The sequence below is a fragment of the Aquarana catesbeiana genome, linkage group LG01, assembly GCF_042186555.1.
Source record: "Aquarana catesbeiana isolate 2022-GZ linkage group LG01, ASM4218655v1, whole genome shotgun sequence".
Classification (NCBI taxonomy): Eukaryota; Metazoa; Chordata; class Amphibia; order Anura; family Ranidae; genus Aquarana; species Aquarana catesbeiana.
In genome coordinates this window covers 893,493,425-893,637,603 of record NC_133324.1, presented here as the reverse complement: position 1 = coordinate 893,637,603, position 144,179 = coordinate 893,493,425, and the positions used below count along the sequence as shown (strand labels likewise).

The window sequence follows — 144,179 nt, the reverse complement described above, 5'->3', positions numbered from 1 at the left end:
AGCTTGGTGGTCATTGGGAGAAGGTCTATCATACATTGGTGGTCAGTGGGAAGAATGCCCCTTACATTGGGATAGTGGGAGGAATGTATTCCCTTTAGATAGCATAAAAAACATTACCGTTTGGTGTCACCAGCTACTTGTCTGAGAGGCAGAAATTGTTCATTGCTCAAGGAACTAGCAAGTTCAGGAGGAACTCTAGGGTTTAATAGAACCTTGGTTGGGAAAGGCTAGTCTAACCCTTCCATACTGTATCTGCCATGAACAGGTGTTAAAAAAAAATAAAAAATAAAAATCATGGGTCTAAAGAATTAAATGTGGGCCATCACAAATTCGGGAATAGACACAGGCTGGTTTTATCATTTAATAGCACAAAAGCCTGACAATATAAAATTAAAGTGGTTGTAAAGTCAGAAGGTTTTTATCTTACCTGAGCCCCATCTCTGTCCAACAGTGTCCACGAGTGTCTCGGTTGTCCAAGACTCTCCCTCCTGATTGGCTGAGACATAGCAGCAGCACCATTGGCTCCCACTGCTGTCAAAGTCAGCTAATCAGGAGAGAGAGGGGAGGGGTCGGGCCGGGCCACAGCTCCATGTCTGAAGGGACACAGGGAGCTGTGACTCAGCTCAGGTGCCCTCATAGCAAGCTGCTAGCTGTGGGGGCACTTGACAGGAGGGAGGGGCCAGGAGCACACAAGAGAGATCTGGGCTGCCGTGTGCCCCACCGATGCGCCTGGCCCCTCCCTCCTACCCCCATAGCAAGCAACTTGCTATGGGGGCACCCGAGCAAGCTCACTCCATTCTCGCCCTCTCCTCATTGGCTCACTAGCTGTGATTGACAGTAGCAGGAGCCAATGTCTCAGCCAATGAGGAGGAAGAGATGCAGTAGAGCCACTGCTCTCGTGCACATCTCTGGAACAAGATCGGGCTCAGGTAAGCATTAAAGGGGGCTGGGGGGACTGCTGCACACAGGTTTTTTTTACCTTCATGCAAAGAGAGCCGCTTTCCCTGGGGGCACCCATGCAGGTGCGCTCCCGAGTCCTGCTGCTGCGTCCATTGACACAGACTGCAGGACTCAGCCCCACCCCTGGTGTCACTGGATTTGATTGACAGCAGCGGAAGCCAATCAATCTATCCAATGAGGACCTGAGACAGTGGTTCGAGTTGCTGGGCTCGTACACGTTGCTAGAATGATCGGGTTCAGGTAAGAATGGGGGTGGGGGGCTTTGGGGGCAGCTGCAGCACAGGTTTTTCACCTTAACCACTTAAGGACCGAGCCTCTGAGATTTGTTGTTTACAAGTTAAAAACAGTTTTTTTTGCTAGAAAATTACTTAGAACCCCCATACATTTTTTTTATAACACCCTAGAGAATAAAATGGCGGTCGTTGCAATACTTTCTGTCACACCGTATTTGGGCAGCGGTCTTACAAGCGCACTTTTTTTGGAAAAAATACACTTTTTTTAATTAAAAATATAAGACAGCAGTAAAGTTAGCCCAATTTTTTTTTTATATTGTGAAATATAATGTTATGCCGAGTAAATTGATACCCAACATGTCACGCTTCAAAATTGCGCCCGCTTGTGGAATGGCGACAAACTTTTTACCCTTAAAAATCTCATTTAAAAAAGTTTTAAAAATTCTACAGGTTGCATGTTTTAAGTTACAGAGGAGGTCTAGGGCTAGAATTATTGCTCTCGTTCTACCAATGGCGGCGATACCTCACATGTGTGGTTTGAACACCGTATACTCATACTCACGTATGCGTTCGCTTCTGCACGCGATCTCATCGGGACGGGGCATGTTTAAAAAAAAATTTTTTCTTATTTATTTTACCTTTTATTTTTTATTTTTACACTTTTAAAAAAAAAAAAAAATAATAATTGTCACTTTTATTTCTATTACATGGAATGTAAACATAATTTGTAATAGAAAAAAGCATGACAGGACCTCTTAAATTTGAGATCTGGAGTCAAAAAGACCTCAGATCTCATATTTAGACTAAAATGCAATAAACAAAAAAAAATAATAGATTGTCATTTTAAAAAATTATTTAAAAAAAAATGGCCCTTTAAGAGCTATGGGCAGAAGTGACGTTTTGTCGCTTCCGCCCAACAATTGTATGGAGACGGGTGGGGTCCATCTTACCCTCACTCGTCTCCATGCACAGCCAGTGAAAGGACAGGATCGCCTCCGCCGCTGCCGACGGCTCCAGTAAGCGGCGGAGGGCACTGAATCGTGGCGGGAGGGGGGGCCCTCTCCCACCACCGATAGAAGTGATTTTGCGGTGAATCCACTGCAGAGACCACTTTTATCTTGTAGCAGACCTCCCGCTGAAAAAGGGGATACCGGGGTTATGGCAGCTAGCTGCTGTCATAACAACGATACCCTCCTTCAAACAGCTGACGTAAAACTGCAGTGGGCGGTCCGTAAGTGGTTAATGCATAGAATGGTGAAAAACAGTGAGACTTTACAACCCCTTTAACGTGTGTTGCATTAAGGCAGCCTGTTCAGTATGAATGGGTTGCCAACGCTCCAATACGGATGAAAAAATGCACAACACTTTTATAGCAAAAAAAACAAAATTACTTACTGGTAACGTTCTTTCCCGGAGTCTTTCAGGACAGCCACCCGAAAGACCTTGGCTCCTCCCCTCCGTAGGCAACACCACGCCAGCCTTCTTTAAATTCCCTCCTCCCCTGCTGGCTCCTCAGTTTTTTAAAAGAGCACCTCCAGTCCTCTGGGGAGACACAAGAACATATGATACACATAGTCAAACTATATCACATTTCCTGTAAGGAAATCTCAAGTATTTTATACATTTGGTTGGGTACCTGTGCTGTCCTGAAAGACTCCGGGAAAGAACGTTACCAGTAATTAACTTAGTTTTTCCCCTAATTGTTTTTCAGGATAGCCACCTGAGAGGATAATCGAGCACTTACCCTTAGGGCGGGACTACGGCTTGTAAGACCTTGCGTCCAAAGCTCTGATCCTTTGCAGACCAAAGATCCACTCTATAGTGCTTTACAAAAGTGGCAAAGCTGGACCATGTTGCCGCTTTACAAATCTGTTCCGGCGTTGCTCCAGCTCTCTCTGCCTGCGACGCTGCCACTGATCTTGTGGAGTGTGCCCTGATGCCCTCTGGGATCTGCATGCCTCCTAATGTATAACCCTGACCAATAGCCTCCCTTAGCCACCAGGCTATGGTGCGTTTTGAGCAGTGGTGTATTTAGGTTTTGTGCTGCCCTAGGCCTGACTAAACGCATGCACCCCCCTAATTTAAATACGACCCACCCAATCCTGCCAAGGCCACACCCCTTCCTGTTTAAGACCCACCCTATCATCTGTAAACCACGCCCCTTCCTCTTTAGGCTTATTTGGCACCTTTCAAGAGGGAACGGGTACCTGTTTCTGACAGGTACCCTTCCCCACTTCCGGGAGACTGCGCTGTCCCCTCTGAAGTTTGCCCCCCCTCCTCCTTCCTCCACTGGGCCATTCAGAAAGTGCAACGCGCTTCGCACATGTGCAGTAGGGAACCGGTCGGTTTCCCTTACCATGAATGATAGTGGTAAAACCCGAGAGCCAATCCGAAAATCGGCTGAGGTGTCGACATCGCTGGATCCCTGGACAGGTAAGTGTCCTAATATTAAACGTAAGCAGCTACAGTATTTGTAGCTGCTGAGTTTTAATGCTATCACGGGGGGGGGGTCTCACTGTGCCCCATCAAATGCAGCCACTGTGCCCATCAAACGCAGCCACTGTGCCCATCAAACACAGCCACTGTGCCCATCAATTGCAGCCACTGTGCCCTCAAATGCAGCCACTGTGCTATCAAACGCAGCCACTGTGCCCATCAATTGCAGCCACTGTGCCCATAGATTGTAGCCACTGTGCCCCATCAAACGCAGCCACTGTGCCCATCAAACGCATCCACTGTTCCCATCAAACGCATCCACTGTTCCCATCAAACGCATCCACTGTGCCATCAAATGTAGCCATTGTGCCATCAAACGCAGCCATTGTGCCATCAAACGCAGCCACTGTGCCCATCAAACGCAGCCACTGTGCCCATCAAACGTAGCCACTGTGCCCATCAAATGCTAACACTGTGCCCATCAAATGCTAACACTGTGCCCATCAAATGCTAACACTGTGTGCATCAAACGTAGCCACTGTGCCCATCAAATGCTAACACTGTGCCCATCAAATGCTGCCACTGTGCCCATCAAATGCTGCCACTGTGCCCATCAAACGTAGCCACTGTGCCCATCAAATGCAGCCACTGTGCCCATCAAATGCAGCCACTGTGCCATCAAATGTAGCCATTGTGCCATCAAACGCAGCCACTGTGCCCATCAAATGCTAACACTGTGCCCATCAAATGCTGCCACTGTGCCCATCAAATGTAGCCACTGTGCCCATCAAATGCTAACACTGTGCCCATCAAATGCTAACACTGTGCCCATCAAATGCTGCCACTGCCAGTGCCCATAACACTGATATAATTTATTTAATCATTATACCTGCTGTCCTGGGGGTTTCCCTCGTGCTCCTCTCTCTCCTCCATCTGACGTCACAGCCAGATCCCGCCCCAGGTCCGAGGAGAAGATTTACTGCAGGGAAAGGTAGGCGGAGCTTAAGGCTCCGCCTGTCACCTGCTGCTTATGGGGGCGCGAGTGACACACGCCGCCCCCCCCGCATGAGAAACCCCCACCACCCGTCTTGACGATTCCCGGCTGCCGCCTCCCACACACATGCAGCCCACAGTGGCCGGCTTTCTGTAGCGGCACCGTGGTGTATGGGCGTGTTTGGCAGAGGGTGGGGGCAGCGGGAGCCGGGAATCGGCAAGACGAGTGGGGGGGCTTCCTCTCATGCGGGGGGGGCGGCCCTTTTTGCCGCCCCCCGCAAAGTGCCGCCCTAGGCCTAGGCCTTGTTGGCCTAGGCCAAAACACAGCCCTGGTTTAGAGGCCTTGTGCCCTTTCCTGGCTCCTGAAATTAGAATAAATAAGAAATCTGTCTAAGGGCTTTTGTTTCATTCAAATAATGTAGAACACATCTCCTGACGTCTAACATATGGAACTTAATTTCTTGTTCCCTGGAAGGGTTTGTACAAAATGAAGGTAAAACAATATCTTGGTCTCTGTAAAATTTCAAGGCTGGGGGGCGTGGCCTGGACATGACTGAGTGAAGACACTTCTGCTCTGAGCTCCCGACCTTCTCCCGGCCTGCTGAGCCTACTATGCTCTGATTTTCACTCACTATTTGTGGAATGTACTCAAAACGCAGGAGAGCAAAAGGGAAAACTAAATCAGCGAGGACGAGAGATTCCGGGGGTGCTATAAAACAATTTCTATCCCAACCGCGGCTCACCCTCTCTGATCCCAAGATGGGGGAACCGCGTGGAGAGGCAAGTGAAACCCAGGCCCAGGGGAGCCGGCCGGCATCCCCGGCCGCATCAATGGAGTCCGACTCCTACTCAGACATCCCTGCTGCCCTGCAGTCCGGCTCTGAAACCCCACTAAACACTTCCAAAGGAGCCGGGGGAGACGCAGAGATGTGGGCACTTCTTAGGGCCCTCCCCACCAAAGCCGATATAGAGTCTCTCATCGGCCGGCTAGAGACCCAGCACCACAAGGACATCCAGGAGGTGAGAGAGAGCTGGGTTCATTAAACACCAGACTGACCACAGGGGAGACCTCAGTGATGGACCTAGAGCGAAGAGTGACTGCCCTAGAACACCTCCAGGATGCCCACATAGACGCCACGACGATGTTACAGTTACACATGGAGGACAGGAGCAGGCGGAACAATCTCCGCCTGCGTGGTCTCCCAGAGGCGACGGGACCAGAAGACCTTGCCGTTACAGCCATAGCTATCTTCCGCAGACTCCCGGGTGACCCACTCCCTCAGAGGCTGGAATATGACCGTATCCACCGAGCGTTGGTACCGAGACCTCAAGACCCCAACAGACCGAAGGACGTTATATGCCGCCTCCACCATTACTCCCATAAGGAATCGATCATCCGCAAAGCCTGGGAGGCAGGGGACATAAACTTTGACGGAGCGACTGAAGATTCTACCTGATGTCTCCCGCGCTACCCTGCAAAGAAGGGCCATGCTCCGCCCAGTGCTGGAATTAGCACGCTGGCAAGATGCAACCTACCGCTGGGGATGCCCACTGTTGGTAATATTCAGGAGAGACCAGCACTCCTTCACTCTCCGATCTCCAAGAGACCTGCCAGGCCTGTTCACGTTCCTGGAAACAGACTCCACCAGGATCCCAAACTGGCAGATGTTCCTCCCACAGACAAGCAACCGATCCGGCCCGCAGCCCTCGCAAAGGCACCTCCAAACCAGACCACAGCGGCAGCGCCATAGATCACGAGCGCCTACACCGGAGGGGTCACGTGAGTTATGAAGTGTTCTCGCCCCTACCCACCATATACCCTTACTTCCACCATAAATGCTTGACTCACAGTTTCACCCCCTAACCTGACCTTACACCCCCACCCTGGCCCCCGAGGGGATTGCTTTGAGACTCTCCTGCATGTTCCCCACTATATCACACATCCCACTGCTGCATGTGTCCCATCGCTTCATGTGTCCCACCGCTTCATGTGTCACAATGCTGCATGGGTCTCACTGCCACCCAGACCCCAATGCTGCTTGTGCCCCACCATGGGTCCCACTGTTACACGTGCTCCACAGCTACATGTGCCCCATAGCTACATGAGCCCCAATGCTGCACGGGTCTCACTGCTGCATATAACCCTCTGTCACATGGATCCCACCTCTACATGTGGCCCACCACCAGGACTTTAAAGCTGCTGACCCCCCCGCTCTTGGCAGCCACCACGGAGACTATGAGCTCAGGGACACTGTTCCCCTGCCCTCTCCCTCGGACTGAGAAGACCCCCGAGCAGCCATACAGATAATACAGACTCCTCATCTACCACTTGTGCAGATCTGTCGGTGGGAGACATGAAGTGCCTCCCTTCCTGAAACGAGTGAACACCACTACACAGGTCCACCGGATTTCATGACTTCCCCAACCTTGTGTCTGCACACATATAGAAACACATACAAAGTGAACCTGCTATTGGAAACTGTGATGTGGGTGAACTTTGGGGGAGGAGGAACGTGGACCCTTGCCGGGGCCACTTGGGAAAGCGCTTCCGCCTCTACGATACACCCTGGGTTCTCTCACTTTTCAGGCCCTCTAATACAGCTGACCCGGCTGAAGGTCTGTTTCTTTACTTCAGAGACTACATTATAATTGTATAAACCAGCCTGTAGTATATACAAATTTTTACTGAATGATGTTTGATTAATACTATTGCATAGTTATTGTATGACCGATAGATACCTGTCCGAGGGAGGGTGGGAACACAAGTGGACCCTAGGTGAAAGACACCTAGATGCCAGTTGATGGCACGGCTGATAGGTGGGACGTACTCCCGTGGCTGGGGATGTCTAGGAGCGGTGGTCCATGTGGGCGTACCCCCCCGGCGCAATGTGGCCATGCAGGGAGGCCATATGGATGTGGGTGACCGGTGTCCCCCTCTTCTCCTCCCTCCCCCCCAATTAGGGCTGAGGGGAGGGGAGACAGAGAAATCTTGGGGACTAGGTGGGATGGACCAAGACTAAATAGATCCCTTGGCTTAAGTTGGGCGGGATAGGTCGGGAGCACCCCCTCGCAGCCCAGTCCAGCTACTCCCCCACATAGACCAGCACACCCCTTGACCAAATTGGTTGAGTTGTGCTAACGCAAGCATACTGCTTGCCAATAGTAGTTACTCCATCCACCCCCCCACCCCTGACCAGTGTCCTGTTATTCTGTTCCTAATTTCCTTCTCCCCCACCTGAGTACCTATTTCAACAAAAGCTGGGCTCCTCCCAATAGGGGGTTGACCATACAACCCCACCGTGAAGACATCTTTTATCCCTTACACACCTAACCCCCCCCCCGTCCTATACTTCCCCCTTTTTCTTCCAAGTCCCCTTCCCCGTTCCTCCATTTTACTTCTTCGGCGTCCCTCCCCAGCCGAGGTTATCCCTTGCCCTCCCTACAACCCTAGTTGAGAATGGACTGCCTCAAAGTCTATTGCATTAATGCGAAAGGCCTTAACATGCCAGAAAAGCAACGTATGCTGATGATTGACTTAAGGAAAGCTCGGGTGGATGTAGCCTTCATCCAAGAAACTCACTTTAAAGAGGACCGATTGCTAGTCCTCAAAAACAGATTCTTTCCTCTAACCTATCATTCTACCAACAAAACTAAATCCAGAGGTACCTCCATCCTCTTGTCTAACAGAATACAGTGGTTAGACGCGGAAGGACATTTTAGGTTCATTAAAGGCTCGGTAGGGGACGTGCAACTGACATTAGCAACCATCTATGCCCCGAACGACTGTCAAGACACTTTTATACGACGCACTCTTTCTAAATTGTCCAACTTTCAGGAAGGCCAACTGATTCTAGGAGGTGACTTCAACACCCCACTGGCCCCTAATGTAGACACATCCTCGGGAACATTTTCTATACGAAGCACAGTTAATCGATGTGTGGTGCCTCCAACATTCGGGCGAGAGGGATTATACGTTCTACTCCCCTCCCCATAAATTATATACAAGGATAGACTATTTCCTAATACCATATGGTCAACTTCATGCTGTGCAAGACTCCATTATAGGCCTTAGGACATGGTCCAACCATGCCCCTATCACATTGACCTACAAGCTCTCCAACAACCCCTCTCACAGGACTTGCTTCTGGCGGTTAAATGAAAGCCTTCTACAGGACCCAGAAGTTATGTAAGAGGTAAACAGAGAACTGAAATTCTACTTCCAAACTAACACAGCAGTAGACTGCACCCCGGGGGCAGTGTGGGAGGCGCACAAAGTGGTCATTAGGGGTATCTTAATAAAACATGTCGCACGTATTAAAAGAGAAAATGGAGAACAGCTGAAAAAACTCCTAGCCAAACTTCATGCTACTGAGTCACGATAAAAGAGTGCCCCTGAACCCCTGGTAGAGTCTGAACTTGCCTCCCTCCGCACCAAAATCAAAGAGCTACTCAATTACAGGACTAAAGCAGCACTACAAAAATGACGCCTCATAACCTACGAATCGGGAAATAAATGCGGGCGAATCCTAGCCAGGGCAGTTAAAGAAATTAGAATGCAAGCCTACATTTCCCACATTAAGACAGCAACCGATACAAAGGTCAATTTACCACATCAAATAGCCAACACTTATAACCACTTGACCACTGGGCATATAAACCCTCTTCCTAACCAGACCAATTTTCAGCTTTCAGTGTTCTCACATTCTGAATGACAATTACTCAATCATGCAACACTGTACCTATTTGAAATTTTTGTCCCTTTTTTCACACAAATAGAGATTTCTTTTGGTGGTATTTAATCACCACTGGGTTTTTTATTTTTTGCGCTATAAAAGAAAAAAATCTGTAAAAAATGCATTTTTCTTTGTTTCTGTTATAAAATGTTGCATTTTTCTTCATATTTTTTTTGGCCAAAATTTATACCGCTACATATCTTTGGTAAAAATAACCCAAATCGGTGTATATTATTTGGTCTTTGTGAAAGTTATAGAGTCCACAAGTTATGGTGCCAATCTCTAAAAATTCATCACACCTGAAGTTCTGCCGACCTATCTCACTTCTTGAGACCCTAACAAGCCAGGAAAGTACAAATACCCCCCAAATTACCCCTTTTTGGAAAGTAGACATGACATTCCAAGGTATTTAGTAAGAGGCATGGTGAGTTTTTTTAAAGTTGTAATTTTTTCCACAATTCTTTGCAAAATCAAGATTTTTTTTTCTTTTTTTTTCACAAAATTGTTATATTAGCAGGTTATTTCTCACACATAGCATATGCATAGCACAAATTACACCCCAAAACACATTCTACTACTCCTCCTGAGTATTGCAATACCACATGTGTGAGACTTTTACACACCGTGGCCACATACAGAGGCCCAACATGCTGGGAGCGCCATCAGGCGTTCTTGGAGCATAAATTACACATATAATTTCTTGACTACCTCTTACATTTTTGAAGGCTCTGGAGAACCAGAACAATGGAAACTCCCCAAAAATGAACCTATTTTGGAAAGAAAACAACCCAATGTATAATCTATGAGGCATATCGAGTCTTTTGAACATGTCATTTTTTCCTACAAGTTTTTGGAAAATGTGTAAAGAAAATAAAAACGCATTTTTTTTTTTTTTTTTTTTACACAACGTTGTCCATTTACACAATGTTTCTAACACATAGCATGTACATGCCAAAAATTACACCCCAAAATAGATTCTCCTACTCGTCTTGAGTACGGCGATTTCAAATGTGTGAGACTTTTCCACAGCGCGGCCACATACAGAGGACCAACATGCAGGCAGCACCGTCAGGTGTTCTAGGGGCAAAAGTTTCAAATCTAATTTGACTACCTATTACACTTTTGTGAGACACTGTAGTGGCATGAATGTGGCATGGATTATAACTGATGTGGCATGGATGAGCATGAATGGGGATGGATGAGCCGTGTATGGGGATGGCTGAGCATGAATGAGTATGGCTGAGTATGGCTGAGTACGGATGGGTACGGCTGAGTATGGCTGGGATGGCTGGGTAGGGCTGGGTATGACTGGGTATGGCTGAGTACGGCAGAGTATAGCTGGGATGGCTGGGTATGGCCGAGTATGGCTGGGTACGGCTGAGTATTGCTGGGTATGGCTAGGTATGGCTAATTATGGATGGGATGGCTGAGCATGGATGGATGGATGAGTATGCTGAGCATGGATGGCTGAGCATGGATGGATGGATGAGTATGCTGAGTATGGATGGGTGAGCATGGATGGATGAGTATGCTGAGTATGGATGGCTGAGCATGGATGAATGGATGAGTATGCTGAATATGGATGGCTGAGCATGGATGGATGGATGGATGAGTATGCTGAGTAATAGTATGGATGAGGATGGCTGGATGAGTAAGCTGAATATGGATGAGGATGGATGGATGAGTATGCTGAGTATGGATGGGTATGCTGAGTATGGATGGCTGAGCATGGATGGTTGGATGAGTATGCTGAGTATGGATGGCTGAGCATGGATGGATGGATAAGTATGCTGAATGTGGATGGCTGAGCATGGATGGATGAGTATGCTGAGTATGGATGGGTGAGTGGGTATGCTGAGCATGGATGGCTGGGTATGGATGGATGGATGAGGCTGCAATGGGCACATATCAGCGCTGTGGGCACTACACATCCAGCCCACAGCGCTGCTGCCACTGATCTCTCCCCTCTCCCCTCGCACTGTACAGATCTGTACAGAGAGGGGAGAGAGGAACCAGACTTAACGCTGGTTTGTTTACTAGCGATCGTTCCGTTGTTCCATTTGACGGAGCGATCACATGGTAAACAGCCGCTATCAGCTGTCACGGATATTCTCGGGTGTGCACCCCAGGGGGGCGCTCGAGAGTGGGTTTCGGGAGGACATCACAGTATGCCCTCCCAGAGTTATCCGACCGCGCTGCAGCCATCATTCGGCTATAGCGCGGTCGGCAAGTGGTTAAGGAATATTATGCAAATCTGTATAATATTCTGCTCCCCCCACCCAGAACACAACCCCTGATTGAGGCCCATCTATCCTCCGCCTAAATCCCCACACTGACACCGGAAAATATAGCCGAATTAGACACCCTGATTATGTCGGAAGAATTAGAACTGGCACTAAATTCCACTAAACCAGGTAAGGCCCCAGGGCCAGATGGCCTTACCTTACAGTATTATAGAACATTACTCCCATCCCTTGGTCCCCATATGGTGACCTTCTACAACAAATTAGGAAACACGACAGCCTTTTCCAGTGATACCTTACGGGCACATATCACGGTCATCCCTAAGGATGACAAAGATCCCACAGTATGCAACAGCTACAGACCGATTTCCCTTCTAAACACGGACCTCAAGTTGTTTACCAAGATTCTAGCGACTTAACTAGCCCGCCACCTACAAACAGTCCACTTGGATGAAGTGGGCTTCATCCCCACTAGAGAGGCTAGGGATAGTACAATTAAAGTACTAAATCTAATACATGTAGCCGACCAGACCCACACACCTTCCGTTTTCATAAACACCGACGCAGAAAAAGCCTTCGATAGGGTTAACTGGGAATACATGTTCTCGGTCCTTAGATATATAGGATTTGGGGAAACCATGACTAGATGGATTACCCAAATATACTACACCCCTACCTCACAAGTTAAAATAAATGGAATCCTATCTGACCCCCTCCCGATCACGAACGGGACTAGACAAGGCTGTCCGTTGTCAGCCCTCCATTTCGCCATATCACTAGAGCCATTCCTATGTAAATTCAGAAACAACCCAGACATTCAAGGCCTTAAGGTGGGAGACACCCAATACAAGGTTTCTGCCTACGAGGATGACTTGCTTTTTTCCCTTACAAACCAGTCAATCTCCCTCCCAAACCTCCTCCGTGAATTTGATACCTATGGAAACATATCTAACCTCAAAATCAACTATAATAAGTCAGAGGCCATGGGAGTAGGGATACCACAAACTGCTATGCAAACACTGCGCTCCAACTTCAACTTTAAGTGGACAGCGACTGCCCTGAAATACCAGGGCACCTCCATTCCAGCTGATCTCAAGCATACCTTTAATCTGAATTTCCCTCCTTTACTAATCAAAACCAGAACCTTACTAGAATCATGGCACAAGGGCCTCCACTCCTGGTTCGGCAGATACAATCTTATTAAGATGTGCATTCTGCCCAAATTCCTCTACTTATTACAGGCACTTCCAATCTCTATCCAAGCATTGTTCTTTAACCACTTCCCGCCCGCCCTATAGCGGATTGACATCCGGGAAGTGGTTTCGTTATCCTGACTGGGCGTCATATGACGTCCAGCAGGATAACATGCCGCCGCGCGCCCCCGGGGGCGCGCATCGCGGCGATCGGTGGAGCGGTGTGTCAGCCTGACACACCGATCTTGGTAAAGAGCCTCCGGCGGAGGCTCGTTACCACGTGATCAGCCGTGTCCAATCACGGCTGATCACGCTGTCAATGGGAAGAGCCGTTGATCGGCTTTTCCTCACTCGTGTCTGACAGACGCGAGTAGAGGAGAGCCGATCGGCGGTTCTCCTGACAAGGGGGGTCTTCGCTGATTGTTTATCAGCGCAGCCCCCACTCAGATCACCACACTGGACCACCAGGGATCGCCACTAGGACCACCAGGGAAGGGGCAACATGTGGATGGCCAGGTATGTACCCCATGGCCATCCACATGTGCCCAATCTGTGCCAGTGACCAAAAATGGGCACTGATTGGCACCATTATGTTCCAGATCTGCCTAGCAATGCCCCTAATATGTTTTATCAGTGCCACCTGTCATTGCCCATCGGTGCCACCTGTCAGTGCCCACCTATCAGTGCCACCCATAAGTACCCATCAGTGCCACCTACGAGTGCCCATCGGTGCCACCTATGAGTGCCCATCAGTGCCGCATACCAGTGCCACCTATCAGTGCCCATCAGTGCCACCTATCAGTGCCGCCTATCAGTGCCCATCATCAGTGCCTGTCAGTGCCACCTCATTGGTGCCACCTCATCGGTGCCCATCAGTGCCGCCGTATCAGTGCCGTCAGTGCAGCCATATCAGTGCCCGTCATTGGAGAAAACGTACTTGTTTACAAAAAATTTTAACAGAAACAAAGAAAAACTTGTTTTCTTTCGAAATTTTCGGTCTTTTTTTATTTGTTGCGCAAAAAATAAAAACCGCAGAGGTGATCAAATACCACCCAAAGAAAGCTCTATTTGTGGGAACAAAATGATAAAAAATTTGTTTGGGTACAGTGTAGCATGACCGCGCAATTGTCATTCAAATTGCGACAGCGCTGAAAGCTGAAAATTGGCCTGGGCGGGAAGGTGTCTAAGTGCCTGGTATTGAAGTGGTTAAACAAGTACACAGTCAGTTCAACAAATTTATATGGGCAAATAGGAAACTGAGGCTACCCCGTAACCTACTCTCCCTGCCTAAGATCAACGGCGGTCTAGCGGTCCCAGATGTGAACAAAAACTACCAAGCCCTACAACTGGGTAGGATTATAGACTGGTGCTGTCATCAAGACCTGAAATTATGTACACATCTGGAACAGGCTCAAAAACACAAATACCCCTACAGGGAGCTGTTTGGTGCTATGAGCACCTCCTGGCAGGCGTCAAAAAACATCCACTGATAGGGACGACACTCCGCATAGGGTCACAAACATGCCTCACACAGTCACTATCCACACCTAACTCCCCCCTATACCCCATTATAGGGAACCCGAAATTTCTGCCAGGACTGGACCCCCAGGTCAGGAACATCTTAAAAGATATAAACTGTACACAAGCAAGACACTTTTTGATTGACTCTTGGCCCTCTTTAGAAACACTAAGAAGCGAAATGGGCACCTTTAAACTGCCGTTTTGGACAGCGGTCCAATTAAGATACTTTCTCACATCCATACCTAACCCACAAGGGCTTAACAACCCCTTACCACCTTTGAGGACCTCTGCTCGGAGGAAGATGTACTCCCAAGGACACTATCCATAATGTACGACCTTCTGATTTCCCCGACGGAAAGCACGCACCCACTCTGAGTAAGTGAGAGAGACCTAAACTGTACATTCACTTCGACCAAGACCCAGCGTATCATAACGTTTGCCCTAAAATCTTCCATCTGTACAAGAGTACAAGAAACCAATTATAAGCTCATGACAAGTTGGCATCTGACCCCACATGTCCTACATACCTACTACCCGAACACCTCAGCACTGTGCTGGAGGTGCCAGGGAGACAGGGATACGTTGTTACATATATTCTGGTCTTGTCCAAAGCTGTCCTATTTCTGGTCTACAGTCAGAATAACCATTCAGAAATTTACGGAATATACTATCCCAGATGACCCGGCATTCTTCCTACTGCACTTAAACACAATATCAACTAAGAGATACAAAAAATCTATTCTACGCCACTTGTTAAATGCCGCAAAATCCTGTATTCCACTTCAATGGAAAAGTCAAACCCCACCAACGGTAGCTAGTTGGATCCGGAGGGTAGAGGACATTAGTAAAATGGAAGACTTGGTGCTCACTGCGAGACAACAACAAGAAAAATATAAAGAGACATGGGCGCTGTGGCACCAGTTCATCTTCTCCCCAGAAGGTAATGCCTTGGGACTTCTTGATAAAGCCAATACCCCCAAATAAAGATGAACCCAGAGGCCGTCCTGAATCAAGCAGGGCTTCCCGATACCCTCCTCATCCCTATCCCACCCCCACCCTTGCTCCCCCCTTTCCCTACCTTGGGGCCCCCCCCCCTCCCCTGGCGATGGAGTTCTGCCCAGATGGGGTGGGGGGCAGTTGAGAGGTGGGGGAGGAGGGAGGAGATGAAAAATGACCGAGGTTCTCCAACCTTCATCACCTCTATCCAGAAGATTTACTGATGGAGAGGGCCCTCTGCCCCACAGCGTCAAAGAGGTTAAAGGTTAAAGAGGTACTTGTCACTAGATATACAATTCATTTTTGAAAATGTACATGAACCCTGTCTTATCTCTCCCTCCATGTGTTGATGTTGATCACGTCCCCCCCCCCTTTTTTTTTAATGTTTCTATATATGTTTGTACCTATTGTCTTAGCCCATGTTGAGCATTAATAAAAACTTATATTTGAAAACAAAAAAAAAAAAAATTCGAGGCCACTTTAGGCAAAAATGCTGGATCCATCTACTATGCGATCCGGGAAAATCTGAAAAAAAGGGGTTCTAATTGATAGTGCCTCTATCTCATAGACCCTTCTAGCTGTACTAATTGCTACCAAGAAGACTGCTTTAAGTGTCAGCATCTTCAAACTGCAATTTTCCTGTGGCTCAAAGTTTGTAGCACTAATGACAGGTCCCATTTTGGGAAGGCCGGGCTTTGTATCGATCTCTGCCTACTCAATGATTTGAAGAGTCTAATTATCCATGGATTGGATGCTAGTTTTCTTTCCTGATATACGGAAAGCGCTGAAACCTGACTTTTCAGAGTGCTGAGACTTAGACCATTATCTGCCCCACTCTGTAGGAACTCTAAAACCGCCACTGAACTTTGTGTTTAAAAGGAGTTCTCTGTACACCATCTGTTAAAACATTTCCATACCCTCTGGTAAATGGTGCGAGTCTCCATTTTCCTGCTTTTCAGCAGTGTCTCAATTAAGCGGTTTGAGAATCCTTTCGCTTTCAGCAGCTGCTCCTCAGAAACCAGGCCGTCAGGTTCCACATTCCCCTTTGGGGGCAACACACTGGGCCCTGGGAGGGGAGATCCGTCTGGATTGATAGTAACCAAGGGGGTTCTACAGCAAGTTCTTTGAACAAAGAGAACCACAGTCTCCTGGGCCAGTGTGGTGTAATGAGAAGCAGTGACAAGTTTTCTGTACGCAATTTTCTTAGTACTGCTGGTAGGAGCACTGGTGGGGGGAAGGCACAATATTTGTTGAATGCCCACTTCTGTGCTAGTGCGTCTACTCCGAGTGCACCATCTTCCCTTTTCAGGGAGAAGAAAGCCTGGACTTTTTTGCTTTCTTTTGAGGCAAATAAGTCTACCTGCGGTGTTCCCCACTTTTGCATGATCCGTTTGAACATTTCCTGATTTAATACCCAGTCGCCTTCTCTCAACTTCTTTCTGCAGAGGAAATATGCCACTTTTTTTAATTCCCCTTTTAAATGTACTGCTGACAAGGAGAGTACGTTTTTCTCTCCCCAATTTAGTATTTCCTCTGCTAAGGTCCACAGGGTTCTGCTCCTTGTTCCTCCCTGCTTGTTGATGTAGGCGATTACTGATGAATTGTCAGACCTGACCTGTAAGTGATGACCGCTCAACTCTTTTTGGAAGGATTGAAGTGTTAGAAATACTGCCTTTAACTCCTTCCAATTGGATGATCTTGTGTTACCCGGGAGCCTGGATGTACTCCCCACCCTATGCCGCTTGCGTCCGTAGTTATTATTCGGGTTATTGGTGGGTCCCATATCCATCCTCTGTTTACATTTAACTGACCTCCTCAACCACCACAGAGATCTTTTACCTGTGTTGGTATCAGTACCTTTGTGTCTAAAGACTCTTGTTTGCGGTCCCATACCTTTAATGTGAACATCTGTAGGGGTAAAAATGTAAACCTGCCCATTGTACTGCTGGGATTGCTAAGGTTAGTAATCCTAATGTTGACATTATTCGTCTTATTGAGCATGGTTGATTGGTCTGTAATGCTTTCATTGCCTCTTGGATCTTTATTTTCTCCCTGGGTAGAAACACTTTGTTGGGCTGAATCTAGAATGTACCCCAAGTATATTATTTGCTGAGTGGGATTTTGGGTTGGATTTTTCTCTGTTCACCAACCAACCTAGATTTTCCAGGAATGCCTGTGTGTACTTTAGGTTCTCTAGAATTTTTACGGGAGAGTTTGCAAAGAGGAGAAGATCGTCTAGATAGGCGATGATGGATATGCCCTTGATTTGAAGTGTCGCTGGGGCTTCTGCCAGAATCTTCATAAAAACTCTGGGGGAAGAGGAAAGGCCAAAGAGTAGAGCCTGAAATTGAAGGTGCACGATTTTCTTCTTTGTTCTTATTGCTAATCTTAAAAATTTTTGGCAAATCTGATTTATCGGGATGTGTAAATACGCATCCTTTAGATCTAGGGAAGTCCTATAGCAATTTGGAGGTAACAGAGCCTTTACTGAGTATGTGGAGTCCATCCAGAATCTTTTGTAGATTATACCTAGGTTTAGAAATTTTAGGTTGCGTATCGGCCTGACCTTTACTGAGGGTTTTTGTACCCCAAATATGTGGGAGTAGAAGCCCTGGCCACTTTCTTTTATTGGTACTGTGGTAATGACTTTCTGTTTTCTGAGTTCTTTTATGGCTTTCATTAATCCTCTGGGCTTTTACTTGTTTTTCAGGAGTTTGATGATGTAAAACCTGTTTGGGGGTGGTTTTGAGAACTCCAAATGATACCAGTTTCCTATTGTTCTTAATATGAACTGATTGGGGGATATCTTTTTCCATTGTGAGAGGAAGGCCCCCAGTCTTTCCCCCACTGTGACTAGTTTGTCATTGTTTATTGCGGAATTGTTCAGGAGGGTGAGAAATTTCCCCACCTTTGCCCCTCCCTCTCTGCACCCAAGGTCTTTTTTGGTTTTCGGCCTTGGGTGCTTTGAAGCGGGACCTTGTGTCCCCTCTTTGCCTCTTTTTATTGTGCTGTGGCTGACCCCAGGGTGGTTTACTCTTGAGCGGAAATGCTTTTTTCTTATCCTCCTTGCGATCCAGCACTTTCTCCAACCCTGGTCCAAATAGCAAGTCCCCTGTGAATGGGATCCCGCAAATTTTGACTTTAGACACGCAGTCCCTCTGCCATGTCTTTAACCACAGGGCTCTTCTTGCGGAATTGGATAAGGCGGAGGATCTGGCTGCCATCCATACAGATTCCGCTGATGCATCTGCAATATAAGCAATGCCTCGCAGGAGCATGGGGAAAGAGGATAGAATCTGTTCTTTTGCAGTTCCCTCAACATGTGTCTGTATCATCAGCCAAAATTCTACATTTCTGGCTACTACCGTTACTGCCATAGCTAGTTTTAGGCTTCCCACTGTGGAGTCCCAAGACTTCTTTAAGAGGGAGTCCATCCTTATGTCCATTGCGTCGTATAGGACCCCATGTTCTCGAAGGCCAAGTCTGTGTGCCTCGAGACTTGGGAGAAAGCTGCGTCTAATTTTGGGGTTTTATTCCAAACTGATGCCGGATCATCTGTGAATGGAAACCTTCTTTTGAAAATAAAGGTTTCCTTTCTGGGTCCTGCCATTCCTTTTTTTATTGCCTCTACTAAAACCTCATGTATCGGAAAATTTTTCTTTTGCTGTTCCCCTAGACCCTTATACATCATGTAGAGATAAGGGTTTCTTTTCAATTTGCATACCTAATGTGGTATAAATGACCCGCAAGAGACTGTCCACTTCTCCTAGTGACAGTTTGTACTGGGATGGCTTTCTGGAATCCCCTTCCAGAGCCTCTCCCTCAGATTCTTGGGAGCCAGAGGCTGCACTGTCTGGCTCCTCCTCAGCCCCTACCCTGGAGACGATTGGGGGGCCTGCACTGATGGATGGTAATACTTGCGTTTTTGGTAATGCTATCCGGTGAGGAGCAGTCTGAAGCTGCAGTATCTGAAACCCTTAAAAAAAAAAAAAAAGTTTTAAAAGATTCAAATGTACTAGAAAGTTATTTTACTGAAGCCGCTAGTTCACTGCCCTGCTCAGTGGTATGTTCCTGTACTAATTTGTTAATGCATTCTTTACAGAGTGTTTTTCCCCAGGAGTCCCTAAGTGTAGCTTTACAGGAGGGACACCTCCTCTTAGAACTATGAGGGGTTCTGGGAGTGTTTGTTTTGTTCTGAAAGACATAAAAAAAAACCCACAGGCATTAAAGTATTACTTTACATCCCCTCTGCAGTAACTGCAGGTGTGCAGTTCTTTTCACGTGGGCTTGCCTCACCAGGGGCCCCATGATCCTCCCTCTGACACAGGAAGGACTCTTTCCCTACCCCCCAATCCCATGAGGGGGGGGGGGTTCTGGCAAGGGGAGCTCCATCCTAGGTTCCCCTTACCTTAGCGTGGCCTCAGCTGGGGCAGTCTGGTCCCTTCCTTCTGCTTCCGACATCTTACTGGTGCCGCCACCGGAGCTTGTGCGGTCTCTACAGCAATCGCAACTCCTCTCCAGCCCATGCCTGGCTCCCTTTTCAATTTTTCCACGGCCGGAACCGGAAGCCGCGGGTCAACCGTAAGTGCCAGCCCTTTCCGCCGGAAGTGACGTCACCCGGCTTCTTGGGGTCCCAGAGCCTGGCATGGCTCTGTATTACCATGCTGCTGCCGGTGCAGGACCGCTGACTGGGCTACCTTCCCTCTACCGCACTTGGTAGTGAAAACGGAGCCCCACCCCGACCTCCATCTGCTCTCAGGGATGCGGAGTTGGCAATCTTCATCAGGTAAGTTTTTACCTGGCCTGTCCATGGAGCCTCTGCCCTCTTTTAGGACTTCTTGCCTGAGCCTCCCTGGCTCTCCTGGCTTGGTTTCAGGTGGTGTCTGGAGGAAACACAAATAACTGAGGAGCCAGCAGGGGAGGAAATTTAAAGAAGGCTGGCGTGGTGTTTCCTACAGATGGGAGGAGCCAAGGTCTCTGTCCTGAAAGATAAGGTGGCTGTCCTGAAAGATAATTAGGGGAAAATGGTGCGTTGCATCCTACTCTACAGTTTGTTGAGGTGCCATACACAATGAGTGGCATCACAGGACTCGCAGAGCAGGTGCTCCCTTAACAGGGAGAATAAGACCTATTTACAAAAGCTATGAACTTGTGAGACTACTGTATCATCACAATGTCTAAAATATACAATCAGCCATCAATGCGGTATCTATATAAAACAAGAAATATCATCTAGATGTCACTACATTACTTTTTTAAGGCTCTCAACCCCCCCCCTCATTTTCATCTGGTATTCCCATCCTAGGGTGACAACACTCACTCACCATACTGTGTACATGGAGGAGCAGAGTTAGGCTACTTTCCTGATTTAGACTATAATCACCTCCCCCTCTTCATTACATAAATGTATTCTACAGTCCACAAAACATAGTGAAAGCTAATAACAGATTTCTACCCCCTTTCTCACTTGGGGTGAATGTCAACAGGTGAGTAAGAGGCGCTTTTTCTTTTTTTACAGGAGTAGAATAGTTTTTTTTGTCCCCCCCATAGCCCCTGAAAAAATCCTTTCAAAGACTACGAAGCGAAGAATATGAGATGCTGCTCCAAAGAAGCTGATGTACTTATATCAAACTTCACGCGACAGACAATAAGCGACACACATGGCTCAGGTGTGACACAGGCCCATTGAGAATAATTGATTGTTAACCCTTAACATTTTCACACTTCTGGATGCATGCAACAAACTGCTCAGGTGTGGATAGGGGCTCAGGTTACAACACAGGATGTTACAAGCACACTGGGTTTCTATCAGGGTTTAGGGAGAAGTATGGTCAAAGCTCTTTTGGCTATTCTTCTCTTTTGGGTCACAAAAGCGCACTTCTGTGACCCAGAATCAGCCGACAGCAGGCTAAAACTGTTGGCTGATGTCACAGAGCCGATCCTGACTCTCAACAATGTCAGGTTCCACCCCGATACCTCACAGGCAGCTGGCTCAGCCTCTTAGTGTGCTGCGGAGAGCCCGAGCCAGCTGCTACCGCCCCCTCCACAGCCCCGAGCTCCAGTGAACGCTGGAAGGGCAGAGTAGAGAGCCGTTGACTGACAGCCACTACTCTCTGCTCAGAGTTGACCCAAAAACTGAGCGATTAGTGGTCATGTGATCGCTCGGTTTTAAGGCTTAGGGGGACATAGGGAAAAAAAAAAAATTATAAAAAAAAAGTGATGCTGCTTTTATTATCTATGCCGTGGTTATGGGGTAGACTATTCACAATAACCCAAAAATGTTAATATTTTTAACCCCTCCTGGGTCCTATTGTCAGATCTTCAAAACCCCACTCTGCTTTTTTTTGCCATTGCCACGTATACACATTCTGCAACACTGCCCTCTTGATCACCATCCCCGTCATACAAGATTGGGTAGAGGATTTTTGCTAATGAGAAAAGAACATCTTATAGCCTCTTGGAAGAGGAAAGAGGTGATCCCTGATGCCACACATCCGTGTGATCCTATAGTGGTGATAAGAGTGGCAACCTCAGCCTGGATTCCAACCAGGCCATGCCCCCAACATGTTTCGCTCCATCCCCCCAGAGCTTAATCACGGGGATTCCTCATGATTAAAGCTCCGGGAATATAATATATAGGACTATGTATGCTACCCAAACTGTTATGAATTCCACTGTTCTTTACAGATGTCTGCCAAATTCTCTATGCCACTGTACTTTACTTCCGTTAAAAATAAAAATGGATATGGGATTTATCCCCACACAGGAAGCAAGAGACAACACCACTTGTACACTTATGCCCTGTACACACGATAGGATTTTCCGATGGAAAATGTGTGATAGGACCTTGTTGTCAGAAATTCCGACTGTGTGTGGGCTCCATCTCACATTTTCATTAGGAATTTCCGACACACAAAGTTTGAGAGCTTGCTATAAAATTTTCCGAAAACAAAATCCATTCTCGGAAATTCCAATCGTGTGTACACAAATCCGATGCACAAAGTGCCACGCATGCTCAGAATAAATTAAGAGACGAAAGCTATTGGCTACTGCCCCGTTTATAGTCCCGACGTATGTGTTTTACGTCACCGTGTTCAGAACGATCGGATTTTCCGACAACTTTGTGTGACCGTGTGTATGCAAGACAAGTTTGAGCCAACATCCGTCAGAAAAAATCCATGGATTTTTTTGTCGGAATGTCCGACCATGTGTACGGGGCATTAACGTTATCTCTCAGGCAAAGCATACATCCACCTCTTTACTTTTACTGGCAACAGATGCCGAAATGGCTTTTGATAGGGTGGATTGGATGTTTCTGAGGGCTGTCCTTGCACAGATAGGATTTCCCGATCCTATGTGTCTATGGATCCAGGAACTTTATGTGACGCCATCGGCCACGGTCCGGGATGAGAATACAGATTTGTCTCCTTTCCTAATCCATAATGGCACCCGACAGGGCTGTCCTTTGTCTCCTCTGATTTTTGTACTTATCCTCCAACCTTTTTTGCAGCATGTCCGCAAACACCCCGACATTACTGGTCTCAGAGCCCGTGGTTACCATCACAGTTGCTGCTTACACGGATGACTTACTCTTTTATATATCAAATTCAATAGTTTCGCTCCCATTACTTGTATGAGGACATTTGGAAATTTTTCAAACTTCAAAGTAAACCTTCAAAAATAAGAAGCCTTGGATGTCAACTTGTCAGAGAATACAGCAAGAACCTTGCGTCCTACCTGTCCCTTCAGGTGGGCCCCTCAGGCATTAAAATACCTGAGCAGAAAAGCTAAATTTTCTCGCGATTTTACAAATGATCCATAAAGATTTGCTTTCTTGGAAACCGCTAGCGTTATCCCGGTTCAGACGCTGTAATGTTTTAAAAATGAATGCGATGCCCAGAATCATGTATTTGCTTCACCCCCTGCCTGTTCATATTCCTCAGTCATATTTCTGTTCACTTAGGACTGAGTTTACCCACTTTGTTTGGCAGGGTAAATTACCTTGCATTGGTAGAGACATGCTGACAAGATCGAAAGACAGAGGTGAGGTGCCAGACCCTGCCGCATATTGTACAGCCTCTCATATGACACAAGTTATTGACTGGCACAAACCTGGGGAATTCAAACTATGGGTGTGACTTGAACGAGACAATTCACCGGTTCCCTTGATGGAACTTCCATGGTCTTGTCAGCTCACCACCGTCTCTTCAGAAACTTCCACTTATAGGCCCTACATTGCAGGAACTAGATGTTTTCCTGTAGTAGGCAGCATCGGCTTACCTTCTCCACTGACCCCAGTATTGACTCACCAAACGTTTCTCCCTGGACTGACAGATTGTTTCAGGCTTGGGCTGCTAACGGCCTTCCTAATGCAAGGGACTCCATAATGGGGCGATTTCTCTCATTCGCAGCAGCTCCTGAGTTCCTGATGGTAGACCACTGGCGATAGCTACAACTGCCCAATTTTTTGTAATCCCTCGCTGCGCCGCAATGGTTCTTCGGGGCCTTAACCCCCCCTTGAAAAGACTTGCACAACTGGAGGTCTGGTGCGACGTCCGTTGTCAATTTCTTACAAAGATCTTTTATTTGCTCATTCTCAAGATGACCCTGGGTTCCTTTGGAAATGAGAGATCGATTTTAGGTTTACTTTTTTAGAACAGCAAAAGGAGAGAATGTTGATCTTTGCCCACAAGGCGTTGATTTGTAATAAATACCAAGAAGTTTCTAATAAGTTTGTCATCAGATGGTATTGAACACCAGCTAAACTGCCCAAACTCTTACATCTCCATCCCACACTTTGCTGGTGATGTGGAACTCAGGTTGGCACATTCTTACATGTCTTTTGGGATTGCCCGGCCTTACAAACTTTCTGACAACCAGTCTTAAAGATTATGCATCACAACAGGCTTCTCTCTGGCAGATGATACAGCGGCCATCTTTCCTCATCTAACTGCTGTGTCATGTAAACGTTACGAGAAATATTTTCTTCCATAGCTATTAAATACGGCAAAGGCCTGCATCCGCAGTGTTTGGAAAAGTAGCCTTCCTTCAACTGTGGGACAGTGGTGTGACTGAGTAAATGATATCCAGGAAATGGAGGACCTTACGGCAGCTCTTGGGGACAGGACCACTTAAACAAACCAGAAGTGGTTTTGCTGTAATGATTTTAAGTAATCTTCCAGATACAATCAATGGATGAGAGTCCTTGATTACGGTTTGCTTGGAAGATAGTCCTCTTACATTTTTATCCCTCATGAGTTGCGACAGGGAGCCGTATGGCACGGTATCTTAAACCGTAATTTTCTGTGATTATAGATAATGCCTATTGATGGATCCCTGCTTATGATCTTTTCTTCTCCTCCCCTCTCCTTTTGACTGACTGAGACCCTCAGCCTGTGACCACAAGACTTTTATTCTTCATCCTCTTCTTTGCTATACTATACTAGCATCTATTCCTTCTGCTCTGCTGGGGTATCTTCCCAGTTCTGTTTTTTATTTGAGAAACAAAAAAATCCATGAGACACCTACACACTGAGAGGTGCTTCATTATTTGTACTTTATAACAAATGTAGAAGCTCAGATTGCATTGAGCTGTGTAAGCCAACAGATGTCTTCTAACCTGTACAATTATTGTGCTTCTTGCTCTGTTCTTCCTGAAAAATTTGATTTGTACACTGTAAAGTGTTTGAGGTGCACTCCTTTCTTTAAATAATGTCCAAAAAAAAAAAAGATAAACTTTGAGGCCCGCTCTAATACATGGCCAACAGTATCTCCAAGTACATCAACTGAACGTGTAATGAAAGAAACAGAATGTAACATTTTGAAAATGAAAAACAAAAAAGAAAAACAAACAGTGGATGAAAGGCAAATTTATTGAAATTGTAATTTTTTTTTAGTCATCCTTAATTAAAAAATAAAAACACAACTTTCCACAAAAATGAAAATAATCAGCACAGTTTATCAGCTGCTTTATTCCTGGAGTGCAGTACACATATACAATTGACAATGGAAGCAATAGTGTAAATCCCAAAAGCCCACCTGTCCTCCATCTATGGCATTGTTCCAAAGCAGCCATTGCTAGTAAAAGGCAGTTGGCAGAGATGCTTGTGTGTACATTCCTTTAAAAATCATAGATTCAAATCTGATATAGATTAAAGGTATGTTGGGGGGGAATCTTATACTCCCCCAGGCGATTGGGATTCTCAAATTATTTTGAATATGTGAGCAGCAAAAGCACTGAGCATACCTGAATTCTAGCAAGGCTGAAAAACTGCACGAAAGCAGGCACTCTGGTATTTAGGAGACTTGCAAAAGCGCAACTACCCTAGAAAGGATTAGACTTCACTTAAAACAATTGTGTTCTATACAGTGGGGATGGAAAGTATTCAGACCCCCCTTAAATTTTTCACTCTTTGTTATATTGCAGCCATTTGCTAAAATCATTTAAGTTCATTTTTTTTCCTCATTAATGTACACACAGCAACCCATATTGGCAGAAAAACACATGAGAATCATGAGGTTGAAGGAACTGCCTGAAGAGCTCAGAGACAGAATTGTGGCAAGGCACAGATCTGGGCAAGGTTACGTTTGGAACGACCAGATCCCTTCCTAGAGCTGGCCGTCCGGCCAAACTGGGCTATCAGGGGAGAAGAGCCTTGGTGAGAGGTAAAGAAGAACCCAAAGATCACTGTGGCTGAGCTCCAGAGATGCAGTCGGGAGATGGGAGAAAGTTGTAGAAAGTCAACCATCACTGCAGCTCTCCACCAGTCGGGGCTTTATGGCAGAGTGGCCCGACAGAAGCCTCTCCACCAGTGCAAGACACATGAAAGCCCGCATGGAGTTTGCTATAAAAAAAAAAAAAAAAAAAACACCTGAAGGACTCCAAGATGGTGAGAAATAAGATTCTTTGGTCTGATGAGCCCAAGATAGAACTTTTTGGCCATAATTCTATGCGATATTTGTGGAGAAAACCAGGCACTGCTCATCACCTGTCCAATACAGTCCCAACAGTGAAGCATGGTGGTGGCAGCATCATGCTGTGGGGGGGTGTTTTTCAGCTGCAGGGACAGGACAACTGGTTGCAATCAAGGGAAAGATGAATGCGGCCAAGTACAGGGATATCCTGGATGAAAACTTTCTCCAGAGTGCTCAGGACCTCAGACTGGGCCGAAGGTTTACCTTCCAACAAGACAATGACACTAAGCACACAGCTAAAATAATGAAGGAGTGGCTTCACAACAACTCAGTGACTGTTCTTGAATGGCCCAGCCAGAGCCCTGACTTTAACCCAATTGAGCATCTCTGGAGAGAGCTAAAAATGTCTGTCCACCAACGTTTACCATCCAACCTGACAGAACTGGAGAGGATCCCCAAATCCAAGAGTAAAAAACTTGTTGCATCTTTCCCAAAAAGACTCATGGCTGTATTAGATCAAAAGAGTGCTTCTACTAAATACTGAGCAAAGGGTCTGAATACTTAGGACCATGTGATATTTCAGTTCTTCTTTTTTAATAAATCTGCAAAAATGTCAACAATTCTGTGTTTTTCTGTCAATATGGGGTGCTGTGTGTACATTAATGAGGAGAAAAATGAACTTAAATGATTTTAGCAAATGGCTGCAATATAACAGAGTGAAAAATAGGCTTCTGAATACTTTCCGTCCCCACTGTATGTCCTGTTCCCACCATAACACCGCATTGAGGTGGCTGCAATACGTTGCATAAAAATGCAAACATTTTCACGCAGTGCAACTCGCATCACAGCATTTCGCTGCCATAAGCTGTGGTACAAAGAGTTGAATGAAGTGTTATTTTTTTTTTTTACGCTTCAATAAAGTTAAAAATAAGTAAGCAGTGTGATGAGTGCAGGCCGGTGTGAACGAGTCCTAAGACTTTATGCACCGGACTATAGATCAGTACACTTTCCACACCAAAATAACATTCTTTAATGCCAAAAAAAATAGGTACCTGTTTGTCCGGCCAAGGTGGAAGGAAAGAGAATTTCATAATCTATGGGCTGCTTAACACAAGTGCAATGCTGCAATTCCAGCCTTACAGAGCCACAGCAACAAAAACAATCTAGGTCCTGGCCTTCTCCCAACCTGTGTCCCTGTCTCAGTGACAACACTAACCAGGACAGAAAGTCAAAGGAAATTCTCAGCGGGGCCACAGGGAGCAAAAATCCCAAACAATTTTTTATAACCTTTCCACACTTTAAAAACATTTTGGCTGCAGCTTCCCTGACACTGTGCATTATCATTTTTACCTTTAGATCTATTTATATTAATGCATCATTTCTGACCAGTGGAAATCTTTAAAATTGATTCATGACTTATGATCTCTATCCAGAACCTATCCTTAAAAAGCTCCCTTTTTTGAAGAGATCTGTGAATCAATGAACTAGAAGTCCCATCTACAACTGCAGCAGACAAGCTTATCGTTTTCAATGTAACACAAGTGCGGTGATTACTGCACTCAGTCCATTGACACTTTTCAGCTCTCTAACTGCAAGTCTGCACATTGGTATAGAAAGAGTCTCCAGAATGACTTACTCCTTTGAGTATGCATGGGATGACATCATCCCCCTGCCAGCCAATCAAGAGGGAGACTCGGCAGAAGATGACAGCAGAAGGCGAGGCATGTAACTGCCGCATCGCTGGAAGGTGGAGGCGAGTATACTGGTGGGTTTGTCCTGCTGCCTATAGTCAATTTTCTTCACTCTGTTCAAGAGCCATGGGCAACTGAAAAAAAAACTATATTCAACACAGGAGTATTAGATGCCTATGTTCCCTGCCATAAGCTGTTTAATTCTGCTGTCCCCTATGTTAGTGTGTATGGTAGTGACATAGGGTCAGGAGGGAGGAGCCACAGCACGTAGCAGGGGACCAGGCAGAAGTGTGTCAGATGTGAGAAGGCCATTACTCTGCAAGAGAGGGAAGATCAGAGGAATAGGTGGTGGGACAGGTAAGCACAAAACTGGCTTTGCAACAAAGTTACTTAAAAATCTATGCCAAGTGTTACCCGACTACCAGGAAACAGCTGCCTTTTGCAATTGGGGCCAACTGGCATAAGACTTCATTCCCATAATCTAAAACAGCCAAATCACAAAATAAGGAAAAAATAATTACAATGACAGATTTAGAACAACATGCACCTGTCTACAGAAATGTACTGAAAGGGAGGAGAATGGAAAAAACTGCAGCTGGTTAAAAGGAGGCTCCTTATGTGTGCATGTAATATAGACATTCAACCATGAAAAGATCAATGATCTCAATAATGTATATAAATATAATCTGGTGACTTGTTCTCTTTTTTGCTTTACAACATTGGTCTTCCTGGTATTTTAAAGGATTGAGATATGGGAGCTGCTGTTTCTGTATTTTTAGGACTCATTCACACAAGTGCTATGGTCCATACAGCATGAAAGAGTGCCTTGTTCATGCAGTCAGCGCCGCCTGCAGCTGCGTGCAGGCAGCTCATGTTTCTCTATGGGGACGCAGCGCTTGTAGGGACACAGCCACCTGTCCTAATGAGACAGGTATTTGGGGGCAGGTGAGTAGCCCTGAATACAAAATGGGTGCATTCAGGGCTGCTTGACCACCCCTGCATGCATGCCACATTAGGACAAGTGTTTTTTTTTTTTCTAAGAGAATCATAGGCTACCTGCATGCAGCTCTGGCCACATAAACTAGGTGCTTGTCCATGCTGTGCGGGCCACAGCACCCATGTGAATTAACCCCTAAGTGACAGGTTTCAGACTTTCCTTTTCCTTGGGTTAACAAGCTACTTGCTTGCATACTAGTAGGCAGATTAGGTGCCCTAGGCACTTTAACAACTGCACTGGGCATTAATGGCTTATTTTTTGACTGCCAGTGATCAGTTAGAACACAGTCTGTGTTTGGGGCCATGCACCCACATGGATTTCAAATTGTCCCAATTGACATGACTGGGACTGGCAGCATGGAACACCTATCCATCCCTGTGCGGGTAAAGACTGTCCTAACAAAGGTGTACGCTACAGTAGACGCGAGTAAGGCCTTAAATGTAAAGTGGTGGCTGAGGGGGGCCTTTCGTAACATGTTACATACATATTTGGGGTGTATTCTGTGACATGTTATGAACGGACTGGTCGCCGCTCTGACTAGTGTGGATCTTTGCCCCCACTGCTAGTGGTCACATTTTTTTTTTTTTAAAAAACGAGGCCAAGCGGGGCCCCGCGTCACTTATTCTGTGTCCTGTGAATGGAAAACTTCAAGGTCTGGCATCCTTTGCAGCTGTCGGCTTGTAGTTTTTAATAAACTACTACAGCTTGAGTCGGCTTCGTCGCATGAGGTACGAGCAAGCCGATACACTGACAGGTCTGCAGGAGACTTGCATGGTATAAGCGATCTGCTGATCGCTGGTGCTATGCTTTACAGGCTCCTGCAACAAAAAATTTGCATTTATTTTTTTAAAGTGAACTTAGCATTTAAACCCTTCTGGAACCATTGTGCTGTGACTTCCCCTACTGTCCCCAACCCAAGGTCCTGGCTTCCCTCCCTTCTGCAAAGGAAGTCTTCTTCAAACAGCAGTATGCAGAATCCAGTAGGTACATTTGACAAACTTTAAAAAAGACATTTGCTGGTTGGGGCTACAAAATATGTTGTAGCTTCCCTTTAACAAGACACACAGTACTGTAATGGTATGAACCCTCTTACGATTTCTCAATACCGTACAACAGCATTAAGTGGAAGTAAAAGAACACCTTTTGTTATTGCTTCCCAGTCATTGGCGTTCAAATCTCAAGGCTCTCTCAATTCTACATTTGAGACCAACATAGTGCTCACATATATGAAAAAAAATAAACCCTTTCCATGAACACTTTCTGCAGATAACATGCCCCGTACCTCTTTATTCCTAGAAATTGGTAGCATTCCTTTTATTACCATTTTACCCACACTCTAGAACAGTGATTGTGAACCTTGGCATCCCACATGTTTTGGAATTACATTTCCCATGATGCTCATGCAGTCCTCAGTGTAGTTGAGCATCATGGGAAATGTAGTTCCAAAACATCTGGGATGCCAAAGTTCACCATCACTGCTCTAGACAGACACAGCTCCAAACAGCACTACAGCTCATGTATCCCACCATTATTCTGGAAGTTCTTTAAAAATAAAGCTGGAGTTACCGAACCTGGACATCAACATTTTTAGATATGTTAGCAGACATTTTTATTATCAGCTGACAGAATTTGCAATTTTAGATCAAGAAAAAATCAGTCTCATAAATAAATTTGTACTTACATACTTGTCAAAATGCCAAATACATTACATTTGTCCATTTTTACATTCAGTAAAAGAAGCTAAGTGCTGGGGGAAGGTGCATCCCCTGAAGGCTTGGACCCACGGCGGTCTATGAATGAGTCAAGCGCTATTGTATTAAAATGTATAGAAATACAATACATTCCCAATGTTTAATTATGCAAAGCACCACAGAACTGTTTCTCAGATAAACAAGTACTTTCCTACTCTAGGTAAGAAGGCAATCTCACAAAAAGCATAAACCACAGTAATACATTCTCTGCCTGCAAGGCAGCTTAGTGAAATTAAATTAAAGCATCAAATATTTTAAAAAATGCCAAAATACAAACACAAAAACAGCAAAGCTGTTAAATTTAAGGGTTTTCCATTCTAAATATAAAGTGAAACACTTCTTTCAACCTCTCTTTAGAGCAATAAGGAGGGTCCATTCTCCCACATCTCCCGTTTCACCTGGCTTAGGATCTACAATTTACTCAGTTACTCAGCAGCACCACCACAGGCAGAATCTGGTAATGCAGCAGAGCCACTCTAGTAACTGATGTTTTACCGTACTAGCAGTTAAAAAGGCTAAAGGGGTTATTGGAGTAGAAGGGAAGGCAAGACAGTTACATACCTTTTAAACATTGCCTTCAACTGCTCTTATAGTTACACGGTTTGTTTTTTTTACTTTTTTCAAACAGTCACATGGCTGCAAGGCTCCAGGGGAAGTATCTGCCTGCACAGCTAGGGAGGTGTCAACTCTTTCAGGGTTGCCAGTGCCTTAGAGCTATGAAAACAGTGGCATAACCTCAACGCTCTAAGAACTGAGTGCGGTTGTCAACCCTTTACAGGCAGGCTTTGCGCTCTTACGACCGCTTAAAGGGCAACTCCACTTTCATAAAAAATTTATATATATATATATATATATATATATATATATATATATATATATATATATATATATAACAACTGTTACACAAGTCATAATAGAATTGAACCTTTCCTTTCCAATCTACAGCTCTGTAGTTTTCTGTAAAAGGCAAAGTGGCAACCTGGAGGCGTTCTATATACAGTGTACAGAACACCCCCCAGAAATGTAATTTCCTGCTTGTGTGATTGTCTCACTGATTTCCCCAGAAGTCTGCACTCAGAAGTCAGATTTTAGGCATCTCCTGCAACAAAAAATGTCATTTTTGGTGAGATACTCTCAAAAGGGAAATCACGTCTAAAGGGATGCAGACCCTGTCACTTTCCTCATTTAAACCCTGCAAGAGCAGCAGCTCATTGATAATTATGTAAACCCAATTACCATGGTGATCAAAACATAGTACAAATGTTTATTGAAGTAATCATATAACAAACGTAATGCTGGGGACACACAGGACCCCCTTTGCCTGATGACGTTGAACTTGCACTTATTGTTAAGTGATCGCTTCAATAAATGTTTGGCGTATATGTTACGGATCAATAGTGTGCTGGTGACATATGTTCTAATCTGGGATACCAAATAAAGTGGAGCTCCACCCTAAGGCCCCATTCACACCTGAGCGTAGTGTTTTCAGGCAGAAAATCGTGCGATATTACCGCAATTTTGCGACAGCTTTTACCGCAATTTTGTGCGGGGCAAAAGGTCACCAATGTAAAAAGCAGAAAGACGCCCAAATCTGCCTAAAAAAAAAAAAAAGGTTCCAGAACTTGTTTGAACTTCAGGCCTTTTTTAGCTTGTGGCTTCAGGTGTTTTGTAGTGGAGATGTGAACCATCTCCATAGAGAATAATTGATTTTTTTTTTTCCCCTCCAGCGTTTTGTAGCTTCAGGCTTCAAGCTACAAAACGCTCAGATGTGAATGGGGCCTAAAGGGGAAGCTCTGCTTATCTGCCTCCTCACCCCCTCCTCTGCCACATTTGGAATCATTTGGGGGAGCGGGTATCTCAGTCGGAAGTTGGGCCCCTTTGCCTCCTTTCCCCGCAGCGACCCAATTACAGAGCGCAGGGTGCTACCCGCATGCGCAGTAGCAAACCGGATCTGAAGCTGCATGGCTTTACTGCCAGTTTCCCTTACCAGAGATGGCGGCAGCACCTGCTTGAAAAATTGGCTTGGGTGAAGACACCGCTAAATTCCTGGACAGGTAAGTGTCCTAATATTAAAAGTCAGCAGCTACAGTATTTGTAGCTGCTAACTATTCTTTTTTTCTGCAGGAGCCTGGAGCTCCACTTTAACCAGCTGGCTGTTAATACAGCACCTTCCTACCTGATCCTGGCTTTTTACAGGAATGAGTACGAAGGGAATATAAAAAGTGCCTAAAGAAAAATAATGGTACAGCCCGATCACTTTGTTTAATTTACAAGATAATAGTCCTGACAAGGCTTACAGGGGGGAGACCCAACCTGCCACTATGTATTGCCCTGAAGCATGGGTCTACTCTACATTTAGACTGAAAAACCCTTTAAGAAAAAAAAAAAAAAAAGGTTTAGAATCCAAAATGTTTGCAGAATTAGCAGTAAACAATTACTCTGCCAACATTCTGAAACTAAACCAAAATGGAGGGATCATAGTACAAAAATAAAAAAAAATATTGTGCTATATGATTTTACAGTTCATCTTCAGGTTTTCATTCAAACAAGATATCTTTAAAAATAAAACGTAGCCGGATGCTGATGGAATGATGGCAGCTGACTTAAACAAAGCCTTTATTTCACCACGTATAAACGGTAGTCGTGAATATGTGGCTCGACAAGGGAGTCACCTCAAAAGCAAAAGAACCTTAGAACATGGTAGCAGCGTTATGAATGTTAGGAGGAGAAATATGTTTGGGGTGTTTAATTCTGTACTTCAGCCATCTGCTCCTTCTCCGCCTTCTCTTTGGCTTTCTCCTTCTCCACCAGCTTCTCCTCCTTCTGTAGGAGCTCCATGATCTCTGCTACCTGTTTGGTGGAAATGTTGATATCTTCCTTGTCAATCAGTTCCACAACCTGAGGGAGCAAGAGAGAAGAACTTAGCCAAATGTTTAAAGATGAACTACAGATATAAATAAAAGGCACAAGTTAATCCAGCTCCGTAATCATGAATACATTATGAGTTTAAAGTGGAACTTTAGTCAGAAAATTCAATCCTGCTACATCACTTCAGGCTGGTCCCTTTTGCAGGTATAGCTATGTAAAATATAAAAAATAAGTGTACACCATTTAAAATCCAGTACTACACGGTCTCATCCAGCTCTGCACATGCTCAGTTCTCTAGTCTTGGCGTTGTGTCGAAAATCAGAGCCACCAGGCTGATCTGCTGACAGCCTAAAGCAGTGATGGTGAACCTTGGAGCTCCAGATGTTTTGGAATTACATTTCCCATGATGCTTAACTACACTGCAGAGTACATGAGCATCATGGGAAATGTAGTTCCAAAACATTTGGGGTGCCAAGCTTCGCTATCACTGGCCTAAAGAATACTAGAGCTCAGGGGCTCTAACTTCAGCAAAATGGCAGCTTTCGGCAAAAACAAACAGGAGCAAAGCTTGAGGCACTTTACAGTACACACCAATTTTGGTACCATAATTATTAACCACTTGCCTACAGGGCAGTTTCACCCCTTCCCAACCAGGCCATTTTACATCACTGTCACACTTCAACCTTGACTTTGTGCGGGTACATCTGAATGATGGGTGCAGCTACAGGCATCATTCAGATATCGGCTTTTTCAGCCAATATCTCAATCAACAGGATCTGCCGGCCCCAGTTTACCATAGTGTCTCTATGATTGTTCGGAGGTCGGGTGTGATTTTATGACATCACGCCCGGCCTCTGCATTCAAACAAACGACGCTGCCTCGGCTTGGAAGCCAAGATCGTTTTTTTTATTTCAGGCTTCCCAGCCTAGAGGTGAGATGTGGGGTCTTATTGACCCAATAATTCACTGTAAAGAGGACCGATCATGCCATATTTCTATTACAAGGGATGTTTGCATTCCTTGTAATAGGAATAAAATTTTTTTTTTTTAAAAGTGTCAAACTAAAAAAAAAAAAAATTTATATATATATATATATATATATATATATATATATATATATATATATATATATATATAGTAAAGCGCCCCTGTCCGCGTGTGCTCGCACGCAGAAGCGAACACATACGCAAGTCCCCCCCCACATATGAAAATGGTGTTCAAACAACACATGAGGTATCGCCGCAAGCTCTACACCTTCTCTGACTCAAAACTTCACCAAAAAAAAAACAGTAAAAAATTTTAAAGCGTCGCCTATGGGGATTTTTAAGTACCGAAATTTGGCGACATTCCATGAGCGTGTGCAATTTTGAAGCCTGACATGTTAGGTATCCATTTACTCGGCGTAACTTCATCTTTCACATTATGCAAATGGACCAACTTTACTGTTTTTTTTTTTTTTTTAAACACATTTGAAAAATTGCTGCGCAAATGCTGTGCGAGATAAAAAGTTGCAACGACCGCCATTGTGTTCTCTAGGGTCTTTACAAAAAAAAAAAAAAAAAACACTTATAAATGTTTGGGGGATTCTATTTAATTCTTTAGCAAAAAAAAAAACTATGATTTTTACATGTAGGAGAGAAATGTAAGAATTGGCCTTGCGCAGACATGCAACACTGAACCCATATGAAATTTTTATCATTATTTTGGAGACAGATCGGGCTGTCTTTTGGTGGCATTTAATCACAACTGAGTTTTTTTTTATGGTTTCATAAACAAATGGAAAAATACCAAAAGCGAAAAAAAAAAAAATATATGTCTGACTGGCACTAATGAGGCTGCACAGATGGGCAATGTTGCAATCTTGAGGCTGCACTGATATGCTGCATTGATGGGCACTGTTCTGCACTGATCATCAGTGCCCCAATTATCACTGTAAATGTCCCCCTGTAACTGGAAAGCCGCTTATCGGTTTTCCTTTCCTCAGACACTGACAGCGCTGAGTAAAAGAAATGCCAATAACCGGCATTTGTTTACAGCTGATCACATGGTAAAGAGCCTACGGCTCTTTACCTTGATCGGTGATGCGCTGTGTCCGGAGGACACAGTTCACCGAACTGCGCGCCCCCGGGGGGCGTGCACAAGCACCGAAGAGGACGTCGTTTGACGTTCAGTCAGTATGGTAAAGCCACCGCCTGGTTGCTGCTGGTAAGCTGCTATAGGCAGGGCAGGAAGGTGTTAACGTGGAATGCATTTTCAACACTACAGAACACAATTTTTTAAGTTAAGTGTAAGGTTCCTCTTTAAGTACCTGAATTTGTTTTAGGTATGAGCCTCTTGCAGTCTACTGTGCAGCAGAGCTCAAAAAAGGGGAGGGAGAAGCAGCATAGGGAATCAAGAGTACTGCAATGCAAAGGAGCATGTAGGTTGGAGGAAAGCGAAGAGAGACAGAGAAATTAGCTCATCAGTCTGCTGCTTTTCAAATCCCTGTCCAGTCACAGGTTTAAGGTAAGACCACCACCTGTAAGTTAAAGAAAACTGCAGCAGAGAAAACCAAATCTGTTTTCCTGATAGTCAGGATTGTTGTGTGTGACAGAATGCTGTTAAACGTAGGACTGGATAGATGGAAATTTTTTGGAAGGCGAAACAGCCCCCATAAAATGTATTTCATCTATATATTTAGCCATTTTGCAGGAGTTCAGCTATGAATAGAAGCAGCCAGTGTTTTACCCAGCAGGGGTATCACTAAAAACAGCTTTTCAGATATAAGCGTAAAAGAGACTGTTATATAATTCACAATGCATGCAAAGGTAAAAAAAAAAAAAAAGTAAAGCTTGTAATTTGTAAAGGCAAATGTACGTGGGACAGCCAGATTTACTCATTACATATGCATGCCCTGCTTCCTGCTTGGCAGTGCTACACAATGACTGTGCTTTACTAGTAAGTTTTATAATGAACATCTATTGGCTGACTAACTGAAGACAACGCACTCGCTATGTGGCTATATGTGACTAGCCACCAGAGTGAGCAAACTCTAAATCAGCCAATCTCTATATTTAATAGCAACTGCAATTATTTTACAAGCATGTCAAATATGAAAGTTACACCAAAAATGAATCAAAAATAAAATATAGATAAAAAGGCAAAACTTTTCAGCGTTGGATAATTTTTTTAGTTTTGAATAAAAGTGCAAAATAATTTGTCAGTCTTTTTTGGGGTCTTTTTTTGTGTCCCAGTTTGAGAGAATCCCTCTTTTACTGATTTCTTTATCGTACATCACGGGACACAGAGCACCATAATAATGACTATGTGGGTTATACGCTTACCTTTAGGTGATTGGACACTGGCAACCAATAGTAAGACGGTTCCTCCCATATAACCCCTCCTACACAGGAAGTGCTTCAGTTTTTTCGCCAGTGTCTTGAAGGTGATGGTCATGGCTGTTGAAGCTCTTCAAGTTTCTTCAAAGAAATGTCCCACTGAGGACGTTATAATCGGATCCATTCGGATGGCTTACTAAGCTAAAGTGGATGGTACCCGAACCTCGGTTCAAGAACGAGGTGTTGCTTGTAATGTGTCCTTTTTAGGCGCTGGACCCTTGTTAAAATTGGTATTCCTGGTCAAACTTGCCCAAGGAAACCATAAAGGGTGCTTTACAGGTCCAGGGGTGTGGACCCCAATATGGGGGACCCGGTCTCTGAAGGTCCCTAGAGGCGCTACCCGCCGTGATGGGGGAAGATTGGGCCTGGCAAGACAGGCCCTGCTGCTTGGGATGGAGAGTACTCCCTTTGGGGCTTTTTTGTATATACATGGAATATATGTATTTCCCCTTGTAAAACTGCTAGTATAACCTTGAGCCTGTGCTAGGATTACAGAGGCCGGTTTGGCGCGCATTTTTAAAATTTTTTGCATGCGAGTGCGCCTCTGCTATCCACGTCACAGGTGCGCGTCAGGGCGCATGCGACATGCGGGTCGCCAATTGCTGATGCGCACGCTCGCTCTCATGCTAGTACTTTTAAAGCGGGGAGCTCTGGCGTGCGCATGGAGGAAGCAGAGCGAACGGTGGGCACGTGAGCCTGGTGGTCTTGGACACAGCAGTGACAGGTTTAAAACTAGTTATAGTTTGTGGGGAGTACTGCCTGTTTCGTTTCCTCGTGTGTAAGCAATGTCTTCCAAAAAACAAGGAGCAGGGAACAAGGCAAGCACAGGGGTAAGAGTCCCTCCACAAAAAACTGGAGACCAACCCCATGCTGATGCAGCCTCAGTTTCTTCTGAAGGACCTGCGGCTTCTGATCTGGCTGAGCCATTGCACTTGTCAGGCATAGTAGCCACTAGTAATGTACCTGCCTCGGCTTATGTTACAAAGGATGATTTGGCATCTGCCTTAGCGGTTCTTGAAGGCAAGATAGCTGGCATGATTGCCTGTAACACAGGGGGGAAGGAAGCGTAATAGATCTCCCTCCCCTGGGCCAAGTGGTGAGTCACTAGAGCCCCAGGATTCTTATAGCCACATGGGTCCAGGTAACCTGGAACCAGAATGGGCAGAGGATCCAGAGGAGGTGGTCATGAACGACCAGGAGGTAGGAGAGGCTGAAATTTCCTCGGCTGAGGATTCTGGCTCTGAGGAGCCAATTACAGCCCCCCATTGCCAGCAATTGTTTATCCAATCTCTAATGGAGATGGTACGAATTGCGTTTAAGTTACCCCCGGTTCAGGAGTCTGCACTTGCTTGTTCCACTGTGGGATCTTTGCGACATAAGCACATTTCCCAAGTCTTTCCCGTGCATCAGTTACTGGAGCAGGTGATTTATGCGGACTGGGAGCATTCTGACAGGATATACTTACCTCCCAAAAGGTTTTGTACCCTATGGAGGAGAAGTTTAGGAAGAAATGGAGCACACCTTTGGTAGACGCTGCCATATCTTCCGTGAATAAAAACTTAACCTGTCCAATGGATAATGCCCAGGTGTTCAAGGATCCGGCTGATAAAAAGCTAGCGTCCTTATTGAAGGCCTCCTTCTCGGTTGCCAGTGCAGCAGTTCAGCCTGCTATTGCAGCTATTGGGATTTGTCAATCCCTAAAGGATCGCTTTAAGAAGATTGTAAAAAGCATTCCTTGCCAGGGGGAATCTGCTGAAGAGCTATCAGAGATCCCTCATGCTTTGTGTTTTGCGGTAGACGCTTTAAAGGACTTAATTTAACAGATGTCTCGTTTTGCGTTATCAGTTCATATGCGCCGAGTATTGTGGCTAAAGAACCGGTCTGCTGAGACACCATGTAAAAGGCTACTTGCTACCTTTCCATTTCATGGAGAACGCCTGTTTGGCGATGATCTGGATAAATATATCCAAAAGATCTCTGGAGGAAAAAGAGTGCCCTGCTTCCTATTAAAAGGAAGGGGAAGCAGCCCTCTTATAAAATTCCTAATCCCCCAGGGCCTGGGCCATCATCCCCAAAACTGTATCGACGGCCTCAGCCGTCTGGGTTTAAAAGACCACAGGGTCAGAAAAAAACCCTGGACCCAAAAGCCACCCAAGCCCAACTCCAAGTCTACCTTGTGAAGGGGCGCCCCCGCTCGCACGGGTAGGGGGCAGGCTTCGGCTGTTTGGGGAGGCCTGGGGAGGAACTGGTTCAAGACAGATGGGCCATTTCCACTGTAAAGAACGGTTACAGAATAGAGTTCCGGGAGGTTCCCCCGAACCGCTTTCTGCACTCAAGGGTTCCGGCGGATCCGGAGAAAAGAAGTTGCCTACTCCTAGCTTTACACCATCTGCGGATGCATGGGGTAATTGTAGAGGTCCCGCACGAAGAAAGATTCAAGGGGTTTTACTCAAACCTGTTCACCGTGCCGAAACCAAATGGGGAAGTAACGCCCATTTTAGACCTCAGGGCTCTCAACTTCTTTGTAGATGTCCGACCTTTCCGCATGGAGTCGGTTCGCTCAGTAATAAGGTCCCTGAGAAAGGGAGACTTTTCGGCATCCATAGACATCAAGGATGCTTACCTTCATGTGCCGATTTTTGGTCCACGCCAAAGGTTCTTACGTTTTGCTGTAGAGGGCAGTCATTTCCAGTTTGTGGCACTACCGTTCGGTCTAGCCACGGCCCCCAAGGTCTCCACAAAAGTTCTGGTCCCAGTACTGGCTTCCCTAAGACCTCAAGGAGTCTCCATAATAGGATACCTGGACGATTTACTTCTAAGGGATTGCTCTCGTCCTACACTAGTCCTAAACGTGTCAAGTACAGTGCGGGTCTTACAACGCCTAGGTTGGGTACTAAATTTGGACAAGTCAGCTCTTTGTCCAACCCAAACCTTGGTGTATCTGGGTCTGGTCTTGGACACCGCCCAAGAAAAGGTGTTTCTTCTGCCCTTATAGGTCGCCTCCATAGTGGAACTTGTACAGAAGGTGAAAAAAGAACAAACACCTTCTGTCCGGCTGCGCATGAGGTTATTGGGCAAGATGGTGTCATCTTTCAGCGCAGTGCCATATGCGCAGTTCCACTCCAGAGTGTTCCAGAACAGTATCCTGAAAGCCTGGGACAAGTCTGCTCGAACCTTGGATCGGCCAATGGTTCTATCTCCACAGGTTCTATGGAACCTCTCTTGGTGGTTAAGAACCAGCAACTTACAAAGAGGGAAATCTTTCCCACCAGTAGCCTGGAAAGTGGTGACCACGGACGCCAGTCTTCTCGGTTGGGGAGCAGTCCTAGAGGAAGCTTACACTAAAACTAGGGAGGAAAGGTGCTTCACTCACTGGATGTGGCGAGAGCAATTAAAGTTTACTTGGAAATGTCAGCTCCTTTTCAGAAGACTGACTCAAAAAAGAGACTGTTTGGCCACAGCGTGTTGCAGGCTGCTTTATAATCTCAGATCCATTGGGTCTAAGGATAATGTGTCCCCCCCTCCTCAGATGCATTGCTTTAGGACATCCCACACAGTCATTATTATGGTGCTCTGTGTCCCGTGATGTACGATAAACAAAAATGGATTTTTAAAACAGCTTACCTGTAAAATCCTTTTCTTGGAGTACATCACGGGACAAAGAGGTCCCTCCCCTCTTTTTCTGGGATTGTCATTGCTTGCTACAAAACTGAGGCACTTCCTGTGTAGGAGGGGTTATATGGGAGGAACCGTCTTACTATTGGTTGCCAGTGTCCAATCACCTAAAGGTAAGCGTATAACCCACATTGTCATTAATATGGTGCTCTGTGTCCCCTGATGTACTCCAAGAAAAGGATTTTACAGGTAAGCCATTTTAAAAATCCATTTTTTACTGAACAGAAGAAAGTCTTACAATTGTGACCTGCTCCAGTAACACTAGTCTAACAGAGGATTTACAGTAGGCCCTGTAATAAAGAATGGAAATTGCATTCTTTACAGTGAGGATCGAAAGTTTGGGCTCCCCGGGTAAAAATGTGTATTAATGTGCATAACGAAGCCAAGGAAAGATGGAAAAATCTCCAAATGGCATCAAATTACAGAGTAGACATTCTTATATGTCAAAAAAAGTTAGATTTTATTTCCATCATTTACACTTTCAAAATTACAGAAAACAAAAAAAAAAAAATAGCGTCTGCAAAAGTTTGGGCACCCTGCAGAGTTAATATCTTGTACTGCCCCCTTTGGCAAGTATCACAGCTTGTAAACGCTTTTTGGAGCCAGCCAAGAGTCTTTCAATTCTTGTTTGAGGTATCTTTGCCCATTCTTCCTTACAAAAGTCTTCCAGTTCTTTGAGATTTCTGGGCTGTCTGTCACGCACTGCTCTTTTAAGGTCTATCCATAGATTTTCAATAATGTTGAGGTCAGGAGATTGTGAAGGCCATGGCAAAACCTTCAGTTTACGCCTCTTGATGTAATCCCCTGTGGATTTTGAGGCGTGTTTAGGATCATTATCCATTTGTAGAAGCCATCCTCTTTTTAACTTCATCTTTTTCCACAGATGGCATCAAGTTACCATCCAAAATTTGCTAAAATTTTATTGAATCCATTTTTCCTTCTACTCGTGAAATGTTCCCTGTGCCACTGGCTGCAATACAACCCCAAAGCATGATTGATCCACCCCCATGCTTAACAGTTGGACAGAGGTTCTTTTCATTAAATTATGTGCCCTTTCTTCTTCAAACATACCTTTGCTCATTCCGGCCAAAAAGTTCTATTTTAACCTCATCGGTCCACAGAACTTGTTTCCAAAATGCCTCAGGCTTGTCTATATGTTCATTTGCAAAGTTCAAACGCTGATTTTTGTGGTGAGGACGTAGAAGAGGTTTTCTTCTGATGACTCTTTCATTAAGACCATATTTGTACAAGTATCTCTTTACAGTGGAATAGTGTACCACAACTCCAGGGTCTGCCAGATCTTTCTGGAGGGATCGTGCAGTCAAACGTGGGTTTTGAATTGCTTTTCTCACAATCCTGCGAGCTGTTCTGTCTGATATTTTTCTTGGTCTTCCAGATCTTGCTTTAACTTCCACTGTTCCTGATGACTGCCATTTCTTAATTACATTCCGATCAGAGGATATTGACATCTAAAAACGCTTTGCTATCTTCTTATAGCCTTCTCCAGCTTTGTGAGCGTCAACTATTTTCAGTTTCAGTTTTCTAGAGAACTGCTTAGAAGAACCCATGGTGCCGATTGTTGGGGCAAGGTCAGATGAGTCTGGTCATTTAAAACCTTTGAGATTGACATCACCTGGTCTTCCCAGACGATGATTGAGAACAATCCATGACACTGGCAGGTCTCAGCTTTGCAAAGGGGGCAGTGCATGCTATAAATTCTGCAGGGTGCCCAAACTTTTGCAGACGCCATTTTTTTGTTTTCTGTAATTTTGAAAGTGTAAATGATGGAAATAAAATCTAACTTTTTCTTGACATATTATAAGAATGTCTAATCTGTAATTTGATGCCACTTGGAGATTTTTCCATCTTTCCTTGGCTTCGTTACGCACATTAATACATATTTTTACCTGGGGTGCCCAAACTTTCGATCCCCACTGTATGGTGCCCATTCACATCAATGTAACATTATGCAGTGTAATTTTTGAAAAGGTGCAGGTGCCTCTTTGGTATAGTATAGAGTTTTAAGACTCAGACTTCAATAGGAGTGCATGTACATGCATTTTTGGCAGAGCCTTGTGTTTAACAACCAGTCTTCTCCTCCTACCATTAAAAAAAAAAAAAAAATATGAATAGAAGTCCTGTGCGTCTTTTGGTCCGTATCAGGTCCGAATACTGCCAAAAATTTGGACTGAAATCAGACCTGAAACTGTGAATGGGGATGCACCGGACTCCTGCTGTGAGCCGCTCCATGCTCAAGTGTGAACCCAGCTCCCCCATTGTGTCTAACCCATTACTAATGCCAAGGTATTTGCTCTATAGGGGGAAGCCTATGCACACATCACAAATAATGGATACAGCCTCTCCAAGTTCAATTCTGTTGTGTAAACTAGACTAAGAGAATTAAATGCCTTTGCTTATTATTTACTATATAGTACAGATCAATGTTTCTATTCCTATAAATACCTTCGCCACATCATCCAGGTCAATCTTTCCATCCTTGTTCTCATCCAGGGCTGCGGCAATCCTCAGCAGCTTCTGTTCAGGGATCTTTTGAATGTGCCTCATGAGGTTGACGAGTTCAGAAATGCTGACTAGATTTTCCCTAAAGGCGAAATATAATCTGTATACAGCAAACAGTTACCGTCATTAAAAAGAGGAAAAAAGAGCAAGCAGAAAAGGGTGAGGGGTGCGTAGAGGCAATTACGCCAGGGATCTCTGATGATTGCTGGTCACAATAGATCTGAAAGTGATCACAAAGACACAACCAAACATACACAAAACAAAAAGCCAGACAACACTCCGCACAATGGACATGATGAGCAAAGATAGTTATACACACCAAAAAAAAAAAAAAAAAAAAAAAAGGGGGTAGGGAAAACTTCAGGGGCCAGTGTGTGTGATGAAGGGCGCTGTCCCCCACGTTGTTTAGTGTGGATAGGGGAATTGATTGATTTCTCTCATTCAGCCCTGCTGGCTGCCTAAACCCTGCCAAAGTTGGTTTGAGGTATGTAGGGATTTATCTCCTCACTCCACGAACTGAATGGAGGGCAGAGGAGCAAGGAAAGGTATGCTAGGAAGGGACTGTCTTATTTTAACCTGTATAGGAAATGTAAAAAGGGGGAAAAAAATAAATAAAAAAAACACCTTTGTTCAGCACCTTCCCCTGTAAATACTGATCTTGATCCAACACCATGCATGAGAGCAGTGGCGCTCTCCTCTCTCCCCCCCTCACTGGACATTAAGGCAGCAGTGGGAGCCATTGGCTCCTGCTGCTGTCAATCAGTCTGAGGAGAGGCGGGGCTGAGCCATACTGTGTATGTCAATAGACACACACACACACAAAACCAGGCTCGAGATCCAGCCCGCACAAGCGGCTGGCGGGGCTAGGGGGTTGTGGTAGAGCCAGGAATGACGGGGGAGGGGGGGTGGGGGACACCCAGAGGAGGATCAGGGCTGCTCTGTGCAAAACTACTGCACAGAGCAGGTACATGTGACTTTTTTTTTTTTTTTGTACGTTTACAATCAGTTTAAGATGGGACTTTCAAAACACAGGCTCATGTGAAACAGTGCAATTACACTAATATCACCTCACTCCGAGATCCCTGCTCGATGGTATTGCCGTTCAGTTTATGTATGTAAGAAATGCACACCAAATCAAAAGACATGGCAATCTACACTTAATTTATATAGAGAGTGATGGTAAATGCAAACACCTAAGCAGATGAGTGAGAGGGATGGGATGCTTAAGCAACGTCTATTCAAATGTATTCCATTCTGTTCTGCACTAAACCCATACACAGCCCTATGATCTGTTCCTGGGACTAAGGAGCAAAGAACAGCAGTCCCTTACAATGCTGTATTCTGAGTGTGAGAAGCACAGTATAGCAGTCTCAGAGAACTCTGTATTTGAGTATGAGGAACACAGTAAGTAGTCTTAGGCTGGACATAGGTGGTTATTTTTCAGTGGGCTGAACGATAAAAATGAACAGATTCATGTGGATCCCTGTAGATCTACATCTGTACAGCCACTGTCCCCATACATGGATTGAAATTCAGCCAGTCCCTGCTGAACCAGCCTAACTTTAATCTATGTATGGTTGGCCATAGACAATGCTGCATTCCAAAAATGAGGAGCACCGTATATTGGTCTCAGACAATGGTGCAGTCCGATGACAAAGCCAACTGCGAGAGCTGCTGTCATATCAGATTTTATACATTTAAAAAGTTACCAGGTTATTTAACGACCTTGTATAACAACTATTCCTCTGAGAGCACAGAACAGTCCTCATCTACTCAAGAGATTACATTTCCATGCACTCAGAATGATAAGAGGTTATTGTGTATAGTGATTTTAAACAAAGATCATCATATACTTAGAAACTATCACAATTTTAAAGCAAACCTAAAGTGTAAAAAAAAAAAAAAAAAAAAAAAAAAAAAAAAAGTAGTTAAAGTGGATGTAAACCGAGATTTTTTTTTTTTTTTTAAATTAAGGCTTGCACAGTATAGGATTTCAGGTCATCTGTGCCCAGTCTTGTGACGAAGAGTTAATCCAGCTCTGAGCAATACTTGTCTTTTTCCAGTGAGATAAAAAAACAGTCAGACAGAAAAATAGATGTCCATTTCTCCCCCTTGCTGTGAGTGATAGGCGATTTACAAATCTCATGTAGGAGCCTGATAGAGACATTGTGTACATGCTGTGTACTTCAGATCCTCTCCTCCTTTCTACTCCAGCTCTCCCAGGATTGGCTGCTCCACACCTCAGCATGATTGAGCATGCTGAAGACATGTGGTGACTTTACTGGGTTTTGACTGGATGTTGGTGATCATGGGGCATAATCCACAAGACCAGCAAAAGTTCAGTGTAAGAAATATTGATGCCTGGCAAAGGGGAGTGTAGAGGTGGGCGGGGGGTCTGACATCACGACTCCACCCACCGAGCTCCAGACAACAGACCCACCCACAGAATCTGCAGTTTTTCGGGTCTCATAACAGACATTTGACAGGTAAAGATACATGCAGGAGGCATGTATATCCTTATAGATAACCACTATGGCAGTAGTTTAGAAAGGCATAGAGTGGGTTTACATCCACTTTAATCCAGAGCTGTCAGCCCATAGTAGGCACCCCCCATAAGCTTTTATGTCATGCCCATTTTCCAATTTGTCTCCTGCTGGGTTCAGGAGTCTGGCTCTGCCCTCTTCAACCCTAAATACTGAATAGGATTGGGAGACTGGACCAGGCTTAATTAGACCTGACATAAAAAAGGTACCTGGGTGTATGCCGAGCGTGGGAGGATTAGCTACTTCCTTGGCACTTTTGGTTTGCTTTAACAGTCTTCAATAAGAAGCACCAATGTTTCGAGTGCCTTATTACAACACTAAAATCCTGATCAGTGCTGCCTAAATGCTGGTTTTCCAGCAAGAATGTTCAATAGAAGACAATCCGTAGGCCGGGTTATGTTTAACAGACAGTGGTACACATGTTTGTCCGGTTCCTGCTTAACCAGCCGGCTTTTGGTACTTGTGTAGTGGGCTTAAATCAAAATCAAGCAATCCCTAAGTAGTAAAGCTGAGCTACTTAACGTGCAGAGATCCAAATTACTGCACAATCCATCTGGTGACTTGTTATTTAAGATTTATTCTTCCAGCGTGAATCAGACTTTTTAAAAGGAAGTACACCTATATTCAGGGTGTAACATGTAACAAATCCACCAGCCCCCCCAACTCCCTGGCTCCCCGATGTCACAGGCAGCAAGGGATCTTCTCCCCCAGCTCTCTGTCAGAATCTATAAAGAACGTGGCTGTGTGGGGCTCCGCCCACCTGGCCATGTCACTCATTCACAGAGTTCTGTGAATTGAAAACTACAAGGTCCAGCAGCCTTTGCGGCTGTTGGGTTGTAGTTCTCAATGAACTACCACTGTGCTGTGGTAGTTCATTAATGCTTCTTGTTCATGTGTAACTGCTTGGCCATAGGATTTAGGCCAAAACGCTTACACACAGAGCCTGCAAGAGCCCTACATAGCATCTACGATCTGCTGAGTTTTCCCGTCCCGCAAGCGCACCACCCCTGTGTGAAAGCACTCGGACTTTCACACTGGGAAGGCACGAGAGGCACTTTACAGGCACTATTTTTAGCACTAAAACGCTTGAAAACTGCCTCAGTGTGAAAGGGATCTAAAAAAAAAAAATAAATGCACATTTTTATACATGCAAAAGGTGCATTTTTTTTTAAAAAGACGAACTTAGCCTTTAAGCTGAAGTTTAGACAAAAAATATCAAGTTTACTACAGCTTTAGTGACCTAATTTACCTGTAATCAAGTATGTATAATGTGCAGGGAGCTGGATCCTGTAGAAATCTTCTGTGCAGTAGAAGTTCTCTCACTGAGCTTCTGGTGCTGCAGGTTTTCTGTAAAACAACCTCCTGATGGGGACCGGCCCCTCCTATTTCCCCACTGAAAAAAGTTGTTTTAGGGCTCATGCACACTGCAGCTAAAAAAAGCTGCTTTGAGCTTTTATTTCAGCTTGAAGAAGCTTGTGCTTTTTTGTACTCTTGTGCACATTTTTTATTGAGCTTCTTGAAGCTCCTTTGAACTTTATTTTTATTTTTTTCAGGTATTTATATAGTGCCATCAATTTACGTATTAATCCCTACCCTCAAGGAGCTTACATTCCAAGGTCCCTAACTCGCATTCATACATACTAGGGACAATTTAGACAGCATCCAATTAACCTACCAGCATGTCTTTGGAGTGTGGGAGGAAACCGGAGTGATTCTCCGTATTGCGCACCACATTGCCCCTTACCACAGCCGGCAACAAAGATCTGTTGAAGCGATGAATCACTGCGGCAGCTCTCCATTGCTGTGATCATCAATGGAGAAGGAGAAAGTGCTCCCTGTCAGGAGCTTATTCACTGCAGTTTCACAGACAACCCAACACTCAACTCTCCCAGCGCTGAAAGTGCAAGAATAGGAAGAGGAACGGGCATCCTTCTATAGATGATTTTTACAGGATCCAGCTGCCTGTACAACATGGGATATACTTCATTAGAGGTAAATGAAGTCACTAAAGCTTTAGAGAATGTTTTTTTTTTTTTTTTTTTTTTTAAGCTAATCTTCAGTTTTAAACATTAATGTAAAATATAGTAACTAGTAATTTTAGCAATAAAAACACTACAGGACAGTAAGTGAACATGGAAGACGTTACAGGTGGAATTGCCTACTCAGGTGATTATCTGTCCTAACCCCCCCGTCCCAACACTGGCTCACCAGTGGTATGTAACACACGAGGCAAATACCAGTGTGCCACTAACATTGTATATTTCCATGGCAAGCACCAATCATCCTGCACTTACCCAACAGGTGGGGCAACACCACTTGGTGCATGCTCCTCCAGTACCAGGTCCTCATTCTCCAGTTCAACGATGATCTTATCGATCTGATTAATCATACGATTAACCCTCTTGGTTAATCTCTTACTGGCCTTCGATTCTTCAACCACCTGGTCTTCCCCGGTCTTAGAAAGCTCCTTCTTCATTTCTTCCAAATCCTTTAAAATCAAGGCGAGCAACAAAACACACTTACTGAATATTAACATTTAATCTGTTCTGTTACTGCCTTCCCATTGCACCTGTAAACACCAACATGTACAGGTACTTTCTCCACCACACAAACATGCAATTGGTCACCCTACCCCCATCCTGCATGGTATTCTTGACCAACAACAAGAGTCTATTGTACCCTTGAACACCAACATGGGCTTATTCAGTTACTGGCCCCACCACATTGCACCCCTAAACACTACCATAAAGTCGATTCAGTTACTGGTCCCCATCATACTGTACCCCAATCACTACCAGGGAGCCTATTCAGTTACTTGCCCCATAACACTGCACCCCTGAACACCAACATGAAGTATGCACAATTATACTCCCCCCTCCCCCATTAATTACACCTCAAACGATACCTTACTGCACCCCTGAGCACTAACATGGAGTATGCATAAACAGTGATATTGCGTGTGCCTGCGCCCCCCCCCCCCCCCCCAATAAATTGCAACCCTGAGTTTGCAGTGGGACTGCCCTTACCTCACTGTACTCCTGAACATCATCCTTCAGCTCCAGGAGTTCTTCCTTCTCCTTTGTCAGTAACTTCTTTTGCTCCATCAGCTTAGTGCAGGCATCACTCAAAATGTCAATTTCCTCCTTTGTTAACTCTTCACCCTGAAAAAAAGACAGATAGTATTACAATTTAAATAAAAAAGATCAAAAAGTCTGCAGGATTTATCAGTACCGGATTTTCCAATACTGCTCTGGAAGGACAGAAAAGAATATATGATCTAGTTAAAATAATTTTTTGAAAAGGTTTTACAGTTTAGTTTTTCCTTTTTTGGTTGTTTAAACAAAACATGAATAAAAAAAACGAAACAACCTCACCAGGGGGCCTTCTCTTCTCATGACAAGCAGTAGGCAACTTCCATTGAGACGTCCATTGATTATCAGTGCAGTCTTGTCAGTGCCGCCTACCAGTACCCATCAGTGCCACCTCATCAGTGCACATTAGTGAAGGAGAAAAATCACCAGTTTGCAAAATTTTATAGTAAAACTATGAAAAAAAAAAAAAAAAGTTTGTTTTTCAGTCTTTTTTTCGTTCATTTAGCAAAAGAATAAAAAACCCAGTGGTGATTAAACACCATCAAAAGAAAGCTATTTGTGTGAAAAAAAAAATTCATATGGGTACAGTGTAGCATGACTGCGCAATTTTTTTTAATCGAAATGCAACAGCATTGAAAGCTGAAAATTGGCCTGGGCAGGAAGGGGGTTAGAGTGCCCAGTAAGCAATGATTAAAAGGTACACTGTAAAATGATCTAGATCCCAAGATTGTAACAAACCGACAGCTTTTGGGAGGGGGAAATTTTTTTTTTTTTAAACACGTGGTCCACCATTTCAAAATAAATCTGGCTATATGGGTGTACATTATCAGTCGTGTGCAACAACATTTAACAAAATGTAATCTTATATCCTGATGTAATACCATGCAGTAATCTGGAGTAAATTACATGGTGCTATAGCACCAAGACTGGATGGTGCTGCCAACATTTGGCACAAATCTTTACATATGCTATGATGAAGAGGATCTGCACAGCCATGTACTTAAAAGGACAACTTCACCTGAAGCTGTCCATTACATTTTCTTTGCAAAGACTGTCTGGTACTAGGGAGGAATGAATAGTAAAGGTCACTGGAATGGGGAGAAAGGTTAAGTATTTAACCAGGTGAGGGTTTACAGTAATTAATCACATATCTACTGGGCACTTTCACCCCTTTTCTGCCCAGGCCAATTTTCAGCGCGTTCACACTTCGAATGACAATTGCGTGGTCATGCAACAGTGTACCCACACAAATACAAATAGGAGCTTTCTTTTGGTGGTATTTATTCAGCACGGATTTTTTTTTTGTTGCTAAAACGAACAAAGACCGAAAATTAAAAAAAAAAAAAAGTTTCTGTTAGTTTGTTATACAATTTTGCAAACAGGTAATTTTTCTCCTTTACTGATGTGCGCTGATGAGGCTGCACTGATGGGTACTAATAGGCAGGCACCGATGAGGAGGCACTGATGAGCAGCACTGTTGGGGCTGCAGATCATCAGTGCAGATGTCCCCTTTCACACTAGCCGGCTACCGGCTCTTCTCCCAGCACTGTGACAGTGTGAGGAAAGGAATGCCAATAACCGGCAAGTGTGTTTACATCGTGATCAGATGTGGTTGGACACAGCCGATCACGTGGTAAAGAGCCTATATAATCGGCTCTTTACCGCAATCAGTGATCCGCTATGCCTGAGGGACAACTTTACTAAAGATGCATTAGAAGTTATTGAATAAAGAAGTGTATATCAAGCCAAAGACATGTTTTTCTACTTTACTACTTTTGGATAGAGCGCCTAAGAATTAAAACCTCTGTTGGGTTTTTACTGCTTTCTGCTCTGCTAGAAAGATTTCCCCTCACTTCCTGTCCTGTTAACAGGGGTTTCACTAAACATGAAACTAGGAAAAATTTGCAACAAGGACTCTAACAGAAATAAAAACCTGAGATGGGGTTTTATCCTTTTCCAAACTCTATTAACCACTTGACCTCCAGAAGATAAACCCCCTTCACGACCAGGCCATTTTTTTCAATATGGCAAAACTGACAATTGCGCGGTCATGCAACGCTGTACACAAATAAAACGCATTTCCTTTTTTCTTTTGATCACCTCAATTTTTTTTTCGCACTATAAACCAAAAAAAAAAAAAAGGAAGAAGATTTTATTACTTTCTGCTATAATACAAATACAATAAAAAAAATAAAAATCGAATTTCTTCATAAATTTAGGTCAATATGTATTCTGAAAATCCCAAGCAGCATATATTGGTTTGCGCAAAAATTATAGCATTTAATCTATGGGATATTTTTATTTATTTATTTTTACTAGAAATGGCAGCGATCAGCAACTTATAGCAGGACTGTGATATTGTGGCGCACATTCTGACACTTATTTGGAACCAGTGACATTATAGTGATCAGTGCTAAAACTATGCACCGTCACTGTATTGACACTGGCTGGAAAGGGGTTAAACATCAGGAGGGATCAAAGGGTTTATACAAAGAGGGTGCCTCCATCTGAGGTTTATTAATCAAGTAAATGTCATTTTGGATGAAGAGGAATAGAAAAAAAAGAAAAAGAAAATGCACTTGCTTGAATGGAGGTGGTTGTAGTTAGGGATGAGCCCCATGTTCGATTCGAACATTGGGTGTTCGCCGAACAGCGAGCAATATGCGGTGTTTGTGGCAAATTCGAAAGCTGCCGGAACACCGTTAAAGTCTATGGGACACTAACATGAAAAATCAAAAGTGCTCATTTTAAAAGGCTTATATGCAAGTTATTGTCATAAAAAGTGTTTGGGGACCCGGGTCCTGCCCCAGGGGACATGAATCAATGCAAAATATTTTTTTAAAAACGGCCGTTTTTTCAGGAGCAGTGATTTTTTTAATGCTTAAAGTGAAATAAAAATGAAAAATATTCCTTTAAATATCATGGCTGGGCGGTGTCTATAATAGACTGTAAAGTGGCACATTTTTGCCGTGTTTAGAACAGTACCGCAGCAAAATGACATTTCTAAAGGAAAAATTGTCATATAAAACTGATGGCGGCTGTAATGAATTGTGGGGTCTCGGCAATATAGATACAGATAATTGAAAAAAAAAAAGAGGCATCCCCCAGGTCTATTACCAGGCCCTTTGGGTCTGTATGGATTTTAAGGGGAACCCTGCGCCAAATTTAAAAAAAAAAAAAAAAATGGCATAGGAGTCCCCCCCAAAATCCATACCAGACCCTTATCCGAGCACGCAACCTGGCAGGCTCCAGGAAAAGAGGAGGGGGACGAGAGAGGGCAGGGCGACGTACCGGGTGACACCACCCCCCTCTGATGCCACAGAACTTCCCCATGGCTTCTCCGTGGCGTCAGAGGGGGGCGGGGCCACCGGTGACGTAAACGGGTGACCCCGCCCCTATCTGACGCCACAGGGAAGCCCGTCAGGGGGGGGGGGGGGAGGTCACCCGGTACGTCACCAGGCAGCCCCACCCTCAGTTATATAAGAGCTGTCACAGCGAAGACGCGTCAGACGGTGGGAGCCTCCCATTGAGGCGGTTGGTGCTGGCTTTTCTTTTTTGGTCCGTCGGAGCGGCGTGAACTTACTTCGTGGGACATTTTTTTTAATAAAGGACTTGTCCCAAGCTGTGTCTTGTCTTTTGTACCATTTTGACACTTTTTAGTGAAATAGTAGGGGTCCATTTGTACCCAGTTACCAATTCACATGGGGGGGGGGGGGATGGGCTGGGATCTGGGGTCCCCTTGTTAAAGGGGGCTTCCAGATTCTGATAAGGCCCCCGCCCACACACCCCCACAACCACCAGGCAAGGGTTTTGGGGATGAGGCCCTTGTCCCCATCAACATGGGGACAAGGTACTTTGGGGGACTACCCCAAAAGCACCCTCCCCATGTTGAGGGCATGTGGCCTGGTACGGTTCAGGAGGGGGGGGCGCTCTCTCATCCCCCCTCTTTTCCTGCGGCCTGCCAGGTTGCGTGCTCGGATAAGGGTCTGGTATGATTTTTGGGGGGACCCCTATGCCTTTTTTTTTTTTTTTTTGTTTAGGCGCAGGGTTCCCCTTAAAATACATACCAGAAAATGGTCTGGTATGGATTTTGGGGGGGACCCCACTCCATTTTTTTTAATTTGGCGCAGGGTTCCCCTTAATTTCCATATCAGACCCAAAGAGGCTAGTATGGATTTTAGGGGGACCCCCACGCAATTTTTTTTTTTTTTATTTTGATTTGGGGTTCCCCTTAATATTAATACCAGACCCAAAAGGGCCTGGTAATGGACTGGGGGGGGGGGGAACCCATGCTCTTTTTTCCAATTATCTGTATCTATATGGCCGAGACCCGACAATTCATTACAGCCGTGATCAGTTTTACCTGATGACATTTCTAAAGGAAAAATTATTTTGCTGCGGTACTGTTCTAAACATGGGAAAAATGTGCCACTTTAGAGGCATACTATAGACACCCCCAGACACGATATTTAAAGGAATATTTCATTTTTATTGTTTCACTTTAAGCATTAAAAAAAAAAAAAAAAAAATGACTACTCCCGAAAAAACGGACGTTTTTCAAAAAAATATTTGCATTGATACATGTCCCCAAACACTTTTTGACAATAACTTGAATATAAGCTTTTAAAATTAGCACTTGATTATTCATGTTCATGTCCCATAGACTAACAGTGTTCATGTGTTTTTTGCCTGTTTGCATGTTCTGCTGCGAACCGATCAGGAGGGTGTTCTGCTTATCCCTAGTTGTGTGTGTTGTCCTGGGGAGTATCTGTGACATTCAGGCGGGCAGCAAGTAATGGAGCGAGTTGGAGGCAAAGCAGTAGCATCTGGAGGGTTTCAGGATAGCTAGGATCGTGTGTTGGGGGGGTGGGGGAAGCTGGAAAGCAAGGAGGACAGTGTGACAGCTTCCTTGTCCTGTAACCTTTGGTCTGCGTTTGTTTCATTGGCGGCTCTGGTTTTGCAGGGATCTGGAACGCAGACTATCCCGGAAGTGTAGCGGCGTCCAGGTCCAGTACGCCCAGCTGGTCCACGAGGATGACATCAGCACATTGGTGGTGGTGGGTGTTACGTGTTTCAGGGATCCGCCCCTTTGTCAAGCCTAGCATGAAGGGAGATTCTGAGTGCAATTCATTTAAAGAGGAGAACGTCAGCGGGATTCTTAGTGGAGTATTGCCTCCTGGTGTTTGGACTGTCAACTCTTCCTCTGTGTATAACTACACAGATAGGAGCTTACACTGTCTGATGGGTAAATTATCACATCAATGAGGAGTGTATAAATCTAATCTCTCAAAAAAAAATATATATATATATATATATATATATATATATATATATATATATATATATATATATATATATATATATATATAAAACTAATGAAAAAGTTTTTTTAGGAGAATTAAAAAGGTTGCAAAAATAAAAAAAATAAGTGAATTAAAAAACTTTAATTTAGACGAGTCCAAGTAGATCCTAAACAGGACAAAAAACATAAGATGCAGTGAAAGGATTAAAACAGCATATAAGATGCATGTAGAAAAACACATGAGATTTGCCTATTAAAATGCAAGTTATAATAAAAATAGAAAATGTTGAATAAAAGAAAAACAAAAAAACAATGCATGTCAAAACCCATGCATAAGAAACGCATGTAAACTATGTATGTAAAGACTCAAAAATGGAATGGATGAAATGCAGAATGCCCCAAGGGTTCCTTCGGAATTGATCTCGTTGTGTGTAAACGCATATGTGTGGGCAATTGTGTTGATATCGATTGAGGGGGTCTATAAGTTGCCCTAACAAATAGTGGATGCAGTGGCGGCCCATTCATAGTGACCGGGCTCTGGCGGTAGTCTATGGGAAGCTTCCCAGCCTACAATCAGCTGATTGCAAGCTGGGAAGTTGATTTGCCCACGTTTATGGAGTGTCTGGGGCGCAAGCGATGAGCCCGCAGACACTCCCCCATTCTCCAATCTCCAGTGATTTGCCATTGCGGCTCCTGTTCTTTTATTTTAATGGCCGAGACCGGAGGACAGTGGGCGGTGCTTTTCGCGACACTTCCGGTTTCTCGGCTCACTGTGTTTGGAGTGAGTGGAGGAGTGGACTGAGATGGACCGGCGCTGCGTGGTGACTGTGGAGTGAAGAAGGAATGACTGACTCCTGAGCTTTGCTGGCCCATCTTCTCTAAGGTATGTAAACCGCCGCGGGCCTCAGGGTGTGTCAGGCTGTTGTAACGGAAGGTGTCTCTCTCTTTCTCTCTCCTCCCATCCTAGCTAGCTCGAGCTGACTCACTCAGTTTGTATGTGGCCGCGGCACGTGAGCTTCCCCTCTGCTCCGCAGTCCGCACAGGCTAATCCCTGGAGGACTGGACCCTTCCCACACGGTCAGTTGGTTCCCTTCCCTGCAGTGCTTTGCCCCCCTCTCATTCTCTCCACTCACTCTGAGTGACTGGGGGGTCTGTGCTGGTGATGGGGGGGATGCAGACTGGGAGGTGGGAGGAATTGTGCAGACTAAGGGGGGGGGGGTGAATTGTGCAGACTAGGGGGGGGGGTGAATTGTGCAGACTAGGGGGGGGGGTGAATTGTGCAGACTAGGGGGGGGGGGGGGTGAATTGTGCAGACTAGGGGGGGGGGATTGTGCAGACTAGGGGAAGGGGGGGGATTGTGCAGACTAGGGGAAGGGGGGGGATTGTGCTGACTGGGGGGGGGGTATGGGATTGTGCCGACTAGAGGGAAGGGGGGAGGGGAATTGTGCAGACGGGGGGAAATTGTGCAGACGGGGGCGAAATTGTGCAGACGGGGGGGTGATTGTGCAAACTAGGGAGGGTGATTGTGCAAACTAGGGGGAGGGGGGGGTCATTGTGCAGACTGGGGGGGTCATTGTGCAGACTGGGGGGGTCATTGTGCAGACTAGGGGGAGGGGGGGGGGGTCATTGTACAGACTGGGGGGGGGTCATTGTGCCGACTAGGGGGGGGGGGCATTGTGCCGACGACTAGGGGGGGGGGGCATTGTGCCGACTAGGGGGGGGGCATTGTGCCGACTAGGGGGGGGGCATTGTGCCGACTAGGGGGGGGAGGGATTGTGTAAACTAGGGGGCGGGGGGGGCGGGGGAGGGATTGTGTAAACTGAGGGGAGATTGTGCAGACTGGGAGGGGGGTGGGGGGAAGGGCAGTGTGCAAACTGGGGGAGGGGGGATTGTAGAGACTAGGGGTAGGAGGGATTGAACAGACTGAGGTGGAATTGTGCAGAATGGGAGGGGGTGGAGAAGTGAGGAGAGCAGCGCAGAGGACACTCCCGGGGATTTGGAGGCAGGCAGGGCACACCAGGGAGTCGGGACGCACGTGACTGGCTCAAGTTGTGGGGCTAGACACTGGTTTGCGACAACTTGACCCCAGGACAAAGAGCATCGCACCCCCCCCCCCAGGAAGCCATGCAAGGACCTGCTGAGCTGCCATTGCTGATGTGAGAGACCCTGACACAGCTGACCCCCCACATCAGGCTGCATTGATGGGTACTAATAAGGTTGTATTGATGGGCACTGATGAGGTGGCACTAGAAGGCACAAATGAGACGCCACTGGTAGGCACAAATGAGACGGCACCGATTTGCTGCACTGATGAGGCTGAACTTATGGGCACTGATAGGCTGCTCTGATAAGCAATGGACACTGCCCTACTGACACTGTCCACAGCCAAATATCTATAGAAGAGGTTTCCACCATCCCTGTTAAGTTTGCAGTAATTTTTTGTGTGTTGTTTCAGTGTGATGTTTATTATATGTATCTTTACATAGACACTTGCATTTGGCAGAGCCTTACCTATCTCCTTTAAACTTACCCAGATTGTCATTTGACAAAATTCAGGTACTGGATTGATCATTGTGGAAGGAAACAATTTCTCAACAGCATGAAGGAAAATTTGGTTTTATCATTGAAACAATTACCCTTCACAAGGCGTCCTGATAAAGAGAAAAAGAGGATCAAGGAGCTTGGACAGATCGACCAAACTGGCAGATTAAATCAGCAGTCGCGTGATCGTGGTCGAGTTTACACTCAGAGCTTTCCCCCGCAAATTATCAGACACGGAGTTGGCTAGCTGGATATGATGTGAGTCATGCCTTTTATGGTTTTCCCTGTTTGCCATTTGAAAGTCCTGGCACCGACAAGTGGACAAAAACAGGGGTTTCCGACTTAAAGCATCTCAGTGAAAAGTGCAAGCAGCATGAAAGTACCCGAAGCCATCTTGACAACGCTCTGAAGCTCCAGTTTTTTATGAAGCATGGCATTGTTGAACAGCTAGATGCAAGCTACAGAACTGGAATTAGAAGGCACAATGAAGAGGTCACAAAAAAAAAAAAAAAATTTGACACATCCTGTCTAGAATAATAGACTGTGTAAAATTTTGTGGTGCATTCAAGCTGGCTTTGCGTGGCCATGGACGAGAGTGAGAGATCAGAGAATCCCAGGATATTCCGTGGCTTGGTCGATTTTGTTGCTTCTCTTGAAAGAGCACCTCGAGAATGCCACTGTGTTTAAGGGGACTTCGAAAACCATACAGAACAAGCAGTTGGACTGTATGTTGTCTGTCGTGAAGGAGCACATTATCCAAGAAGCATGGAGCACCAATTTTCGCTCAATCCAGGCCAACAAAACCACCGATATTGCCACTCATTGCCAACTTGTGCTTGTACTGTGCTACATTGATGCCAAAAACAACGTACAGGAGAGATTTTAGTTTATTCCTAAGCATTCAACCACAGCGGATTCCATCGCTACAGCACGACAAGAGCACCTTGCTGTCATCCTTCCAGAGGATCAGAAGCATAAACTCTTCTCCCAAGCATATGATGGAGCCAGCGTGATGAGGGGTGCCACTGCAGGTGTGCAAAGGAAGATACAAGATGTGTACCCAAATGCCCATTACATCCACTGCTATGCACATCATCTGAACCTAATAATGCAACAGGTCACTTCTCAAATACCCAAAGCGAGAGGTCTTTTTTTCTACTCTTGGAGGATTTGCCAGCTTTTTTTCAAAATCACCCAAGCGCACAGATGTTCTTGATAAAGTAGTTGCCCATAGACTACCAACATCAAGCAGTGTAGGATGGAATTTTCACAGCCGTGCCGTCAATACAGTGTTTGAGCACAGAGAGGACCTCATCCTCTGTTTTGAAACTATGCGAGAGTCAGGTGACTTTGACCCTATTACCGTCAGAGAGGCAGTAGGCTTTGCCATGCTGTTGGAGGATCAGGATTTTAATTTTTTTCTGTTGCTTTTCCACAACATCATGCTGCATGTGGACCTCCTCTATGCTAAACTCCAGACAAAGGACATAGATACAGTCCACATCAAGGGGAGCATCGAGCAGTTCCAGCAGGATGTACAGAAGATCAGGTAGAAGCTGTATTCCTCCTTTTCCATGTGTTGTTGCTTTTATTATTATTATTTTTATTATTACTCATACATTTTGCAGAGATTCCTTCCCAAACCTGGTTGACAAAAGCAGTGAAGATGGTTCTCAACCAAAGAGGCGATGCTCGCTCAATCCAGAAGGCCATAAACGCATTGCAGCAGAGGTGAGTTTTTATTTGTTGCAATTTTTGTCTTTTTTGATGGCTCCCTCTTATTAGATATGAATATTGGAAAGAAACATTTTTCTTGCAATGGTAATCTAAAAATGATGATTTGTTATTCCCTCTAGTGGATAACTACAGTATTACGACCTTCATCTGTTAGCTCCCTGAGCATCAAAAAGGCATGAAACTTATTTACTAAGAATGTCTTGTCAATGTATATGGAGTTCTGAGAAATTATGCATTCAAAAAGACTGAAACTGATCTCCCTTTAACGTAAAACTGAACATTTTAAAAGGTTGCAGTCTGCAACCTTTAAAATTACCAGTTTTAAGTTATGAAGGGAGATCAGTCTCAGTGTTTTTGAATGCATAATTTCTCACAACTCTATACACATGGACAAGACATTATGAGTAAACATGTCAAGTTTCATGCATTTCTGATGCTAAGGATGCTAACAGATGAAATTGAAATTTTGTCGTCATTTTTGTTTTTCGTTCTATAGGTCTAATACCATATTGGTACACACCAAAGAATGCTTCTCCTTCACAAACCACTTTGTTAGTGCCACCTTGCTTCAAGCAGACAGCTTTCAACACTACACAGTGGCGTTTCCTGAGGATGTACTGAGCAAGACTTTGCAGGCCTATCCAGTGCTCAATGGGAGTAAGTTGAAGATAGAGCTTAGAAGATTTCAGAAAGTGTGATGGTGCTGTGGACCTATTCCAGCTATTTATGGAAAACAATCTTGAAGAAATTTTTGGAGAGACTGTCACTACTAAAAATCCTCATCACCACACCCATGACCACAGCAGAAGCTGATGACGTGCTTCTCAACATGGAAGAGAATAAAGACTTTTCTGAGAAATAGCATGACCCAGGAGAGGCTGAATGCATTTGCCATGATGTCAATAGAAAAGAGAGTGGTGACTGAGATGACTGACTTTAATCAGAAGGTCATTGAAAAATTTAGAAACCAGAAAGAAAGGAGAGCAAAATTTATTTTCAAACAGTACTACTGCTGGCATGAATGGGAATGTGGAATGCATTTGTATTTGGTTACCTTTACTTTAATTCAGTTTTGTTGTTGTTTGTTGTACAATAAAGTTTGTTTACAGTTTTTAAAAAAAATGACTGATTGATTCATGGTGCATTTATTGCATCCTTTAACAGTTTACTTAAACATTAACATTTTCAATATTTTATCTAGCAGTAATGATACATAATCACCTGATAAATGGCCATTTACAGTTCTGCATTACTAACAGTTTAATTTTTAATTTTATTTTTTTTTTAAAGATGAATTTTCTCAAATGAGAAACTTGGGATGGTGTATATAGTTGCAAGGACGCATGATTTGTGGATGTTTATGAATGCTAAATTCATACTGGTCATGATTTGAAGAGGGATTTAAATTAGTGTTTAATTATATTTTCTTGTTGAGTCCATGAGGAGTCAGGGTGTTCAGGGGAGAAAAAACAAAAAAAAACAAAACAAACGCAGTATGTTTCTCTCACGCAGTTTCTTAAAACGTTCGGCCTGGGTAAAGTTAGCTGGGATGCTTTCAATGATCCAAACTCTTAGTCCCTTGGTGGATTTGCCATGGGCATCTTTGAGGTGTCTAGGGACACTATAGTTTGTTTTTCCTTCTTCCATAGCCCGACCATGCTTGCCAAATCTAGATTTCAAAAGGTCTAATAGTGCACTCCACATATAGTAATCGGCAAGGGCATTGTAGACAGTGGATCATGTATTCGGTGGAGCAACAGTAGAAATTGGAGATGGGGTAGGTTTTTCCATTGGTTACGAAGGATTTTTGTCCATGTTGTACAAAAGAGCAGAGATGTTTTTCGACACTGGAACATCCCAAGCAAGCTGAGGAACAGGGGTATCGTTTTTATTGAAGTGTTTGTCGCTCCCTTTCAACTTACTTGGAGCTATGCAACTCTTAATGTTCCCTGCCCTACGGTAGGTGACTAGAGATCTTGCTGAAATTACCAGCTAGAGGAGGAGGTCTTGTAAAAAGATATTCCAAAGTTTGATGATTTTTTTTTTTTCCATAGAGCAATATTTCAAATGATATTGTGTTCGGAAACGAACCGGGTTGGGTTCATTGTCATGTGTTGTGGTTCTGGCCTTTTGGTAATTTTCCAAGTATGTAGCAAAAGACTCAACTGTTGGCTATAACCTTCTTGTTTCAAGACCTCACTTTGTTGTGTATAGTCGGCATCAAGTTCGCAATTCCTTCGTAATCTCTGGAATTGGCTCTTGGGGATGTTTGTGTACCAGCTAGGGGTGGCGACAGCTGGTAAAATGTACATACGATTTTCCTGCTCTACTGTTGAAATGATTCTTAGATGTAATGGTGGGATTTGAGTTTGCTCAATTCCAGATCCAAAAAGATTAAAAGTCTTTATCGATGACATAGGTGAAGGATAGGCAATAGTTGTTATTGTTGCAATATTCAACAAATTCTGTAACAGATGAAGCGGGGCCATTCCAGAGGATGACGATATAATCTATGTACCTTCCAAAAAAAGGATATGTATCGAGCAAAAGGGTTATGATGATAAATATGTTGTTCCCACAATCCCATCATCAGGTTAGCGTAACTAGGGGCAAAACAAGTGCCCATGGCGAAGCCTTTGGTTTCTAGGTAAAATTGACCGTCTAATTGAAAAAAAAAAAAAAAAATTATGTTCCTAGGCAAAATTTGGTGGCCTCTGAAATGACAGCGGCTTGCTTATGATTAACCTGGGAATATTGTGATAGAAAGTGCTCAACAGCATTAAAGGCAGATAGGGATGGAAGTATAAAGAGAAGAGACATCCAGTGAAAGCCAACTGTAAGAAGATTCCCAGTTAGCCAAAATTTCTAGGAGGTATGATGAATCACGGATATAGAAGGGTAGTTCTTGAACGATCGGTTGGAGAAACTGATCAATGTATTGCTACAGGCCGTATGTGACACTGCCAATGGAGGCAATTATGGGTCTCCCTGGTGGTTGTACCGGATCTTTGGTAAATAATAGAAGGTATCTGGTAGAAATCTCTTAGAAGGAAGATTTTTTTCTTGTTCAGGACACCATCCGTGCTGGCCTTGTTGACAAGTGTTTGAAGGTCTTCACCAAATGAGGGGGAGGGATCGCTTTGCAGTTTTGTATAAGTATCTTGGTCTGCCTTCATGTAGTCGGTTTTCTCTAGGATCACTATTCCACCACCCTCATCTGCTGGTTTTATCACTAGGTCATGGTTATTTTTAAGTGACAGAAGGGCAAAGCTTTAATCCTTATGATCAAAGGGTTGAACGTCAGCCTAGCTAATGTTTAGGAGTACAGTGTGTACTCTGTCCCCGCTGACAGAGTTCTGCCTTTACATAGCAGAGCCCTGTCCTGTGCAGTGTTAATTTGGACAAATTTCGATTTCGTTATAGTCTTGACTAAAATGCCATTTTAGTTGTCGTATTTTAGTCGACTAAAACCTAATGGGTTTAGTTAAATTTAAATGCATTAAATCTTTAGAATTGCCAAACGTTATATACTCCTGGAGTAAAAATCTAATAACGTGTTTATTCTTTATGGTGTTAAAAAGGAGAAGTCCAGCCTGGGCTTTTTAGGCTGGGATTCTCCTCTGGGTCACAGGAGACTCCTGTGAACTGTTTTCAGCAGGGAACGGTCTGAAGTCCGCTCTCCGCTGACATCACTGCAATCAGTCGAGGCAGCGCGTCATCCCGACTTCCCAAGTCTGGATACGCCAGCTGCCTTGATTGATAGCAGTATCAGCGAGCCACTGAGACAGCCGCTCCCCGCCCCTCCACAGCTCAGCGCTCCATCGGCGATGTTCGGTGGCTCGGTTCTCAGTGCAGAGACAGCTGCAGCATCGGTCAGATGCTGCATACACATAGGCAAGTATGAATAAAAAAAAAAAAAAAAAAAAAAAAATCATTTCTTTTAAGGTTTGAACATGCACTACAGACACAGATTTAGTCGTTGTGATATAAATTCAATTTAGTTTTAGTCATAGTCTTTTGACTAAAATGTCATTTTAATTTTAGTCGTATTTTAGTCGACAAAATTACCACTGGTCCTGTGTGTGTTCCGGACGATCAGCATCTGCTGTGTAAAATCACAGATCTGGCGCAGCAGACTTGCCTTGTCACTGTATATCTATGTTATATGGTCGGCAAGCGGTTAAAGAAAAGCATTTCTGTTGAGCATTTACTCACTTCCTGTCTGGTAAAAAGTTGTCAGCAGAAAAGGAAGTGAGGATATATCTTTTTTATCAGAGCCACGGATAGCAGTAAAAATGTTTGGCGGTCACACAACTTACATTTTCAATTAAAAACAGGGCGAGTGGTCACAAAATCGATGGAAATCATTTTCTCTGTTTCGTTTAGAAGAGTGACTCATAAATCAGGTAAAAAAAAAAGGATGACTGATCGCTCCATCCTTCTACTGTCCATTCATACTCCCCTTACCCCACTACATTGTCAGAGCATTCACAGGGATAAGGGCTGATTAACCACAACGTGAAAGTACACACAGCACTGCTTGTTTATAAGAGGAGCATGTCACATGCTCCCCATACCTTGATAGTTCAGGGGGCCCAGGTGGGTAAACATGTTGGTGAAAGAAAGTGAATACCATTAACCACACATGTATTGTGGCAGGTCAGCTCTATTGCGCTAAACGAAGTACCTGTACATCATTCTGTGCAATAGACACTGGGGGCGCATGCGGGCGTGCCGATTGGACAAAGGGGGAGCCAATCAGCAGGTCCAGCGGGCCCGATGTCTGCCGGCCACCCGCGATGGTTCCCCAAAGAGGCAGAATGGCGATCTGCCTATGTAAACTAGGCAGATCGCTGTTCTGACAGGGAAGAAGATAAAGATTGAGTTCCTGCTAAGCAGGAACATGGATCTCTGTCTTCATCCAGTTAGACCATCCCCCACACAGTTAGCAAACACCCCCTAGGGACACACTTAACCCTTTGATCGCTCCTGATATTAACCCCTTCTCTGCCAGTGTCATTAGTAAAGTATAAAGTAACAGTGCATATTTTTAGCACTGATCACTGTAATAAGGTCACTGGTTCCCAAAAAAAGTGGCAGTTAGGTGTCCGATCTGTCTGCCGCAATCCCGCCAACAATCGCCGATCACCACCATTACTAGTAAAAAAAAATAAAAATAAAAAAAGCCATTAAAGCATCCCATAGTTTGTAGACACTACAACTTTTGCACAAACCAATCAATATAGGCGTTTTGGGATTTTTTTTTTTTTTTTACCAAAAATATGTAGCAGAATACACATTGGCCTAAATTGATAAAGAAATTAGATTTTTTTTTATTGGATATGTTTTATTGCAGAAAGTAAAAAATATTGGGAGTTTTTTTCTTCTTCAAAATTTATGCTTTTTTTTTAATTTAGAACGCAAAAAATAAAAACTGCAGAAGTGATCAAATAACACCAAAAAGAAAGCTCTACATGTGGGAAAAAATGGACATCAATTTTATTTGGGTACAGCGTCACACGACCTCGCAATTGTCAGTAACGCTGTGCTGTACCACAAAAAATGGCCTAGTCATTAAGGGGGTAAAACCTTCTGGGGATATAAAGAGAAGTACAGGCTCCCTTTAAAAGGAAACTGCTACCAAGAGAAACATGGAGGCAGCCAATGTTGAATTTTAAGCACGCCATTTGTCTGAACGTCAATACTTGCTGAGCTGCTGAACCAAGCAACAAGTAAAGCCCTAAGTCCTGCTCTGCATGCTTGGCTCAGTGGCAAAAAAAAACTAAGAATAAAAAAAAAAATTTTAAAAATCTGGTCAGCATGAATACCAGGCAACTAGCATTTTTATAAAGGAGGTCAGCAATGAGAGCAAGAAATAGGCATATAAAAACACTACAGAGGAAAGGCCATTAAGACGGGCTCCAGGATATGCACATTTCAGAAATAATGGGTACCTTAATACCCTCCAACACAGGAGCAGCGTCAATTAACACTTCAGCTTGGTCAGCTGCACTTGGTGCCACTTCTGCCCCGGATGCTGAAGCCATCTGTGCAGGTTCCAGTTCAGCAGCTGCCTGTGCCTCCGCCTGAAAAAAAAAAAAAATCATCATTTCAACTACGTCAGTCTATACAAAATAAACAAAATATTATGCGTGTGCCAATTCAAACCAATAGAGATTCATTCACACTAGTACAGATTTAAACAGTTCACAAAGGGGGGGGGGGGGGGGGGTTTAAAAACTTTGGTGCCAATGTAATAGCACAAAATCCCTGCGAAGCTCCACCCTCAAAATCTATTCTTTTTCTCCTGAGAAATTCAGCCTTTCAGGCTATCCTGCTGCATGTATGACAGATCAGAAGAGTTCAGTTACATAAACAAAAAAAAAACAAAAAAAAAGTAATTTTTTTTTTGTCTCCCCTGTGCATTTTTTTACTTTTAAAATATCAGATTTAAAAGTGGTAGTAAACTCCCGCACGCCAAAATCCGCCGACAGACCCTAGAGGTCTCTGTCATAAAATGTGATCTGAGCACCGCATTTACGGCACGCTCTGCATGCCGTGGCGAAGGGACTCCCGTGCGCACGTGTGGAAGACACGTCACCACAGCCCGGCCAATCAAGAAGGTGCAGATTTGGAGCCCGGAAAGAAGACAGTGTTAACATGGAAGCCGCCGGGAATCAGGGAGGCCATGACAGCCCAGGGATGGAGTGCTCTGTTTGTAGGAAAGTGTCTTTCTTTCATTAAGTGCCTCTCATTAGTGTCTCCTTGTGTCATGGGTGGAGACCTCAAAGTTCTCCCATATAGAAGAGTGTATTGCTCTCATGGTTCAGAGAAGCAGGATCTCCCAATCCATGGATAGTGTAGGACCCACTAATCATGAGGTACTTTGTCGAAGTAAGTGGGCTTAGCACCATATAGCAATATGGTGTGACCAAATCCCCATATTTTTTGCTAATATTTTTTAGATTGTCTAGGTGTTTTAAACTAGCCCTGCTGGAGGCAAATGTCTTTTTTGCATGTGTGCGCTGTAAGATTTTGCTCTGTTTGTAGGAAAGTCTCATAATTTACTAGTTTGCGGTGCATACTAGTACAGATGTAGCACATGCCCCCCTGCAGGTTTAAATCATAATGTACTAATATGCACCGCATACTAAAACATTATGATTTAAACCTGCAAGATGACACTTTTTGTACTCTCAAGGAGACTTTATTACCGCTTTAAGAAAAATAGCAATGTGTCCCTTTAGCCTGAAGATATTATTATACCTAAAGAAGATGCAAAACCCTAAAATGAATTACATTTAGTTTCTTAACCACTTCCCGCCCGCCCTATAGCGGATTGACGTCCGGGAAGTGGTTGTGTTATCCTGACTGGACGTCATATGACGTCCAGCAGGATAACATGCCGCAGCGCGCCCCCGGGGGCGTGCATCGCGGCGATCGGTGGAGCGGTGTGTCAGCCTGATACACCGCTACACTGATCTTGGTAAAAAGCCTCCGGTGGAGGCTCTTTACCACTTGATCAGCCGTGTCCAATCACGGCCGATCACGCCGTCAATAGGAAGAGCCGTTGATCGGCTCTTCCTCACTCGCGTCTGACAGACGCAAGTAGAGGAGAGCCGATCGGCGGCTCTCCTCGCAGGGGGGGTCTGCGCTGATTGTTTATCAGCGCAGCCCCCCCTCAGATCACCACACTGGACTACCAGGGATGCCACTAGGACCACCAGGGAAGGGGCAACGTGGATGGCCAGGTATGTACCCCATGGCCATCCACATGTGCCCAATCTGTGCCAATTAGTGCCCACAAATGGGCACTGATTGGCACTATTATGTCCATGATATGCCCAGATCTGCCCAGCAATGCTCTATCAGTGCCACCTGTCATTGCCCATCTGTGCCACCTGTCATTGCCCATCAGTGCCACCTGTGCCCATCAGTGCCCACCTATCAGTGCCACACATCAGTGCCACACATACGTACCCATCAGTACCACCCATATATACCAATCAATGCCGCCTACGAGTGCCCATCAGTGCCGCCTATGTGTGCCCATCGGTGCCGCCTATGTGTGCCCATCGGTGCCACCTATGAGTGCCCATCAGTGCCGCTTATCAGTGCCGCCGTATCAGTGCCCATCATTAGTGCCGCCGTATCAGTGCCCATCATTAGTGCCGCCGTATCAGTGCCCATCATTAGTGCCGCCGTATCAGTGCCCATCATTAGTGCCGCCGTATCAGTGCCCATCATTAGTGCCGCCGTATCAGTGCCCATCATTAGTGCCGCCGTATCAGTGCCCATCATTAGTGCCGCCGTATCAGTGCCCATCATTAGTGCCGCCGTATCAGTGCCCATCATTAGTGCCGCCGTATCAGTGCCCATCATTAGTGCCGCCGTATCAGTGCCCATCATTAGTGCCGCCGTATCAGTGCCCATCATTAGTGCCGCCGTATCAGTGCCCATCATTAGTGCCGCCGTATCAGTGCCCATCATTAGTGCCGCCGTATCAGTGCCCATCATTAGTGCCGCCGTATCAGTGCCCATCATTAGTGCCGCCGTATCAGTGCCCATCATTAGTGCCGCCGTATCAGTGCCCATCTGTGCCGCCGTATCAGTGCCCATCTGTGCCGCCGTATCAGTGCCCATTATTGAAGGAGAAAGCGTACTTATTTACAAAAAAATTTAACAGAAACAAAGAAAAACTTGTTTTTTTTCGAAATTTTCTGTCTTTTTTTATTTGTTGCGCAAAAAATAAAAACCGCAGGAGGTGATCAAATACCACCAAAAGAAAGCTCTATTTGTGGGAGCAAAATGATAAAAAATTTGTTTGGGTACAGTGTAGCATGACCGCGCAATTGTCATTCAAATTGCAACAGCGCTGAAAGGTGAAAATTGGGCTGGGCGGGAAGGTGTCTAAGTGCCTGGTATTGAAGTGGTTAAAGTGTTTTTCACCCTTTTTAATCCTTTGCTGCATTTCAGTGCTGCTGACCTTTTGCAGCCACTTCTTGTCTATATGCAGTCCAGTTACACCTACATGGCAATTCTCACAATGGATCTCCTGATGGTGACCAGTGGACCGTGGCTGTGTAATGTATGTTGAAAAGGCCACTAGTAGTCTGAAAACCATGTGATGGGGCAACAATGCAGAAGCAAAAAAAAAAAAAAAAAAAAAAAAAAAGAAGAAGGACAGGGATAGAGTGTTGTCCCCATTTACCAAAAAGTGCCTAAACAAGGACCATTATAAAACAGAATCACCAAGTATTTTACCCACTTGCCGACCGTATACTGTAGATATACGGTGGCAAGGCCAGCGCAGAATCACGTACCTATTACGTGTAAGCTGCATTTCCGGGTTTGGGATGCGCACTGCCGGCACCCACGAACACACTCCCGCTGTGATTAGCTGATGATTTGGTACACCAGCAGAACGGTGGACTGCCTATGTAAACAAGGTAGATCACCATTCTGTCACTACAGAAGACATAAATCCTGTGTCTCTGCTAAGCAGGGACACCAATCCATGCAATCTTAGTACAAGCACCTCCCCACAGTAGTAAAGCACTGGTCAGGCAGACATTTAACCCTTTGAACGCACCTGATGTTAACCCTTTTCCTGCCAGTGTCATTAGTAAAGTGACAGTGCATATTTTTTTAGCAATGATCACAGTATTGGTGTCAATGGTCCCCAAAAAGTGTTCATTGGTGTCTCGAATGTCTGCCATAATATCGCAGTCCTGCTATAAGTCACCGATTGTGGCCATTACTAGTTAAAAATTAAAAAAAAAAAAAAAAAAAAAAAAAAAAAAAAAAAAATATCCCATAGTTTGTAGACGCTTTAACTTTTGCGCAAACCAATCAATATACGCTTATTGGGATTTTTTTCTACCAAAAATATGTAGCAGAATACACTTTCGCCTAAACTGATCAAAAAATTTGATTTTTTTTTTATTGGGTATGTTTTATAGCAGAATGTAAAAAATATTTTTTTTTCAAAACGGTCAGCTTTTTTTTTTTTATGCGCTATAAACAAAAAAAAAAAAAACAAAAAACGGAAAAGGTGATCACATACCACCAAAACAAAGCTCTATTTGTGGGGGAAAAAAAGGACAAAGTTTGTTTAGGTACAGTGTTGCACGACCACGCAATTGTCAGTTAAAGTAAAGCAGTGCTGTATTGCAAAAAGTGGCCTGGTCATGAAGGGGGGTAAACCTTCCGGAGCTGAAGTGCCCAATTAAAGCTGCAAAAAAAAAAAAAAAAAAAAAAAAAGTGGAAATAAGCTAAAATTACCTGAAATGTTAAAGACTATGAGAGTGCTGTGGTTGCGTTTACATTATGTATAAGGAGCCCTCACTTCAACATATGCTAGAGAGATCTTAAAACTTGCTGATAGATCAAACCTGTATTAGGCATCTAGTGAGCAGTAAATGTACACGGAGCTTCTATATGACCCACCTACTATTTTAAGTGTCCAAGTCGCTCGTAAACACAGATTTTCACAATCCAATAAGCAGAGTAAGCTTTTACCTTGGCTGCGGTCTGTAAGCTTTCCTTGGCAACCTCAGCCAACCTGTCCATCTCCTTCTCCTTCCTAATCGCCTCCTCCTCCTGCAAAGTGGCTTCCAGCTTGGTCTTGTTATCCACCTTTTCACCCTCTACTTCTGCCACCTTCACCTGGGCCTCTTTAGCCTGAGAGATAGAGAACATTATAGAACCAACCATACACAGTCTATGAACAAGTCAAACCATATGCTAGTCAAGGGTATGATCAAGAAAGAAGCATCAACATGGAAAAGCTGTCATTTCACTACAGATTTTGGAAATTGGTTAACTCCTGCAGTGTAATCCCAATAGTTTTATAGATTTTTGTGTCAAACAAGGCCCTCATTTGGCATCATACTGCAATATACATTTCATTATTATTTGTGTGCTATAGAACTAAAAGGACAGCCAAGCATCAATCTTACATCTATTCAATGCGTCCATCATAATATAGCCAAGTTAGATACTTCTATAGATTACAGTAGAACCACACTTTACAATATTGGTCTCAAGACTATTATTGTTGGGTAGCAGGTTGGGAAATCTTTGCATTGATTCTTTATCAAGATACACCATGTCTTCCTTTCAGGGGAGGGGAAGAACTGAATCAGACAGGCTGCAAAAATCTGTTTGGTGGCCTGTTGCTCTGCCTTACATGAGTATTGCTAGTATTATGCCACCCCTTCAACCCCACCGACATTTGCTAGTTAAGTAAAAAGCTTTCCAAGGGTTCAGATTTCTCTGACTTTGGGTGGATACACGTAATACAAATCTGGACTTCTGTCCACAACAAAAGCTTAACTGTCTAGGCTAAAGCCCTCAATTGATGCTTGCCGGTAGAAAGGCTACATGTGGCTTTTTACTGAACATGTCCGTTTAAAGGGAATCTGTCATGACGATATCCTAGGAAAAGCCATTGTTGGCTAGTTTTAAAAACAGCAAGCTTCAGCACGGCTATCCTCATACATGCTAAAGTACTTATTCAAATGCCTGAAAAGGTTTACATTTTTTTTTCAAATCTTTTTTTTCGTTTTTATAATGCATGTTCAATACAGATGAGAAAACAATTTTTAAAACAAATATGTCTCTTTGTGAATATGTATATATTATGAAATGAAGGTAATAAAGCGTGGCCGCTTTACATCTACGAGACAGAGCTTCTGCGGGAGGAGATGAGCGGCCACGTGATCTCCCCAGCTGACATCGAGGGAGATCACGGCCCCTCCCGCAAAAGCCATCCATCGGAGTGGTAAAGCGCCCGCGAGTCAGGTGACTGGCCTGAAGACAGCCCAAATTTGGTATTTACAAGCCTTGTTTTTTAAAACAACTTACATAGTATGCTATGCCAGCCTCCAATAGAGGGGCTGCCAGTGACTTATAAAAATGGGTTAACAAATACTTTAAAGCAATTTCACCCTAAAACTAACAAGTCTTGAAGATGTCCCCTCCCCCCTCCCAACACCTATGCTAACTTACCTGTGTAAAAAGGATGTATATACTTACCTGGTTTCCACTGACTCCGGTCCGGTCACATGATCTAGCTGCCTTGTGTCAGTCAGCAGCAGCTGCAGGGGAGAGGAATTGTCAACAATGGCTGGGACTATGGGTGAAGTCAACGCTCCAGGCTTTACCAGCTTTTGTCGAACGTCCTCTCCTCTACCCTGCAGCTACTGCTTACTGACACAGGGATCACGTGAATGGACTGAAAATGGGTTAAGTATACTGTATATATTTTTAGTGCCAGTTAACACCATAGAAACGCAGTCCAAATGCGTTCCGTATGCTTTTATGAATGCGCGTTTTTGGCACTTTTTTGATGTGTTCCAGTGAGTTTGTATGTTTAGGTGCGTTCGATGCGTTTTAGAGCATTCCAGTGCAGGAATAATGAACTTAGTTTCCATGCGTTTTTGATGCAGAAGAACGCACTGGACCTTACACAGGGTAGTCAGCAAAGGTGTTGGGTGGGGGACATTTTTAAGGCTAGTTAGGTTTAAGCTTGAATTCTACATTAAAGCATGTGGGTAACAGATGCAAAACTGGAAACAAAAAAACAAAAACAAAAAAAAAAAAAAAAAAAAACGCAACAATAGATTTCCATCCTTACAGATTCCATTTAATGACCTTGTAAAAGCCTAGTACACACTAAAAATTGACAGCTCAGGTCGGAGCTGCTGTACCAACAATCCGATGTTCGTACAGCAATCTCCCCCACTGAGCCATTATGTTCTGTCCATCACAACACTCCGATCAGCACTCTCAGCCATTGGCCGAGATCACTGATCGGTAGCGGGTCAGCTGCTGGTTTTCCAGCATGTTTGCCCGACAGAAGCCGGCCAAACAGTTGGCTTGACATACACACAGGCGGACTGACGGAAGGTTTTTATTGATCCGGCCGATTCCTCCCGACATTCAGCCCGTGTGCACTAGGCAATAAGTAGAACAAGGTATCCTGAAGCTCCATAAACAAGCAGCATCTCTGCAATTTATTGCAGGAAATTATGGAGGTACAGGTGACAACACTGTTTAAGTGGCCAGACAGAGCCCCTGGGTGACAAACAAACATGACAGACAAACTTATTTCATGGCAAGATTGCCCTTATAAGTTTTGTTGTAGTAAGCAAAACTGAAATGCAAATGTCATAATTTCCTTTTTAATGAAAATCTAAAAGCGGAGTAACATTTATTACTGCTACAGGTCTGAGCTCAATATAAATCAAAGTAAATTATAATTAGGTTCATTTTTACCAAATGCAAACTACATATAAAGTATCACCAAAGTGCTGTTATTTGGTCTCCTGTTGGAACCTTCCCTGTTCTTGTCATGTGACTGAACTGACAGCAGCACTCCATGCATCTACATGCACACTGCTGACATGAAAGGCTGATGATGATGTACGTACCATGCTTTCGGGTAAAGTCTGCAGAGTTGTTTTGAGCTGATCAGCTGGGGAGAGTGTTTCAGGGAGATACAAAGCTCTGGACAATAGAAGTAATGATGTGGGGATTTGCTGGTTCAAATGTAGTTCCAACCACTGTAATGGCAGATAAAACAAGAAGTTATCTTCCTAGAACAAAGCAAGTCTCATTAAGCACAGAAAACAGCCTGACAATAGTAGAAGGATTCTCCTCATGTCAAGCATTGCTTGAGATAATCAGTGTTGGTTATTCTTTATCAGAGATTTTTTTTTATCTTGCTGGGAAATCTGCCTAGCAGGGCTGAAGCTTCAACTTTTCTGTACAGAAGAATGAAGGATTAAAGCCGGGCCATAGGTGGTTCAAATATCAGCTTCAGCAGGGCCCAGCTGAGATCCATACCTTCTATGGGTAGGCAGATTGTACCCAAGTTGAGCCATTGTTCCACTTGGGTACAACCAGCATGTCAGATTTATAGTATGCAAATATTGCCAGCGGCAATAGCTCCACAGGAGGGATTTTGACTGTGTTGGTAGGGAAATTTAGTGATTTTCGGGTTGCTTTGGAATTTTTTTTTTTTACACCGTAATTGCTTATACAGTGATAATCACTTTACAAACAATAGTTTTAGCTGTCATGAATGGGTTACCCATTCATGAACATCGTGCTTATGGTTGTAATCTGACTGGCTACAGCTAATCACATGGTAGAGGTAGCCAGGTATCTTGTGATTGCTGTGGGCCAATCATAGATCACAACAGCTGTTTAATGTAAAGCCATTCATGATAGGTTTTTTTATATGGTTATCATGTAATCGCTGTGACCAATCATAGCGATCACATGATATCCGGTAACAGTTATCACAGTCACAGAAGGAGCTCACTGCACGCTCTGAACCCGGAAAAGGAGAGATAGATAGATATCTATAGAGAATATATGTACACACACATACATATACACACACACACAGGCGGCTGAGCCTGCAGCTGCCGCCCTGCCACAGTAAATGTACTGTGGCGGGGCAGCAAGTGCTTAAACTACAGCTGACCACCAGCGTTTTGTTTTTTTTTTTTGTTACTTTTTAAGGCAAAAGGAAGGAGGATGATATAACATTCATTTAGCTGTAGTGTTGCATGAATATTGTCAGTGGAACCATCATCGGACTGAAACCTGAAAAAAGCTCTGGAAAGGAAGGAGTATACATAGCCTGGCACTCAAGTGGTTAAAGTGGAATCTCAGAATTGTAATTTTTAAGCAGGTAAAGTTTGGATATTTTTTAAAAATTTTTTTTATCATTATTGGAAATGTCAAATTTTCTATGTCTTTTCTTGTCCCAGAGATATGACAAAAAGTGAGATGAAGTCCCAGTGGCAGAGGTCACCAGGAGAGGGGAGGGAGGGGAAATCTCACAAAGCAAAACACATGCAACTTCAACTATCAACCATCTCAGACCTGCTTCAGCTGGTCTCGTAACCGTTCTTCTGTGACACCGAGCGCTCTCATTCCCCTGGCACGACATGCTGCTTGTAGCTCTTTTACATTTAGTGTGTCCACGCCTTCATCTGCAATAAGCTATTGTACACAGAGAAAATATACAAAATGTGACAGTTCAGTTTCTGTTCGAGGCGTGTAGACGTTGAATTCCCATCACTGAAAACTATGTACTGCTGTAGTCTGAGACAAGTGACTTACCTTGTCATCGGCTTTAATGGATCGCAGCTTCATGGTGAGCTGGAAACGCAAAAAGTTGTTTGTCCCCATAGACTGGAGTTCTAGAAGTTTACACAGAGCTACAAGCTGTGGCCTAGTCAGGTTATCAAGAGTCAGTTCATCCTCAAACAGCTTGGAGAACCGCAGAATCTCTTCATTGCTTGGCCTTTCTCCAGAGCTACGGATCTACAGGAAACGAAAAAGGTATCAAGGTATGTCAGGATAGGGAGGTTACACATAATGTCTGAATGTAGATACATTTTACGTTTGTAGCATGGCAAGGAGGGAAGAACCTGAGGTCTATAATGCTGTCATATACTATTAAAGGTCAGCTCTACTGAAAATGGATTGTTGCCTTTCATAAAGTTAATCAGGTAGTTAGATAAATTAGGTGTCCAACCCTACTATAATCTGCAACAAGACTTGCGTGGAGTATCAATGTTACAAGTTCCATCACTTCTAAATTCCTACATAGAGTGTACCTGGGGTTTTCTGCATCTGTGTATCAGCAATCCACCCTCTCAGCTCCCTTTTATGTTACGGTGAAAGTAAAACCTAATTTATTGCTGTATGGTTAAAAGTTTATAATCTGGGGTGGGGTTAGTATTTGATCCCCTGCTGATTTTGTATGTTTGACCACTAACAGAGAAATGATCAGTCTATAATTTTTTTTTTTTTTAAATCTTTATTTAGGGAGTGCAGATTATACATAGAATTCAACAATACAGTATGACAGTTATCTGTTTCTGTAAATATTTTTCACACACAGCAAAGAAAAGAAAATCAATTATATATTAGTTTAACAGCAGGTATGGCAACATGACATTGTAGCTAACTATGTGACTCTCAAGGGGTCACTCCAGTCTATCCCTGTTGTCTGAGTAGTGCTCTGCCATCTTATGGTGAATTAAGTCTATGCATTGCGTTATATACAATTTATGGTGTTCAATCCTACGGGCATAGGGGTGGCACCAATGTGGGATACTGCAATCCGGGGTTTTTTTTGTTTTTAATTGTTTTGTTTTTCCCCTACCCCCTTCCTGCTGGGGAAAGGAGGCGAGGAACACTATTAGTGTCAAAAAAGGAAAAAGGGAATAGAAATGGGGGGAAACAGAAGTGGAAAAGTAAGAAGGAGGGAGGGGTAGGTATAGGGTTCTGGCGAGGCCGGCGGCCCGCGGTCCCGAAGCTTCCGGGAACAGACATCTATATGTACGAGTTATAGTCATCTGAGAAGCGGAACATATTCCAGTGTGTCCAACGGGTGCCATGTTCCTCCTCTTTTTCCCTGAGAGCAGCTGTGAGGCTCTCCATCTGCTGAATATCACAGACCCTGTTAAACCATTGTGTCACTGTTGGAGCGGACTGCTGCTTCCACATGCTGGGAATACACGCCCTAGCCGCATTCAGGAGGTGTTTCAGCAAAGATTTGCGGTACCGCTTACTAGACATCGGAGTCAGGTTTACCAGTGAGAGACCGAATAAAAAAAAAAAACAAAAAACAAAAAAACAAAAACACAACAGAAAAACGCATTTAAAAAAAAAATACAAATTGATTTGCATTTTAATGGGTGAAATAAATATTTGAGACCTTCAAGAAAACATGACTTAGTACTTGGTGGCAAAACCCTTGTTGGCAATCACAGAGGTCAGATGTTTCTTGTAGCAGGTTTGCACACATCTCACTCCTCTTTGCAAATCCTCTCCAAGCCATTAAGGTTTTGAGGCTGACATTTGGTAACTCGAACCTTCAGCTCCCTCCACATTTTCTATGGGAGTAAGGTCTGGACACTGGCTAGGCAACTCCAGGACCTTAACCACTTCCGGACAGGCTCACGCCGAGGTACACCGGCACTTTGAAGAGGGACATCGTTGTTATGGCAGCAGCTAGCTACCATAACACCGGTATCCTCTTCTTCAGTGAGCGGTCCGGTTTCAGATAAAAGTGGTCTCTGCGAAGCAAGATCACTTTCAATCAGTGGCAGAGGGAGGCCCCCTCCTCCCCTGCTGCTTACTGGAGCAGTCGTAGCGGCGGAGGCAATCGGTTCCTCTCCCTGGCTTGGTATGGAGACAAGTGAGGGGAGGTAGGCTCCTACATGTCTCCATACCTTTGCAGGGCAGAAGCTACGTCAAAACGTCACTTCCGCCCTTCGCTCTTAAAGCACCATATTTTATTTTTATTTTTTTTATTGCATTTTAGTGTACATAAGACATCTGAGGTCTTTTTGACCCAAGATCTCACATTTAAGAGGTCCTGTCATGCTTTATTTTCTATTACCAAGGGATATTTACATTCCTTGTAATAGGAATAAAAGTGACATTTTTTTTTTTTTTTTTAAACAAAAGAACCGTAAAAATAAATCGTAAAATAAGGAAAAAAAAAATTTTTTTTTAAATGTGCCCCGTCCCACCAAGCTCATGTGCAGAAGCGAATGCATACGTGAGCAGCGCCCGCATATGAAAACGGTGTTCAAACCACACGTGATCGGTAGAGCGAGAGCAATAATTCTAGCTCTAGACCTCCTCTAACTCAAAACATGCAACCTGTAGAATTTTTTAAACGTCGCCTATGGAGATTTTTAAGTGTAAAAGTTTGTCGCCATTCCACGAGTGGCCACAATTTTGAAGCGTGACATGTTGGGTGTCAATTTACTCAGGGTAACATTATCTTTCACAAGTTAAAAAAAAATAAAAATTAGGCTAACTTTACTGTTGTCTTATTTTAATTTAAAAAAGTGTATTTTTTTTTTTTTTTTTAAAGTGCGCTTGCAAGACCGCTGCACAAATACAGTGTGACAGAAAGTATTGAAACGACCGCCACTTTTTTCTGTAGTGTGCTAGGGGAAAAAAATTAAAATATATGTTTGGGGGATCCAAGTAATTTTCTAGCAAAAAAATGTTTTCAACTTGTAAACAAAAAATCTCAAAAAGAGGCTCGATCCTTAAGTGGTTAGTGTGCTTCTTCTTGAGCCACACCTTTGTTGCCATGGCTGTGTGTTTTGGGTCATTGTCATGCTGGAATACCCATCTATGACCCATTTTCAATGCCCTGGCTGAGGGAAGGAGGTTCTCACCCAAGATTTGACAGTACACGGCCCCGTCTATCGTCCCTTTGATGTGGTGGTTGTCCTGTCCCCTTAACAAAAAAAACGCCCCCAAGGCATGTTTCCACCTCCATGTTTGATGCTGGGGATGGTGTTCTTGGGGTCATAAGCAGCATTCCTCCTCCTCCAAAACAAGGAGAGTTGAGTTGATGCCAAAGAGCTCGATTTTGGTCTCATCTGACCACAACACTTTCACCCAATTCTCCTCTGAATCATTCAGATGTTCATTACCAAACTTCAGACAGGCCTGTACATGTGCTTTCTTGAGCAGGGGACCTTGCGGGTGCTGCAGGATTTCAGTCCTTCACGGCGTAGTGTGTTACTAATTGTTTTCTTGGTGACCATGGTCCCAGCTGTCTTGAGATCATGGACAAGATTCTCCCATGTTGTTCTGGGCCGATTCCTCACCGTTCTCAAGATCATTAAACTCCACAAGGTGAGATCTTGCATAGAGCCCCAGACTGAGGGAGATTCACAGTTATTTTGTGTTTCTTCCATTTGCGAATAATCGCACCAATTGTTGTCACCCTCTCACCAAGCTGCTTGGCGATGGTCTTGTAGCCCATTCCAGCCTTATGTAGGTCTACAATCTTGTCCCTGACATCCATGGATAGCTAATTGGTCTTGGCCATGGTGGAGAGATTGGAATCTGATTGATTGCTTCTGTGGACAGGTGTCTTTTATACAGCTAACAAGCTGAGATTAGGAGCACTCCCTTTAAAAGAGTGCTCCTAATCTCAACTCGTTACCTGTATAGAAGACATCTGGGAGCCAGAAATTTTGCCGACTGATAGTGGAATACTTATTTCACTCATGAAAATGCGAATCAATTTATAACTTTTGTGAAATGAATGGTTTTTCTGGATATTTTTGTTGTTATTCTGTCTCTCACTGTTAAAATAAACCTAACATTAAAATAATAAACTGATAATTTCTTTGTCAGTGGGCAAATGTACAAAATCAGCAGGGAATCAAATACTTTTTCCCCTCACTGTATCAGTGTCTGGTTAAAGCTTGTAGGAGGAGTTTTCACCCTCCTCTGACTGTCCTATGAGGCTGAATGACCCCTGAATTTGGCCCTGTGCTGATCACATGCACCCTCCCAAAATAAAAGAAGACAGGATCAAACAGTTTTTTTTACAAAATGTGGAGAATTAACCTCTTAAAGTTGAGTTCCACCCCCCCAAAAAAAAAATTAAAAAAAAAAAAATTGTGCTTTTTTTTTTTTTTTTTTTTTACACAACTCTAAATGCCTGTTGCTAGGGGGTGCCTCGTAGTCTGCCTCCTTCTGCGCCTGAGCTCCTGTCACTTCCCCTCGGCGCAGGAAGGGGGATCAGCCCTGCCCCTCCCTCTTGTCAATCATCTGGGACACATTACAGATCACAGCGCGCAGCCTGCTCATGCATGCGCAGTGGGTGCCTGGCTGTGAAGCCACAGCTGGGTGCCCACAGTTACAATGCCGGCGCCGCCGAGAGGAGGAGGAGACGAGCGGGGCTTCGATCCCCCCGCATCGGTGGACCCCGGGACAGGTAAGTGTCCGATTATTAAAAGTCAGCAGCTGCAGTATTTGTAGCTGCTGACTTTTTTTTTTTTTTTTTTTTTATAATGGGAACTCCTCTTTAAGTTCCACAGTGAGTATAACAAGCATGCTTTACTGCATATACAGACTGATTTTACTGTTGTGGGTTTAGTAACTTTAGCACTTTAACAAGGAGTGCTTCCATGACATATGGCTTTTAGAATACGCAGGTCTACAACAGTAGCAGGCTCACCTGCCTTGGAGCACTGGGTCCTTGGTTAAAATACCAACCAGGACACTACCTGCATTGAGTTTGCATGTTCTCCCTGTGCTTGCGTGGGTTTCCCCCAGGAACTCTTGTTTCCTCCCACTATCCAAAGACAAGCTGGTAGGGTCAATTGTATCCTGTCTAACTTGGCCATAGTATGTATATGTATGCATGTGAGATAGTGATCTTAGAGTGCAAGCTCCTTGAGGGCAGGGATTGAGGTGAATGTACAATATGTGAGGTACTGCATGAATTGTCAGTGTGATATAAATATCCAATTTATAAAATAAACCCTGGCACTGCTTTTCAACTTGAGTGCCTCTACGGAAATTAAAAAATACACATGGGCCCATAAGATAGTAGAGTTGTTTCCTAAGGTGACATTCCTGTTGCATGATGCTGTGCAGAGTGGAAGTCGGGCCCAACTTCTCACAGTGTGACAGGATGCGTATCTGACAAGCAGGTCTGCATGGGGGAGCATTCACCGATTGTTATGCCTGGCCACTGTCAAACATTGCCATAAATAATAAGTGTAACACTTATTACACTAGCGCTTGGAGTCGGGAAAGCTGAACTCTGTCTACCATAGTGCGTGGGCTAAAGAGTACTGTGCATAAGTCTGCTGAGGGAGGGGGCACATACGTCACCTCATAGTGGCATTGTTGCTGACTTCTAACTTTTTAGGAGCACATGCCAAAATTTTAGGAAAAAGTTGCCCAGGTCTTCTGCAGATATCAGGAACAGTACAGTAAGTCAGCATGCTATATGAGGACTAGAGAATGAAAGCTTCAAATCAGATTGTATTGTTCTACAGAAAATCAGCCTGTCAGTTTTTCTTCACACAGGTCGTGAAGTAAAGGATAAAAATGGATGCCAAGCAGCCAACTTGGCAATGGCAGCTCTCATATTACTGTCCTAACAAAAGAAAAAAAAACAAAAAAAAAAAACAAAAAAAAAAACAAACACACAACATAACCTAACATGTCTATAGGCAACTTTAGTTAATCACTTGAAGACCAGGCTTTTTCTGACACTTGTTTATAAGTTTAAATCAGTATTTTTTTTTTTTTTTACTAGAAAACTACTTAAAAAAAACCCTAGAGACCCTAGGGAATAAAAACGGCAATCGTTACAATTTTTTTAATGAAAAAAAAAAAAAAAAAAACACACACACACATGCAAACACAATATCTACCCCCATTTTTTTGTAAAATGTAAAAGGTGATGTTACGGCGAGTAAATGGATACCCAACATGTCAGGCATCTCACACCAACATGTCATGCAAAATTGTGCACGCTCATGGAATGGCAACAAAGTACGGTATTTAAAAATCTTCATAGGCGACGTTTTAAAACGCCTTTTTACAGGATACCCATTTAGAGTTAGAAGAGGTCTAGCGTTAAAATTATAGCTTTTGCTCTAGCGTTCGTGTAAATGAACACCATTTACATATGCATGAGTGACTTATGTAAGCGTTTGCTTCTGCACGTGAGCACGAAAAGGATGGGGGCGGGGGGGTTGGGGTGCTTAAATTTTTTTTATACTTAATTTATTTTGCTTTGTATTTTTTATTTTTACACTGTCCTTTTAAATTGTTTTTTTTTCATCACTTTTAGTCCTATAAGAAATTTAAAACACCTCTTGTAACAGAAATAAGGATGACAGGTCTTCTTTATGTAGAGATCTGGGATCAAAAAGACCCCAAATCTCTTCTTTAACTTTAAAACACAAAAGATTAAAAAAAAAAAAAAAAAATTTACTTCCAGCCTGGACAGGAAATGATGTCATGACGTCGCTCAGGTCCTCCAAGGCCATAAGAGTATCTATCCCTACCGCGACTTCGGAAAGCATTCCAGCGGCTCATAAGGTGCTTGGACCGCTTTAAATGACAAAGCCAGCCACAAGAAAAAAATAAATAAATAATTTTTTTTAAAAACACACACAGGGTTATGGCTAATATTTTCAGCCATAATTCCGATAAACCACTTGCAAACTGCAACGTATATATACATATTGCGGTCAGCAAGTGGTTGAAGCGATACTAAAAAGGACTTTTTTTTTTTAAATAATAAACATGTTATACTTACCTGCTCTGTGCAAAGGTTTTAGCACATTATGTTAAACTTGCCTTAAAACTAAGCCCTTTCAAGCACCAAAATGTCAGAGCTGCAGGAGCTTCCATCTTCCCCCCCGTCTACCTTCCGTGGTCGTGAACGCCGGCTGTGTGACTGGCTGGAGCTGTGATGACATCACTCCTGTGCATGCACATGGGAGCCGCAGTTCACGGCACAGGGCTCTGAAGGAACGGTCCCTGGGTGGCCATTCCTTCAGAGCGCATGCACCAGTGAAGTCACTGGCTGCATGTACAGTTTAGGATGCACGTTTAGGATATATTTGTACTACCTATAGGTAAGCCTTATTATAGGCTTACCTATAGGCACAGATCAACCAAGGGAGGTTACTCCCCTTCTGTGGTTAGTGGCTCTTGAAAATATTTTTTAAACAGGAAGCAAATAATTTTTAAAATAGCAGAACTTTCTTTCACAACAAAATGAATAAACAGAAAGTAAGACAAAATAAAAGATTAATGCGGCTGGTTTATGCAAGACTACTTGGAAGCCCGGCGTTCATTGTTAAGTCTACCTGGAAATCATTCATAATCTTAAGACGACACACGTAAAGGTTAAGCAGCTCTTATCGTCACTCCTCACATGCTTACAGTGCTCTGTGACCTCTGCTTTACTGAACTAGCAAAGAAATTGGATCCACTGAGACAAGAGTAGGCGGTAAAGGTTTATAACCTCTATATACAGTTGAATAATATAAAAAGGCCTTGTCACTCACTTAACATTAACTTAAAAATGCAGGTAAAAGCACAGAAAAATCAAGTATTTTAAAATGCTTAGTGTTTTTCCATTCCATTAAAACAAAAAAAATTAAAAATATTATTTACTTGCAATGTGCGTTTAAACTCGCCTGAAAATTTGACTATAGCCGCTAGCGATATTGACGGTCTTCTCCCGGCAGGGACGGCTTTACCTGCCTGTAGCGGGAGAAGACAATTGCCGATTCCCCTGTCAGCACTGTCTATGTTGGTGGGGGAATCGTGCAAACTTCTATCCTACAACCCGTGGTTGCAGGAAAGAAATTTGCACCGTGTATGGCCTGCCTAAAACGCCATACACACTATGATTTTCTGTAGCTTTTTGTCTTCAGATTTACCAAAACCATGTAGTGCAAGGGCCTGCCTGATTGTATACAAATTAAAACTCTTAAGGTTTGACCTCATATTATATGGTTTTGGTAAATCTGAAGACAAAATTCTGCAGAAAATCTAATAGTGTGTATGGGGTCTTAGAGTCAATTCCCTAGCACCGTCCCCCTCCCTCCCTTTTCATAACAGCACTCCCCCCTCCCCACAGAGCCCTACCTCACAAGACGGAAAGCATGCCAGCCCTGGACAACGGGCAGGACTTTTCGCGTTAAAGGTGCGTGATTGATTGCTGGGACTGCCCCAAATGTGTAGCAATCACTTCTTAACCTAAAAAGTCCCGCCCTTTGTCCAGAGCGCTGCACGTCTTGCGTGAAGAAGACAGGCAGTGTGGTGAGAGGGCAGTGCAGCGATCTATTCGAAAAAGGGACAGATCCGAGTGTGCCTTCCATGCTGTGAACGTAGCAGTGGCAGCTGTAATTCCAGCGAAAGGTGGTGGTTTTACCTAGTATTGACTCAGGGGGGCTGAATACAAATGCACGCCACACTTTTCACATTTATTTGTAAAAAATTTGGAAAACCATTTATCATTTTCCTTCCTCTTCACAATTATGAACTTTGTGCTGGTCTATCAGATAAAATACCAATACATTTACGTTTTTGGTTTTAACCTGACAAAATGTGGAAAATTTCAAGGGGCATGAATACTTTCAAGGCACTGTATATACACAGTACATATTCATCTCAACAAAACTGTACTGGCCTAAAGCCTCAACACTAGAAAACATTTTCTGCTGCAGTTATTGGGTTTGAAGTATTTCTACTTATCTCCCCCCTATAAAATATTCTCACCTTCTGGAAAAAAGAAGAAAACTCGATGGTCACATCGCCTTTGGCAGCTTTGTTCCGCAGTGCCATCTCCTCAATGGTATCCTGCAAGAACTTGGCCACTTCCAGCTTCACTCTCAGCTCCTTCTTCAATCGCTCATCCTGAGGGTAAAAACCATCAGTATTAGTACAAAAGCCTTCCAACTAATAAGAAGCTCATTAAATTGCATTAACAAGGACAGAAAAGCACATGTTCCGGAAAAAAAAAAAAGTAAATTGTAATAAGGCCTCATTCAAGAGATGTACTAAAGCATACACACGTGGAAGGCTGTGTTTACTCTCGTAGGTAGCCACAGGTATTCTGTGCATCCCCATGCAGGCAGTCCCATTGATGTCAATTAGGACACAGCGGCTGGACAGACAGATGCTGCTCCTAAGTTGACATCCATACTTGTGCACGGCCCCAAATGCACCCAGGGAGTGTGGTACAACTCAAAACATGCACCTTCGCATTCCTTCAGTTAAGCCCAAAAGGTTGATCAGGAAAACCTTTTTAGGTTAGAAAATGATGGAATAAAGTCAAAACTATTTTTCAGCTCTAGATAGATAAGGGAACCATTATAACCCAGTTAGTTCCTATTGCCATTTGAGTATGCCAAACAAGGAAGAAGAATCTCACCAAAAGTGAGAAGACATCCCCTCTCTGGCAGTTGTCAAGAGTACAGGTGTTCCCATTAAAAGCTTTACCCTCACCTCCTGTTCTTTGTAAATATAAAATGTTGGATTTCCCTTCACTTTTCTCTTTTGGTGACAACAGTCAGAAGGAAAAACAGTGAGGCTGAATTTACCCAACAGAAAAAGTAACAGCAATAAAAACCTAAAAGTTTCTAACCTTACACCTTTTCTACTCAAAATTAGTTGAGGGGAGTTTATGTTGGCGTTCCACTATTTCAGGGATATGCAATTAGCGGACCTCAAGCTGTTGCAAAACTACAAGTCCCATCATGCCTCTGCCTCTGGGTGTCAGGCTTGTGGCTGTCAGAATCTTGCTATGACTCATGGGACTTGTAGTTCTGCAACAGTTGGAGGTCCGCTAATTGCATATCCCTGCACTATTGGTAACTTAAGAATTGCATCAAATACTACAAATTATCAGATCGAGAAAAAATGCTTTACATTTTAGTTGAATGTCTTTCTCTGATATTTTTCATATCAAAAGCCTCAGGGAAAGATGCTGTAGACTCAAGACAGGTCTTCATGGAGAGGATGATGCCTAGTAGGTGAAATGCATAGAGGTCGGGTTGCTGTCTATTGCAGTGGATAACCAATGAGGTCACGTCCGGTTTTTGGTGGAACGCACGCCAGGCTCCATTAGGTAACTGCGGGGCGAACAGTTCCCTGTAGTGCAGTTCGGATTGGCAGCAGCATAGTGCATGCTAATTGAGCTGGTGCCAGTCTGGACAAATTTTAAAGTAAGCAGACTGTATGTAGAGGGTTTTTATGAATACATTTTATTAAACATTATTGCACGATAATCCTATTTGATCATTTTCTGGTACCTGGTGCTAACTGCTTGATGGGAGAACACCACTATTGAAGAAACTCAGATCATTAAACCTGATCCTATTGGTTTGATGAAAGCCTTGATTGGTCCTAGTGACCATGGGGCTCTGGTGAGTGTATTTATATATCTATATATCTATATCTATCTCACAATTTTAGTTTTTTTCAAGTATTTACCAAAACATATTCAAGCTATAGTTATATAATGGATATGGGCTGAAAGTGCACATTCAGGTTCAATTTGAGGGCATGTTTTTAAGAATAACCACCCCTATTTGAGAGACCAAAAGTAATTGGACAATTGAATCAAAAGCTGGTTCATGGCCAGGTGTGGGCTACTCCGTTATTTCTTCATCAATTAAGCATGTAAAAGATCTGGAGTTGATTCTAAGTGTGGTATTTGCATTTGGAATCTATTGCTGTTAACCAACATCATGTGTTCAAAGGAGCTGTCCATGCAAGTGAAACAGGCCATTGTAAGGCTTCAAAAATTAAACAAATCCATCAGAGAGATAGCAACAACATTAGGAGTGGCAAAATCAACAGTTTTTAATATTTTGAGGAAAGACGAACACACTCGTGAGCTCAGCAACTTGAAAAGGCCTGGACATCAACGGAAGACAACAGTGTGGATGATCGCAGGATCCTCTCTATGGTAAAAAAAAACCCATTCACAACATCCAGACAAGCGAAGGACATTTTCCAGGAGGTTGGCGTATCATTGTCAGTCTACAATCAAGAGAAGACTTCACAAGAGCAATATACAGAGGGCTTAACACAAGGTGAAAACCATTCATAAGTCCGAAGAATAGAAAAGCCAGAATAGACTTTGGCAAAAAATATCTAAAAAAGCCAGACCAGTTCTGGAAAAGCATTCTTTGGGTGGATGAAACCAAGATTAATCTGTACCAGAATGAAGGAAAAAAAAAAAAAAAAGTGTGGAGAAGGCTTGGAACAGCTCATGATCCAAAGCACACGTCACCTGTAAAACATGGTGGAGGCAGAGTGATGGCATGGGCATGCATGGCTTCCAGTAGCACTGGGTCATTGGTGTTTACTGATGATGTGGCAGAAGACAGAAGCAGCTGGATGAATTCTGCAGTGTTTAGAAATATACGGTCAGCCCAGATTCAGCCAAATGCAGCAAAGTCGATTGGACAGCGCTTCACAGTACAGATAGACAATGATCCAAAACACACTGCAAAAGCCATCCAGGAGCTTTTGAAGGAAAAGAAGTGGAATATTCTGCAATGGCCGAGTCAATCACCTGATCTCAACCAAATTGAGCATGCATTTCACTTGCTGAAGGCAAAACTAAAAAAAAAAAAAGCCAGAAAGACCCACAAAGAACTGAAGACAGCTGTTAGAGCCTGGCAAAGCATCAGAAAGGAGGAAACCCAGTCTTTGGTGATGTCCATGGGTTCCAGACTTCAGGCAGTCATTGCCAGTAAAGGATTCTTAAAATTTTTTAAATGAACATTTCATTATATTCATTTGTCCAATTACATTTGAGCCCCTGAAAATGGGGGGGGCTGTGTATAAAAAGGGTTGCAGTTCCTAAAATTTGTACCTAATATTTGTGTTCAACCTCTTGAATTAAAGCTGAAAGTCTGCACTTCAAGTTAAATTTGGATTGTTTCATTTTAACATTTTATTCTGGTGGCACACAGAGCCAAAAGTATGAAAATTGTGCCTGTGTCCAAATATATATGGACCTAACCGTATATTGTCAAACGTGGTGGAGCACCCCTTTGTTTTTGGGAGAAGAGCACTATCTAATTTTCCAGGATTTCTTTACACATAGTATGGTGGGTGGGCTATAAAGATTGATTGTACATCACAGTGGATTTTAATTTGGAATTGAAAATTTTTGGGACACATCAGATGTATATACACTTTGAAAAAAAAATGTTTTTATATCATTTTGTATGGTGTTTGTTTTACAAAGCAGTAGACAAGTATTACATGATCTGTATTTATTTTCATTTATTTTGCAAATGAATGTAATTTACTCACTTTTTTGATTTCAGTGGTCACATGCCATTACCAATATTGAGTTTTTTGAGCATGGTGTAGTCTACACATTTTTTCACATAAGAACAGCACCTGACTTTTGTTTAGGTTACTTAATGGAGAGGAGTAGCTCTCTTGTACATATGACAATATTTATTACAAAGTGATATTTTCTAATGAATGAGAACAGAGTCGATGCTGAATGGATAATTATGTTGGCTGTATCTCACCTTCTTAGAAGTGGTCTCAAATGTGGAAGGCAGCATTTCTGGAAACAGCTTCAGTGCAACTGGCAGAAGAAACTCCATGAAGGGGACAATGACGAAGACAAGGAAGGGGACCAGTCGGAAGAGGTCAGCGCATATCCTCAGGAACTGCAAGACATGAGCCACGTTACAGAGAGGTACAAGTCCATGACAATGATAAAACAAAAGGGCTTCACTTTACATTGCATCAGTCCTCATTAATATGTCGCTTTTAGCATGCTTGTGGATTTCTAATTTGTAGAATGGCAATCAGCTTTATTAACCCCTCCCCAGCAACACATACCTATCCCTTACTCCCCCCTGCCACTTGTATTGTTTTTGGATTTAGATATCTTTTTAAGCTCTGACTGGGCAGGGTAAGAGCCATTTCCACACAAAGCAATGGCCTTATGATTATCTCCAGTCTAATGCCCCAGGCGGAGGATTTTTTTTTTTACTGGCGCTGGAGCTCAAGCCTAATACAAGACGGACATATTTTATATTTTCCTGCACCAAAAATTTACCTACTTAATGCTCAGTGGAACTAAAAAACGAGCTTTAAAAGCGGTAGCATCCAAAAAAAAAAAATAATTGGGCCACGGGCAGTTTAGGTCAATGTGCTAGTATACATCACATATTAGCACATTATGACAGACTTACCTGAAAACTAAGCCCTCCAGCGGCGCGCTGTCACCACTAAAGGTGCTTCCATCTTCACCCAGTCTTTGCGGGTTAGTGGGCTTCGGCTATCTGATTGGCCGAGCTAGTAATGACATCACTCATGTGTCAGAGTCGCCGTTTATGGCACAGGTTTGCCGTTCCTTCAGAGCACGTGCGCCGACGACATCCGTAAAAGTAAACGGTGAAACGTAGAGAAGATATTTACAGTACCTATAAGTAAGCCTTATTATATGCTTACCTATAGTTAAAAATCATACCATGGGAGTTTACTCCCACTTCAATTATTAAAAAGAGAAGTATGGCATCCCCCCCCCCCCTTTAGGCCTCATGTACACTGGACTTTTTTGGCTTCAGATGTTTTTTTTCTACAGTCAAACTCCCCATCATGTTATCCTATGTATCCATGCACACATAGGCTGTTATCAACTATTTTTGGCTGGGGCGTTTTTTTGGCTTTAAAGAAATCCCCCAAAACTGGTGGGTTCTAAGAGGAGTTTTCTCAGCTGTAAAAACGCTCAAACATCAAACGCTGATAAACACTCAAAAACATGGCTCACTAGCGTTTTTGATCCATTGAAAAAAAAAAAATTTCGCTAACGCGGAAAAACGCTAAACAAGCTAATATACGCTAAAAAACGCTATTGCAAAAACGTTGAAACTCACTGGAAAGCTACTGCCATTTTTAGAACATTATTTTAATGTCTAGTGTGCATGAGGTCTAAGGGCTCTTTCACAGTGAACACCCGCTTGCTCAGCGGGGATCGATCCGCCGATCCCCGCTGAGCAGGAAGAGGACAGGTCCTATGGGGGAATCGGATGATGACGGACCGTAGTGTCCATCGTCACCCGATTCGATAACGGATGGAAAAGTAGGGTTTTCCTCCGTTACACTTTTCAGATTGGAGCGGGTCGGATGTCAGTGGACATGTCACCGCTGACATCCGACGCTCCATAGGGATACATGTATGTCCGTTTTTCATCCGAAAACGGAAGGATGAAAAATGGACATACGGACTCCCCGTGTGAAAGAGCCCTAATACTTACCTTGGTGGATGTAGCATGGGTCCGATGCTGCATCTGTCCCCTGGCGCCTCTGCACTGAGAACCGAGCGATTGAACACCACCAATGGCTCAGTTCTCACAGATCTCTGTGCAGAGAGCTGCTGACTGTCAATCAGCAGCTCTCTACTCTGCCTGCCGCCACCCCCCCCCCCCAACGTTCACTTTAGTGCTGGACTGTGGAGGGGTGGGGAGCAGCCGTCTCAGGCTCTCTGCAGCTCACTGAGAGGCTGAGACAGGCATCAGTTCAGGCACCTGGCGGATCCAGACTGTCGCAATGACGTGGTGCCTGGACTGATCTCTGTGACGTCAGCAGAGAGCGGACTTCAGAAAACGGGTCACAGGAGAGCAAAACTAATTGCACTCATGTGACCCATAGGAGAAGCCCAGGCTGGACTTCTCCTTTAAGAAGAAATAATTTGTTTCAAATCAGTGGCTGGATGGCAAGGTACATGTGTGTGGGCGGCGGCGGGGGGGGGGGGGACACAGGCATCAGACACTCAGTAGTTTTAAATGCTGAGCCGTCTGATATGGCACCAGACAGCTGGCATCTTGTTACAGTCTGGCAGCCAGAAGTGCTTACTGCAGAAAGCAATGAGGTTGTATTTCATCTCATCTACTGTGTGCAGACATGTCGGATGAGTGCTACAACAGCAAAACAAAGGCGTATGCATTAGATTCAAGGCTCCAGGATCGTCATGTACGTCTAAATTGTGCCAGTGAGTCACTTTCATATATCACTCTACAGCTCACAGACAGAAAATCATCCAAATCGACAAACATCCAATTAAATCCAGCAAGCAGCTCACAGCTAGTGATCTATTCTCAGCTCCTCACTGTCTGCATGGCTCATACAACCACTCGGAGCATAGTGAGGAGCTGGCCATAGCATGACCAAGGATCCTAAAAAAATAGATTTTTATAATGAAGAGACGCAATGAAATTGTGATGCATTTCCTTGTAAAGTACTTTTAGGAGCAGGAAGAAGATGGAAACATTGCCCTACTACTAATCATCCAAGCCACCTCCATGCAAACTTTCTTCAACATTCATTTATACCTTTTTTCGCTACCCCAACATTTCATATTCTGATGTGATTCAGGTGATGTGCCTGCTGTACCATGTGCTTGTATGAAAGTATCCTGAAAGTATCCTGTTCTCTTTGTATTGCTTCCTTTGTGTGACATCCCTGGTGTTCTGGTCTGTCCCTCTGCTTTTCTCCTAAAAACTGACCACACCAAGCAGGAGAGCACACCGTGGTCAGTTCTCTAGCTATGCTGGAAACTCAGTGTGCTCTCCTCCAATGATCAGACTTGTCCTGACACACCCCAGCTGCACAGCCATTCACTGGAAAACTCAGTGTGCTGCTGTTTCTCCTCTCCCCAGCTCTCATGCAGCTGAGAACAGAGGGAACAAATGGAAGGTGATCACTTATTAAAAAAAAAAAAAAAAAAAAAAAGTATTTATAATTTCAGTTTTTTTAAATCTATACACTAATGTTTTGCCTTTCATTTTTATTTCAAACTGAGGGGATCGTTTTACAAGGTGGTTGTTTACAACCACTTTAAATAAAAAAAGGCCTATTTCAATAAAATAAAATTACAGAAAATGCTGCTAAAAAAAAAAAAAAAAAAAAAAAAAAATGAAAAATTGATAACTGGGGACCTGGATCATAATTCAAGAGACAATTAAAAAAAAAAAAAAAAAAAAAAAAAAAAACACACACAGGATCCTGTAACAAAGTGAAACCAATTTAGGCCCCTTTCACACGAGGTGGACTCAGTCCGTTGATCTCCGCTGAGCCGGCGGATAACAGGTCCCTCTCTGCTCACTGAGCAGGGAGGGGCTTGTCAGGCGCCGCTGCCACCTATGGAGGGATCGGATGAAAACGGACAGCATGTCCGTTTTCATCAGATCTCACCCGATCCGATAGCGACGGATCCGGACGTAGAGCCATCCGTCTGCTTTTAGCAGATCGGACCGGGTCGGATGTCAGCTGACAGGTCTCCGCTGACATCCGTCGCTCCATAGGCCAACATGGAGCACTCGTTCAGGTCCGCCGTCAAAACTGACAGGCGGACCTGAACGGTCCGATCGTGTGAAAGGGGCCTTAGAGAGGGGCTCTAAAACGTTTTTCTTGACAAAAGACATATTAAAAAAGTAAACGCGTGTTTTCTTACATTAAACACATTGGTTATACTTTAAAAGTTAGTACAGATTCCCAGGTCAGTATTTCTATTCTGTGCAAGGCTTAGTTTAATATGAAGTGCGAACTTTTATAAACAGGTACACTTTAATCACCATTACTGAGCTCATTCATTTTTCCCTTACCTGCCTCCTTTCCCTACGAGACAGGATAGCTCCATTCAGAATCTGCCACATCATTCTTGCAGCAATTTTGGTATCGATCCACAGAAGGCGGAAGCCATGATAGTAGTGTTTTAACTCATCTACGACCTTCTGTCTCAAAGACTTCTTTACAGTCTCCACCTCTGTGGTTGGACTATAGACTGGGCCACCTTCTTCCAGCTTTTTCTTTTTGTCCTTCAAAGATTTCAAGGATTTCTCAACCACAGAGTCATCAAAAAGTGGTCTTGAAGAGTGAAGACCTCTGACAGACAGGTACTGAGGGGCCAGAGAGCCACTTCTGGCCAAGACACTCCATGCTGGCGAAGGACTGTGGACTTTGTAATATGTTCTTTCGGGTCTATTAGTCCATGAACAGGCATTACTCCTGTCTCTTAATGAAATGTAAACAGGGTGGGCAGCAGTGCAATTTCGAATATGAGAACTCCTTTATGAAAAACCCAAAAAAAAAAAAAAAAAAAAAAAAGTTAAAATGAACATAAAGCTATTAGGTTACCAACACATGTTAAAGCAAGAACACCAACCACAACCAAGAGCAACATACAAAGTAAATGTCTACAGCAAGTACTCAGATTTCTAAGAATCAGGGCTTGGCAAAATGGCTTTGAATTTAGGAGCCAGCTAAAAAAGTTAGGAGCCAGTTATTTTAAATAAGCTGCCCAGTACGGCATGTCCGGGGCGTCGGGCAATAGGAATTGCTCGCGTCTGGTGCCAGGCCCAGAAACGGACAAAAAAATAGGACCGGGCATTTTAGACTAAGCAACCCAGACTCCATTGTTGCTCCCACATCTTTTTTTCTTTTACCTCACACCAAAACGAGACATAAAATGGACCTGCACCCACCCCTCTGTACCCTTGAATGCACGTCGAACGAGCGCGCGGGGATGTAAGCCAAGTAGCCAATCCACATCGTGTCCATCCCACAGAATGTTTGTGGTTGGTGGCACGCCCCCTTGCCAGTGATTGGCTGAGACCTAAAACCATACAAGTTGTAGCTGCCGGCATCCTTTGCGCATGCAGTGGCAAAAATAGTTTAAAGTGGTTGTAAATGCTGTGTTTTTACCTTCATGCATTCTTGCAGTGTGCAGCTCCCCCATTCAGCCGCCTTTGATACTTATCCAAGCCTGATCTCGATCCAGCGATATGCACGAGAGCAGCCGCCCTGGGTCTCTCCCTCCTCACTGGCTCAAACACGGCAGTGGGGGCCATTGGCTAACACTGCTGTCAATCACAGCCAGTGAGGAGGGAGCAAGGGTGAGGTCAAGTGCTGCTGTTTGTGTCTTACGGAGCGGGGCTCAGGACAGAGCACACATACAAACGCCCCCATAGCAAGCCCAACAAGAGGAGGATCGAGGCCATTCTATGCAAAAACACTACAACGAGCAAGCATGTATCACTTTAATTTTTACCTTTTGTATCACTTTAAAAGAAATTACAGTATTCAAATATGTTTTTAACAGTGTATTCTACATATCCCAATTCAGCTTTGTTCCAGTAAAAAGTGGCCTTTCAACCATTACACTGGCTTGGAATGGAATCATCACCTTCATCAAAAACACTCATAAAAACACTACTCAAAAAAATAAAGAAAGAATCAAATGGACACACCCAGAATAAAGTGGGCAAGCATTTATTCCCTTTAGCCCCTGTTCACACCAATGCGACTTGTCATACGTTTTGAGTGTTTCAAAAAGACATGAAAAGTCACACCCCATTGCTGGCAATGGAACTGTTCATATCACCATGACTCATGTCGCAGCGATTATGAAAAGGGTTCCTGCACTACTTTTTACCGATTTCATTGCAACTTACATAGACATCTGTTAAATGAAGTCGCAAGCAGCAATGAAATTGGCAGTGCAAATCGCACTGATGTTGAAGTAGCATGATTTCAAATCTGCACTGGTGTGAACCAGGGCTTAAGGAGACCCTGCTCCTTTCCCCATTCTGCCCAAAGCGACTGCCTTGCTAGCCACTTCCTTTCCATTCTGAGCCATTGCAACTGCCAAGTGCTTCCAGGTATGGGGAACATGTGTCCTCTCCTCCACCGATGCAGGGCTCGAGCCTGAGCAGCCAATCACCAGATCTGAACACCATCAGGTTAGGAGGATAATGACATCAACTTGAACATGAAGCTTACCCAAGGTTTAACTCCCAGAGAAAAAAAGAATGGCAAAGAGCATGGGGGGGGGGCAAGAAACTCACTTTGCCCAAAATGGCCCCTTTTGATGGTCTCCCCTTCTAACAAAATAGTGTACAAGAGCCAATACCCTTTAACATAAAAAAGTAACGTATTTCCTACCTGTGATTCACCAACCGTAGAGAAGTGCATCCAAGACATACACGTTCAGTAAAGAGACCTAAAAAAAAGAGAATAGGAATAGTCAGTAAATTAGATCTCAACATGTTTTTCACAATTTTGAGTTTATAGAACAAGAAGGAGAAAATATGTGCAGGTAACAATTTCCCTGTTTAGAACTCCAACAATGCAGTCCTCCAATGACTCATATAAGAACAAGAACACTAATAATCCTCGCAATAATTAGCCTGGGAGCTCTGCCATCATTTATAACAAAGCCAGAAGATCTTCATATGCAAATAAAACTCCCACTGAGATTTTTTTTTAGAATCCATCATAGTTTTATGGCAAATGTTTTGTTTTCTCATGTTTGTAAATTTCTGAACAGATGTTTTATAAAATGATTCAGTATTTTTCTAACATCTTTATCTTAGGCCCCTTTCACACGATCGGACCGTTCAGGTCCACCTGTCAGTTTTGACGGCGGACCTGAACGGGCGCTCCATGTTAGCCTATGGAGCGACGGATCTCAGCAGAGACATGTCCGCTGACATCCGACCTGGTCCAATCCGCAAAAAGCAGACGGATGGCCCTACGTCCAGATCCATCACTGGCGGATCGGATGAGATCTGATGAAAACGGACATGCTGTCCGTTTTCGTCCGATCCCTCCATAGGCAGCAGCAGCGCCTGACAAGCCCCTCCCCGCTCAGTGAGCGGAGAGGGACCTGTCATCCGCCGGCTCAGCGGAAATCAAAGGAGTGATCTCCCGCTGAGTCGGCGGACCGAGGCGGGCTACGTGGAAATGGAGTCCGCCTCGCGTGAATGAGGCCTTACACAAGATGCGTCCATATTACTCGTCTGGTAGTACATTTTAAAACTTTCTGAAATGGAAAGCCCAGCACTAGCAGCTCATTATACAGCTGTATCAGTCCAAATGAAAAGCAAGACACACGCTGTATTTGGAGAGCAATGAAGGCAAATGTTGTGTCCACACTGACCGAGCTCCTCTTCTAAATCCAGGTTATTCAGGAGATAATGCCATCCTGGCAAAAGATGGAGAGCAGTCTCAAGCGTCACCTGTTGGCTGCTATTGGAAAAGGTAAACTTATTAACAATAAAGATGCACCAAAATTTGCACGGAAGAAAAATGGTGTTCGATCTCTTGCCGATAGAGGAAAAAAAAAAAAAAAAAAAACACACAGTGCCGAAAATGCATGCGATTTTACCACGATTTTACTGTGCCTATGGTGCGTTTTCATAGGTCATGTGACTCAAAAGCCGCATCAAAAACGTAATACAGGTGCGGTATTGATGTGTTCTTGCTGCATGTTCAATGCATTTCAACAGGGAGGTGCGTTTTTGGTGCATTTTTTGACCAAAAATGCAGCAAGATTTTTAACACCACACGTGAAGCGCAACAAACCAGTGTGAAGACAGGCATAAAATTTAAAGGGATGCATTTTCCTTGAGCTTTTCTTGCGCTAAAGGTGCCGATAATGGACGAAAATAAATTCAAAGTCATTTAAATTCAGGACATTAATTAAAAATTCAAATATAAACACAATTTTACATAAAAATATAAAGATTTTTAAAAACGCATTTTCCGTTTCGCCCAAGTGCATTCTGAATTTTCAGTTTCGCCACTAAAATTTCGATTTCATACACCTCTAATTCACATGCAGCTTCTAATTGCAGGGGGTACACATTTGCAACTTGGCTCTTTCTCAAAGTGGCGATTTCTATAAGTGAAATGCACTTCTGACTCTGCACTTATCACTCATCTTCTGACTGTCTGATCTGAAAATATCATCTTTGTCCTCCCACAGGTATGCTCCTCCTGCTGCAACTCCAGCCAGAATCTCATTAGTGAAAACTGTCTCCTATGTCTCTTAACTCTGGTATGCTCCTACTGCTGCAACTCCAGCCAAAAACTGAAACACTGCTTTTTTCTTATGTATCTCTAATAATGCTGGTATGTTATTTTTACATAACTGTCTGTAGACCTGTCCACATTACAATGCTTTATTATCTCCCTTGTCTTACCCAAAATTATGGCCCTCTTAACTTTAGTGCCCTCTTGCTAGTCTGTTTGTGACTTAAGAATTTTGCCCTATTAACCAGCCAAGCTTTATAACCTCTTGATTGCTAATTGAAATCCACCCACACCCTACCCCTATCAGTATATATATATAAGCTTCTCTTGGGGGAAGCATTTGCAGGGGGTACACATTTGCAACTTGGCTCCTTCTCAAAGTGGCGATTTCTATAAGCGAAATGCACTTCTGACTCTGCACTTTGAGAAGGCACAAAGGGAAAGGACACAAGATAAACACTTTGAAAAACAGCACACAGACATCAGGTGAACTTGTTTACTCCTTTAGCTCTTTTTCCTTGTAACATGCTTTCTCTACCACTGCTTTTGACAACTCTGTCCTCCATCCTGAGACCCCATTCACACAGGGGCAACTCGACTTGCAGGTCGCCTCAGCGAGGCGACCTGCAAAACGACTTCTGTATAGAAGTCTATGCAAGTCGCCCCCGAAGTCGTACAGGAACCTTTTTCTAAGTCGGAGCGACTTGCATCGCTCCCCTTAGAACGGTTCCATAGCACAGAACGGGAGGCGACTTGTCAGGCGACTAGGTCGCCTGACAAGTCGTCCCTGTGTGAATAGGCTCTAAAACTATCTCTCCTTCACCCCTCTTCTCCCCCCCACAGCATACACACATACATTATATATATATCTATCTATCTATCTATCTATCTCCCTCACTCCTGTTCTTATTACTGCACCCACCAACTCCTACTAATTCTAAATTCACATACACTAAAAATCTCTAAGACCCTGGGGCATGTCCCTTCATATAAATCCGACTCCCATATTACCTCACCATCTTGCTTCTCCTAACCTCTGGAGATATATCCCCAAAGCCTGGGCCTCCATCATTTAACTGTACCCCATGCACCCATCACCCTGCACCCTCTGGCAGCAGCCGCAATAAACACAATTTAGTTCCCATTTCTATTCTTCCCAAAACCATACTCCCTTTCTCTTGTGCCCTTTGGAACTCCCGCTCTGTCTGCAACAAGCTCACCTCTCTCCATGACCTCTTTATTGCCAACTCATTTAACCTCCTCGCCATTACGGAAACCTGGCTCCACGAATCCGACGCTGCATCTTCTGCTGCCCTATCCCATGGTGGTCCTCTCTGGACTCACTCCCCCAGATCCAGCGGACGCAAGGGATGAGGTGTCGGAATCCTTCTAGCCCCACATAGCACCTTTCAGGTACTTCAGCCACCTCCCTCTCTGTCACTCTCCTCTTTCGAAGCACACTGTATACGTCTTTTCACTCCAATTTCTCTAAGGATAGCTGTGATCTACAGGCCCCCTGGACCAGTATCAACCTTTCTTGAAGGCTTCTCTGCCTGGCTACCCTACTTTCTTTCTTCTGAAATCCCCACTATCATTCTCGGGGACTTCAACATCCCTATTAATATTAACACTCCTTCCACTTCCAAACTTGTTAACCTAACATCCTCCTTTGACCTGAAGCAGTGGATACATGCTCCAACTCACTCAGAAGGCAATATCCTTGACCTCGTGTTCTCTCACCTTTGCCCTCCATGCAACCTCTCTAATCACCACCTTATTAGTTTCACTCTCTCCCTTTCCTTCACCTCCTATCCCTCCAACCACCTTAAAGTTACCCGCAGAAACCTACGTCATCTCAACCTTTCTCTACTCCGCTATCAACAACCTCTACGACAAAATCTCACGCCTATCCTGCACCAACCTAGCCACTTCTGTGTACAACGCTTCACTTCTAGCCTCACTGAACTCACTTGCCCCCCCTCACTACACACAGAATCAAGCCCAGACCCCTTCAACCTTGGCAAACAGATGATACTAGAAGTCTGAAAAAACATAGTCGTGCTCTGGAGCGCCTGTGGCGTAAGACTAGGTCCCAGAGAGATTTCAACCAATATAAATCTGCCCTCCAAAAATACAATTCCAGCCTCCTCTCTGCCAAGCAGACCTATTTTACCACTCTCATTAGCAACTTATCATCCTGTCCCCGTCAACTCTTCTCCACCTTCAACTCTCTACTTCGTCCTCCACCGCCTCCACCCGCCAACTCACTCACTGCACAGGAGATCGCCAATCACTTCAAAGAGAAGATTGATACTATTCGCGCTGAGATCTCTACTGTGCCGATACCTTCCACGCTTTACACTTCATGCCCACAGGCACAATCATTATTTCCCTCTTTCAACCCCACCACTACAGACGAAGTTGCTAAACTACTTGCTAGTGTCCACCTTACCACCTGCCCTCTGGATCCTGTTCCCCCACAAATGCTACGTTCACCCTCTGGCCCTATACTACACTCTATAACCTACATCTTCAATCTCTCCCTCTCTTCTGGCATCTTCCCTAACTCTCTAAAACATGCACTTGTCAGACCCATACTTAAAAAAGCCTCACTGGACCCATCCAATCTTAACAACCTACGCCCCATCTCCTTGCTCTCCTTATCCAAACTCCTCGAACGTCTGGTCTACAGCCGACTGAGCGTCCACCTCACTGATAATGGCCTTCTTGATCCCCTTCAGTCTGGATTTCGTCCTCAACACTCCACAGAAACTGCTCTCCTAAAACTAACAAAACGATCTACTAACGGCCAAAACCAATCGACACTATTCTGTACTCCTACTCCTTGACCTCTCTGCTGCCTTTGATACGGTTGACCACCCCCTCCTCCTCAAAAAACTACACACCTTTGGTCTCCGTGACTGTACACTTCGCTGGTTCTCTTCCTACTTATCCAACCTTTAGCACCTTTAGCGTTTCTTATAACTCTACTTCCTCCTCTCCTCTTCCTTTCTCTGTTGGGGTCCCTCAGGGTTCTGTTCTTGGACCTCTACTATTTTCAATCTACACTGCCTCCCTGGGTCAACTGATAGCCTCCCATGGCTTCCAATACCACCTCTACGCTGAGGACACCCAAATCTATTTCTCTACCCCTTAGCTCACTCCCTCTGTCTCCTCATGAACCAGTAATTTACTCTCAGATATATCAGTCTGGATGTCACACCACTTCCTTAAACTCAATCTAGCCAAAACCGAACTTATAATTTTTCCTCCCCCATATGCCTCTTCCCCTGATATCTCTGTCAAAATCGATGGCACAACTATAAGCCCATCCCCACATGCCAAGGTTCTAGGTGTAGTCCTAGACTCTGAACTCTCCTTCAAGCAACACATCCAACCACTGTCCAAATCCTGCCGCCTCAACCTCCGCAACATCTTCAAAATACGCCCCTTTCTAACCAATGACACAATAAAGCTCTTAATTCACTCGCTGGTCATCTCTTGCCTCGACTACTGCAACTCCCTTCTCATCAGCTTACCTCTACATAGTCTATCACCTCTTCAATCCGTTATGAATGCCGCTGCCAGACTCATCCACCTTACCAATCGCTCTGTGTCTGCCACTCCTCTCTGTCAATCCCTGCACTAGCTTCCGCTCGGCCAAAGAATTAAATTCAAAATTCTAACAACTACGTACAAAGCCATCCACAATTTTGCCCCCAGCTACATCACTAGCTTAGTTTCTAAATACCAACCTACTCGCTCTCTTCGTTCCTCTCAAGACCTCCTGCTCTCTAGCTCCCTTGTCACCTCCTCCCATGCTCGCCTCCAGGCCTTTTCCAAAGCCTCTCCAATCCTATGGAATGCCCTACCCCAATCTGTCCGCCTATCTCCTACTTTATTAGCTTTCAGAAGATCCCTGAAAACCCTTCTCTTCAGAGAATCCTATCCTACCCAAACCTAACAACTGTATTTTCATTTTTTCCATCAGCTCATCCCCCACAGTTATTACCTTTTGTTTCCACTTGACCCTCCCTTCTAGATTGTAAGCTCTAACGAGCAGGGCCCTCTGATCCCTCCTGTATTGATTTGTATTGTAAGTGTACTGTCTGCCCCATGTTGTAAAGCGCTGCGCAAACTGTTGGCGCTATATAAATCCTTAATAATAATAATTGGTGCGGCAGAGTGGTGTGGTGGGTAGCACTCTCACCTAGCAGTAAGAAGGGTCGCTGGTTTAAATCCCAACCTCGACACTACCTGCCTGGAGTTTGCATGTTCTCCCTGTGTCTGCGTGGGTTTCCTCCGGATACTCCAGTTTCCTCCCACACTCCAAAGACATGCTGGTAGGTTAATCGGATCCTGTGTAGATTGTCCCTAGTATGTATGAATGTGAGTTAGGAACCTTAGATTGTAAGCTCCTTGAGGGTAGGGACTGATGTGAATGTACAAATGTATATGTAAAAGCGCTGCATAAATTGACGGCGCTATACAAGTAACTGAAATAAAATATATAATTCACTTCAAGTGAACAGTTTAAAAATATTATATGGTTTCCTTTTTTTCCCCCCCACAATCTCTGATTTATCAATATACGAAAGTAAAGAGGGTAAACCTAAAAACAGAAAAATTAAAGGCCATCTTGCCAGACATGCCCTTATAACAATATCTTACAAGTTTTTCCCCCTACAAACAAGTGTGGGCAGGCCCTTAGGAGTCAAGGCAGCAGCACGGTTTTGCTGTAAAAAATAAATAAAATAAAAGTACGCACGTAGGGTGACAGAAGTTAGGAGTGCCCTCGATTTCTGGCACATTAAGGATTTTTCTGTGCTTGCAGCTTTTTTAATGTAGTAAAACGGAGATGTGTGTGTGTATGTGTATACACACACATCCCCGTATATATGTGAAAATGCTTTTTAAACCGTGACATATACAGTAAACTATCAATTCAGGCAAAAGATCTGCCAACTGTGCCACCTACTATGAATCAGACCCCCTGAATAAAAACAAACCTAACTGAATACTAAGGAGGGATAAGCCGACATTGAAGGCATACTGATGTCAGAGTTTTTTCTATTCAAGCACAGTGTGGGAATTCATTTATTGAGCCAGCACAAGCTAGGATGTTGCATTCGATTTCAGGAATCACTTTGTTAGAGGAGAATGTGATATGTTGTTTGCTGCTCTAGGGAACATCTAGAAATATAAAAAATGAAGTCTACGAAAAAAAAAGAAAAAGAAGAATTGCTATGTAAAAATGTATCTCCAATAATCGGGTGTCCCACTGGTGGATACTGCTAGTAGTAATAGTTTAACTCATTAGCAAACACAAACACGACACAATGAAAGAGGCCTCAATAACAGAAATGCATAGGCTGAGCCACTGACTATGTGACTTCACTATACAGCAATGTTTTGTGACTATATTGTTACTTTCAATAACACAAAAGCCATTTCAAAGGCTATAGTCTAGCACAATCTTTTGAAACATCAAAAAAAAAAAAAAAAAAAAATTTATACACCACAACACCTGACCGTAACCTCCAGAGGTGCTTCACAAATTAAGGTTTTTTTTTTGCTTGTTTTTTTTAAGCGCCTCCGGAGGTTCAGGTGTTGTGTTTTTTTTTTACAACACTTTTTTCAACACGGATCCAATGAGTAAAAAGATACCCCAGAATTAGATGTGCATCTTTCAGGTAGACCTCCCTAGTCCAAAAGAAAAGTTCACCTAACCATTTCAGCCCTGGAAGGATTTGCCCACTTCCTGACCAGGTCATGTTTTGCAATACAGCACTGCGTTGCTTTAATTGACAATTGCGCAATCGTGCGACGTTGTACCAAAACAAAATTGACGTCCGCCCCCCCCCCCAAAGAGGGCTTTCTTTTGGTTGTATTTGATCACATCTGCGGTTATTTTTTGTGCGATAAACAAAAAAAAAAAATTTTACTTATTGCTATAATAAATATCCCAAAAGAAAAAAAAAAAAAAATTCATTAGTTTAGGGCAATATGTATTCTGCTACATATTTTTGGCAATAAAAATAAATCACAATAATCATATATTGGATTGGTTTGCACAAAAGTTATAGAGTCTACAAAATAGGGGATATATTTATGGCATTTTTATCACCAATTTTTTTTTTTTACTAGTAATGGCAGTGATCAGCGGGACTGCGACATTATGGCGGACAGATCAGACACTTTTGGGATCACTGACATTTATACAGATCAATGCTATAAGTAGCCACTGATTAATGTATAGACTGTCAGTCACAGCGCTCTACTCCCTCACTCACTGGAGCGCTGGGCCCGGGAGGGGGCAGAGCGGCTGGCTCAGCGGCTCGCTGAAAGGCCGAGCCGGGTGTCGGTCCAGGGACCTGGGCGGATCCCACTCCATGGTCGCAATGACGCCCAAGCCTGGACCGATTTTGTGACGTCAGCAGAGAGCAGACTTCAACCGGCTCTGATGAAAATGGGTCACAGGAGTGCAAAAACAAATTGCACTCTGGGGGCGTGGCTTCAGCATGCACAAGTGAGGACGTGCTTTCCCAGAGCTCCGTGAGACCCGCGCCTACACCAGCTTGAACGGCAGCTTCCCGGGGGGTGGGGGATGTCACCGAAACGCAGGCCATCCCCGCAGCCTCAGTGTACACCGCGGAACCGGTCCGAATCACTGGACAACTTTTTTGGGGCTCGCAGAGAACCGGCAAGTACAGCCAAGATGGCGCCCGGCACCCACGCTGCCAGGGCTGCCCCCCCCCCCCCCCCATCAGCTCCCCTCACATGCCAGTGCTGACCCTACCTGCCCCCTCCTCTCGCTCCAGCTCAGACAGCACTGAAAGACCCACAAGTGGAGGTGATCCCTGGGAGGACAAGGACATTAGATCCCATATTCTATCTCTCCCCACCAAGGCTGATCTGGAGCAGTTTGCTCATAGAGTGGAGAAAGCCCTGAGATAGCACATTGAGGATTTACAGGCAGACACAGCACATCGGGGGGGGGGGGGGGTTTAGAGTGGAGGCTCTAGAGACACAGTGGGAAGAGACTACCCCCACCTTGCAGGCTCTTACTGACCATTGCAAAATGCAGGATTGAGGCTCTGCTGGATGAAATGGACGCCGCAGGGTTAATATCCGCATCAGAGGCCTCCCGCTGCCCGGGAGGATATCATACCCACCCTGCCAGGGGTCTTTAAGCAAATACTAGGCCGCCAGGCACCCGAGCACATTGAAATAGACCGGGCCCACAGAGCCCTGCGACCTCCCTCTGTTGACCCAGATAAGCCCAGAGACATTATCTGCAAGTTACATAAATACTTGCTGAAAGAACGCATTAGGAATCAAATCAGAGGAGTCAGACATGTGGACTTTGATGGTGCCCAATTATTTTTCTTCCCGGATCTCTCCAGATGCACAATGATGCAGCGCCGCGCTCTTAGGCCATTGTTGGCGGCCTTACAAGATGCTCAACTGCCCTACAGATGGGGTTTCCCGTTCAGTCTTTCTGCAACTAAAGATGGGAAACAATCTACCCTGCACAATAAAGCTGACTTACCCTGCTTCTTGGAGTCACTTGGACTGCCTCAGGTGGACATCCCAGACTGGAGGACATCACCAGACATATCTCTCCAAACACGCCCCTAACTGTGGCAACCAGGCCGCCGCAGATCTAGGAGAGGCCCCCCTGGACATACGCCACCATCTCATTCTCCACAGGAAGAGGCCTGAACAGATGTTTTCTCTACCGATGGCTACTGAAATGTCTACAGTCGTTACCTGACCCCCCTTAGCTGGCGTATCATCATTCTACCCATGTTTAGGGATAGATTAAGCACCTCATACTGGCCGCGGGTCTCCCAGCAGACTCGCTCCTAGTGCCTTACCACTTTCCCCCAATAGGACAACTCCCTGGAGTTAAGCTCCCTTTTTGGGGACTGCCTCTGCTCGCTGGCCTTCACCGTCTCCTCACTATGGGGGGGGGGGGGGTTATAGTTGTGGTTTACATTTAGGCTCCTGCTTATGCTCAATGTGTTCTCTGTGGGCCTGGACGTGCTGTTGGCCTCATCTCCCTCCTGCTACCGGTCTAGTGATTCCGCTGTGTGACCTCATACCATGGCTGCACTGAAAGTCATACCCTACAACGTACGCGGCCTAGGATCCCCGTCAAAACGCAGCAAGTTGTGGCTTGAGATGAAACGCATGGGGACACGTCATTTTTTTTGCAGAAAACACACTTTCGCACTGACTCGGTCCCCCGCCTCCCTACCCATCTGTATACATCGTGGTATCTCAGCAACTCCCCCCGTCCTAAATCCGGGGGGGTTGCTATAGCGGTCCAAACACTGTCCATTTGTTATGATGGATCAACTGTTTGATCCAGAGGGCCGATTTGTGTTTGTTAAAGGCACCATTTATAACCGCAAGTTCACTTTCACAGCTCTGTATGCCCCGAATAGTAAACAGCTTACCTTCCTAGACTCTACTTTAGAATCTCCGACCGCCTTCCGGGAGGGTCAGCTCATCCTGGGAAGTCAACTGCTGGAGACTACTCCACCCAGCAGACAAGGACTATAGCTATTTCTCAGTCACTCACAATGTCTATACCCATATAGACCTTTTGATGATGGACCAGTGCTCCCTCGACTCCCTAGCTGGAGCTTCCATAGGCTCCATTACCATTTCTGATCATGCGCCAGTTTCTACCTCCCTGCGTCCCCTGTCTATAGAGGCATGAACACGGAGCTGGCGTTTGAAGGACAACATCTTGGATGATGCGGTCACTCTAAAACAGTGTTTCTCAACCCCAGTCCTCAAGGCGCACCAACAGGTCATGTTTTCAGGATTTCACTTAGATGAAACAGCTGTGTTAATTACTAAGGCAGTGAAACTGAATAAATCACCTGTGCAAAATAATGGACAGCCTGAAAACATGACCTGTTGGGGCGCCTTGAGGACTGGAATTGAAAAACACTGCTCTAAAACAAGTATCGGACACCATTTCTCCGTACTTTGCAGAGAATAAACCAGGCGAGGTAGGCATGGAATCCGTTTGGGAGGGTCATAAAGCAGTGGTTCTGGGAGAGCTGATATCTCAGGTGGCGAGACTGAAGAAAGCCAGGGAGGGCGAACTACAGACCCGCTTAGCCAAAATACGCACGGTGGAACACACACACGAAAAATGTCACCCCACCCATGGCGTCGGAGCTACATGCCCTTCGACAGGAATTAGCTACTCTACTAGACACTAAAATTAAGGCACGTATACGCCATTTGGCACACAAATTCTATGAATTTGGTAATAAATGCTGGCAAGAGCCCTCAAACGTCAATGTGCCACTGGACACATACATAAACTCACCTCCACGACGGGTGCATCAGTTATCCACTCCTCAAAAATAGCAAATACGTTTAGGGAATATTATGCACAGTTGTACCATCTCCCAGATACCTTGCCAGGCTCTTCGGAACCCCAACGGGTCGACCGCATTCTCCAATATCTCAAAGAGGCCCAATCCCCACAGCTGGAGGCCTCAATTGGCAAACAACTGGATACCCCCATTTCCGTATCGGAGATTCAGGCAGTGGTGAAAGACCTCCCTAATGGGAAAAGCCCCGGTTCGGATGGCTATACCAATGCCTACTACAAGAAATACTCGGAGGTGCTTTCTAATCCCATGTGTGCCTACTTCACGGCCTTGGCCTCCAGTACGATAATGCCCTCTGGAGGCACTAATGGCGCACATCACAGTACTCCCAAAAGAGGGGAAAAGACCACACCCTACCAGAAAACTATAAGCCTATATCGCTTTTGAACACAGCTATTAAGTTCTTAGCCAAAATATTGACCAATAGACTCAAGCCGATCCTCCTGACGGTGATTCACCCCGACCAGACGGGATTTATTATGGGCAGAGAGGCTAGGGACAATTCAAATAGGGCACTCCAACTAATACACTGGGTTGAAACTCAGGGGACGACCCGCCCCTGTCTCTTGCTTTCCACTGATACCGAGAAGGCATTTGACAGGGTGGACTGGACCTACATGAACACGACACTGACCAGACTCGGATTGGGCCCCAATATGCTGGCTTGGATATCCTCCCTGAATAGCTCCCCGACTGCCAGAGTGAAGGTGAATGGGCTATTGTCCGATGCCTTCCTGATTAGCAATGGGACACGCCAGGGATGTCCGTTATCCCCTCTTATTTTTGCTCTAACCGTTGCTTAATAGGATCCGCCTCAATAACTATATCCGATAGAACATAATGTTACCTAACATTATGGCAGAGTTGAAAGAATTTAACCTACTAATTTCAAGATAAATTACAACAAGTCTGAAATTCTGTCACTGAACGTCCCCTCGGGTTTGCGTACACAGCTGCAATCTGCTTTCTCATTTACATGGTGCCCAACCACCCTGAAGTACTTAGGGGTCAATTTGCCCATGAGCTGTTCCCTGCTTTATGAATGCAACTACATATCACTACTCTGCACTATTAGAGTGGACCTGAAAAGATGGGACAGGGTTGCATTTTCATGGATGGGCCGAGTCAGTGTTCTTAAAATGAATGTGCTACCTCGTATATTGTTTTTCCTGCAGATGGTGCCAATTACCCTTCCTAGGAATTTCTTCTCAACCCTCAATAGTCTGTTTATTAAGTATATATGGAGTGGGAAATGCCCTCGGCTGGCTCTCCGTACGTTACAGCACCCTAAGGCGAAGGGAGGTTTGGGAGTGCCCATGGTCCACAGATACTATGAGGCTGTAGCTTTGCAACGCATTTTAGACTGGTACCATAATACCCCTTACAAACCCTGGGTACCCCTGGACAAGTTTCTGGCAGGTCATAAGCTATCACATGCCCCCTGGGTCCCCTGGGAACATAGGGGCCTCTCCACTGGCCGCCCACGCCTTGGCGACTTGGGACGCCCTGAAAAAGGGAGGGAAGCTCGCACTACCGACTTCCCCCTTGGCACCCCTAAGCGGCTTCCCCTAGTTTGCCCCTGGGGAACACCCTTCCTTCTTTCGGACCTGGACGGCTGATGGAGAGTCCAGATGTGGCAGATTTGTTCAGGATCATGGCCTGTTAACGCTGGCCACGCTGAGGGAGCAGTTCGGCCCCTTCCCTATGGATGAATGGCGCTACAGACAGCTTCTGCACTTTATCACTAGCCTACACCAAGGAGTCTGGTCACCTACTCTAGCCTCGCCATTCGAAAGCTTATGTATGGTGACCACGGCTATTTCCCATGCCATCTCAGTGCTGTATGACCTATTGCAGACCATGCATACTGAGGAGAAACCAGGGTTCATTAGGGAATGGGAGAGAGACCTTCAGCGCATCTTCACCGAGCCTCAGCTGGACCATCTATATATAGACTTACACATTCAAGCACAGTAGATACAAAAATGCAGGAGAATAGTTCTAAAATTCTGACCAGATGGTATAGGGTACCCTCCAAGCTCACTAAGATATACCCTTCCCTTTCAGATGCATGCTGGAGAGAATGTGGCCTCAGAGGCTCATTCCTTCACATCTGCTGGGAATGCCCCAAACTACGGCCCTTTTGGCTAGATATTCATGCCCAGATTAAGATTATTCTGGACTTGGAGCTCCCAGATTCCCCGTTGGAATCCTTGCTGCACTTCCCCACCACTCTTAACCAATAACCGTAAATCCGTACTACCCCATCTGCTTAATGCAGCATGGCGGCTAATCCCAATCCACTGGAAAACCCCCCCGAATACCTACCTGCACCAAATGGGTGACTTTAGTAAATAATATTTTGGATGCTAGGAGTGGATGGCACAATATAAAGATAGACATGAGAAGTTCTATTCCATGTGGGCTTCCTGGATAAATTATGCAAACCCAGCTGGGCTATCTGCCCGGAGACCCTCGACGGCTACGACCCCCTCTGTCTGATGGGGTCGGCCGGGGGGAGCTTCGGGTACCAAGGTTCTGAATATGTATAGGGGCAGCCGAACCTTGGCAGGTTTGCCACAGATTACTTCAGCCTAGCATGCTAGCAGATGTTTTCTGGGGTTTTTTTTTCAGTTTAATGTCACTGTATTACCTTACTTTTATTTTAGTTTCTCCCTCCTTAATTTAATTCATTTTCCTTACCCCATTTGTTTTCTCTGTTGATGGGCCCATGGTCTAAATGTGCGGTCTGAGTTTTACCGTTGATTAGAGACCTACATCCTCTGCAGAGATGTACCAGACGGGGACAATAGGGGTGACCCATTGCTGTTTGAACTCATATCATGGTTGTAAGATGTTGATAACCGATCCCCCCCTAAAAAATGAATACATCCCTGAGGAATTTTCTTTCTGACCACATGCCGATAAGGGGCCCTTCATTTCATATCCTGTCATGTAATGTCCTTTTCTACCTACATGCCTTGTTGAATGTCTACTTGTTTGTTATCTGAAAATTTTCCAAATAAAGATTACAAAAAAAAAAAAAAAAAAAAAAAAAAAAAAAAAAAAAAAAAACACAACAAATTGCGCTCCTGTGATCCATAGCAGAAATACAGCCAAACGAGCCCAGGCTGGACTTCTTTAATACCGCTTTAAAGTACTGAAGTAATAGCTCAAAGGCCAGGGCAACAGTATTTTCAGGAAATTAGCGTGGCATCTTCCAAAATTATTTTTCTTTCAGCTTTCTAACAAAAAAAACAAAAAAAAACACCACACAACATTTCCATACTGGTAGATATACATCACTGGCCATGAGATCTGGTGACCTTTGGGAACTTTCAGACTAAAGCTCTGGCTGTATATACAAAATATCACACTTTGCACACTGGATTGTAAGTCATTAAACCAAGGTCATCAGAGAACGCGCTCATGTAAACCTGTATGAGCAGGCTTCTAGCAAAGCCAAGCCAGATCTCATTCGTTGCTCCAACTAGTTTCTTGTAGCAGTATATTGACATCATTTATAAACATAAAACTTCCATCTCAGTCTGCGGTGCCATATTGTTTGCTCGCCTAGGGGAGTCCGCCACGTGGGGAGCCGCTCATGGGGCTGTATCGTCTGCACTCAGCCGGAAACTAAGCTTTTTTTTCCCCCCTGTGCCTTGTTCTGTAGGACATCCAGAGCAAGTCAGGGTTGTTTTGTAGCAGAAGATCGGTCAGCAAGTGAGGATAAATTCCATGTAGCCAGCAGAGCTCTGGATCCTTCTCCTTGCAAATTTATGGCATCGCATTCTAGCACAATATTAAACCCGCTTGCTGACCGGCTCATGCCGATATACGTCAGCAGGAGGGCACATACAGGCAAATTAACGTACCTGTACGTTGCCCTTTGAGAAGCGGTTCGCGGGCACTCGCCTGTTACGAGCTCCATGAGTGTGATCGCGGGTCCCGAGGACTCTATGTCCGCGGGATACCTGCGATCGTCTCATGGAGAGAAAGAACGGGGAAATGATGATGTAAACAAGCATTTCCCCATTCTGCCTAGTGACACTGATCACAGCTCCCTGTAATCGGGAGCGGCGATCAGTGTCGTGTCACACACAGCCTCTCCTCCCCACAGTTAGAATCACTCCCTAGGACACACTTAACCCCTACAGCGCCCCCTAGCGGTTAACCCTTTCACTGCCAGTCACATACACAGTAATCAATGCATTTTTAAATCGCACTGATCGCTATATAAATGTGACTGGTCCCAAAAAATAGCACCAAAAGTGTCCGATCTGTCCACCATGTCGCAGTCACGAGAAGAAAAACATTCCTAGATGCCCCCCTGCGTGGAGATGCCGCTGATCGTCTCTCCTCGCCACACACTGTCAGTGGCCTTGTTTACATGTGACCGGCTGTGATTGGACATAGCCAATCACATGGTTAAAGAGCCACGTACGCGGCTCTTTCCACAGATCAGGGTTGCGCCATGTCCTAGCAACACGGCACGGACACGCAAGAGCGGTCATTCTAGGATGCCTTCATATGACGTCATCCTAGAACGTGAGCTGCATTGCCCCACCATCATTTAACAGTTAAACGCTTCTAAAACGCAAACGTGGCAAAACAGACATTTTAAATGTGTGTTACTATCTGTCAAGTTAAATTGTTCAGGAGAGGTTGTAAAAACATCCCGTGTACATGAAGCCTAAGGGCTCTTTCACCGCCGATCCCCGCTGAGCAGGAAGATGACAGGTCCGTCGCTGCAGCGACGGACCTGTCAGAGCGCCGCTCTCCCCTATGGGGGAAATCGGATGATGACGGACCGTAGAGTCCGTCGTCACCCGATCCAAAAACGGTTGGAAAAGTAGGGTTTTCCTCCATTACACTTTTTCGGAAGGGAGCGGGTCGGATGTCAGCGGACGTTCATCCGCTGACATCCGCTGTTCCATAGGGATACATGTATGTCTGTTTTTCACCCGAAAACGGAAGGATGAAAAAACGGACATACGGATCGTCCGTGTGAAAGAGCCCTAATTCTACATAAAAAAAAAAATTTAACAGTGTTATTTTATGAGATAATTTATGGAGGACGTGTTTAGGGGTGGATTTGGGGGGGGGGGGGGGGGGGGGGGGGCCAGGGTAGGGCAACTGGCAGCGAGTAACAGCTCAGAACTTGAAATCCTGTAAATACCATGTATACGCCAATACTGATCACTATTTATATAGAATGTACACACGCCAATACTGAGATATAGATTTAGCTATAGATACACACACACACACACACACACACACACACACACACACACACAGTATACCCCAATGACACACGTATAGTGTACACCCCCCTGCCCCCACACACCTGTATACTGTACACTCTGCTCCCCACACCTGTATATAGTTAAAGCGGGATTTTTTAAATAAAAAAAACAAAAAAAAAAAAATTTAAAAGTCAGCAGCTACAAACACTGTAGCTGCTGACTTTAAATAAGTACTTACCTGTCCTGGGTGCCCGCGATGTCGGCCGCCCGAGGCCGACCCGTCCCTCGGCTCTCGGGTCCCGGCACCGCCATCCTAAGAAAAACAGGCAGTGGAGCCTTATGGCTTCACTGCCTGTTTCCGACTGTGCGAGTCGTGCAGCGCTTTGTGAATGGGACGCACACAGTTCCCATAACACACCACGCCCCCATTCCCCAGAAGACAATGTGGGGAGGAGAAGAGACAACATCACCGTGGCGTAGGAAGAGGCAGATTAGGAAGACTACCTAGCAACAGCCATTTCACATAAGTAAAAATTTTTTTTTTCCCCCTCTTCCTCAATTTTTTTTTTTTTTTTTGGTATTTTTTGTGCAATTTTTTTTTTCAGGGTGGACCTCCACTTTAATGTTTACATTTAAATGAAGTAGATAAAAGGTGCAGCGCTTGAATAATAAGTCCATGGGATATAATTCCAAATGACAAGTGTCCAACACACTTCACAGGATGGTTAGCAGAAAGGAGGAAACCATCACCGGCATCCGATCACAAAGCCGTATACCCTCCTTATTGGGCCCTCATTACAAAGGACACATAAGCATTCAGATTGCAAAGGGACCCTTCAATCTCCATATGTCCAGGTCAGGGACAGCAGGCAGAAATACAGGTGTAGCAACCCCCGGTTATAACTTTTTTGGAACCTCTCCGCCACAGTTAACGCAAGTTATTCTATCCCATGTGGATATAAAAGGATAGATCTAATGGTGCAGTAGAGCTGCACAATTGTCAAGAATCGTTATCGCGATCTTGACTAAAGTGTTTCACAATTCTTTCTATGCAAAGAATTCTCTCTGCTCTTCTGAAGCCACAGCCCTCAAAAGAAAGGGAGAAAAACCAGGAAGTCTGGCAAGAAACAAAACATTCTTTATCAGTTGAACTTAAGTATAAACATTGTAACAATTTGCCAATGGAAGAGACTTCGTGTGTAAGTGAAAAAAGTTTAACCACTTAAACACTAAACCTTTTTCTGACATTTGTTGGTTTCAAGTTAAAATCATTTTTTTTGCTAGAAAATTACTTAGAACCCCCAAACCCCCAAACATGTAAAGTTAACCCATTTTTTTTTTTTTGTATAATGTGAAAGATTTTACGTCGCGAGAATCGTGATCTTTTTATGCTAAGCAAAAAAAATTGTGATTCTCATTTTGGCCAGAATCGTGCAGCTCTATGGTGCAGTATGTCAAATGTCATTTATTGCAAGTAAAAAAAGAAACTCGCATGCTCCAAGATACAAGAAAAAAAAAAAAAATAATCCACGTTTGTTTGGTAACAAAAGCTTCCAGCAGTCCCCACCAGCAAGATGGCCACTGTGTGCCAGCCCACACCAGCATCATGTCGCCTACTCAAGGGGGAACTCTGTGCAAAACCCTTGCACAGAGGAGTCAAGTATAAACATGTTTGTTATTTTAAAAAATAAACAAACCTTTATCCCTTTAAGTACCGTAGTTTGTCGCCATTCCATGAGTGTGCGCAATTTTAAAGCATTACATGTTAGGTATCTATTTACTCGGCGCAACATCTTTCACAATATGCAAAAAAATTGGGCTAACTTTACTTCCGGGTTCACAGGCTCTGGCACTTCGATTGGCCGGAGCTGCAATTACGTCACTCCAGCGCATGCCACCGGTCACAGCATGAGCCCTGAAGAAACGGCACGAATAGGCCGTTCCGTCAGTGCGCATGCGCCGATGACAGCGGCAGCGATTATAGTAAAGATCTCCTAAACGGTGCAAGTTTAGGAGATAGTTCCATAACCTACAAGTAAGCCTTATTATAGCCTTACCTGTAGGTACAGTTAAAGAGGAAAACTTTACTACCTCTTTAAGGTAGGGGGGAATGTTAAAGAATTCTGAATGTGACTTCAGTCAGGCCACAGGTCTGGTGGTAATGGTCTTGTTCCCATTAGTCTGGTGCAATCAGACGCCGATGTACCCTGACCTTTGAGTTCAGCGGGTGTGTCTCGCTGGAAGTTTTTCTTGACTCTTTGTCAACTAATTGGGATTTCACGCACAAGTTAGCAAAGTGCGTTCGAGTGTCAGTAAGAATTAATGGCACCACCATGCACCTGCAGAAGTGATGCATGTTATTTGTGTGTTACAGCAACATGAATAGTCTTTCACCTGTTCCTGCATCACATGTGAAGTAGCAAAGCAGACACCTTTGGAAAGTAGCATTGTCAATCTGGGGAGTAGGTAGTATTAGCAGATATAGATGGACTTGACTAAAGCCGTGTACACACGAGCGGAATGTCCGACAGAAAAAGTCCGACAGGAGCCTTTCATCGTATATTCCGATTGTGTGTAGGCCCCATCGGACTTTTTACGTCAAAAATTCTGACGGACCTAGAAATGGAACATGTTCTAAATTTTTCCGACAACTAATTCCTATCGGGAAAACGGCTCGTCTGTATGCTGTTCCGACATACGAAAAACAACGCATGCTCTGAAGCAAGTAAGACACAGAAGCTATTGGCTACTGGCTATTGAACTTCCGTTTCCTAGTCCCATCGTACGTGATCTCGTTCTGGACGGTCGGAATTTGGTGTGACCGTGTGTAGGCAAGACAGCTTGAGTTTATTCTGATGGGAAAACCGGTCGTGTGTACAGGGCATAAGAAATTGTTGTAACTGCATCAAACAGTAGAAAAAGGTTTTACATAAAAAAAAAAAAAAAAAAAAAAAAAGGAGGAGGACCATTGTAAGTACTCGTCAGTGTTAACCCCTTCGTGCCCAAGGGTAAAACAAATGCCTAAGCATAATTTTGCAACCTTGGCATGCGTTAGTAAAACTGTACATATCACAACTACTTTGTGCATCCTGATGGAACATACCGTGTTTTTTTTAGGACAAATTGGGCTTTCATTTGGTGGTAAATGGTAATGGATATCTCCTGATTTTTTTTTTTATTATCAAAGAAAAACTGCCCAAAATAGTAAAAAAAAAAAAAAAAAAAAAAAAAAAAAAGAATTATTTTTTAAATTTAGCTGTATATTTTCTGCTACTGCCCGCCTCAGTGTGAAGGTAGCCTACTTGTCCTATAAAGAGGCTGAGTGCAGTCCGAGAACGGGAGGAGCAGGTTTACCGACCCGGACACAGCATCCATTGTGGATGGGGTTGGGATCCAGCCCTGATCAACACCACTTCAGTGTCGGCTGAGTACAAGCAAGCAGAGTGAGGTGGGCAGGAATGGAGGCACTCTAGTTAGCGCCACATAATGCATCTCTCCCCTCCATTCAGGGACAAAAAAAAAATAAAAAAAAAAAAATCACAGGCCAATCAGAGGAGATCACAGCAATCACGTGACCTGGACCGGGAGTTCCGGGTCCCAAACGCTTTGTACAGGATTTGGGGCTCCCAGTCAGATCCTGACCTGGTCTAAATGTATATAAAAAGAATACTGGAGCGCTGATATAAATAAGTGCAAAAAGGTGAGAAAAAGCTAAATAATACAAAGCTGCAACCAACTTGAATGTAAACTAAGTGAATCGTATTAAAAACCAATATATAACAAGTGCTGCACACTATAAACAAAACACAATATGTTCAAAACACATCAAATAAGGGAATTAGATAGCCCCTATATGTGCAAGATTAGCTCAAAAGATGACAAAGTAAATAATATGATGCATAAAAATAAAAAATTATATATAACTAAAAATGAGAGCAGATAAATCACTGCTGATATGACGACCGATATTACTATGGTGACCAGTATGCCGGCTGTAGCTTAGAGAGACCGGCGGGTCACATGGCTACCCTTGAGTAAGTGACATGTGACGCAACGCGTCGGGAGGAGGAGCCAGTGACAGCATCTAATGTGATTGTCAGCACAGCAGTTGCTGTATGAAGAGCGGTGTCAAACGTCTGACCATTTTTACACAAGCGCTATTGCTACTACACAAATATGAGTGGATTCAAATTAATAATATTTATCCATTGAACTTGTATCATTGCGCAATGATGCATTTTTTCATTTATTTCATGCAAAACATCGCTGAAATGGTGGAGTGGAACAGCAAGCAAGTCTAAAAGCTTAAGATTGAATCAGATGTACACAGGCGAATGCTGTTCACATTCGGATACCAATAGACCTGACATGGAGCTTCCAATCAGCTCCGCCTCAAAAATTGACAGATGGACGGCCTGCATGGCCTTCATTTCAAATATCACTGTGATCCATTTATCATGTATTTTAGAGGTACGAACACATTTGTTCAGGTCATTTCAGAACACAAAGTGCATCCTGCAGCACCGCAGGTAAATGCTGTCTGTGCGGACGACCATGGTTAGCCAAGGCCACTGCTGACCTTTCACTGAGGTGTACATGGCTTGGCAGTCTCAGCTATCTGCTCACAGGCTTCCCGCCGCTGTCATTTGCCCATGTGAATGTAGCTTTACTCTATGACAGACCACAGGCATGCAGGTAAATGCGAGACAAATCGGGGTGGATTTAAATAAAAAAAAAAAAAAAAAAAAAAAAAAAGGGGGGAGGAGATTTTTGAGTAAAAATCTATATAAAGAACGTTTTCTATTTAGGATAGATTGATAACTTCGTTTATTCAGCATGAAATGGAGCTTAGTTATGTAGCCTGAGGCTGTATAGTCTGCAATATTTACATTTTTGGTAAACTCATTCAATGAGTCCAAGCTCTGCAAGCTGAGATAACATGCACTGCATTGATGCATTCACACAATTTCACAGTAACCATGAGATAAAACAAAGTTCAGGAATATTCCTTTACCATTGTTTTGCAAAAATGATGTACACTACAAACTGTATGATTGAATCGGTTCTGATATCGCTGGTTTACTAACCCGACAGCTTATTCTAAATAGGAAACCTTCATTTCATTTGTAACTACCAGCAATAGGGCCTTACATTTAAAGAGCACCTGTCATTTCAGATCCATCATGGCAGCGCCTGTAAGTGGGCATCCACTCACCTGCTGCCGCCACGTCCCTCACCTTGTGTCACTGCCACATCACCAGCCGTCCCATTAAAGTGAATGGGACTGTCGGGGAGTCAACAGCGGGTCAGAGGAGGAGCTCCCGCAGGACAGAGATGACAGTTGCTGTTTAAAAATTATGATTTATGTCAACTTGATTTAAATCAAATCCACCCTGGAGACAATGACTTCTGATTTCATCACCTTCCAGAACAAATGAAACATTGTTTCAGGGAGTAGCATGAACCCCTTTCAAACAGGTCGTGTTCGGTCCAAACAGACAGAATCCATGAACAGATCTCTGGATGAATCACAGTAGAACGGAAATCAATTTTGTGAAATCCGTGTCTGTTCAGCTTTTTGCTACCAGAACTTTCTGGACCCGTATTAGGTCTATGGGAGGACCTCCGACCTGTCACACTAGGGCTGGAAAAATGGAGGACAACAGGAACCTTTTCCATGTTTTCCCTGAACAGGCTCTGAGGTCATCGGATGTAAATGGACACATGCCTATAACATTACATGGAACATCCAATCAGATCCACACGAAAGACTGACAGGCAGACCTGACCGGAACACCCGTGTGGAAGAAGATAACACTATGATCCAATTCTATAGAATATTTTCTAGGAGAACCAACAATCCAGAGCATTGAGAATATACATATAGAATGAGAAAAAAGTATTTCCTTCACTTTCTTTACTGTACTCTATAAAGCAGTGATCAACCCTGTCCTCAGGGCACACTAACAGGCCAGGTTTGCAAGATAACTGAAATACATCACAGGTGATATCATTTGCTGCTCAGTGATTGCAGTATTCTAGTCTACATCTCCTCAAGGTAAAACCTGGCCTGTTAGTGGGCCCTGAGGACAGGGTTGATGACCACTGTTATAATATACCAAAGGCATGCAGGTATACACAAGGCAACTGCCTTTACTTTCACTTTTCAGGAGGAATGAAGCAGTGTTCTCCCCGGTACAGACCCGTGTTCTCCCTGGTACAGACCCGTGTTCTCCCCGGTACAGCCAATGGTTCAAGAAAGGTTGACCACACTCCCAGGTATGAAGCAGTGATGATTACTTTATTGGAGATAAAAATCCATCAAGATACATCATGAGACATCGTGAGACCTCTATGCAGGCATGGCAAGATTAACGCGTTTCACAAATCAAGGTTCGCTTAGTCATGTGACTAAGCGAACCTTGATTTGTGAAACACATACATACCTGGGAGTGCGGTCAACCTTACTTGAACCATTGGCTCTTATTCAGGCTGCAGACTGGACCTACACCACACGGTTGAAGGGAGCAATCATTCCCACCTGGAGCAGCACAGCTCTGTCTTTGTAGCAGTTATCTTCTCTCCGGTATAGACCCTTGTGCACGGCTGTAAACTCTTTATTATAGGTCTGTGCCCTCCTGTGTACATAAGTATAGGCCTGGACCTGTGCCCCCCTCTGTACACGGCTGTGCCCCACTCTGCTGGCTATGGCTATGTACATGCCAGTGCCCTCCTGTGTAGGTAGCTTAAGGCCTGGACTTGTGCCCTCCCGTGTACATGGCAGTGTTCTCTGGTATAGGCCTGATCTCTCCTGTGTAGTTATAGGCCTGATCTCGCCTGTGTAGGTAGGTAGGTATAGGACCGATCTCGCCTGTGTAGGTAGGTAGGTATAGGACCGATCTCGCCTGTGTAGGAAGGTATAGGACCGATCTCGCCTGTGTAGGAAGGTATAGGACCGATCTCGCCTGTGTAGGAAGGTATAGGACCGATCTCTCCTGTGTAGGAAGGTATAGGACCGATCTCTCCTGTGTAGGAAGGTATAGGACCGATCTCTCCTGTGTAGGAAGGTATAGGACCGATCTCTCCTGTGTAGGAAGGTATAGGACCGATCTCTCCTGTGTAGGAAGGTATAGGACCGATCTCTCCTGTGTAGGAAGGTATAGGACCGATCTCTCCTGTGTAGGAAGGTATAGGACCGATCTCTCCTGTGTAGGAAGGTATAGGACCGATCTCTCCTGTGTAGGAAGGTATAGGACCGATCTCTCCTGTGTAGGAAGGTATAGGACCGATCTCTCCTGTGTAGGAAGGTATAGGACCGATCTCTCCTGTGTAGGAAGGTATAGGACCGATCTCTCCTGTGTAGGAAGGTATAGGACCGATCTCTCCTGTGTAGGAAGGTATAGGACCGATCTCTCCTGTGTAGGAAGGTATAGGACCGATCTCTCCTGTGTAGGAAGGTATAGGACCGATCTCTCCTGTGTAGGAAGGTATAGGACCGATCTCTCCTGTGTAGGAAGGTATAGGACCGATCTCTCCTGTGTAGGAAGGTATAGGACCGATCTCTCCTGTGTAGGAAGGTATAGGACCGATCTCTCCTGTGTAGGAAGGTATAGGACCGATCTCTCCTGTGTAGGAAGGTATAGGACCGATCTCTCCTGTGTAGGTAGGTATAGGACCGATCTCTCCTGTGTAGGTAGGTATAGGACCGATCTCTCCTGTGTAGGTAGGTATAGGACCGATCTCTCCTGTGTAGGTAGGTATAGGACCGATCTCTCCTGTGTAGGTAGGTATAGGACCGATCTCTCCTGTGTAGGAAGGTATAGGACCAATCTCTCCTGTGTAGGTAGGTATAGGACCGATCTCTCCTGTGTAGGAAGGTATAGGACCGATCTCTCCTGTGTAGGAAGGTATAGGACCGATCTCTCCTGTGTAGGAAGGTATAGGACCGATCTCTCCTGTGTAGGAAGGTATAGGACCGATCTCTCCTGTGTAGGAAGGTATAGGACCGATCTCTCCTGTGTAGGAAGGTATAGGACCGATCTCTCCTGTGTAGGAAGGTATAGGACCGATCTCTCCTGTGTAGGAAGGTATAGGACCGATCTCTCCTGTGTAGGAAGGTATAGGACCGATCTCTCCTGTGTAGGAAGGTATAGGACCGATCTCTCCTGTGTAGGAAGGTATAGGACCGATCTCTCCTGTGTAGGAAGGTATAGGACCGATCTCTCCTGTGTAGGAAGGTATAGGACCGATCTCTCCTGTGTAGGAAGGTATAGGACCGATCTCTCCTGTGTAGGAAGGTATAGGACCGATCTCTCCTGTGTAGGAAGGTATAGGACCGATCTCTCCTGTGTAGGAAGGTATAGGACCGATCTCTCCTGTGTAGGAAGGTATAGGACCGATCTCTCCTGTGTAGGAAGGTATAGGACCGATCTCTCCTGTGTAGGAAGGTATAGGACCGATCTCTCCTGTGTAGGAAGGTATAGGACCGATCTCTCCTGTGTAGGTAGGTATAGGACCGATCTCTCCTGTGTAGGTAGGTATAGGACCGATCTCTCCTGTGTAGGTAGGTATAGGACCGATCTCTCCTGTGTAGGTAGGTATAGGACCGATCTCTCCTGTGTAGGTAGGTATAGGACCGATCTCTCCTGTGTAGGTAGGTATAGGACCGATCTCTCCTGTGTAGGTAGGTATAGGACCGATCTCTCCTGTGTAGGTAGGTATAGGACCGATCTCTCCTGTGTAGGTAGGTATAGGACCGATCTCTCCTGTGTAGGAAGGTATAGGACCGATCTCTCCTGTGTAGGTAGGTATAGGACCGATCTCTCCTGTGTAGGTAGGTATAGGACCGATCTCTCCTGTGTAGGTAGGTATAGGACCGATCTCTCCTGTGTAGGTAGGTATAGCACTGATCTCTCCTGTAGAGGACTGATCTCTCCTGTGTAGGAAGGTATAGCACTGATCTCTCCTGTAGAGGACCGATCCCTCCTGTAGAGGAAGGTATAGCACTGATCTCTCCTGTAGAGGACTGATCTCTCCTGTGTAGGTAGGTATAGGCCTGATCTCTCCTGTGTAGGAAGGTATAGGACCGATCCCTCCTGTGTAGGAAGGTATAGGACCGATCCCTCCTGTGTAGGAAGGTATAGCACTGATCTCTCCTGTAGAGGACTGATCTCTCCTGTGTAGGTAGGTAGGTAGGTATAGGCCTGTAGACACGCACATATAGAGAAGGAGACTTACCCCTCACTCCGTCTCCTCGCAGTACAGGCCCTCGGCTCAGGCCTCCTCTCAGTAGCAGGGCCGCCATGGTAACAGATGATCAGCTGCGCCGTGTCCTCTCTCTATATCGCCCCATGTCCCTCTACCTACTCCTCCTCCATCACCTCACTGGTAGCCAAGTGCCGGTTACGGGGCGGGGTCACGACGTGACGTGCATTCGGGTGACCAACTAACGGCGTCCATGTTGGCTATTGGCGAAGGATCCGCCGCCTGAGCCCAGCCATTCATAGAACGCGGGCGGCCATTTTGATGAATGGCAGCGACGTTAGAGGACGCTGCATGGGCATCGGCCATCTTGGTAGTGGGAAGAGACGAGCGCTGTGACATTGCAGATAATTGCTCCATGTAGAGAGTGGTAACTCCCCTGTGACTCATATCACCCAGCAAAGGACAGACCCGCCATTCCACCTTCTAATTACAGCTATGAATGCCAAACACGGCCTGTGTAGAAATGTAGATATGATTTCCGAGCAAAAATCCATGGACTGATTTTATAAAGGAAGTTAACTGTATATCAAATCATCCTACTAAATATTAAAGGTTACAAGGCCACCACAGATGACCAGGACTTCACTGTTAGAGTAGGACTAAAGGCAAACATTTTTTTTTCATTTTGGATAGCGAAAGGGAGGGCTATAACCCATTTTTTGGAGGTTTTTTAGCCATCGGTGTCCCCATTGGGAAGATTTCCCTTCACTTCCTGTCCCACTGCCACAACAGGAAGTGAAAGGAAATCCTCCAAAGTGAGGGAATCCCTGATTGTCACCATAATTAGTGTCCCCAAATGGAAGATTTCCCCTCTTACTGTTCTTGTGACAACCCAAAATTTGGACTTTTTTTTTCTCTTAGTGATTACAGTAAATAGCACAAATAGAGAGGGTGAATATCGGACAGCATTAAAACCAGACAGTCGTTCTAATCCCTCTCCACTCTATCCAAAACTAAAAAAAATGTACCTTCGGTTATCTGTCCAATTTACCATTATCACCGAGAGTGAAAGAAAATCCCACACTTTGGGTTGTCACCAGGACAGGAAAAGAGGGGACATTTTCCAATGGGGATACTAGTTCCGGTGACAACCAGGGATTCGCTTACTTTGGGGGATTTCCTTTCACTTCCTATTTTAGCTATGGGACAGGGAGTGAGGGGAAATCTTCCCAGTGGGGACACAAATGGCAGAAAAAAACTTGGCAGGGGTCATAAACCCTCCCTTACTCTATGCAAAATGAAAAAAAAAAAATTTTTTAAGCCAGAGTTTAAGCAGTTACAGCAACAGATTTTTTTTTCCCCTTTTGGGATAAAAGTTTTTCAAAAATAAATAAAAGCCGACCATTGTAAATACCTATCAGTGGTAAACGGTTTGTCTCAACCCTCTATCTTCCACTGTTGCTGGACAGCTTGGTCTGTTAAAAGAAGTTCAAAAATAACAGACTGACTGGCTGGATCACCAGGTGAAAATAAAGGGAAAAGTCTAAAAAGAGAAAACTCTAAGAATTGGTAAACTGCAATTGAATATATATATTTTTTGGCTTAGATACACTTTAACCACTTCACGCCCGCGTTATAGCTAAAAGACAGCTACGGCGCGGGCTTACTTTGCCAGGAGGGCATACAATAGAGGTCCTCCCGTGATGGCATGGGCAACTCGCTCTGTGATTGTAGAGTCCTTCGGACTCAGCTGATCACAGACTTGCGTAAAGGGCCAATCACAGCGGCCCAATACCACGTGATCAGCTGTCAACCAACCGGTCCTGAGGAGCTGTGGGCAGGAGTTTTTAAGCGAGGCCGCGGCTTCGGCCTAGTCCGCAAGGCCGGACGCCGCGGACTAGGCCGAAGCTGTGGCCTCGCCTAAAAACTCCTGCCCACAGCTCCTCAGGACCAGCGCGGTGTCCATCAAAAAAAAAAAAAAAAACTCGATTCGAATCGTGAATCGAGTTTTTTTTTTTTTTTTAAATCGCAGATTTTTTTTTTTTTTTCTTGAGAAAATCTCCCAGCTCTAATATCAGTAGCCATCAGTGCCTCATCATCAATGCCACCTACCAGTGCCCATCAGTGCCGCCTCATCAGTGCCACCTATCAGTGCTGCCTATCAGTGCCACCACTTAGTGCCCTTTAGTGCCGCCTATCAGAGCCACTTATCAATGCCACCTCATCAGTGCCACCTACCAGTGCCCATCAGTGCCACCTCATCAGTGCCACCTACCAGTGCCTATCAGTGCCGCCTCATCAATGCCACCTACCAGTGCCCATCAGTGCCGCCTCATCAGTGCCACCTACCAGTGCCCATCAGTGCCGCCTCATCATTGCTCATCAGTGCAGCCCATCAGTGTCTGTTAGCGCAGCCTCATTTGCGCACATCAGTGAAGGAGAAAAATTACCTGTTTGCAACATTTTATAACAAACTATGAAAAATGTATTGTTTGTTTTCAAAATTTTCGGTCTTTTTTTTGTTTGTTTAGCAAAAAATAAAAAACCCAGTGGTGATTAAATACCACCAAAAATGAACATTTGTGTGAAAAAAAAAGGATAAAAATGTTATATAGGTACAGTGTTGCATGACTGCGCAATTGTCATTCAAAGTGTGATAGCGATGAAAGCTGAAAATTGGCCTGGGCGGGAAGGGGGTAAAAGTGCCCAGTAGGCAAGTGGTTAAGCTTTAAAAATGAAAGATATAAGCTGATTGGAACAATACTCTGCTAAGGTGGAGTTTGTGACATCATCAGCCTGTCTCTCCACCTCAGTAAATCAGGGGAAGCTTTGTACTCATTCATAGAATACAAAGCTTCCTATGAATGCCTGAGAAGTGCTCAGCCCAAATCCATTTTGTTGTGGGACTGGAAGTTCCCGTGCCACTACCGGAACACAGCACTGTAGCTGATGCCACATACATTTCATACAGTTCATTATACAGTGCACACAGCCACTGCCTCTGTTAGTGAAGTGAAGTTTGTTTTGGCCAGCTTGGTCCAAACAAACTAAAACTTCACCAAAATATGGAGATCAGCTTTAATCATTATTTTGTCCCCTTAATCATGGCTCTTCCCCCCCCTCCACTGACAGCGCCATACCGGCCAGGGGCAGCCTGCCCATTAAGGGCGCACGGGTGGCGCCCACCCCTGTCTATCGCCGCCTCCCCTATCCATGTGTCTGGCCCCTTTCAGGACACCGGCGCATTGGATTCCAATGCAGAAAGGCTGTTTTTTTGAAGCACCGATTAGAGCCAGAGGCTCTAATAAGCTTCAATATAGCATAGCTCCCAACTGTCCCTGATTTCGAGGGACTGTCCCTGATTTGGAACAAAGTCCCTATATCCCTCTTTCCTCCTCATTTGTCCCTCATTTTGGTCTGATCAATAGAGTTGTATGTAAAATGCACTTTTTACCCTTCAAAAAAAGTGTTCCCAAGTGCTAAAAGTTCTAAATTGCTGCATTTGTAAATTTGAAATGCCAGTATAAAGGAATAGTAGTGGTAAAAAAAAGCACTTTTGGGTTTAACTAATCATTTTTCTTTTTGTAGAATTCTCCTTTAAGGGGGCGTGGCAGGGGGTGTGTCCTATGTCTACATACTTTTGATAATAGGTGTCACTCATTCCCATCTCAAAAAGTTGGGAGGTATGATATAGGGTGGGCTTGGGTCGCAGAGAGTGCGCTCCGAGCCCACCCAGGTGTGTTACAACAGCGAATCAATCTTCACTGTTGTAACACTGATCCTCCTCCCAGCCAATCAGGAAGAAGGTTTTGACACTGGTCACCCGATTGGCTGAAAGGACAGGCGATCCCATTGGATCCTCTAAAGGTGAACACAGAAGGAAAGTATACATCTCTGCTGGCCTGGCTACCCAGATTCCGGACATCTACCCGCTGGACGGTTGCTACTCAGACTCCACAGAGGATCTGTAAAACGGCACCAGGAATTACCATCAAACCTTGGGGATACCTGTGAGTTTGACCTCTGCTTGCAGAGGTCCACGGAATCTGGTAAGCGCACTTTTGTTTAGCCAGGAGAAGCTGCATATGACCGATTGCGATATTGAATATCCATCATTCATGTGTCATAGGATATGTGACAGCTACTACATTCTGGATGCACATTGGACTTTCATATTTTAGTTTTATTCATTGCGCTGCACTACCCCTATTATTAGATCCTATCAGTGGCGTCTCCAGCTTTCATATTTAGGGGGGGCACATGGGGGGACAGGGACAAAAGTAGGGGGGCAACTATAAAATGCATATATATATATATATATCTATATATATCTCTATATATAGATATATAGATATATAGATATATATAGAGATATATATAGATATATAAATATATACTGAGGCCCTTTACTACGACCCCACAACGGGCCCTTTCACATGTTCTGCAGTGAGCTCCCTTCCTACTGTATTGGGGCCCCCCCCCAGGGTGGCAGAAAACAAGAGATATATGTCACCAGCATACCAATACAATATAAGGATCCAAAGCAGTGGGAGAACTATCAGGGTTGCAAAGGTTTTCTTGCCACCGGGCCCTGGTGTTCTGCCACTGTGGGGTTCCCCAGCCTCCTCTTGCTGTCCTGCCCCTATTGACAGTGCTGGTCTGGCATCTCTTGGAATTTACAGGCTGGTTCTCCTGTCCTAAGGACGGGAGAAATCAGTCTGTTTTTTCAGTAACTGAGAGTCCTGGTGGAGTCCTTCCTGCAACTCGCTCTTCTCTCTGCCAATGAGGATGCAGGGGAAGGAGCAGATCGGGAGGCCGTGGTTGTGTGAGCGCTCGCATTATGCAGTGTCAGCGAGCAGAGGGAGGGGGGAGGAATCACCCGCAGGAGCTGACTGGGGACTCTCTCCCTCTTAGACATTGATTTTTTGTAAAAAAAAAAAAAAATTTTTTTTTATTGGGGGGGCACATGGTGGGGCACAGCATAATGTTGGGGGGGGGGTCAGGGCCCCCTCTGGGCCCCCCCTAGGGATGCCATTGGATCCTATTGGATGCCTAGGAGGAGGAGGGGAGGAGCTGGAAGCCGCCATGGAGAAGAGGACTCAGAGCCAAGCCGCTGCACCACGCTGCCTGCCACCCGCCACGATGGGGTAAGTGCCGGACCGACCGGCAAACAGCAGAGGGGTGGATGCTGCTCAGGGAGGATGGGTGGTTGTTTGCCGCCCCCCCCACCACACACAAAAAAAAAAACACCAGCTGCCCACATTCTGAAATTTACATGAGCAGAAACTAGACGTCCCAGGCCTCCTTCTACTGCAGCATCCTTGCAGTCATACGCAGGAAAAGCCACAGATACGCACGTGTCGAAGGATTCTGCAGGTCCCAAAGCCCAGCAGATCCCTTCAGCATGAGTGCGCAATCTCATTCTTGCTCAGGTTAACCCTGCAGCACACACAAAATGCAAATAAAGTTAAAAAAAATAAACAAAACATGCAAACTATACAATTGTGGGAGAGAAAGGGGGCTGAAGCTTTTTGCTTTTTATGGTGAAGGAAGGTCCACTTTGGGCTTTGAGCTAAAGCTCTGGTGGCTGAGCTGCCATCCAGTATTACCGGATTGTTATATGTGAAGATGCTCATATAGAAGAAACACTACTACATGGAAATACAATCTGTCCTGAGTCTCTCCAGCAGAAATCTTCTTTATTTAGCTGGCAGCTGGTATTATTCATCTGCAATATCTGCTCTGGAAAGGTTATGTCTCCATTCTTCCTTCTCTTCACTCAATTCTCATGTTTGACCTTAAACTGTACTTTTTGTTTTATTATGTAACATAATGTCATAGATTACAAGTTCTTTTTTCTGTCATACTAAGATTTCACCACTAGAGGGAACACTCTTCCATTGTATGGAACTACTTTTATGCCGCGTACACACGATCGCACATTCCGACAACAAAATCCATGTTTTTTTTTCCGACGGATGTTGGCTCAAACTAGTCTTGCATACACACAGTCTCACAAATCTTGTTGGAAATTCCCAACGTCAAGAACGCGGTGACGTACAACACGTACGACGAGCCGAGAAAAATGAAGTTCAATAGCCAGTGCGGCTCTTCTGCTTGATTCCGAGCATGCGTGGAATTTTGTGCGTCTGAATTGTGTACACACGATCGGAGTTTACGAGAACGGATTTTGTTGTCGGAAAATTTGAGATCCAGATCTCAAATTTTGTTTGTCGGAAATTCCAATGGAGCCTACGCACGGTCGGAATTTCCGACAACAAGCTCCCATTGAACAATTCCCGTCGGAAAATCCGACCGTGTGTACGCGGCATTACTCTGTTTACTTTCCACTGCTCATATTTCATTGAATGAGATGGAATTCTGTTTGTCTTCTACCAATAAACATTTTAAAACTATAACTTCCTATCACCGTACCCTGGGGAAGGCTGGCATAGGATCTTAGTAGGTGCTACAAGAAAATGTTCCCAAATTTTTGACATCAGCCACAATGACTATACCGTTGTACGCAGTCAGCGAGTTCCTTAGGGTCTGTGTCGGTGGTTTTTGTTTGTTTGATGACAATTTTGCATTCCTGTACAAGTCTATGAAAATGCAAAACCCGCTTAAAGAGATCAAATGCAAGTCAGAAGGTCAACTGCAGTTGGAACCTTTCGGGGCTCATTAACACTATTTGCAGTGACCTGCAGTTTTCTGCACTGGATAAACGCAGGTCACCACTAGGGAACATAGAAATGAACTGTTTTCTATGTGCCTTATTCCACACCACAGTTCTGGTGTGATTTGCGGTGCAGTGCAGAAAAATGTAGCATGCCTGTATTTTTACACAACGCACTGGATGGCATTGTATGTCACCAAACTGCAGTGTAACATACTATGCTGCATGAAGACATGAACAATGGGTCATCAGCTCATATGAGTTAAGATGGATCACTTTTTATGCAGGATCTTGTTGTCACAAGGCCTAAGGCTGTCCGGGGCAAAAGATAAAGTGGTAATAAAGTGCCCCCCCCCAAAAAAATTTTTTTTTAAAAAATTGGGGCCCCCTGCAGGTTTATCCAAAAATGTACTAGACTAACATAATGACAGACTGACCTGCAAACAGAGCTCGCCAGAGCAGCACTGTCACAGCTCCCCCAGTGCTTCCATCTTTGCCCAGTCTTCCTTCCGTGTTCACAGGTGCAAATTACATCACTCCCCCCATGCCTGCAGGAGCCCAGGCTGGGGCACTGAATAGTGCAATACTGTGTGCCCTGAATAGCAGAGCGTCCCTGCGCATGCCACTTGATATGGGGGCACTGGTGCATGCTTGCTCCCGAGCCCTGCTCTATGCATCTATAAGACACATAGAACTGCATCTCAGCCAAATCCTCTGCTCTATCCTCATTGGCTCACTGGCTGTGATTGACGACAGTGGGAGCCAACAGCCTCCACTGCTGTCTCAGCCAATAAGGAGAGGGAGTCCTGGCACAGCCGAGGCTCTCATGCACATCGCTGGATGGACAAGGAGCTCAGGTGAGTATTAGGGGGGGCTGAGGGGGGAGCAGCACACAGAGGGTTTTTTACCTTCATGCATGCATGAAGGTAAAAAAAAACTTCAGCCTTTACAACCATTTTAACCACTTCAACTCCAGAAGGTTTTACCCCCCCCCCCTCCTGACCAGGAATATAAGGCCTCGTCTTTTGTGATACGGAACTGCATTATTTTAACTGACACTTGCGCGGTCGTGCAACGCTGTACCCAAATTGATGTCCTTTTTTCCCACAAATAGAGCTTTCTTTTGGTGGTATTTGATCAACTCTGCGGTTTTTATTTTTTCCGCTATAAACAAAAAAAGACCAACAATTTTGAAAAAAAAACAAAAAAAAAAAAAAAAACAAAATGATTTACTTTCTGCTATAAAACACATCCAATAAAAAAATTTAAAAAATGTAATTTCTTCATCAATTTAGACCAATTTAGGCCAATTTGTATTCTGCTACATATTTTTGGTAAAAAAAATTCCAATAAGCATATACAGTGGAACCTCGGATTGTGAGTAACGCGGTGAATGAGCGTTTCGCAATACGAGCACTGTATTTTTAAAACTCATAACTCGGTTTGCGAGTGTTGTCAACACGATTCAGGCCAAAGCGGTGTGCAGTACCGCTTTTGGCCTGAGGTGGGGGGGTGCCGGAGCCGAGCAGAGCCGAACATCACGTTCGGAAATGCACAGAAAAGCCAGAGTACAGCACGGCTGACCTTGGCATATCTCGGGTAGGAAGTCTTTCCGAGGTTTGCCGAGGTCAGCCGAAGTGTCCTCGGGCCTTTTCGGCTGTTTCCGAGGCTCTCCGGCGCCCCCCCCCCCCCCCGCCTCTGGCCGCATGGGGTATTGCATCCCATTGAAGTCAATGCTGAACAAATTATTTTCGTTTCCATAGAATTCAATGGGAAAATTCGCTTTGATATGCGAGTACTTTGGATTATGAGCATACTCCTGGAACGGATTATGCTTGTAATCCGAGGTTCCACTGTATTGATTGGTTTGCGAAAAAGTTATAGCATCTACAAACTATGGGATAGATTTAGGGACTTTTTATTTTTATTTTTTACTAGTAATGGCGGCGATCAGCGATTTTTAGTGGGACAGGGACATTGCGGCAGACAAATCTGACACTTTTTGGGGACCAGAGACACCAATGCAGTGATCAGTGATATAAAAAAATGCACTGACACTGTATAAATGACACTGGCAGGGAAGGGGTTAACATCAGGGGCAATCAAAGGGTTAACTGTGTTCCCTATGTGTGCTTTCTAACTGTAGGGGGAGTGCTTTGACTAAAGGAAAACAAAGATCCTTCTGCTTACCAGAAACACAAGATCTCTGTTTTCCTTGTTTGCATAGGCAGACCGATGTTCTGCCTCTCTACGAACGATCGCTGGGTTCCCACAGCAGGAGCAGGACTCCAAAGATGCACACCCGAGAGCCGATCACAAGAATAACGTACAGGTACGTGCCGCACTGCCACAGTATATGTATATGGGGCAGTTCTTAAGCAGTTAAAGAGGAGGTCCAGCCTCCCCTTGAAAAAATTAAAAGTCAACAGCTACAAATAGCTGCTGACTTTAAATATTAGGACACTTACCTGTCCTGAAATCCAGCAATGTTGGCACCCCAGCCGATATATCCATCGGTTATAACGGCTGGATATATAGTGCTGCCACCGCCATTGCCGGTAAGGGAAACTGGCAGTGAAGCTTTGCGGCTTCACAACTGGTGTCCTACTGCGCATGCACAAAGCACGCTGAGCTTTGTGAATGGCTCGGCGGTGGGGAAAGGAGGAGGGGGGGCCGAACTTCCGGGGGAACTCGCCGCAGCCAGGTCTCCCAAATGTGGCACCAGATGGGGGGAGGAAGCAGATAAGCAATAAGCAGAGCTTCCCCTTTTGGATGGAGCTCTGCTTTAAGTACGCCCATGAGAACGAGGCCTTATATTCAGACCAACATTGGATCATACATCCATTTGTCAAGAGTTAGCAGAGAAAAAGGTGACTAATGCCGCGTAAACACGAGCGGAATTTCCATTGGAAAAATCTTCGATGGTTTTTCGGACGGAATTCCTCTCAAGCTCAGCTTGCACACACACGGTCACACAAAAGTTCACTGAACTTTTGACCATCAAGAACGCGGTAGCGTACGATGAGCCGAGAAAATGAAGTTCAATGCTTCCGAGCATGCGTCGAATTGTTTCTGAGCATGTATATTAATTTTGTGCGTCGGAATTGGTACAGACGATCGGAATTTCCTATCGGAACTTTTTCCGACCGAAAAATTGAAAACATGCGCTCAATCTTTTGCTGGCTGGACTTCCGCCAGCAAAAGTCTGATGGACCATACACGCGGTCGCATTTTCCGACCAAAAGCTCTCGTCGGTCTTTTGCTGCCCGAATTTCCGATCGTGTGTACGGGGCATAAGCAGCATCTAAGCTGCAGAAAGTCTTGAGAGAGGTCTATACTATCCTGTAAAAGACCTTGTACAACCTCCTCTACAGCTGAGAAGTTGGTGTTCCATCAATGAGCACAGAAATCGCCATTAAATGATAAAATATAAGAAGGATAGACATAGACATTGTAAATGTGAAATATAGGTGCTGCCACTATAAATCCGAGGCCACCAGTGACTCTGAATGCAACACTGTCTGTATGTGATTTCTATAATGTTTCTACGTCAATCCTTTGTGCGTATTGACTTTCGTAGAAAAATGTTGTTATGAGTGTTTTCCTCTGGGCAAACTGCTTTTGGAAATTAGATGAAGACTGAAATGAGTTCCTTGGAACTTGGCCCTTTTGTCCCCTCCCCCACCGGACCATTATGTACAAGTGACCCACTGATCTTCAAGCTTCTGTTCAATTCTTCTTAAAAACAAAGCACAGTGGGAGGCACTGAAGCCCCTGAAACAGGAGGGCATGAATGAGGGGTTTTCAAGAGGAAAATGGTACTTTGCAAAAATAGAAGCGTTGCAATGTAAGGTGGCTCTCTATCGTGTCCAGTGAACTACGTGAATGCCCACACCATCTGGTTCATCTTAAAGGAAATCCTCTGTCTTTTCAAATGCGCATGTGAATGTGCTGCATTCTAATACATGTATCAGTGTGGTTTTTGTAAGTACATGGGGGCATCTGTGTCTGCACATTGTGTTTCCTGCTTGCTGTTACTGCATATTGATTGTGCTTTGATGTTTCTCATTTATAGAGAAGGTCTATCAGTCTACTCAAACTGATAAATTTCACTATATTTTCACTGAGGTTCATCCTGTAATTTTAGAAGCTGTTGTGAAGGGGAGCTAAATATACTACACGGCAGGGCTTTTTTTCTCGGAGAATAGGTGCAGGAACTCCCTCCGTCTGAGTCATCCCTTGTCTCTGCCCCTACCCACCTCTGACCACCATCCCTTGATTCCACCCCCTACCCACCTACCAGTACTGCCCCTTTTAGAGAATACAGAACCAAGTATCATTTTGTGGTGCTAAATCATTTGTATGAACCATGTTGATGATAAAAAGAAAAGCAGTAAAATAGTTCCCCTGCAGTCAGCAACAATAGAATCCCAGCAATAGATCCCCACACAACAATAGACTCCCACAGCAACAATGAACTCCACCCCAACAACAATAGATTCCCTGCAGCAACAGTGAACCACCCACAACAAAATATCACACCCAGTAACAAAATATCCACCCAAGCAACATTAGACCCCCCACCTCAGCAGCAACAACAGATCTCCCAGCAGCCAGCATCAATAGGTCCTCCAGCAGCCAGTAAAAATAGACCTCTCCCTCAACAGTAGATCCCTTCCAGCAACATAAGACCCCCCAGCAACAATAGATTCCTCATCAGCAAAAATAGACCCTCACACAAAATCAGATCCCCACCAGTGACAATAGATCCCCCAGCAGCCAACATCAATAGACCTTCCAGCACACCCCACACCCCATGCTATTACATACATTCAGTGCTGGAGGGGCCGGAACTGCGTTCCCCCGCATTCCCACTGAAAAAAAGCCCTGCTACACGGTCTACATAAAGTCAATAAACTCTACAGTCAAGTGTAGCTCACCCCCTAAAGAGCCGCTAGTGAACTTTTTTCCTTTCCCCTTAGTTAAGACTTGCATAGGGTGAAGGGAGCATGGAAACTGAACACGTTAAGGTCTCTTCTCTAGCTTGCTGAACTACGCAAAAATGTCCCACAGAGTCTCTAATACTAACAGGTGACTAGGATTTTTTCCAAAGGACCAAATACTGCACACAGTCACTAACATCTAGCTGCAGGTCAATTACTCACACAGCCACAGGATCATTGGTTGCCTCTTTCCGATATCCACCAGGCACTGTCCAGTAAGGTAGATACAAACTCACACCACCATAGGACAGCGGAAACACCTTTTCCCCAACTTTCTCGTGGTACACCTTTCCCCTCAGCTTCTCCAGATCTAAACAAACTCCAGCACTAAACTTTTGCAAATAGGCCCCCCAGCTGACACCTTAGCTGGGACCTCATTGTCTTCTAGATGGCACCTCCAGAAATCCTGCCCCAGGGGCAGAGCCCCTGATAATGGGTCTCCTGCTGCAGGACTGGCCCCATGCACCTCCTGCCTCAGGCCCCAGACTATTTATGGGCTCTTCCACCACCTTCTGGGCACACCTCCCCAAAGATTGGCTGGAGTTCCATTGTCAGGGTACCAACAGCAGGAGGTCTCTAGGACCCAGCATCGGTCAGAACATGAGAAGGGTTTTAGGACTCAGCACCTCCGCCAGCACATCACATGGGCCTTTCTAAGGAAGTCAGCCCTTGGCTGAAGTGCTGTTTGATCTCAGCTGTTACCAATGGTCCTGTGTTTCCTGTGATTCTTGATTACTGGCTTGTTGCTGACCTTGACCTTGGCTTGTTTAACGGATCTCCTTGGCCTGCTACCTGTCTTGATCCTCGGCTCCCACCTAACCTCGTCTCCTCTGCTATCCACCTGGCACCGAACCTTGGCTTGTATTGACTACTCTCTCTCTGTGACCCTGGTTACCTGTTACATCTCACAGGCGCCACCTGCCTGCAGCAGCCCCGCAGCACATCAGAGATGTTCCTGAGCCTTTTCTGCAAGCAACTCTGCAGGCAACCTGTGCGACTTTGGGCCTGACTCCTCCTGTTTCACCACCAGGGGAGTCTGGAACTGAGCTGCAAGGGAAGCCCTCTCTCCATTGTCCTCCAGCACTTTGGTACCTGATATCCATAAATATTGAGGCTGCTTACTCTGCTCTTCCTCCCACTATAATTCTAGAATACTTTACAACACAAGGAGAAGCAATCAGAGCAGTAGCCTGTTAGACAATGAGCAGACCTGAATAATCAGCCAGACTGCATGCTCACTCAGAATATACTAATTTTGTCTTAAGAAAGCATCTCATTAGATACCGTAAATGGAAGCACTGATGTAAGAAAAGTCTAGTATGTGCTAAAACAAGAAGACTATCGGATGCAAACTCATAGTTCTGAGCAAAGGCTTACTGCCAGATGCATATTAGCAGACATGTGCAAACATATTGGCGTGCACACATGCACCCTCAGCACTTCTATTGGTGCCAAACGGCCTATTTAAGCTGGATTGTGACACATACACATTCTGAGTGGTCTTCAGCTAGTCCCTGATTTACCTGTGACCTGGCTTGCTACATTTGCCTTCCTGTGTACAATACGGCCTGCCTTTGACCTGTCTTTGGATTCCTGGCTTCCTGTTGTGACCTGGGCCCGTGTTTGGACTCTGTATCCTGCTTCCTAAATCACCTTGCTGTGAACTGACCTCAGCTTGTATCCTGCTGTTGATGACCTTTGGCTTGTGCCCTGGCTTCTTTCCTATCTTCTTATAAAGTGTCACCGTGTTCTGGTATCTGGTCCATCTGTGTCCTGCATCCAAAAGTTGGGACTGCCTGCCACATCGGCCCTCGTGCCACTCTGTGTCCTTACATCTCCTGTTACCATTACCATCTGTTTTGGACAACAGATGCAAGAGAAGCCCCCTCTCCAGCTCGATCTCCTCCAAGGTACGTGACAGCTGACTCTTTCTTCCTAATCTATAGCTGCTGAAAACAGGGGAAACATCAGAGGTCTATTTAGACCTTTGTTTTATTTTTACCTTTAACAGTACCCTTCACCTCCATATTGCCAAGGACACAATGACCATAAGCTGACCATACATGGATTGAAATTTGGGTTAATTCCTGTTTAATTGGTTGACATTTGTTTTGTGGGTGTCCCTGTTGGCACCATTTGACCCAACATAAGTCAATTTTTTCAGAAAATGTCTTAGCCAAACAGCACCTGCATTCAATCAGACTTGGGCACTGTTGGGATATTCTGACAGCCACGGGTGTCAGCTGCTGTCAGACCACAATACCTGACACTGCAGATTTATTCATCCACACTGTTTAGCACATAAGCCGCCAGCAACAGTCGTTCCACCCGGGGCACCTCCCATCATTCTCCTGCAACAGAAATGAGACGTGGTCCCATGCACCTGTAGCATGGAGGAACTTCACCATCTTGATTACTCTCAGCCAGAGATAAAGAAATGTCCACAGGATCAGACTTTTTAATGTTTTTACTGTAACATGAACAAAGTGCAAAGTTTTTCCCTGTACAGAAGTACACCACTTCCTCTTTCCACAAGACATCTGCAAAACTGTTGAACTCAGGTTTAACACGGGGATTCTGACCAACACTTCTATTTTACTCTGCTGTAGGTTAACTGAGATGGGGTCCTTCTCCTTGGGCCCATACCAGGCCTACCCCAAAGGGCATAGGCAACATAAGACTGGAACCTACATAATGAAGGCTGCCACTTCCCATTAACCTCTCTCTTCTAGTTCTTCTGGCCTGGCCTATAAAGGAATAGACTAGCCCAACCCACAGTACCCACCTAGGGCAGGGTTTCCCTCAAAAAGGTGAGTAACATCTACTTAGGAGCATGGATAGGGGAATCAAGTGAATCTGAAAGTGTATGGTAAGCTTTGCTAAAACAAAATGAGTATGTTCCCTTAATTAATTTTCACTTCACTAGAGAATTTTTCTTCACATTCACTAAGCTTAGTATAACTACTCTTGCAAATTGCAAACTCACTTTGCAAAGTGAACCTGCTCTGTTCAGGATCAATATGTCACAACCCCTGCTGTAACTCTGCAATAATCTAGTAATTTAGGGAGGGCAGAGTCGGCTCTCCCTCCCACTTCCTGAGTTCTACCTTTAACAATATATTGTAGTATAGACTATAGAGGTATATAGATTAGTCATTTGAGGGAGCTCTCACTGTCCTAGGTTCATTTTTATGAGTGTCCCCACTGAACATTCAGACTACAGATCAGGCTGTCTTTCACATTCAGACCTTAAGTCAGCCCCCCGGACATTCAGACCCCAGATCAGTTTTTCCTTACCATTCAGATTTCAAATCAACAAGCGATGCTGTGACATAAGGTGAAAATCAGAATGGTTATGGGGTTTAGGTTTATTCTCGACTTGGTCAGAAGTTTAAGCCAATAGAGTGGTGGATCTACATTTGACTGGACTAGGTGGTGGCCTGGGGACAAGCAGGGCTGGTGCAAGGATTTTTGACATCCTAGGTGAAACCTAAGTTTGCTGCCCCCCATTTGGTTCCACCCCTGACTCAACCCCCTTTGCCCTGCCCTTGTATACCCCACCTTTTTAATGACGCGCTTATAAAATGCAGCCCATCAGCACCCATCAAATGCAGCCCACCAGCGCCCATCAAATGCAGCCCACCAGCGCCCATCAAATGCAGCCCACCAGCGCCCATCAAATGCAGCCCCACCAGCGCCCATCAATGCAGCCTCACCAGTGCCCATCAATGAATGTTTGCTTGCTTCCATTCATTCCGGAGTTGGGACACACACACAGTCCTCCGCCGCCGCTGCTCCTCTGACACTATGTGCGAATGAAGCGGCGGCTGCCTGCTGATGCTGAGACTTAGTTGCTTGCTACAGAGGGAAGAGAGTAGGAACACCAGTGGCAGGGTGCTCTAGGCAGCAGTGCGCCCTAGGCGGCTGCCTAGTTTGCTTAGTGGTAGCACAAGCCCTGGGGACAAGTTATCCAAGGAAGCCTCATTTCCTAAGATAATAAAGAGGCAGTGTGGATGGTAAATTCCCCTCCCTACCTTTGTATCAGCTTGAAGGAGGCATCTATTGGTCCCACTGCCTGCTTTGTGTTACAGGAGCACAAGCAGTGGCTTTATTGAAAAATACAGTGTCCCATGATGTTTACATAAATGTCCATTCCAGCAAACATTCAAGAAAAAAAAAAAAAAGATATACAGGTATGTATGTATTGTGAGGCACTGACTAGCAGAATTATGGACAATGTGTATGTGTCAAGTAGGTTTCTTACTTATACATAGTGAGGGGGTCCAGGGTGTGTAACTGAAGTGAAGAAAAAAGGCTTTTTGTTTTCTTAGAGTTTTTGTAGGTCCTGGTTTGAGTCCTGGAGCCCAGAAGCACTGTAGAGCTTTGGATGGGATAAAGCCTCCATTCCTGGTAGCCAGACGTCGTGATTTGTCTCAGGTGTCCTCTGACCTTTATATATGAAAGCTGACTGATCCTGATGGCTCTGTTTTTCTGCTGTGAGAGCCTGCTGCTGGGTGAAAAGACTGAATGCTGACAAAAGACTAAACAGATACAAGTGCTACCTAGGGGCACCCTGTTAGTCAGGAACCAACCTAAATTTAGTTAGTGGCTTGGACTAGCATATGTCTGGATGGAGTATCTGAATACTAATATGTATACTAGGTAAAGTTGATCCATGGAATATCCGATAGCCTCTTGGGGGATCAGGAAGGAATTTCCCCCCCTTTGCTGGAGGGAATTGGATCATGCTGTATTGGGGTTTTGCTTCCCTCTACATCAACTGTGTGTATAGGATTATGTCTTATAAAGGTTTCGATTTGTGTGTGTTTTTAGTGTTTTTTTTGGTTGTTTTTTTGTGGGTTGAACTGGGTGGACTTGTGCCTTTTTTTCAACCAAATTAAAGTGGTTGTAAACCCTCCTATACAACTTTACATCAATGGAATCTACATAGCTGATCGCTGCCTGTGGAAATGCACTCACATTTGTCTTTGCGATGCAAATCGTCTTTATTTGTTCTGTGACGTCGCCCGCGCTTGCGCACTAGGTAGCCTCATTAACGGCACACAATGTGTGCCGTTTCAGCTTCCTCTGCCTGCATGTCATTATCGGACACTCGGAATGGCACAGAGGAAGCCTTGCAATAATAGCCTTGATAGTCATTTACTGTTTTCATTGAGAATGCTTTGTTGCCGTAGTAACGGGAATTGAGATCGAGGCTTATTTACGACGCTATGGTGCATGCGCAAGATTTTGGCGGGGATACGAACTAAGGGCAGAATTTACATCTGCTTCAGCAAACAGGAAAAAGAATGGCGCGGACGATACCCGGAAGATAAAGGAAAATAAAAATCATAAAAAAGGTACTTCTAACGCTCGTTTAGGACTAATTTATAGATCGCTTGCTTGGCAAGGTAAAAAAACATTGAAATATTAGAAAAAAAAGAAATATTTTGCGGGGTTTACTTCCTCTTTAACTATGTAATTATGTCTTAGTTTATACTATTCACTTCCTGTACAAAGCACCCCTGCATTGAAACTTTGTGACTGCATTAAACTTTTACTGCCTAAAATTGCAGAACAAACCTGCTTGGCTGTTCCTTGGGATCCCTGTCTTGTGCATGGTTTACAGTTACGGATACTGAGGCTGTGAATTAAAGAATAACTACATTTTTTTTAACATTTTGGCTAGAATGGAGAGGGATTAGAACACCTGTCAGTTTTTATTGCTGTCTGTGCCCCTGTTAAGGAGATTCACTCTCTCTATTTGCATAGTTGCCAACATTGTAAAAAAAAAATGTGGGACACTTTTGTGGCTGTAGGCGGAGCCGTACAATAATTAGGGGGCGGGGCATTCGTTTGTAGGCGTGGCTTAGTAAAAACAGTAAGTGCGGTGCGCGAAGCGCGTCGCGGTGAAAAATGGGCGTGGTTTACGCGGCATAGTGGGCGTGGCTTAAATGGGCGTGGCTCAAGAGGGTGTGGTTAGAGTCTGAGATGAATGAGGGATGGAGAGGGAAAGGGAAAGGGGGAGAGGGAAAGGGGGAGAGGGAAAGGGGGAGAGGGGGAGAGGGAAAGGGGGAGAGGGGGAGAGGGAAAGGGGGAGAGGGAAAGGGGGAGAGGGAAAGGGGGAGAGGGAAAGGGGGAGAGGGGGAGAGGGAAATGATGGGACAGCAGCCCCAGATCCTACACAATAGAAATACGTGTATTCTAGAAAGTTTAACAATCAGCCGATAAAGATACTCCAAACACCTGGTGTTAGCACTTCAATCATCCCGGCACCATGGTTGTTATTGTGTCAGGATGATTGAAGTGCAGTATTTCTATTATTACATTGTAATATAAAATTAAATCATTCAACTCACCATAATGCAGAATCAGTGGGAGCCCTGAGCGTGTCACTAGCCACGTCGCCTGCCCCCGGCAGAGTCCGTCCTCACATCAGGTGTCCCCGGCAGAGCCCCCCCTCGCATCAGGTGTCCCCGGCAGAGCCCCCCCTCGCATCAGGTGTCCCCGGCAGAGCCCCCCCCTCGCATCAGGTGTCTCCGGCAGAGCCCCCCCTCGCATCAGGTGTCCCCGGCGGAGCCCCCCCTCGCATCAGGTGTCCCCGACGGAGCCCCCCCTCGCATCAGGTGTCCCCGGCGGAGCCCCCCCTCGCATCAGGTGTCCCCCAGTGGAGCCCCCCCTCACATCAGGTGTCCCTGGCGGAGCTCCCCCTCGCATCAGGTGTCCCCGACGGAGCCCCCCCTCGCATCAGGTGTCCCCGGCGGAGCCCCCCCTCACATCAGGTGTCCCCCAGTGGAGCCCCCCCTCACATCAGGTGTCCCTGGCGGAGCTCCCCCTCACATCAGGTGTCCCTGGCGGAGCCCCCCTCACATCAGGTGTCCCTGGCGGAGCCCCCCCTCACATCAGCTGTCCCTGGTGGAGCCCCCCCTCACATCAGGTGTCCCTGGCGGAGCCCCCCCTCACATCAGGTGTCCCTGGCGGAGCCCCCCCTCACATCAGGTGTCCCTGGCGGAGCCCCCCCTCACATCAGGTGTCCCTGGCGGAGCCCCCCCTCACATCAGGTGTCCCTGGCGGAGCTCCCCCTCGCATCAGGTGTCCCCGACGGAGCTCCCCCTCGCATCAGGTGTCCCCCGACGGAGCCCCCCCTCGCATCAGGTGTCCCCGGCGGAGCCCCCCCTCACATCAGGTGTCCCCCAGTGGAGCCCCCCCTCACATCAGGTGTCCCTGGCGGAGCTCCCCCTCACATCAGGTGTCCCTGGCAGAGCCCCCCTCACATCAGCTGTCCCTGACGGAGCCCCCCTCACATCAGGTGTCCCTGGCGGAGCCCCCCTCACATCAGGTGTCCCTGGCGGAGCCCCCCTCACATCAGGTGTCCCTGGCGGAGCCCCCCCTCACATCAGCTGTCCCTGGCGGAGCCCCCCCTCACATCAGGTGTCCCTGGCGGAGCCCCCCCTCACATCAGCTGTCCCTGGCGGAGCCCCCCCTCACATCAGGTGTCCCTGGCGGAGCCCCCCTCACATCAGGTGTCCCTGGCGGAGCCCCCCCTCACATCAGGTGTCCCTGGCGGAGCCCCCCCTCACATCAGGTGTCCCTGGCGGAGCCCCCCCTCACATCAGGTGTCCCTGGCGGAGCCCCCCCTCACATCAGGTGTCCCTGGCAGAGCCCCCCCTCACATCAAGAGTCCCCCAGTGGAGCCCCCCCTCACATCAGGTGTCCCCGGCAGAGCCCCCCCTCACATCAGGAGTCCCCGGCAGAGCCCCCCTCACATCAGGAGTCCCCCAGTGGAGCCCCCCCTCACATCAGGTGTCCCCCAGTGGAGCCCCCCCTCACATCAGGTGTCCCCCAGTGGAGCCCTCCTCACATCAGGTGTCCCCCAGTGGAGCCCCCCCTCACATCAGGTGTCCCCCAGTGGAGCCCCCCCTACAAATTCTCACAGCGGCGTGCGCCCCCCCTCCCCTACCTCAGAGTCCGCCGGTCTTTTCGAATTCCGCATGGATGGCAAAACCCCCGCCCCTTTCCCTGGCAGCGGGGCGGGGGTAGGCGGAGTGAGGCGGGGCGGAGGGTGGGCGGAGTGAGGCGGGGCGGAGCGGAGGGTGGGCGGAGTGAGGCGGGGCGGAGGGTGGGCGGCGTCGGAGGAGCTCCGTCTAGCCCCCCCCAGCCGTCTTCAAGCTTCTTCAAGATGGCGGCCGGCGGAGACAATGTCTCCACCGGCCGCAGACCTCTAGCGGCGGCGGCGGGCGGCAAAAATCAAAAACCGGATTTTTCGGGACATTTACCGGGACACAAAAAATTTGTGAATGGAGTGTAAGTCCCGGGAATGTCCCGGGAAATCCGGGACAGTTGGCAACTATGTATTTGTCCTGTTTACCATTATCATTGAAAGTGAAAGTAAAAGAAAATTACAAATTTTGGGTTGTCCCCAGAAAAGTACCGTATATACTCGAGTATAAGCCGACCCGAATATAAGCCGAGGCACCTAACTTTACCACAAAAAACTGGGAAAACTTATTGACTCGAGTATAAGCCTAGGGTGAGAAATGCGCAGCTACTGTAAGTAGAAAAGAGGGTCAACAATGCCCATTTGCAGCCTCACTGAGCCCATTTGCAGCCATAGGTCCCCCGAACTTCAAACTCGGTAGTTAAGTGTTCCTAGATGCCCCCTAGCTGCAGCCAAAATTTGGGGTCTCTGGACCCAAAGAGTCCTGAAATGACATTGCTGCAGATGGACACAGTTGACCAACTTTGGGGCCCCGTATTTCGGGGCCACTTGGTACTAGGAACCCCAAATTTGGTGTGCAAACCCAGTGGAAATAGCACTATAGCATATCCAGCTGGGGTTCCTAGAACCAAGTTGTACGAGATACAGGGCCCCAAAGTCGGTTCAGAAAATGTCAAGCACTTTTCAGCAGCAGAGAATGACATTTTCCGAACCGACTTTGGGGCCCCGTATCTCTGGGCCACTTGGTGCCAGGAACGCCATCATTGGATATGTTGTAGTGCTATTTCCCCTGGGTTTGCACACCAAATGGGGTTCCTAGCACCAAGTGGCCTCGAGATACAGGGCCCCAAAGTCAGTTCGGAAAATGTCATTCTCTGCTGCAGAAAAGTGCTTGAGTATATAAGCCGAGGGGGGCACTTTCAGCACAAAAAAATGTGCTGAAAAACTCGGCTTATACTCGAGTATATACGGTAATAGAAGGGAATGGGGGACACTAGTTCTGGTGACCTGGGGGTCCCCAAGGAAGTCCCTTAGGCCCCTTGCATAGAAAAAGAGATCCCCCTTTAATGGTACTTTTAACAGGCCACCACCTCTTAGGGCTCTTTCATATGGGGCAGATCAGTGATGATACTCCCCGTGAACATCCGCTTGCTCAGCGGGGATCGCTCCACCGATCCCCGCTGAGCAGGAAAATGACAGGTCCGTCCCTGCACACTGTGCAGCGACGGACCTGTCAGAGCGCCGCTCTCTTCTATGGGGGATCGGATGATGACGGACCGTAGAGTCCATCGTCACCCGATCCGAAAACGGATGGAAAAATAGGTTTTTCCTCCGTTACACTTTTTCGGATCGGAGCGGGTCAGATGTCAGCGGACATGTCAACGCTGACATCCGACGCTCCATAGACCTCCATGGAGTGTCCGTTCAGGTCCGCCTAAAAAACTGACAGGCAGACCTGAACGGACAGTCCGTGTGAAAGAAGCCTAATGCCCCGTACACACAGTCGGATTTTCCGATGGAAAATGTCCGATCGGAGCGTGTTGTCGGAAATTCCGACCGTGTGTGGGCTCCATCGGACATTTTCCATCGGATTTTCTGACACACAAAGTTGGAGAGCAGGAGATAAAATTTTCCGTTGTCTGAAATTCCGATCGTGTGTACACAAATCCGACGGACAAAGTGCCACGCATGCTCAGAATAAATAAAGAGATGAAAGCTATTGGCCACTGCCCCGTTTATAGTCCCGGCGTACGTGTTTTACGTCACCGCGTTTTAGAACGATTCCATACTAAATAAATACAGAATCAGATCACAAAATGTATACAGGGTGAAAAAGGTAAATTAAGGCCTCTTTCACACGGACTGTCCGTTCAGGTCCGCCTGTCAGTTTTTTAGGCGGACCTGAACGGACACTCCATGGAGGTCTATGGAGCGTCGGATGTCAGCGGTGACATGTCCGCTGACATCCGACCCGCTCCGATTCGAAAAAGTGTAACGGAGGAAAAACCTACTTTTCCATCCGTTTTCGGATCGGATCGGGTGACGACGGACTCTACGGTCCGTCATCACCCGATCCCCCATAGGGGAGAGCGGCGCTCTGACAGGTCCGTCGCTGCACAGTGTGCAGAGACAGACCTGTCATCTTCCTGCTCAGCGGGGATCGGCGGAGCGATCCCCGCTTAGCAATCGGATGTTCACGGGGCGGATCATGACTGATCCGCCCCATGTGAAAGAGCCTTAAGGGCTCTTTCACACGGGGCAGATCAGTCATGATCCGCCCTGTGAACACCCGCTTGCTCAGCGGGGATCGCTCCGCCGATCCCCGCTGAGCAGGAAGATGACAGGTCCATCGCTGCACGCTGTCAGAGCGCCGCTCTCCGATCCGCCCCGTGAATATCCGCTTGCTCAGCGGGGATCGCTCCGCCGATCCCCGCTGAGCAGGAAGATGACAGGTCCATCGCTGCACGCTGTCAGAGCGCCGCTCTCCGATCCGCCCCGTGAACATCCGCTTGCTCAGCGGGGATCGCTCCGCCGATCCCCGCTGAGCAGGAAAATGACAGGTCCATCGCTGCACACTGTGCAGCGACGGACCTGTCAGAGCGTCGCTCTCCCCTATGGGGGATTGGGTGATGACGGACCGTAGAGTCCGTCGTCACCCGATCCGATAACGGATGGAAAAGTAGGTTTTTCCTCCGTTACACTTTTTCGGATCGGAGCGGGTCGGATGTCAGCGGACATGTCACCGCTGACATCCGACGCTCCATAGACCTCCATGGAGTGTCAGTTCAGGTCCGCCTAAAAAACTGACAGGCGGACCTGAAAGGACAGTCCGTGTGAAAGAGGCCTTAGTTTTTCACCCGTTTTTTATCCATGCTCATCAGTTTTTCATCCGTTTTTCATCCATGCTCATCAGTTTTTCATCTGTGCTCATCAGTTTTTTTTTTACATAGGGCTCTTTCACACGGGGCGGATCAGTGATGATCCGCCCCGTGAACACCCGCTTGCTCAGCGGGGATCACTCCGCCGATCCCCGCTGAGCAGAAAGATGACAGGTCCATCGCTGCACGCTGTGTCCGTCGTCACCCGATCCGATCCGAAAACGGATGGAAAAGTAGGTTTTTCCTCCGTTACACTTTTCGGATCGGAGCGGGTCGGATGTCAGCGGACATGTCACCGCTGACATCCGACGCTCCATAGGGATACATGTATGTCCGTTTTTCATCCGAAAACGGAAGGATGAAAAACGGACATACGGATCCCTCGTGTGAAAGAGGCCTTACACTACCGATGAAAAAACAGACCGTTCGTCCGTTTACATTCGTTTTTCGTCCGTTCTGTTTTTTTAACAGATGAAAAATAGGGCTTTCATCAGTTCAAAAAAGCAGATGTTGATGGAAGCAGATGAAAACGGATGAAAATAGATGATCATACGTTGTCATCTGTTTTTTCCATAGGAATGCATCGATGTCCATTTTTCATCTGTCAACGGATAGATGAAAAACGGACAAACGCCTTAAAGCAGAAGTAAGCCTATCAATTTAAACGTTTCAAAAAACAGTTACGTGCCGGAAATGTAACTGTCACATATGTTGTGCTCTCAACCAAACTGTCAAACCATCCAATGGCAGGTGTCATAACTGATTACATGTGCAGCATCATGGCAGTTTAATTCCACTTTAATTTGTGAGTATTTTCTCTTACTTCCTGTTTAGGACAGGAAGTAAAGGGAAATGCCCACAATGGGACACAGATGACGAAAAAAAATCTGACAGGGGTTAAAAACCTCCCTTGCTCTATCCAAAATTAAAAAAAAAATAAGAAAGATAATAGTTTGCAGATTTTGTCCAGCTGTGAGATTTATGTACACACACATAGAGGTTTAAAACAAAACAAAGGTATAAACAGACTATGTTGCCTGCTACAAGAAATGTAAATTAGAATGATTGCATTCTGGTTCCTAGGTTCAGTGGGATAACAGAATCCATAACAGCCCTAATCATTCACAATAAAGCTTATTTGTAGAAGTAGGAAATAGATGCTATTCACCTGACAGATCTGGTACAATACATGGAAAACCCCTACTCATTACCCATAGATGATGGTGTGAAAGATCTTCAATCTGAATCTATTATTACACACACTTCACACTACATAATGTCAGAGGAAGTGGTTAAATCATGCGTAAATGTAAACGGCCAGACTACACGTTTTAGACTTTTTATCAACTCTGTGAAAGAAAGATCACCCACATTTTCTGAAAGTCTATGCAAATCTAGAATAACATAAGTAACCTTATTAGGTGGGAAGCTTACATTGTGTATATGAAATGACATCAGTTGAGAAGCTCAACTTTAAATTTCAGGCTAAAGCGCTACGAGTTTGTGCGAAATGCAATTTCAAATCCTGTTATTGGGCTGATAGGTAAAACTAACTTTGAAAACTGTTGATATAAAGATTCTCTCACTTTTATGGGTTCTTTATCTGTTCATGCTACAACGCTTCCTTGTGCAAATAGTACCAATGGTACGTGTTCTCAGTGTGGGCGAAATATGGGCAGATATGCTCTCTCTACTACCAGCTGTTGGCAGCAGACACTTGGGACTCATTAATAGGGGAAGCACAGTGACAAAGTGTTTTGCAATCTTGCTCTGTAGTACTCGTTTCCGAGTGTGAACTTCACCAAGGACATTATCTGCACTAAATGTGTATCTTATGTAGCACTACCCCCCTGAAGGAGCTGCTAATGAATGTTTGATTCTGCACCCTGCCTCTCAACCCCAAGAACGGTCTCAACCCCTCTGGCACACCTGCTTGGTAACATTAGTGTGAGACCCAGCAATAGAGAGAAACACAATAATGATAAACCATAAAGTATATTTACCATAGCCCTGGATCCTGTCACTTCACCAGCTGTAGTAGTAAATAGAGACTCACACAGAATAGCAATTAACCACTAATAGCAGTTTACCAAAGTGGATATTAAACACAATGAACAATGTGACAAATCAGAAAGAATAAATAACAGTAAATAACAGTTAGTGTATATGTGAAACGGTGAGTTCAATAATCACAGTAGGGAGTATATGCAGACAGGTGTATAATGGGACAGGCGTTCAATATGCTCCAATTCCTATATTAAACACCTTCCCACCGAAACCCCAATACACACACACACCAAACTGTTATAATATAATGTTACTTACATCCAACAGTACAATGCAATATTTAACTTGTACTCAAGGGCTCCCCCTAGGTGGTAATTCAATGTTCAAACTATAAAATAGAGCTGTGATGCTTTGCAGAAGATGGTGAAAGTTCCTTTTCTCCAAGTATCTTCAGCTAGCCTGTATTTTAAACTGCACTATTTGTAATCCAACAGGGGAACAAAGAGAAAGCAAACTGTGGAATAAATGATGTGTTGATAACTATTTGACTGAAGAAATAGGGCACTTGTAACACTTCCTCCTTATCTGTGAGTGTAATACAGTACTGACTTTATAGCACAGGGAATAACAAACCCTAGAGTTCCGCTGTATGCGGCTTGTGAATAGGTAGGATCACTTCTGTGGGACTACAAGTCTCACCAGAAGTCTGTAAATGACTCACTCAGCAATTAGTGCACTTTACTGAAATGGGCAGGTGCCCTCTCACCACAATAGACCCAGAGGCTGTGAGGCTCCATCCAGTCTCCCCTCTTGATGTCTCAATCTGATGGAAGATGGCGCCGCCGTGCTGTACCGTCCCTCCGGATGGCTGAGATGGAGGAAACTTCCAGATGTCCTGGCACTGCACACCAATCCGCTTGCTAAGCTGGCAGGGCTGTACTCTGAAGTCCCTCAGAGGCTGGCGATCCCACTCCGTGCCGTACAGGAAGCAGTCTTTTGGTCACACACACACAGACC

General features: G+C 45.0%; 1 protein-coding gene across 2 annotated transcripts; it reads right to left on the bottom strand.

Annotated features, from left to right (window-relative positions):
• Positions 1–30,494: 30,494 nt before the first annotated feature.
• LETM1 (leucine zipper and EF-hand containing transmembrane protein 1) lies at positions 30,495–118,613 on the bottom strand. Of its 2 annotated transcripts, none has more exons than XM_073610924.1 (14): positions 118,413–118,613; positions 92,633–92,690; positions 90,295–90,757; positions 86,209–86,352; positions 82,427–82,564; positions 73,457–73,660; positions 73,217–73,336; positions 71,752–71,883; positions 68,837–68,998; positions 64,270–64,401; positions 48,670–48,804; positions 47,938–48,131; positions 43,044–43,200; positions 30,495–33,559 (listed from the first exon to the last, which is right to left on the bottom strand). In XM_073610924.1, the coding sequence occupies exons 1-14, from the start codon at positions 118,477–118,479 to the stop codon at positions 33,407–33,409; spliced, it is 2,259 nt and encodes a 752-aa protein (XP_073467025.1). In that variant the 5' UTR covers positions 118,480–118,613; the 3' UTR covers positions 30,495–33,406. The 2 variants fall into 2 exon arrangements, with proteins under 2 accessions (XP_073467025.1, XP_073467026.1); XM_073610925.1 differs by having other exon boundaries at positions 43,044–43,182; positions 118,413–118,612.
• Positions 118,614–144,179: the final 25,566 nt, after the last annotated feature.

What these genes read in the sequence shown, in the direction of transcription:
- LETM1 (XM_073610924.1), bottom strand. Translation starts at nt 118,479, where the DNA reads ATGGCGGCCCTGCTACTGAGAGGAGGCCTGAGCCGAGGGCCTGTACTG. An exon ending in TTTCTTCTTTTTTCCAGAAG is followed by an intron (nt 73,661 to 82,426) that starts GTGAGAATATTT and finishes CGTTTCCTGTAG; the next exon opens with ATCCGTAGCTCTGGAGAAAG. An exon ending in ATGTTCAGGAGTACAGTGAG is followed by an intron (nt 48,132 to 48,669) that starts GTAAGGGCAGTC and finishes TTGATTTTAAAG; the next exon opens with GATTTGGAAGAAATGAAGAA.